Raw genomic sequence first — 144,179 nt, 5'->3', positions numbered from 1 at the left:
GTTACAGCTTAGAAAAATATTCAGAGGTATTTCTTGTTATTATAGCTTCAGTATTATATTACAAGTCAAGCAGAAATGTATTGTTGTGCTTTGTGCCTATATTTTGTTATTTTAGTTAAACTTGATGAGGCTAACAAGTCTAAACATGATGAAATACTGATGGAGTGTATCTAACCTCTGTCAACCCATATGATGTCCGAAAGACCAAACTATTGTTTTAAGTGAGGGAAATGCTATAGAAAAATCTACGATTTTTTTACGTTTTTAAAATAAAAAATATTGCATTACAACAAAATATATATTTTTTATTTCAACAGAAATTAAGGTTAGATTTGGTCAATTAAATGATGAAGGGACATGCAAGTGAACTGACATGATAGACGTTATGAATGTATGATCTGATTCGCCCTTCTCGTGCAAATTATTATATTACTGCATATATTTTAAGAAACAGTGTTTTGATATCAATGCAAAACAGTATGTGATGTTTATTACAGCCATTGAACAAAAATACGTAGGGCTTTAATGGTAGCACAAAATGTCAGAATGCCGGCTCAACCTAAAACATACATAAGTTTATATGACCGTTCAAATGCACTAAGACGTGAAAAATAACTTTAGTACTTGTTTTGTGTGACAGCTGATGTCTTTGAGAGTGCACTCTCATGTCTTGTTATTGGCAAAGCATATCTGCGTCATTTTTCATATCGGGCCCATGCCGATATTTAATTTCTAAGACAATATCGTCTGATAATATCTGTGTGCCCATAATATTGTGCGTCCCTAATCTCTTATGCAATGTAGCATTTGCTCATTACTATGGTAAAATTCTGGTTGCAGTGTGAACGGAAGCTCAAGCAGGTGTCTATGACAGCAAGTAGGTCGGCCGTATGCTGCGGTTTCACACATACATCCAGAAACGTCAATAGCTTGCCATGTTGTTTTTGGCACGGTTCTTTAATTTGGCATCCAAAAGGTGGAGAGAGAATTAGACTCGCTCCCCTGCACATCGCATCCTACAAGCCACGGGAGTTGAGTACCTCAACATTGCTTTTCCAATTTCTCCCCGTCTTTCGCGTTTGGAAATCAGCTGCGTCTGTGATTACAGTCTAAAGGTTTTCCCACTTACCTTGCCGTGAACAATGAGTTCGCCGTGAATAGGTGGTATTCACATGGTTAGGCTTTAATGCTCTTCCAGGTTGATATGTCGGGGTGGGGGGGAGATGGAATATCTCTGAGTGTCCACAGTCTGAAACACATAGAAATGAACGTGTCGTGCCCGCGGCTGGATAATGACGGGTTTCGTAGCTTTAATCTGCCACAGCAGATGGTTACCTGCATCGGCGAGAAAGCGCTTATGAATAATGAAATGCTAAATAAAGTATTTAGCACAGTATCTGAGGCATGAGAAGAGAAAATGAGAGGGAGAAAAGGCTAAATGAGCTTGAACCGTATACGGTTCTTGGTTTCTGTTTTATTCCGTTGAGCATTGTCAAAGCAAAAGTGTTATTAAATATCAGCTGTCGATAATGTGGCGCATTAACACTTCAGAGAAGAATCATATTAGCTACGCTAATGACGGAAGACGGCTAACGCTTCATTCCTTTCGCACTTGTTCGGATAGTTTGTTTTCCACTTCTGAGTTCGAGAGAACTGCTTTGTGCCCGTTTTAATTGGATATATTGTTGATAACCGCTACTTCCCCGTTATCCGTGTAGCGCTCGTGTTACAGCCATGTAAGAATGCGGTTTGGTCGCAGGCCAGCGCAGTGCGTCTGTCGTCTATGATATGTCCGTGCTTATCTTATTTACTGTGATTAGACGTCTCGGCATCGACAGACGAACTCTTGAAAGTAGCTAATGCTCATTAACTTACTCGCTTTGGCTTTACTCAAATTCTTTCAGACAGATTTTCTTGCATCATTGTCCAAAGAAGATTAGAAGCAAAAATCTTGACTGCTGTTCACGAGGTTATTAATGTGCTTTGGGTAATTGAACAAGTCCGCAGATGTTTTATGCGGGAAGTGTTTTACCACAATATCATCAGGTTGGCAGTGTTTACATTTGGTAATAACTATCATTCGGGGACCGACAAATTCACCAGCAATTCGGATTTCCCGTAATCTGCTTCCCCCGGTATGTATTTGTATAGAAAACACAAGATTTCGTGTTTCTGTAATTGCCTTTTTTAATTCCTCGCGGCCCATCAAGCCAAGATTGGAAATATCCTGATTTTTTGGGGGGACATCTTGGGACTGTGACAGCAAAGGAAGCTTGAGATTGTCTGCGGGAACTTGAACTTGCCTGAAAGAAACAGTTCTGGAACTGGCCTGCATAGCCATGATAAAATGTTAAAAAAGGAAACATCTCGGTTTCAGCCCAGTCTATGTTAATAGATGGTGTAGCAGAGACTGCTGAGATGCTGAGCTAATCTTCCGCTGGTTATCCGCGGGCTGCCGTTGGGACTGCGCCATGTTGGAAAAGCAGGCTTTAAAACAAACTTTTACGCTTTCATTGTTTCTGTTCTCACAAACTCGGAAAACTACAGATTCTGTTTCTGTAAATTACACTATTCATTTTTTTGTTTGTTTTTTTCGGTCCAAGTATTGTTTGAAATAAAATGTAGAAAAAAGTTATGCATTGATGTTGATCAATGCAAAAGTGAACAATTATATTTAAGACAAAGATTTTGATTATTTTTTTATTTAATAAACCACGATTAACGGGCTATATGCACACGTTACTTCCGCGTTTCACCCACGGCAGTTTCCGATTGGGGAGACTTAAAGCAGAGTGAAATGGAAAACTGAGAAAATATTTAAATTTAGCAGATGCTGTACATTGCGGCACACCGCAGTGGTATGTAGAAGTATTTGAATGTTATAACGACATGTAAATTTATGAAAGTATCATTTCAAATACGGTAGAACAGCACTTCTATATACCACTGCGGTGGACAGCATCTGCTGAAGCCAGGGCGATAGCATTAGCCATTACGCTTTTTAGCCGAATGGCTGCAGGCTTTCCTTTTAAAAGGGCTTTGGTAACGCTAGCATATAGCCCATTTGTAGTTACCATGGCTTAAGTCCCGTACTTAGGTTTTCTTTTTTCACTTTTTAAAATCAAGTTATTTTTTCGTGAGGAATTAAAACACAATATGATAATGTGCAGAGAAATACATCTAAAAATACTTTTTGGATAATCAACAACAAGCAACTTGTGCCTGAAATGTGACCACAAATTTGCATTGTATTATGATATATTTAAAGAGGTCATATGGCGCGAATATGTGTTTTTCTGTGTCTTTGGTGTGTTATAAGTTGCCCATGCATGTATTAGACACACAAAATTGCAAAAATTAAAGTGTCGGAACAAAAGATGCATTCTATCTAAAAGCGAATGCTCACCCAGACCTGCCTGAAATGCCTCGTGTAACCACACCCCCACAAATCTACGTCAGTTCGTGGTATGATTTGACTAAGACCGCCCAAATGTATACGCAAGTAAGGTAGGCGTAAATGTCAGTACAATTGCTTTGGAACCTGATGTTCCAAATATGGTAAGAGGCGTTACATTTCCGTCACACGTTTGCCGTATTCGACCAATCACTACGCACTGGTTAACTGGCCAATCATAGCATCTCGCTTTTCAGAGTGATGAGCTTTGTAAAAAATCTGCGTGTTTCAGAGATGCGGGGCAAAGAGGAGATAAAAACATGCACGGTATGTGGAAAATACAGCGTTTTTGAACCTTAAATCGTGTATACAAATTTCATTACACCCAAAACAAACGATAATATTTGTTTTAGCTGTGTCATATGACCCCTTTAAGGCCCTATGAAATCCACTTCATTTTTTCTCAAATTCTGTTTTCGCCATTTTTATTTTTCTGAATTCTGTGTTTTCCTTTTTTTATTGTATTAAGTAATATATTTGCCCACATATAAAATACTTTAGTAAACAATAGTATTCACTTATAAACTATATAAAAAACCTACAGTGGATACTTTAAACCAGTGGTCACCAACCCTGCTCCTGAAGATCGACAGTCCTGAAGATTTCAGCTCTAACCCCAATCAAACACACCTGAACTATCTAATCAAGGTGTTCAGGTTTGCTTGATAATTACAGACAGGTGTGCTGAAGCAGGGTTGGAGCTGCAGTCTGCAGGACAGTCGATCTCCAGGAACAGGGTTGGTGACCACTGGTTTAAACCATACAGGGGGATCTGTAACATAAGGTATAATCTACTTAACTATGTTAATAAATCATCTTACCAGTACATTTTCTTTTTTCTTTTGTTTTCAGGTCTAAATGTAAGTACTATTTTTAATCAAGCAATGTTTAAAACAAAAAAAGTGCTATATGTATATTATTCTCCTAGCACATTTTTTACTAAAGTAAATATTATTCTCACTGGTCGAATATAAAAAATTCAAGGTGGGTGGTGTGGTAAAATTTGGGTGTGTTATAATTTATTCAAGTTAATGTGACTTTTATTTTGACGGTTCACCGCAAAGAGTGTTTGACATTAGCTTCAATGCAGTTGAAAGCAGCACACGAGCATTATGCGTGCAGTACACGTAACCAAACCACTTTTTTTACAGACACGCAAAACAAGCAGATTATGTAAAACGCATCTGAAAAATTTGAACGTTATTGTAGCGAGGAAGGCGGGGCGAGAGCCGTGGGGCGAGTAAGGCGGGGCCGGCGGCGTAAGTGGCAACGAGTGTCAGCTGTGCGACCGCCGGTCCCCGCATGCCTCACGGGGGAGCTCGGGAGCATAAGAGGACGAGCGACCGGACCATCGAGAGAGAGGACCGGGCCCGGAAGTTAAGTTTGTTTATGTTCGTGTGGCCGGCAGTCGACCGTGAGGTGGCTGCCGGCCTTTTATTTGCTGAATTATTGTTTGTGCGAGCGCCACTCACTCACCGCTCGTCTCCTCACTCTCTCTCCCGCTGCAGACTTCGCTGAACCACGCCCACCTTGCCACATACCCCCACCGCCCGACTCAGGCCGGGGAGCCATCCGGCCTGCAGTCCTCCCCCCCCCCCCTTGCCGGGAGAGGAAGTCAGCCACAGCCATCTGTGCACCCGGCCTGTGGACCACCTTGAATTTAAAAGGCTGTAAAGCAAGATACCAACGGGTGATCCGGGCATTGGTGTCTTTCATGCGGTGGAGCCATTGGAGGGGAGCGTGGTCCGAACAGAGGGTGAACTCCCGCCCCAGCAGGTAGTATCTGAGGGTGAGGACTGCCCACCGGATAGCCAAACACTCCTTCTCTATGGTGCTGTACCTAGCTTCCCTCTTGGAGAGCTTGCGGCTCAGGTACAGCACCGGCCGTTCCTCACCCTCTACCAGCTGGGACAGTACTGCGCCCAGCCCTCTGTCCGACGCGTCGGTCTGCAGGATAAAAGGGAGAGAAAAGTTAGGGGAATGCAAGAGCGGCCCGCCACACAGGGCAGCCTTCAACTTGGTAAAAGCCTGCTGGCACTGCTCCGTCCACTGGACCGCATCGGGTACTTCCTTTTTAGTGAGGTCAGTCAGCGGGTTGGTGAGCTCCAAATTACTTGCGAAGTGGCAAGGACCCTTTGAGGTCACACGGCAAGTCGGGGACCTCGACTATGAGGTTATTCGGACGGATAGGCGAGGCGCACGTCAGATTTACCACCTCAACCTCCTTAAAAAATGGAGCGAGGAGGAGGCAGTGATGCTGGCGACGGTGGTATCCGCAGAGGAGGATCTCGGGCCAGAAGCAAATATTAAACCGCATTCCATTGCTCTGGCCCCGGGTGGAGATCACCTCTCACCCTCTCAGCTCACTGACCTGGCCCGCCTACAGGCGGAGTTTGCCGATGTGTTTTCTCCCCTTCCAGGCCGAACGAATCTCATACGGCACCATGTCGAAACCGATCCGGGAGTGGTGGTGCGTAGTAGAGCCTACCGTTTACCCGAACACAGGAAAAAGGTTGTTCAGGCAGAATTAGAGGCCATGCTAGATTTGGGGGTAATAGAAGAGTCCAACAGTGACTGGGCGAGCCCGATAGTTTTGGTTCCCAAAACGGACGGCTCGGTCAGGTTCTGTGTGGACTACCGCAAGGTGAATTCAGTGTCGAAATTCGACGCTTACCCAATGCCCCGGGTCGACGAATTGTTGGACCGGCTCGGCTCGGCTCATTTTTATTCGACACTGGACTTAACAAACAATAATTCAGCAAATAAAAGGCCGGCAGCCACCTCACGGTCGACTGCCGGCCACACGAACATAAACAAACTTAACTTCCGGGCCCGGTCCTCTCTCTCGATGGTCCGGTCGCTCGTCCTCTTATGCTCCCGAGCTCCCCCCGTGAGGCATGCGGGGACCGGCGGTCGCACAGCTGACACTCGTTGCCACTTACGCCGCCGGCCCCGCCTTACTCGCCCCACGGCTCTCGCCCCGCCTTCCTCGCTACAGTTATTTATAGCACAATTTTCATTTTGCTAGCTGTGCAACACTACTTTCTGGTTAAGAAGTAAAACATTTGCCAGATTCCGTGCGAGCGAGTACGAGTACCGATATTTTTTTTCTAGTATTCCCCGATACCGATGCCTGTACCTTTTCAAAACACAGTGAGACTAATAAAAAATAAAATAGCTTCATAGTTACAAACAACTCCACCTCAAACACATCATAAAAAAAAATTGTATGTGCTTTACAGAATTTTCAAAGCAAATTTCACAACAAATTTCTGTCAGTTATGTCACACGAGGTATCGGTCTTTGGTGTCGGTGCATTTTTACGAGTACGAGTACATGAGCTTAGTAACGGGCCCGATACCGATAAGGTGCATCCCTAATTCTGTGTTATACAGCAAATCTCATTTTTATGTTTGATCCCGTTAGCGTTTTAAGCATCACGGAAATAATAGGACCCTATAAATTACATCACAGATTATGTATGTGCAACTAGGAAACACAAATGTAAACTTAATCTGCAATGACGCTTGAATTTGGACCATAATATTTATAGAATTTCTTCCTCAAGCTTGTAAACTTGAGCTCTATCCCATCTTAATTTACAAAATTTACACTAAATGCATTTACATAAAAAAATGATTAAATTATTTATCTGATTTGTTGTCCACATTGACTGATTTCAATATGTTTTGCACTCATCCTGACAATATCTTGAAGGTCTGCCAACATACACAAGTTCTAATGTATTGCAGTTGAGGGCCTTGTTTAGAAGTGTCTGAAAATGTAACCACAATATCGAGCGTACAGCTCAAGAGACGGCCCCCACTGAAGCATAATATCTTTCTCAAGTGGATGCAAAACGGTGCCATTTTCGTCTTTGATTTGCTCAATGCCATGCTATGTAGGCCTGGTTCCAATCCTCCCTTATTCTGTCTCCGTCTATTTTACATCACACCTGTTAGTATCACAAAGATGTGAATCTAGCGGGCCGGTAAAGCGAGAATGAAACAAAACAATCGAGACAAAATTCGAACAATTACAGACAATTTTGGTGGAAAAAAGGCCATCTGGTGTATGCATTACCTCTATTGAGGAAAGTCCTTTTGTGGCTTGCCAGCTTCTCTGTAGAGGTTCTCATGAAATATGTATGTTTTCATAAAGTGTCAAACGTTTTCGTTTTTCGCTCTTCTTAAGGGTAAACTGAAAGAAGCCGATTCTGCAAAAGTTGTGCAAAAGCAGAAAATGAGCTATAATGGCTTCATACTCTCACAAGTAATAGTGTAAAGTCAAAAGGAATCTTGCCTCATGAAGAGCTTTCAAGCTTCTGGACAGTTTGATTGCACGTTTCATGAGTTCTTTGTTTAGTTTCTCTGCATGAAAACAACACTGATTAGTTTTATATGTGCATATACATAACACAACTATGAGGCGCTCCATAAGACTTTATTCAATGACAGTATGCTTTTATATTAAGTGGTGTCCACTTGACGTCGAAATGAATCACTATTGATTACATTTATTTAATGTCTTTGCTTCCGATAGTTCAGACCTGCTCTCGGAGACCAGCTTGCATTCTCTAGAAATAAATCCAAAAGCATAAACACTTCAGTAATACAGCAAGTCATATCGGTAAGCAGATTTGACTAGTACTAAGTGATGTTCACCCTGATGATGCAAACGTACTCCGATTTAAAACCAAATAATATTATGCCAGAGACAACATGCAGGGTGGGGATTGGACATGCAATTTAACCCTTTCAGTGGGATCAGCCAATTCATTTACTGTTTCATTAAATGTTTGGCGGATATCTTCATTGCTGTCCACATGAACACGGTATTTTTTTCGCGGCTGACGCAAACGCAGTACTCGGTCACTGAATCCGAACTTTTTTGAAAACTCCTGCCAGGGTGAAGACTTTTTTAGAAACTCCGGTTGCAGTGTTGTCGTGTAGACGATGTAACCTCTCCTTTGTCTGAAATCCGATTCCAGGTTTCTGATTGGCCAACACGGCTTTATGGTTAGGGTTATATCGCCACCTGTTGGTTTGGCATGCATTTGGCAGCGCTTTATAGCGTGTTTTCGTGGATGCGGGGCTTTTTTTAAACGAAGAAGGAACAATTCTGTTGTTTATAAAAATACCCGTGTACGTGTGGACTAGGCCAAGTGACGTAGAGTGCGTTGAAGGTACAATATGTATTTTTTTAATCAGTTTTCGTGTTTCCGGGAATAGATGCTAATGCAGTTGAGCTGCAGGAAAATATAAGACTTTAGTTTATACAGGTGTCATTTACGAGCTTAAAATTCGTAATTTGCTCTTCTTGCATTTTTTTTTGTGCTGTTTTAAGTCAACGCAATATCATGGCAACACGACCGAAGTTAACTTCTGGCCCGTGTTTGTAATTAATTGTCTGTTTTAGAGCTTTGACTTTAATTCTCATTTTTATTCAGCTTTGAAACGACCATATTGTTCTGAATATAAAGACTATGTTCTTTTTCTTGGAAATACATAGAAAAAATTGGGTCATCATACTTAAGGTTAGGCTTTTACCTGTCAATAATACAACCGCCAGATACTTGTAAATTAAGTAAATTGATCAGGAGTGAATTGAAGCCACCATTAAAATGCCACCAGTCATAGAAAAACTTCTAGTCTGTTTTTTTCTTACTTGCAAGACTACAATAAAAGTTTACTTCTATGTTAATAAGATTTTTGGTAGACTGGTTTTCACACTGAAATAATATTAAATTGTACTGCAGGTTATTTTTATGGTATATGCTTGAGTTTTTTAAGTGATTGTGTTGTGGTGGTACATTTTGCAAGTATTGCCATGCTTTAGTTACAATACATACAATAAAATATGCAATATGCACATACACTACAGCTCCCCCTAGTGTCTTCTATAGAGATGTGCAATAATTGCGATGATCTGAAACCATCACGATGAGGTCAAACAATGGCGATGAGACGATTATTTAATAATCGTGACAGCCTATTTATGTTTTATTTCATTTATATTAATATGAATTAATGATAATATTTTATTGTATAATAAATGTATTAAATAAACAATTTGTTGAATTCTATTGTATGTATTTTTTTAATAAACAATTTGTTGAATAGGTCGTGTAAATAGGTCACATTTAAGTTAGCCAAGTAACGGTTCTTTTACTGGGTAGATATACTTTTAACTTGCTATATGTAATTTACCTGTTATTTCTTTTGCTTGTTATAAAAAAATAAGAATCAGGTGCTCTATTCTTTAAGGATGTGTAACGGAAGTTAAGTTTGGGCCACAAAAGTGTGCATGCACAGTAACGTTTGTTTATGTTGTTCTTTTAAAGCTGTCTATAGATCAGAACGTTATGTGAATTATTCTCATGTGAGGTGTCAGATGGTAGAATACAGAAAACATATATGTGTATGTGTACTTGCAAACTTGAATATTTGTATGTGAAAGATGCCTTTAGGTTCATAAGACATTTGCATAGGAAGTATTGCATTTAGCAACTGAAGACAATGTTACAAAATAGTAGAGAGTGCATATAATTTTTCAAAGCAAGCATCTGCTGTAACAAATCATCTTCATTTTTTACTTTACTGCAATTGTCAGAATTGCAGCAATTTGTATCAAACATAAAATTATTTAGTTTTATGTTCAAAAATGTATTCTGTGTGTTATATTTTGGCTTTGGTCAAAAGAGACATCTAACTATGTTGTTAATCATTATCAGAAGCACTGGACGATACGGTAGAGTGATTCTTATTTAGAGGAATCTGCTTTTGTGATGTGTCTGAATCCCAACACTGTCCACAGTTCCCTCCCTATGGGAAATTGCCTGACCAGGATGGTTTGTGCAAGTCTTTCTCAATCACCGCCCCTTTGTTGCAGGTGTCGACGTGCCCACAGTTCAGCCCTAACATCCTACAACCTCATCAAGCCAACAAATTAATTTCATATCTTCTATCTAGAAAAACAGAATAGGTATTTGGTGTTTCCCCAAACCGACAGGCTCGTATAATTTAGATGGTAACACTATCTGTGGAGTTGACCACCTCTGGTAAATTGAAGGCAGTGGAGTGGAAGCGGTGACTAGCTTCTATTCTCGAAGGACACCATTCAGGGGTTTAACTTTTCACAGCAAATTGCGTGGGTTTGGAGGTGGAAGGTGAATACAGTTTAAGGTCAAGCGTGCAGTAAGTTTGAAGTGTTGATTAGCCCAAACTGATACACCGCTACTGTCCTCTGTGACCGAATGCCCCGATTCAACGCTTGACGTCTTTTGATGGCTGTTTTGATCAATACTAACCTAAATAACATGTCTTTGCCATTAGCTTGGAAATGAGGTGTTTTACTGCTTTTGAACTGGCTTGACTGGCCATTAACAAAAGGGATCTAATAAATACATACAGTCTGTTTGTTTGTTGTCAGTGTGTTGCAAAGCTGTGCAGGTGATAGGGGTGTAACGGTTCAAATTACTCACGGTTCGGTCTGTGTCACGGTTTTAGGGTCACGGTTTCGGTTCGGTTCGATTTGTGCTATGTTCAGGGAAAAGGGACTACTGACAAATAAAAATAAGAAAAAATAATCAAGCTACAAGTAACTGCACCAATAAAACAACAGAGCAAAGCAGAAAATAAAATAAGATACTGTATATATACACCTTTTAAGGTAGAAATGGATTTAAGTAATCAAATAAAACATAACATTGCATATGTACAAATTAAATAAAGATGAATCATAATTGAAGTTACAGAAGCTATTGAGTCACAAGCAGTGAGTGATTTCCTTGACTTTTAACAGACAGCGGGAATATGCTGCTGTCGCTTTAAGAGGAATGAAACGGATCCAGTACACTGATACTGTACACATGCGTTGTTTTTCGTCCGTTCACTTAAGACATAACCTACTATGTTTGTTAAGATACTCGACAAGAGGGGCATGTTGACTTACTTCGTGTGTGAATTTGTCCGTTTAAGCGCTTCAAAGACAACTCAATATTTGCGCCATGTCTGAGACTTTCCTTATGCGCGCTTCGGATCTTCTCACAGCGCGCAAGCGAGTTTTCTTCTGCATCATCTTGCACTTAAATGTTTAAATTGACAAGGCTTGAATGAGTGTAGTTTAAAGAGCAACATGTGCTGTTCAGGTCTCACATGCACTCGCGCGCTCACAACACCCAGGTGATGAAAGCATAAATGACTGTTCATATTACAGCACACGTCAATCCTATTGAAATTTGTCTACGTTATTTGATTTGTTGTAGGTATTAAATGTATATCCATCGACAAACATACATTAGCTGAACTTTGTCAGATTTTGTTGAAAGGAATCTTGAGAATTTAAGAGCATAGCCAACACACTGTTTACTGTAAAAACTATAATTTTAAGGGAATTTTCTTGTTTTGTTCCACAGAATTTTACAGAAATAAACTGCAAATTTACAAGTTGGATGCAGAAAAAAGTGTAATTTTACTTAAAACAAAAAAGGTTATTTTAGGCCTACTGTATTTTTCTGGTGCCCCAGCTGCCGCACTATTACCATTTTTTATAGTGCATGATCGCATTTGTATGTTTTAAAATGATCTGCTTTCGCGACAGTGATTTAGGGCTCTATTAGTTTTGTATAATTCACATCCCACAAATTCATGAAATAACGTAAGATTATCCATTTCCGTGAGATCAGTCTGGCATAATTTAAGAACTAAATACAGTCAGAAGTGGGTGCTAGGCTAATGCTAATTTGCTAAAGATCAAATGTCGAGCCATGGGATTGTTGATGAGCGCTCAGGTGTGCACCTGTGGAAGCTGCAAAGTGTCACGGTTCATGGATCTGTGTGTTCATTCCTGCTTATTTGTTTCAGGTCTATTGCTGGTTAACGTTGCCCTGGCAACCCGGGGTGCTGATTACTGGGTTCGTACGGTCATGAAAAACCTGGAAAAGTTATTAAATTTTAAAATCAAACTTTCCAGGTCTGACAAAGTGTTGGAAAACGAATAAACCCAAAAAGTTTTGGAAAGTCATGGAAATTGTCCAAAGAATACCTATAAAAAATAAAATATGTTTAATTGCTAATTTTAACTAATTGGTAAATCAGGCGATCTTGCGAACAGGCAAAGCAGAGGGAGTACTCGCTGCGAGAGGGCCCTTACTGCAGCCAGCAACGTAACGTAAACGTCTCTTATAAATTGTGGATGTAAATTTAGAAAATTCCAGGAAAATGCCGATTTAATAATGCGTGGCTTCATTCAGATAAGTATAATGTATGGCTTGAAAGAGATCATCATCCAGGACGTGCAAAATGTCGACTCTGCAATTTCGAACATGGGAGAGGCAGCGTTAAGTAGTGCTGTAGTACTCGAGTCCGGTCTCGTCAAGTTTTTCCTGGTATGTTTCCCGACAGCAAGATAGCTGCCAGATTTGCATGCGGCGAACATAAATGTTTGTATATTTGCACGTTTGGACTGGCTCCTTATTTTAAAAAACTAACTTTGTCAAACATATCGAAGCAAAGAGCGTATGTGATGTTATTCGATGAAAGCCTGAATCATTAGTTACAGACGAAACAGTTAGACATGCACGTCAGGCTGTGGGACGGAAGTGAGGTGAAGACTAACTACATTGGCTCAGAGTTTATGGGTCATGAATTTTGCCTCGAAAATAATGGAGAAGTCATGGAAAACTACTCCATATACTATACTACTCCAAGATGGCGCCGCGGATGGCTGCCTCGGTTTGGAGTGCTCTAGTACTTATGTCTTTTTTGTTTGTTTTTCCTGTTTTAAGCTACTCTTCTTCTATCACCTTTACCAGGGACGAATTGCTTAACATTAAGCAATGCCCTTCTATCAATCTTTTCCCTAATTTTGAAAATTCAGACGTCTTACTGGACATTTTACTCGGAGGAGCGGCAGCTCTGTACAAACGCTCTAAAAGACGCAAGCGGGGAAAGCGAGCGGGTGCGCTCGTCAGACTCCGACGACGCGGATTTAGGACCCCGCTGCCGAGTATACACCTGGCGAATGTCCGCTCCCTTACCAACAAAACGGACGAAATACTCTTACTCACCAGGACAAACAAAGATTTTTCCAACTCCGCTGCGCTGTGTTTCACAGAAACATGGCTCAATGACACCATACCGGACAGCGCGTTACATCTGCCGGGTTTTCAGCTGTTCAGAGCGGATCGCATTGCCGAGTCAACAGGGAAGACACGTGGTGGTGGATTATGTTTTTATATAAACGAAGGTTGGTGCAGAGATATAACAACACTGAAGAAAATGTGCTTTTCGTACTTAGAAGTGTTCTCTATCAACTGCAAACCTTTTTATTCGCCACGCGAGTTTTCCTCGTTTATTCTCGTGAATGTTTACATTCCTCCACATGCTTGTGCGAGCGCGGCGCTGCAACAGCTGGCGGATTACATCACTGACACGGAGCAGCAACACCCGGATTCTCTTATTATTATTATTGGGGACTTTAACAGAGCAAACCTCTCCCGTGAGCTGCCAAAATACAGGCAGCATATCACATGCCCCACCAGAGACAGCAACATTCTGGATCACTGTTACACCACAATACGGGATGCATACCACTCTGTTCCCAGAGCAGCCCTGGGTCTCTCTGATCATTGCCTGGTTCATCTTCTTCCGACCTACAGACAGAAGCTTAAATCTGCCAAGCCTGTAGCAAGAACAACAAAGAGATGGAGCAGCGAAACAGAGCAGGCCTTACAAGCCTGTTTCGACTGCACGGATTGGAGTGTCTTTGAAGCTGCAGCCACTGATCTGGATGAGTTAACTGACACAGTGACATCCTACATCAGCTTCTGTGAGGACATGTGTATTCCCACCAGGACTCGCTTAACATACAACAATGACAAACCATGGTTTACAATGAAACTGAGACAGCTTCGTCAGGCCAAAGAAGATGCTTACAGAAGTGGGGACAAAGTCTTGTATAATCAGGCCAAAAACACACTGACAAAGGAGATAAGAGCAGCTAAGAGAAGCTACTCTGAAAAGCTGAAGAACCAGTTTTCAGCCAACGACCCTGCATCGGTGTGGAAAGGCCTGAAAGACATTACCAACTACAAGCCATCATCCCCTCAGTCTATGGGTAATCAACGACTGGCTGACGACCTGAACGACTTCTATTGTCGTTTTGAAATGCAGAGTCTCACCCTTCACACCCGCCCTGACCCTATCTCTGCTATACCATTAACACCTCCTCTTGACATTCAACCTGCACTTAAGATCTGCGAAGAGGATGTTTGCCAGCTTTTCCGCAAACAAAAGATCAGAAAAGCACCAGGCCCAGACAATGTCTCACCCTCCTGCCTGAAAGTCTGTGCGGAGCAGCTGTCGCCCATCTTCACTAATATTTTTAACAGATCTTTGGAGCAGTGTGAAGTCCCTTCATGCTTCAAACGCTCCACCATCATCCCTGTACAGAAGAAACCCAAAATATCTGGACTTAATGACTACAGGCCTGTTGCTTTAACATCTGTGGTCATGAAGTCATTTGAGAGACTTGTACTGGCCCACCTGAAGGACATCACCAGACCACTTCTTGATCCCCTCCAGTTTGCTTACCGAGCAAACAGGTCTGTGGACGATGCAGTAAACATGGGACTGCATTACATCCTACAACACCTAGACAGACCAGGGACTTACGTCAGGATCCTGTTTGTAGACTTCAGCTCGGCCTTCAACACCATAATCCCAGACCTCCTCCTGCCCAAGCTTACCCAGCTCTCTGTGCCAACCTCTACCTGTCAGTGGATTATTAACTTCCTGTCGAACAGGCAGCAGCTAGTGAGGTTGGGAAAATTTAAATCCAGCACATGTACCATCAGCACCGGAGCTCCTCAAGGATGTGTTCTTTCTCCACTGCTATATTCACTCTACACAAACGAATGCACCTCTACAGACCCTTCTGTCAAACTCCTGAAGTTTGCAGATGACACCACAGTCATTGGCCTTATTCAAGACGGTGATGAATCTGCCTACAGAAAGGAGGTTGCTCAGCTGGCTGCCTGGTGTAGTCAAAACAACCTAGAGCTGAATGCATTCAAGACAGTGGAGATGATAGTGGATTTCAGAAGGAACCCTCCATCACTTCCTCCCCTCACCATCCTGGACAGCACTGTGGATACTGTGGAGTCATTCAGGTTCCTGGGCTCCACCATCTCTCAGGACCTGAAGTGGGAGTCCCACATAGACTCCATTGTAAAGAAGGCCCAGCAGAGGTTATACTTCCTCCGTCAATTGAGGAAGTTCAACCTACCACAGGAGCTACTGACCCAGTTCTACTCAGTGGTCATCGAATCTGTTCTGTGCACTTCAATTACTGTTTGGTATGGCTCGGCCACCAAATCAGACCTACGAAGACTACAACGGACAGTTCGTAGTGCTGAGAAAATTATTGGTGCTCCTCTGCCCACACTTCAGGACCTGTACGATTCCAGAGTGAAAAACAGGGCAAGAAAAATCATCATTGACTCCACACACCCAGCACACAAACTCTTTGATCTGCTGCCCTCTGGCCGGCGCTTTAGAGCACCAAACACCAGGACTTCCAGACACAGAAGCAGCTTCTTCCCCCAGGCAATCTCCCTCCTAAACAGATAACTGCTCCTTAAGAGCAATATTCCACTTCCACTACTCCTATAGTGTGCACTATAGTGCCTTATTATATCTACATCTTATGTATACATGTATATAACACTACCTCTACTTACTAAATTATCCATTTGCACAAGTGTACATACAATCTGTTAATATGTTTATTCTACTATATACTACCCTGTACAATGTCTCTTATATGTTATTATCCCCCATTTTCTGTAAAATAGTCTTTATTTTATATATGCACAATTTAGAATCTTTTAGACTGTAAATCGTATTATATTGTATTGTCATTGTGTTGAATGTCTGTACTAGAAGCTTCCAACACCAAAGAAAATTCCTTGTGTGTGCAAGCACACTTGGCAATAAAGCTCTTCTGATTCTGATTCTGATTCTGATTCTGAAAAGTCATGGAAATGTATTGGTAAAAATGTGTACGAACCCTATGATTAGCAATCAGCTTGGCGGCACCTGTTGTGCTTTGCCGGCTGCCTATATCTGCCCCGCAACTTCCTATGCTCATTGTCAGATCGTTTGTTTACTCATATGTATCGTTCCTCTAGTTTCTTGCCAGATCTGTTTAGGAGTTGTCTGGGATTCTTACCTTGCAAAGGAATGTTGGACTGCTTCAGTTTTTCTTTGGATCTAGACATCTGGAATCTACTCACCTTGTCACTTTCATTGTCTTGCCTTTGCTCACTATATTGTAATAAACTCTGTTACACTTGCTATTGGATTTTGTGTTGTCTTCGCTGTGACAGAACGATCTGACCAGGATGTATCCAGCAAGTGTGGCGGAGATCAGAGACCTTTTTACCAGCAGCAGCGCTCGCATGGGACAACAGGAGGAACAGATCTTGGTGACGGGACATGCCGTTCAGGCCGTAGTGTCACAGGTTTCGGAGCTAACCGCTCAGTTCCGACAGTTTAAGACTGAGTCTGTCCAACAGCCCGCTGCGCCCCACCCTCTCGTGGTTTCATCCCTGGATACCTCCAGCCGGCACATCGAACCCTATCTACCGCCTCCTACCTGCTACTCTGGTGAGCCCCGGTTATGTCGCTCATTTCTAACTACCTGTTCTCTTCATATTACTCTCCAGCCCTTATCGTTTCCCACAGAGGCAGCCAGAGTGGCTTTAGTGATTTCGTTACTATCAGGACGAGCAGCTCTCTGGGGAACAGAAACACCAATGCTGTTTGTCATTTCAGTCTTTTTCGGACGAACTCAAGAAGGTGATTGACCGGGCTGCGTCTGGTAGGGAGGCGGCGCGGGAATTGGCTGAGCTACCCAAGGCAATAGATCTGTGACTGATTACTCCATTGAGTTTCGAACACTGGCGGCCGAGTGTAAATGGAATGTAGAGGGGCAGTGCGACATGTTCAGGCATGGACTGGCCGATCGCATCCTCGATGAGATCTACACTCTCGAGCTATGCACATGGATTAAAGTTCTCCGTCGCTACGACGGATTTCCGTCAATTGCAGAGTTCCAGCCTGATCTTAATGTCTTAAATTCACTTTTCATAATGTTGTTAACCCTTTGACGCGTACGATCACACCGGTGTGATTAGAACATTACGCGCTTTGGCTGGCACTGAGCCAGAGACAGACTCAATCCTGTCACATATCACAACTACTCAGTGCTTTCGACCACATAATGTTTAATTTAGCCTTCAGACATATACACGTGCCTACAAGCACAAACTACATTTAGAGATGTCTATATAGCGGCAATAACAATCTACTCAAATGTCATTTGACGGATGTGTATTATTCACATCAGACACAGCATCTGCAATGTAAGCAATTGTTAAGATCACTCAATTCTTCTACCAGTTCACCAGGCACTTATGTTTGTGTTTTTAAGAGAAGTGGATGAATTCACGTGATGTAAATCCGACAGATCTCAGACCGCGGCAGAAACAAACATGGCGGCGCCCGTATATAGCTCACCTAACGCGATCATTAACTTACTCATTAACAAAACACATTCACGTGCACATATTTGCCAATCGGAATGTCAGATATTTCATGACATAATTAACAGTTTGTGAATTGTTTTGAGTAAAAGAATGTAAAAGCAATGCATCGGTCATACAGCTGCTGTGGCTCTGCGGTGTGTCACGTGATACGCAGTGCTGCGTCGCCATGGAAATGTTAAAGTGATAGGCTACCTTCTTAACGGTCACCTTGGAAAAACTAGTCAAACACTGTAACTAGTCACTGTTGCTAGTCAAACACTGAAACGGGTGTCAGGTGTAGCCAAGCTTCAGGAATATGGTTTCTGAAGGCAGAAAAAGTGAAAAGCACTCTGGAGACAAATATGAACAAAATTTTTGGTCTTAAGTGGTGCTTTTATTTTGTTATTTTTTCTGTTAATTATTAAGAGTTTCAGAAAACATTGTTTGGTCTTATAAGATAAATTAAAAAATGCACTGAAAAGTTATAGATGGTTGATTATTTGTCTAGGTAAGTATACTTTTTTCATAGATTAAAAATAGCTTTTAAAATACGCAAACTGGCAATACTACGTAAAGGGGTTCAAAACATCTCCCTTTAAAACGCTATTGGTTTCGACTATTTAGATAAAGTGTCTGTTAAAGGAATATGACTTGGCCTGAAAAAAAATCAGTCAGAAGAATTTTTTTCACTTTAATCCATGTATGCACCTCCCTTGATGACTTGATTGACCTGGCTATCAGAGTGGACGCTAGTCTACGACATCGTGATCAACGACCTTTTCTGAGTTCCGTGGTCGATGCTGAGAATCAGCCCTTTAGCGGAGTTAAGGATACCACCGACCATTGTTTTGATCCTGAGCCCATGCAGGTGGGCAGAGCTCATCTTACTAGGTAGGAGAAGGAGAGGCATAGGGTTCGCGGACTTTGCCTTCATTGTGGTGCTGCGGGTCACATTGTGGCACGGTGCACAGTAAAAGCCGAAGCCCGTCGGAAGGGAGGAGGTTACTGACGGGCGGATTCACTTTTGATAAATCCTCCTCCACCACTACTCATCTCCCGGTTCAGCTACGGGCGGGTCGCATGACATTCTCGTGTGAGGCCCTGATTGACTCGAGGGCAGAGGGTAACTTTTTGGACCGCAAGACTGCGCTGAAGGTAGGGGTTCCGTTGGTGCCTCTCAACCCTTCCATCTCGGTCAGCGCCCTCTGCGGTCAGTTAAAGGCAGGTTATACTCGCTTTCCACTTCGGAAAAGAAGGCCATGGAGAAATATATTTCTGATTCTCTTGCAGCCAAGATCATTCACCCTTCCTCGTCTCCGGCAGGTGCAGGGTTTTTCTTTGTGGAAAAGAAGGATGGTTCACCTCGTCCCTGTATCGATTATCGAGGGTTGAACAGCATAACGGTAAATAATTCATATCCTTTGCCGTTGATGTCGTCAGCCTTCAAGAATCTACAGGGTTCTTCTATTTTCACAAAGTTGGACCTTCGCAATGCTTATCATGTGGTCCGCATAAGTGGGATGAATGGAAAACCGCATTTAATACCCCCAGGGGGCATTTTGAGTATTTGGTCATGCCTTTTGGGTTGACCAGTGCCCCCACGAGTTTTCAGGCTATGGTTAATGACGTGCTGAGAGACATAGTGGATCATTTCATTTATGTCTACCTGGACAACCTGGTCTTTCCAGGAACATGTTCAGCACATCAGGCTGGTGCTTCAGAGGCTGTTAGAGAATGGGCTTTTTGTTAAGGCGGAGAAATGCGTTTTTCATGCACAGTCTGTTCCTTCTTTAGGGTACATTGTGTCGTCCGAGGGAGTACACATGGATCCTGACAAGGTTAAGGCTGTGGTAAATCGGCAAACTCGTATTTTTTCCATTGTTTATCCCTTGCCGAGAGTAATTACGACATTGGTAATAGAGAGTTGCTGGCAGTCAAGCTCGCCTTGGAAGAATGGCGCCATTGGTTGGAGGGTGCGGGGGTACCTTTTATCATCTGGACCGACCATAAGAACCTCGAGTACATCAGTTATGCCAAAAGGTTAAACTCTAGGCAGGCACGGTGAACGTTATTTTTCAGTCGTTTCCATTTTTCAATTTCCTACCGTCCAGGTTCCAAGAACGATAAACCTGACTCTTTGTCCCGCATTTTTGACCAATCTGAACGCCCGTTGTCTCCCGAGTCCATCGTGCCACAGAATATCTTGGTCTCTACGATGACTTGGGAGGTCGAATCAAAGGTTCTTGCAGCCTTAGTAGGGGTAACGCCTCCGCCTGGTTGCCCACCGAGTCGGTTGTTTGTGCCCGAGGATTTAAGGTCTGACGTCATTCGTTGGGGTCATTCTACCAAGATAGCTTGTCATCCAGGGGTTAGTCGAACCATCTTTCTCATTAAACAACGGTTCTGGTGGCACTCTATGGCCTGTGACATACAACGTTTTGTTTTAGCCTGCTCAGTTTGTGCCGTTTCTAAGACTTCCAGTAGACCTCCTGCTGGACTCATTCAACCGCTTTCTGTTCCTTCGAGACCCTGGTCCATATTTCGCTAGATTTTGTTACGGGACTCCCACCCTCCAAGGGCAACATGGTGGTTTTGACCGTTGTGAACCGGTTCTCGAAGGCAACTCATTTTGTTCCTCTGCCCAAATTGCTTTCAGCCAGAAAGACAGTGGTTGCTGTCATCGACCATGTCTTCCGTATTCATGGCCTCCCGGTGGACGTGGTCTCTGACAGGGGGCCTCAGTTTATTTCCAAATTTTGGAAAGAATTTTGCCGTTTGTTTGGGGCTACGGTTAGTCTTTCTTCCGGGTTCCACCCCCAGAGTAACGGTGAGACGGAGAGGGCTAACCAGGATTTAGAACGCATGTTGCGGTGTTTGGTATCTCAGAACCCATCCTCGTGGAGTCAGCAACTGTCGGTTGTGGAGTACGCTCACAATTCGTGACCAGTATCTTCTATGGGCATATCCCCGTTTGAGGTGCATCCGCACCTGGAGCAAGGCTAGACAGTCTATCCTCCAGGTGAGGTCACGCACCAAGGCCCAAGCCGATCGCCACTGGTCTAAGTCTCCCGTCTACGTCGTTGGTCAAAAATTGTGGCTTTCCTCCAAGAACATTCCTCTCCGTACCGCTTGTAACTCACTTATTCGGTAAAACGTATTCTGGACTCTAGGTGGAGGGGACGCGGATTTCAATACTTGGTGGACTGGGAAGGTTACGGTCCTGAGGAGAGGAGTTGGGTTCCTGCCAGAGACATATTGGATCATTCGCTTATTGATGATTACAATCAACAGGTAAGTTCCCCGGGAAGCGCCAAGCAGCTGGTTAGCGTTGCCCCGGTAACCGGGTGCTGTTGTCAGATCTTGTCAGATCTAGTGTTGTCATAGTACCAAAATTTCAGTAGTCGGTACCAATACCAGTAAAATTCCAAGGTTCTCGGTACCAATTTCGGTACCAAAGCAAAACACCAGCACATGCTAATTGAAACACAATTTTATTAATAAAGCTCATTGTTAATATACTGTAAATGTATAAAAAGCAATGCCATTTTGTATACAGGAAGTATACAAGTTAATTGTTGCTGAAACTGTTGTGTGCTCACTGGGGTCTTTCATGCTGATGAACATCCTCCTCAGTCTGCTGCTGTATAAGACAAATAGAATAAACTTCAGTAAGGCAACTGACTGAACAAACATGCATATGCAATATTAAAACAAACCTCTTGTGCATTTACACAAGATTACTTACATTAAGGTAACTGTATATTAAAATAATAAATGCAACAGATATATTTTTCTTTAGTTTAAATGTGGCTTTTTAAACCTAATAGAGTTATCTATCCAAGACATACACATTGCTAGTCATACAGTTAATATGCTAGTTTTCTAGCACATAGATTTCAGATAGGCCAATATAAAATAAGTACTATAAACCCCATCCTGTCCTCCCATTTATTTTACCCCATTAGAGTTATAATAGCATTAAATGGTTAATAAGGACACTTGACTGGATTAGCATTGGCGCTAACAAACTAACACGCAAACAGGGACGTTTATTTTAATGTAACTTTGAAACTAACATATGATACAACATTCATAATGCAAACGCAACAGAATTTGAAACTTACCGCTTGAACTTGTTCAAATAAATCCGAATGTTTCCTCCTTTCACCACAACACTGTTCGTTTTCTTTGTGATATGACTTTAATCTGAAGTATTTCTGTGCACATCTCTTGTGGATCGGAGCCGCAGTTATCCGCTCATCGCGTCTTATTGCGTCTATAAAAAGTTTCCGACTGACAACCTGTCAGACAGAGCAGCAGTACTCGGTACGTCGGTGCTACCGGGTCTTATGAAAATTAGGGACCGCCAACTTTTTTTATTTTTAGGTACCGACTTGGACCTGAAGTACCGGGACTTTTGACAACACTAGTCAGATCGTTTGTTTACTCATGTGTATCGTTCCTCTAGTTTCATGCCAGATCTGTTTAGGAGTTGTCTGGGATTCTTACCTTGCAAAGGAATACCAAGTTGCCGTTTGGATTTCTCTTTTGGTGTTGGACTGGTTCAGTTTTTCTTTGGATCTAGACATCTGGAATCTACTCACCTTGTCACCGTCCATTCATTGTCTTGCCTTTGCTCACTTTATTGTAATAAACTTTGTTACACTTGCTATTGGATTTTGTGTTCTCTTCGCCGTGACAGCAAAGGTTCTGTTTTTCTGTTCTTTTCACTATAAAAGGTGATCATGCAGACTGCCGCTATTACCTTATACTTTTATTTGTATTTCTCAACCACCAGTATAGTTTTTCATTAATAGACTAATTCAAAAACTCATTTCAGCTTCAGTGTGTGTGTGTGTGAGAGAGAGAGAGAGAGAGAGAGAGAGAGAGANAAGCTAATAGCCATGAGCATTATACAAGCACAAGAGTTATTATTTTAAGCACCATCCCTATTTATCATCATACAATATGAGCTTTAATAGGAGAGAGAGAGAGAGAGAGAGAGAGAGAGAGAGAGAGAGAGAGAGAGAGAGTGTAGTCCACAGGATTCTCATTTCACATTTCCTGCAGAAGTGTAGGCTTATATTCCACACAGCAGCTCCGGCTTTCTTTTTGATGGATGAACTCTATTGAAGTGGCGAGTGTAAAATGGATTTTGTTCAGGTAGTCACTTTGTTTTCATGCTGATAATATTCATTTAAGCCCAGTTTTTCCTCTGTCAGCTCTCCCCTCAGATCCTCAAGCAGGGAAAATGCAGGAGAAAGTGAACTCGCTGCCCGGCCGCTGATTTGATCCTGTTTATAGAAAGGCTCGCATAATGTACTTAATTCCCAAAGAGGCGACTTCCAGCCTATTACTGTTTATTTTGAGACCTTGGAAAAGTCGTCTAATAGACTAACGGTCAGGAAACTTGGAAACTCAAGGAGCTGATGGAAACGGGACTGGAATAGACCTTAGGAATAAGTAAATGGCATATTTCATTTGATGTGAGTGAGAACGAGTCTGTGAGGGATAGACGTACAGTTCGTTTAAGAGGGCTATGTTTTTTGGCATTGCTTCGCTATTGGAAAAATGACAAATTTTTAATATTTCATTGACACAACAGTACATCCTGGGTGCAAAATGACTTTCTAATGGAGAATGATTGGTCATGAAACAGTAGTTTTTATTAAATATGTATTTTAATAATTTGTTGATTTTAAAGACTTTTACAAGACATTGTGTCACTTAGAGCATCATTATCCCTTTCGGGAAACTTTTCTTTTCTTTGATATAAATCATGCACTTGCATCTGTAAGAGTGGACTTGAACGATTTATTGGTACTAATAAAGATTCCAGCCAATATTGGCGATTTATGTTTAACGTCCTCGCAAAAAGCAATTATTATACTTCAGTTTGGCACCTAACATTGAGTACAACCATGTCACATCTAGTCTCATTTGCATGTTCTACAACGGTTTGCGTTCAGTTCAGGGGGTGGGGCTTCAGTCTTTTTCTAATAATCAGACTTTTACAATTCACATTTATTTCATATAAAATAACTATATTGCAAAACAGTTGTTGTCCAGTAAGATCTGGTTGGTGAATCCCATGGCACATCTATCCCTCATAGCCTTGCTTTCATTTGTGTCAATTTAAACATGTCATGTATGACAGAGGTCCATAAAATGTCTAGACTGCATATTCATTATTATAGTTGACTCATTTTTATTTTAAATCAACCCATTTTACCTTAACCTATTGACATAAAGGGACAGTTCAAAATAAAAACTCTTCATGATTTATTCACCCTCATGTCATTTCAAACCTGTGTGACTTTCTTTCTTCTGCAGAACACAAAAGAAGATATTTGGAAGAATATTGGTATCCAAACAACATTGGTCCCCATTCACTTCCATTGTATGAATACAAAACCACAGAGACATTTCACACAATATTTTCTTTAATGTACAACAGAAAAAAAGAGTCGATAAATGATGACTGATGATGGCCATTGAATACATATGATGGAAAGTAAGCAAGGGATGGTAATCTAGATATCTTGAAAATTACAGGCAGATGTGAAGGAACAGTTAGTGTCTTTGTGTCTCACACTACAGTCCTTTTACCAATAGCATTATTCAGCTTTTTGATTTTGTTTTGTTAAAATCAAATTTTGCCATAACATTTCCTAAAATATGTCCACAGGCAATTTTTTTCCCTCAGTAGTTTACCATCAGATAGCAGTCAGACATCAACTTTTCCACTGTAATTATTATCATTATAACTCTTTTTTAACGCCTTATTTTCTCTCACTCTCGCACTGATCGGAAGCTGTCTCGCAAGCTCAAGTCAAGGCCTCTTACATCTTGTTATTCAGTGGGAAAAACACGTCAAGGAACACGCAGTGTCCATACAAGTCAAATATGAGTGCGATCTCAAGGATTTTCTTTCAGCCGGGCTTTAGAAGGTTGTGTCAGCTTGTCGAGGCTCACCTATCTCCTCCAGTACATTACCGAATGCTCTAATTTCCTCCGTGAGCCTGATGTTTATTGTGAGGCTGAAATTGAAAATGGTTGGTAATGGAGCGAGCTGCACAGCCCCTAGACCAATTCTGAATCTAAATTACTTGCTTCTTTTCAATGGCATCGACTGAGGAGAGCTTTGTGCTCCCCGTACCTAATCAACCCCCGGCGTGACCCCGGATCTGCCAGCCCTCCTGGATTAATGATAAAATCCTTGGTTCAAACAATTATTCGACCTGAAATGGTCATCCATTTTATTCGGAAAATTAAAGAATGTGAAATTATTTCTCCCAATCCCTAAAACTCGCCGCATCACTTATTTTTGATCTTTGCCCCGTAAACTCTTGAATTTCTTTTTTCGTAAAGGTGGGTGCCAGAGACCCCTCGGTTGTCTTTTATAGAGTGCGACGGGAGGTTGGGCAGACGACCGTCTCGTGGGAGACAGCATTTGCTTTCATTATGAACTCTTAGAATCTATAGGTGCTCGGAGAGAATGAATTGTAAGGTTAGAACAAGGCCACGCTCAAATGACACTAATTAGTCGCTGAACGTAAAAGCATTATAAATGCTGCACACCTCCCCCTGCTTTCTGAGTGAAGTACTCCTGAATACAGCACACAAGTATTAGTTAGTCTTCCAGAAGCTGATTATTGGAAATCCTTACATTGAGTACAATTTAGAACAACCTTGAGTTTAGTAACTTATGCACATGCACGAAAAGAACTACACATGTGACTTTCTGGAACTATGTTGTTTTTAACAAATAAAAAAGAATGAGATGTATTAAAGGAGTACTTCACTTTAAAATACTTTGCATAGCATTTTTTTCCTACTATGGAATGTCAATGGGGGCTTGTTTTAAAGTGAAGTACTCCTTTAAAAGTATAGACGAAATAAGGTGCGGGCAAACTCACTGAAATAAATTTGGGTTGTATTTCATCCTACATTCAAAAGAAATAAATTATATTTTAGACAACAAAAAAGAATTTTAGAACATTTTTTCCTTTGTGCCATTTTTGCAGAACATTTATTTTTAAGCATTTATGCCTTTATCCACCCTAATGACAGTTTTGTTGGATGTTTTTCCCAAAGCAGGTCGTAAAAAAAACTATATCATTATATATACATGCAGTTTTCTATTTTAATAGTACAGTTATTTAATTACAGTTATAGATATTCATTTGTTTACATGAAATATTGTTATGTTGTAATTTAATTATTATTCAATCATATATTTATATTATTATTATTACATATTATTTTATTGTTATTTGTTTATTTTGATCATAATATTCTATGTTTTAATAATATATTTATTTATATTATAACATTATTACAATATAATTTTTGGTCACACTTCAGTATAGGGGGCAATTCTCGCTATTAACAAACCATTAACTATTAATTTTTCCCCAATTAACTCTTAATTTGTGGTTTATTAATAGTTAGTAAGGTAGTTATTAGATTTAGAGATTGGGTAGGATTAGGGATGTAGAGTATGGTCGTGCAGAATATGTGCTTTATAAGTACTAATAAACAGCCAATATGCCAATAATAGGCATGCTAATAACAACTAGTTAATAGTGAGAATTGCCCCCTATACTGAAGTGTTACCTAATTTTTTAATGCAATTATATTAATAATATTTATATCGTTTAACAGTTCATTCTTTTATTCACAAAATTTTTGTCTTTCAATATTGGATTGTGATATGACCTGCAAGCATTCTTGAAATGAGAAAAAAATCCTCTGTGCTGCGTTTTGTGTTTATTCCAGATGAGGGCGATCTGCTGCTCTCAGACTTCTAGTTAACTTTCTCCATTTGGCCAATGTTAGCCTCTAAGTGTGAGCCCTCAAGATGTCCCCACAATGCACTGTTATTCACAGCCGAAGAATAAGAGGACATTGTTGTGTACTCAGTGAGATGTCAATGTAATGGCAGAGGATATATAGATCTCATTGACCCGTCTACCTCTGTCCTTCCCCCTAGAGACTACTGAACTGCAAAAGTAGGCTTCCGACTATCATTTCACAATGAACAGTGCCTAAGAGCTTGAAGAGGTGTTGAAAATGGCTTTCTGGGTAAATGATGCAGGTATGCTTCATGAAATGGTTTTGCACATTTTAGCAAAAATATTCTAATAATCTTTACACATAGCAATATTTTCCCATTCACTTTTACCCCAACGAATTCTAATTACCAAAAGAAGCTCTTGAGAGATCGATTTGGTTTTAGTCTCTTTGTATGGTTTGAAATACAAAGCGTGAAGGAAAATGTGCTCAGGGTTCAAGATCTCCAAGGTTCTTATAAAGAAAGAATAGGAAATGTATTGCCATGGAAACGGCATCATTGGCTGTCGTTCTCGACGGGATGAGTGTAGATATATGCCGTCTTCTTGAGACTCTAGTGATGCATTAGGAGACCAAACATGCGTTTAATTATTCAGTAGTGAATGATTATCGGAAATCTGTATCACTTCAAACTGTTTTAAGTATGTTAGCTGTGTAATAAACTAGTACAGTTAAACAGCACAATGAGAAAGACAACAGTTTTCAGATTGGACTAAACCATGAAAATATGAGGTGTATGTACAAAATGGAGAAAACACTGAACTTGGTTAGGTTTATTCAAACTGCAGTGGGAATGTGAGTTTAATATGCAAAACAAAGCATTGACTACAGTTATTATCAGTTATCAATATTCTCGGAGCAATAAGCTTTGCTCATGTGTCGTTTCATTTATTGACAAACCTCCTTACATTCTTCTCAAAGCTAGGCTCCAGTTTACACTCCAAACACAATTACACAGCATGCATTCAAAATCTTGTATACTTTATAATATATTTAAATAAAGGGAGGAGACATCAATTTGTAAAGTTAGTCAACTACTGTAAAATAACAATAAGTAATAATAAGTTTTGCCCTACAATTTCAAGGTAAATATTGAATGTTTACCTGCTTATGCTTAGCACAGATATGGTCATTTTAGTCTATATAAATCTATTGAAATTTCATTGTATTTCCCATTGACTTGTTGATTATAAAATGCTAAAAGAAGCATGGATGTAATTTCGCTGTGGAATGAAAGCTAAAGAAATACACAAATGATCATGTTAACATGTTGTCCTTGTGTACCTTGTAAATATAATGCAGATGTAAGTGATGAGTGATGACATTTACAGTTGGGTGAATAAAAACCTGGCATAGAATGTCATGGGAATATATTAATTATGCTACAGAAGTATATAAATTATGCAAAAAAAGTGAAAATTTGTCAAATTAATTTATAGATATGCCCAGACATAACTTGTGCCCCCAAAAGTTCACAGAAAATATTTGACTGCTTGTCATTTACAAAGTTTTACAAGAACTTTTGCATTTTTATTTATTAAACGTTTTGGCTAGTTAATTAATTTCTTAATATACTAATCCATTGTATTGTATTTCACAGAATACAGCTGATTTTCTTATTATAATGTATTGATTCATAAGCTATGATATAGTAAGCTAATTGTACCTTAAGGTATCATATGGTATGTTTTTCATATTATATTGTAACATTATCATATAGCAAAGATGTTCAACAAGGGGGTTGTTGGTGGTTCGGCGAGGGTCCTCTAGTTCTAGTTCAATGTAAATAATAATAAAAAAGAAATAATTAAATAATATTTAAACAAAAGAGCATATATCATTTCCACAATGAAATCTATTTAAAATGTATGTATTATGTTAACATAACTTGGTACTCTACAAATTGTTTTTTTGTATTCTTGTAATGTAAGCATCATAATCAATTATGTAAACCCATTTATTATATGCATGCCTATTGTTCTCGTCCAGGCTTCAAATAAAATGTTTATGTGAAGGGGTAACAGAAATGTAACAAAAAAAGATCAATCACAGACTAAATCGCATACAAAATTTAAATAAGAATCTATGATTCAACATCGTTTGACACATTTACACTTCTTGTGACATTGCTGCAGTCAAAATCATTTTGGCTAGTTACATTCATGAAAACATCCAATCTGACTAGATAAACTACTTTCATAGTCCAACTTTCTGACTTTCTGTTATTGTAGCTGATTTTGTGTTTTTCTAACCAACACCCCCACTGGTCCTTAACATTTTTTTCAGTTAAGGGGAAGGCAACAGCTAGCGATCACGTGGTCAGAGAGCAGTTCCTTCATTATGCAGTGGAAACAATAGTATGTTCATGGCTGCACTAATTATTATTCTGAGAATGTACCAATTTGTTTGGTCCAAAGTGACTGTCAGCTCGGGCTCTGAAAGAGGCAACGCGCCAGCCATTGCAGTCAAGTGAAAGGAGTCCTTTCATTCAGACTAGTGGGACAGGAATGACCCTCTTGCATATGTGGGCAGGAGACGGGCGCCATGCCAGCCTCGATACCGACTCGCATCCCATTAAGTCTGAGTCCAGACTTCAGTTAATGTCAAGCCCCAGCCCCCAGAATAACGGTCACTGTTGCTAGGTTGGCAACACGCACCGGCCAAAGTGATCTTGGAACCTCGGGCTCTGTAGCCTGCCATATGTTTCATGCAGGAAGTTAAAATGTGATGTAGGTAGCATTGGCGTTTTGGATTATTTGCATGTCGGTTACTTCCAAGATAACTCATGAAAGCTGTAACCTACCCTATTGGTGGTACTGAGTATTGGTGTGAGTAGTCTCATTTCTACCGATGTACAATATATTCCATCATACCACCCAGCCATATCTGGTTATAAAAACATTATATATATGTATTATGAATGTTGGTAAAAGTAATCTACTGTACTAGGCCTATATGTTTTTCAGTCAGTTTGAACTGCCTTGCATGCATTGGTGGTTATAGTGACACAAAAGTATAATACTTGACTCCAAACAGTGGCCCAATTGTTGATCTCCACTGCTTGCGAGACAAACATTTCTCTATTGGGGCCGTAGAGGGCAGTACGCAGCAGCTGTGATAATGATCTGAGTACAGCTGAAGCACTGCGATGACCTATGACACAGTTCGGTCCTTATTAATATTCATACCGGCCCCCATTTGAGAGGGTCCGCTCTTCAAAGTTCTCAGTGGCAGACATTGTTAGCTCTGGTTAGAAAAAAGTCTCGTGGCAGTGAACCAACTTCGGTCTGAGTCGTCCCATGGGGCAGATTCATTATGACATAATCACATAATAATCCCGCCCACTGTTAATAGATGCCGGCAGTGACCGTGAATCATTTATTGACCCTTTAAAAGGTCAAAGTGAATCACTCTGTAATGTCAAAAATCTGTTTATCAATATACAGAACTGTTACAATCGTATTTTAAATTTCAAAATAAAAATTATATAAGAAAATTGATTAAATTGCATGTGTTGGAGAACTACCTAGTAACGCCCTAAAAGCCACCCACACCTTAGCAATGTGTGGTTAAGTTTGCATGAGCAAGTACCATTCACATTTTCTAGATGCTAAAGTACAAATACAGTAGAAACGGCAAGTACAAGCAAGCGCAAACTGGTCCGATGCGGTTGAAAAGTGAGTTGGCACTGGGGTCGACGCACAAGAGCCCATCCCCTGACTCACTGTTTCCAGTAAGTTCCACTTGTATCCTTCCCATCAACACATCGAGTTCTCTTCATAAGTGACCTCAACATCATCAATGCCAAGAAAACCAAACTCGTCAGAAGCCTCAAGTTGTTAGCGAGCAAGTGGCCCAGATACCCCGTCATCCTTTACGTTCCTCATCATATGCTTCGCAGATCCAGAGCATTCCTGAGCACTGAGGTTGCAGTGGATCCGCCGGTCATTGGTGAAGCACAGCTTTTGTTTAGCGCCCAGGCTGGCGTGAGTCAGTGGCAGACAGAGGCATCTTTTACGGCGTCCCCTCGTGATGTCTTCCACCAAAGGGGAGGAGAGTCACCATTGCGTTGATATCAGAGCACAAAAGTCTTACTTCATCAGGCCGTCTTAGATTAAAGTCTTACACTGGGTCAATTGACACAGTAAGAAATCACTGATGGGTTAGATTCTGAAAATATATGTTGTGTTATGTTTTTACTTCCAGTATTTTAGTAAAAATATTGGTAACACTTTACAATAAGGTGCTATTAGTTAGCATCAGTAAATGCATTAGCTGACGTTAGATAACAATGAACAATTTAGTTTTTCAGAATTAACTATTCCTTGTTAATGTTCGTTCATGTCAATACAGATATTCATGTTAGATCAGGGTGCATTAACTAATGTTAACAGTGACAACGTTTGATTTTCATAATGTATTAATAAATGCTGAAAGTAACTACATTGTTGTTTTAGTGTTGTTCATTGTTAGTTCATTTTAGCTAGTGCATTAACTAATTGGTAATAAATAGCACCTTATTGTAAAGTGTTACCAAAATATCTTCAAATGTTTCTAACAAAACATATTTACATGAGAATGCACATTATAAACGATAAAAGAATTACAAAAATGTGTGTAACCTATCCCTTTAATATCATTAATAAATTAATAAACTGAAAAAAACTAAGAACTCAAAAAACCTCTATGAAAGCCAAAACCAAAAACAAGCCCTGTTAAAAGTAAAAAAAAAATTGTTTTCAATTTTCGAATATGAAGACTTTTTTTGTTTTGCTAGTCACAGTCTTTGATCTTACCTTTTCCATCCTCACTATGGTTTCAGGTGTTAAGACTTTTGTGAGAAAAAACATTGTAAAGGTTGGACTTGTTACCTGTCCAACCTGATCTTATGGCAAAACGTGACTATTTTACAAAGTGCCGATTTCATGTAAATTCCTATAATGTGAATGATATAAAAACCCTAACGTCACAGATACAAAAGCAAATTAAACCAAAACATGCAAATGAAATCATACGAATTCATACGAATTAGCCACCACAGAAAGTTACGAATTGCCATGAAATTGTGTTAACGTGTCTTAAAGTTGTCCACATATGCTTTGCTAATGCATCTTTTTGGTTGTATTGTACAGTACAAAAAAATAACAATAAATATTCATAATTACTTGCCCCACGTACTAAACAACTTTCCTTTTTTTGGATGTTTCATGTTGTAAAAATGTTATGTAAATTTAAAAAGAAAAGCTTTGTTAATTGTATTGATAAAAAAGTGGCTCCATGAACCTCTGGACTGATAACAGCTCAACCAGTCGGCCATTTTGTTTAATGAAAAGGCCAAGTTTGAAAATGGCAACACAACTGTTAACACACCAATGTCATTCGAAATCTACCTTTAGATTTGACAGCCAAGCCTAAATGTTATTATAGCTCAATCCAGGATGCATTTAAATGCACAAATTACCCAGGCAAAATGTTGACTGATTATTAGCATACCGCTAAATCTCTGTGTGCGCTACTGTCAGCTTCTATCAAAGCAGCTGCACAATGGCTGCGGAGGGGAGCATCTGTCGGTAACGTGGGCCATGCGAGCGTAATTTCACCGGTAGGTCGCTTTTGTGCTCGTGGATGAAGCCTCTGCTGTGGCGAGAGAGGGAGAGAGTGCCGTGTCGGCAGGTGCATGCCACCAAATTACCGCCTGCAATTTGCATTTCCCTCCGCTAAGAAGCATGCCATTATCATATCAAAGGGAACTCACAGCAACGTCTAGTTTGGAGAGATGTGGCGCTGCTTCAATTTGTGCAATTAATGCGGGATGAAGACACTTGTCATGCGTCCCAGAGTCCCGCTGCATCCATCTGCATTGTTCCTGTCTGTGGAAGATGCCGCATTCTCTGAGGATACACGCGTAAGCACCTTCATGCACGTTTAGGGCTCTTTTACTCAACCAGCTGACAGAAACAAATGGATTTGCATGATCTTTACCCAGACTTCTTTTCTACACTCCAAGGCCTTGATATCTTTATACACAGGCGTCATCTTCTGCTTTTTATTTGGTGAATAGCAATGTCCTCACAACCTGGTGTTATAAAAGCCTTGCGTGCTATAAAAGTGCATTGTGTGAGCCTAATGAAGATATATTACGACTAGCCATTCTCTTACTTGTAGGTAATACGCTCTCATTTTGTTATTAGCCTGTCAGGCGTTCCACCGTCATGCAACGCTAAATTCATTTGTTTTGTTGCCGGTGTAGCACGCCTCTCGTGCTATTTATTTGCTGTTAAATTCGAAGTAGGCTTCAATCAGGCCTATTATCGCACAACTCGTACCGTTAAGACACAGTCCACCGTCAAGCTTTTGAGGAAAATCTCCTCTTCCCCGTGTCCTCCTCCTCCATGCTCTCGGTGAATTGTTCTGAAGCACTCTGCGGTTTCTTTGGGGCGAGCACTTACGAGATGGTATTAGTCACAGCTGTTCGCTGTGATTTCCATTCCTTCTCTGGCGCAGAAGGGCTTGCCAAGTGTCTTCGAGAGCCTCTTTCCATTCATTCGAACCTCCTGTCGGATCGCCGCCTTATTTCTATGACGGTCAGCTGTTCCTAACCAGCACTAAATTGAATTTGATGGAACAGGTTTTTTTTGGATCCCCTTGCAAAGCTGCCTTGAACTGGATAATAATTCTTGATAATGTGTCGTAGGAGGATGTGGAATATTAGACATGTTAGACGATTATGTATTATTGAATTGTGGGGAAAATGTATCTGGCGAAAGTATTTGGCGTTTTATGATGTTGCAACAATTCTAACTGACTAACCATTTCAAGTCAATTTGTTCCTATACATTGTGTAGGCCCTTAAAAAAGATATATTATGACCATAAGATGCTTTTTTGAAGGACAATTTATTTGTAGCTCCATTATTGCTTGTCACAAATGGCATTTTCAAACCTTACTTACATACGAAGACCCCCAACTTTTCTATACGATTCCTGTCCTCCTGGTCTTATCTTCCTTCCCGACGATATGACGTTCAGCTCTTCCTTCTTTTCCTACGCGTTCACACCGATCCTTGATGTTTGTGACAGGCCACGATAGGTGGGAACCCTTATCGCCGTGGGGTTCGGAGGCCTGGCTAAATTGAAAATTGCAAATGAAATCCGTGGGGTTTAAATTCATCAGCTATTATGTCAGATGACCTTTGGCAGCCACTGATAAAACTGAACAAACGGTAGCTCTGATCCAATTTTCGACACTATCCACTCCTTTGACTTCATTCACAGTCAGACAGCCGACTCGCTGGAAGTGAAAATGATAGGGTTTCAAGTGCACGCCATTGTGTTGCAGATTAAGATTTTTTCTTCCTATTTGCTGGGGTCTGCCTCGCGGTACGCCCGTCTGGTATTCCGCCATTGTCCAATCGGTTTCAATATCTGCTCTGGAGGACATGTAAGTCGCCCTTCTCAGATAAACACTTACAGGGGGAAATGTTGGACTTAATAGTTTCGCCTCAGAGGTGATGGTGGTCGCTGTGTAGCGCGGGTTCGATTAATCTGACAGTGTCCAGGCCTGGGAAAGTCTCTTCTGTTCTGAGTTTGAGATGCTTTTTCTTCTTTCGCATCACATCTTTCAGACGTTCTTTTTTGTTGGTTTATACTTTGACAGAAACCATCTGGTATATACTACATACTAAATAAATAAATACTAAATAAATATTTACATTTATGCATTTGACAGACATTTTCATTTGATTTGTGCATTCACCCTTTTATCACTGTCTATGTTCCCTGGGAATCAGACCTGCAATCATTGTGCTTCTAACGCAATGCTCCAGCAACTAAAATACAAGAACATAGATATCCAGAGAAATACATACAGTATATCCTCATCTTGTTCATCATCTGATATAGGGTTGGATAATACCTTCAGCCGTGTCATTACCGTCTCTGAAAGGTGCGTTAAAAAGCATCCATTCTTTCGGGACAGTTACAGTAGCCGACGGCGGGTCGGGTTTGACCTCGTGAGTAAACACAGATGCATGGAAAACATTCCCAGAATGAGAGTGTGTGATGTGATTAAACGTGTCATGTGTAATTGTAGCACGGTGAGAAGCGCTAGCAGGGAAGGTGCAGATGGGATTTGGAGGAAGGACAATGCCAGGTCCCTGTAGAGCCCAGAGGGGATTGGCAGTGGATCTTCACACACCAAACGCACACACACACACACACACACACACACACGCACACACGCACACACGCACACGCGCACACGCACACACGCACACACGCACGCACACACACACACACACACACACACACACACTCTACTGTGTCATTCACAGTCACTAAACGGGGAGACGCACGCAAGACCTTGTCACATAAAATATGTTTAGTAACAAGCAAATGGGCTGGAAAAATGCTTGCTTGCGATGTGAGACTCAGTTGTACCATATTGTTTACGATACACGTCGATTCAAAGCAGCTTTACAGAAATTGCTACTGTACTGTCTGGAGGTGTTTTTGAAAAGATGCTGTTTAATGCATGTGCATTTCATGTGCAATTAATGTTAAGGGGTTAATATTTCATAGAAAATTAATAATACAGAAATACGAAATAAGAAATAAGTCATTGAACAGTTCTACTGTAATTGTCCAGGAAATAAAATATAGCATGTCACTTCACACAATGTGCGATATTATTTATTGAGAAAAATAAAAACATTTTTTCATATTATCTTTACCCATATGTGTAGATAGTCATTTCATTCTGTCAGTTGTTTTGCCCATTATTTCTGTCATTTCTGTGAGAACACAAAACAGTGAAAACATTCTATACAATAAAACAATATTAAACCATTATTTGTATAATAAATTAAACAAAATACTTTGTACCAAATAAAGCACATGACAACTTGCTCTGGACTGACATTTTTTTAAAAGTCCTTATGTGTGTGTTTAATTATGTTCATTTGTTAACCCTACAAAAATATGATATTGCAATTTTAGCTTGAATGTTTCACATACATACATAACACACAGTTTCTTTAACAACAACAGTTATTTTAAGTACACTTTAAAAACTGTCATTTTGCAAAAAAAATATTGCAAAATAAAAAACTGCAAATTTACATGTCATGTGTAAAATAACATGAAAAGAATATAAATTTCATTACACATAAATGTTAGTTAACATTTTTTCCGGCATCCCAGCTACCGGAATATTACCGTTTATTTACATGTTTTTTTTATAATCTTGCTGCTTGAAGTAACACAGATAACTTCTGCTATTTGTAATTTTTGGTCATTTATAAGATGTAGGCTAGCCGTGGTATACGCTGTTATATGATTCACATGCTTAAAATTTGCTGTAGTTACAGTCAAGCGAAGCACGTTCGTACAGTGTCAGACTGTGTGTAAGCATTTTTAAAAAGACGTTAAATTTAAGCATATGGCCTTTTTAAGGATGATTTATTAGTGTTTTTAAGCTGTGTTTGTCTAACCTGGCTTCAGGAGCGCACCTGTCACAGGTGCCGATCATTAATCGGTTATTACGCAGGTTATTCGCCGGCTGACAAGTTGTAATTTCCCCTTGATTTTCGCCCGCTTGTCAGGTGGGAATTACGGCGAAGCGCACATGACAAAACACGTTGCCTCCCTGCCCCTCATCCCAATCCCGACCCACCCTTTCCGCGCTTCTCTCGCCATCTCCCCTCTCTCTCTCCGGTTTTTCCACAAACAATATCTGGGACTCCGAAGTAATAAGGCGGAATGTATAATTAATTACCCAGCTTGCTCTAATTAGCGCTGAATAAGTTGTGTCCCTCTCATCATCACAAATGTGGTGATGGGTAATACCAGTTTATGCTATATTAACTGCAAATATGCAATCCTTCTGAGAGCACTTTCCTTGATGAATTTGATGAATGTGACAATAATTAGCAGAGACAGATGAGAGCTAAATTACTACTGACAATGTAATGCTATCCTGCTCGAGGGCTTGGGAACATGGCAGAGACCAGGCCCCGTTTCTAATTAATAGTCTTTCTGCCAGCGAGGAGAAAAATAAAGAATGGTAATTGTTTTCGTCAAAGGCTGTAGGGAGCTATCAGGGTAATAAAGTTAATTAGGAGAACAAACAACCGCTCGCTGCCTTACCAGAGTGGAAAAAAGTGTAATTCAGACTGTGGCGAAGATATGACGAGATTAGATGATAGCGAAAGAAAATTTCACGCCGGAGGAAAACGGGGAAAGAAATCAATTATTTGACGCCTGTTCTTTTGTCGTTCGCGTATTATTCACCTTGAATGCGGAATACGTCTCTTTGTCCCGGCTTCCCCGATGTGCTATCTCGGCTCATTTAAAAGATTGTTTTGCTGTTCCTCGAGACTAGCGCGTTTTCTGGTTTCTTGCATTGCTTTGGATGACTGCGCCCGGAATTTCCCGCCGCGATCGGCTCCGTAATGATCGGATACCGTAACGATACCGAAGTGAATTAGAAAGGCTGGATGACAATTATTCGAATCGTTGGTGGAATTGAGACGATCTGACATTTTTGCAGCGTCGGGACGCACTTTGGCACCTCGGGTAATGAAACTGTGTATTCGGCCAACCTTCAATTTATTATAGTGTCAGAAAGTAGCGTCTGCTTTGACATAAAAACCTGACGTCGTGGGCTGAATGAAGTAAACTCAACCTCGCCGGTTCAGAAGCGCTGTTAGATGTCATGTTTCTATCCTGGTTGATGTTTGTACACAGGACTGCGGTAGTTACACTTACTTTATGGATTTATTTATGGGATTGAGGACTGTGAATACCACACAATTAAAATCAAATGAAATGTGTTTTTTTTTGCAGCCACGTGGAAGTGTATGACAGTGAGTCATGCCCCTGTCAGATATGTTTCTGGTTTAGACAATCATACCAGTGTGATTTCATAATATGTAAAGTGGACACATACAATTGATATATGGGAAGACAATGAAACATAAAATATCATTATTTTGACCATATGTTGATAAGATGCAAATATGTTCATGTATGTTCAGCTTTAACGTTAGAATAATATTATTCAGTTGTCTGAAAAAGGAAAGGTATAGGCTTACTCAATGCCATTTAGAGGACCTTTAAGAACCAGTCAATACCATAAAGCTTATGCTATAGCATTAGACGGTTATTGATTTTTGATAAAAGACATATTCTTTTGACACAAATAAAAAAACTTCCCAAAATACTTGAATGTATGTGTGTTTCGTGTCTTAATGGATCATCATGGATTCTCCAGGATGCCTTTAGTATTGTGATTTAATGTTTACATGCATTTGTGGAAGAATGAATAGTGTTGTTTGTGTTATTTAGTGGAGATCTTTAATGAATTTAAATTATAGTATAGTGTGGAGGCTACATTATTTCATATATAAATGTTGAAACAATGGCGGTAACACTTTGTAAGGTTGCATTTAACATTAGCAAGTGCATTTATTCATGTTTGCTAATGTTAGTTAATGCCAATGCAATGTTTATGTACAACGTTTGATTTTAATAATGCATCAGTAAAGGCTAATATTATCATGAACTAAGATTAGTAAACGCTAAAAACTATATTGATCATTGTTACTTACTTGTAGCAAATGCTTTAAAGTTAACAAATTCAACCTTACTGTAAAGTGTTACCGCAATGGCAGTGCCAAACTATCCCAAATAATGTATGTATTAAACATGTTCAAAAATAACATGTGTTTCCATAATCTGAGAAAAATCGTTTAAGATTATCCGCATATATAAATGTGTTAAGAGCATCTCTGTGATTAACCTAGAGTCGCTTTAAGCAGTTTTAGGCTGATAAAGACGGCCTATTTCATTGCCAGGCGTTGTGTTTGTCCTGATGTGCTGTTAGCCAGCTCTCACCTGGGACCGGTGATAGCTTATCAAAGCCGAAGCAGTTCCTTTCCAGCTCGGCCAGATAATAGAGGCTTTCAGTGCTGTTGAGTGGCAGCAGGGGGAACCATGGGAACCAGCAGTCAGCTGACAGCTAGATGGACAGCTTGACTGCTTTTGCAGCATCATGGGAAATAACTGTCACCTGGGTTGCCATTGCCCATAGAGATAACCTTCATTGTGACAGCATATACAAAGATTGTGTTTGTCTTGTGTTTTGCGGAAGCCCTTGACTTGGAAGCGAATGCGATTGATCTTTCATTAGGCTTTGATCAATGCGTTAATTGATTATTGAGCTTTATTTGAAATGAAACCGAGTATAAGCATCTGCTGGTTGGCGTTTCTGCACATTTTCGGTCCTGACCTGTGACTTAGCATGTCAGATTCTATTTGTTGTGTGTAATATTTTTTTATTATATTAGATGATTTACAATGTGAGTAAACCTGAGTAACCCTTTACATTGAACAATATAGCAATGCACATTGTTAGTATTAGAATAAAACATATGAGCTACTTATTTTAGATATAAAGTTAATTAATTTTTATGTTACTTGCATTTGTATACACACAAATTACAACATTCCTTACATTCTTTAAAGAGCCTTTTTCTCATCAGTGCTTCAGCCCTGATGTTTTGCAATGGCTCATTCGCTCTTTGTGGCAATATTGGGCTTCAACCTTGATTTTGTTACAGCTGAGATGTGTTTGTCATAGGGACCATGTGGATGTATTCTTTTCTACCCAGCTTTGATTCTGGTGTATACTGTTCTGTTTTCACTCGACTGCAGTATGATGAGTGTCTGTCTTTGATCAAATTTGTCAGCCATAATGTACAATAATCAGTCGCATTGTACATCCATGACCTGTCACGGGGGGTATCTGAACTCTGGCATGGATGTAGTCTAGTATGGCAGAGTTTGTTCTGGATGTAATCAAAATATACATATTTTTGGTTTACAGAATTCTTTGATACTCCTTTTTAATGCCTTTTGCCAGAACCCTCCTAGCTTTAGTTTTTTTCTACAATACTTTAAAAGAATACTCTAACCAAAAATAAAAATTCTGTCATGAATTACTCACCCTCAAGTTGTTCCAAACCTGTATAAATTTCTTTGTTTTGTTGAATACAAACACATGAAACAGCTTCACATTAAGTAACAACTGCGTTAAAGGGATAATCCACCCAAAAATGAAATTTACCCCTGAAATCTCAGTTAATAACATTCTTCTAAATGTCTTTCTTTATGTTCAACAGAACAAAGACATGTAGGTTTGAAATTGCTTGAAGTTGAGTAATTCATGACATTTTCGTTTTTGGGTGGAGTATCTCTTTAAAAACATACAGACTCAAATGGTCATAGATTATGAATATGATTGTTTGAAAGCATTGTAATATAGTGAATATATGCACACCGAACATATTTCTCAACTCAACTCAACTCAACTTTATTTATATAGCGCTTTTACAATTTTCATTGTTACAAAGCAGCTGCACATGAGACACATTGACTACAAGCAAAACAATCAAAGTTGTACCTGCAAAAACAAGAAAAGGTTGAAAACACAGAAGACAGACACACCCACACACAAAACACTCCACACACAGAACACGCACCAACACACACAGACACAGAGACACACACACACACGGATGCGCACGCACACACACACAACACACACACACACACACACACACACGTACGTACACAGACAAGTACGCACACACACACACGCTCAGTGAGAGCACACATTTAGGATAAAGGAGAGAGAAGCACAGGTCAAATATAACAGATAATAAATTCCTATATGCAATATTAATTAAGTAAAACTTTAAGATTCTAAAGCAGCCCCCCCGGTCAGGCAGATAGTGCAAAAACAGTATGCAAACGGTGGCGAGGAACCCAAAACTCTAATCGAGAAAAAAAACCTCAGGAGAACCCAGGCCCAACCAGGGGATTCCAGTTCCCCTCTGGCAAAAGCTGCTGCCTCTGCACAAGCTCCAGAGAACTTGCACAACAAGGCTAAATAAAATAAATAAACTTAATAATAAAATAAATTGTAGTTTAAGATTATCATTAATAATCTAATAGCATTTGAAGTTTTGTGGTGAAGACATGTCAAGAGACCGCGTCCTTCTTTATCCAGCTCTATCATCTCAGCTCTTGTCAGGTCCCCACTTCCCATTCTCCACTCTACCATCAGGTCAGGCCATGAACTGCATCCTGCTCGCTGTGGTAACCTTGGAACAATGAGACAAGACTGGCTGAGAGTAGAGTACTGTTCTGTACTCTTTGATGCAACAAGTACATCAGTTGTGTTTTTGGTTCCGGTTGATCTAACTAATGCAGCCTAAACCCTCTGAAGATTTATATTATGGAAGAGTAGTGTATGCAAGATTAAAAAGATGCGTCTTTAGTCTAGATTTAAACTGACAGAGTGTGTCTGCCTCCCGGACAGTGCAGGGAAGACTATTCCAAAGTTTAGGCGCTAGATAGGAAAAGGATCTACCACCTGCACTTGATTTTGAAATTCTAGGTATTACCAACTGACAGGACGCCTGAGAGCGTAATGCACGTGAAGGACTGTAATACAAAAGGAGTTCATTCAAGTACTGAGGAGCTAAACCATGTAAGGCTTTATAGGTAATAAGCAAGATTTTAAAGTTAACGCGATGCTTTATAGGTAACCAGTGCAAGGTTGACAGAACCGGGCTAATATGTTCATACTTTTTTGTACGTGTAAGAACTCGAGCTGCCGCGTTTTGGACCAATTGGAGTTTTTGTAATAAGCCTGCAGGGCAACCACCTAACAGTGCATTACAGTAATCTAGTCTTGATGTCATGAATGCATGAATTAACTTCTCTGCATCTGAGATTGACAGCATATGACGTAGTTTAGATATATTCTTAAGATGGAAAAACGCAATTTTACAGGTGTTGGCGACGTGGCTCTCAAATGACAGATTACTATCGAATAGAACGCCAAGATTCTTTGCTGACGACGAGGGTTTTATGGAACATCCGTCAATAGTTAAACAGTATTCTTGGTTGTTACTTATAGCAGTTTTCGGTCCAATAAGTAACACTTCCGTTTTGTCCGAGTTCAGTAATAAAAAGTTGTTACTCATCCAGTTTTTTATATCGACTATGCATTCCATTATTCGATGGAACTGCTGTGTTTCATGAGGCTTCGAGGAAATATAAAGTTGAGTATCATCAGCATAACAGTGAAAGCTAACTCCGTGTCGCTTTATTATATCTCCTAGAGGTAGCATGTATAATGCGAAGAGCAGAGGCCCTAAGACTGAGCCCTGTGGTACACCGTACTGGACTTGCGATTTGCGTGACACCTCATTGTTTATTGCTACAAATTGAAAACGGTCGGATAAATAAGATTTAAACCATTTCAAAGCTATTCCCTTAATGCCGACATAATTTTCGAGTCTATGTAGGAGTGTGCTATTTCAAGTAAAAAAATTGCTTGAAGCTCACAACTACAATTTAGAAAGTAGGATACACTGTAAAATGTAAAATGCTGCCTGAATAATACTGTGGTTTTAGTAAAGTAACATTTTTTTACTTTTTTTACTTTTAAGTTTTTTACATTATTTTACACCAAATAAATTGCAATTTCAAAAACATGAAAATTATGCTAAGAAAAAAGTAAATTTCGTAAAATTGTCATTTTTTTACAATTATAGTTTTCCACTCTGCGTAGTTTTATTTAATAGTGCTACTGCTAGTCTGTGTCAAAAACAAACTAGCAGAACTGATACAGATTGACCATCACAAGGTAAATACGTAAAGCCCACTTACATTGAAGGTAGCACTGATTACGCAATGCTTCGCAAGATTACGAAATAATGCTTAACAGTGTTGTCTGCATTGTTAACATCTAACAACAATCATGACCTCAGTTCTTTTGTAAAACCTTGTTAGTTATTCCTTACATATTAAGGCCTTTGTGGCCATGCATGGTCTGACTTTTAAGGAGCCGTGTTCATCTTGATGTCACGACGAGTGCCATTGTTAGGAAACAAGCTCTTTAAATGTGCTAAATTCTTCAGCCCCCCAAAGGTAGAACACACACCTCCCTTTGTCATGCGGCAAAACTGAGAAATATTGAGCTAAGGTGCCAACCACTTGACAATGCTTTTCAGATGGCCCCGCACAAAGGGGTCTCTCACAGCATGACCCGACGACGGCTGTAACGGAGCTTTTTGCCGTGCTAATGCAGGCCGAACTGTCATGCGGATCTACGTACAACTGCTACTCTCCACCCTGCAGCAAAAACCTCTTTTGTTTTAAACTTGTAGCTTTAGGGGTTATTCAGCTAATTGCTTGACAGCTTCTCACTTGGAGGGAGATTAGGAAGTCTTTCGCGGCTTCTGCGGTGATTTAGCGCTGTGACAATTTGTACTAATTAGGATCCATAGGAAAAACACTAAGGCTAATATGGGATTGGCTAAGCTTCTTAACTTTATTATTGGTTTGTGCCGTGCACTAATAACACAACAATGGTACATATAAGAAGGGAGTTGTAGAGAGGAAATGCGCTTTGTTAAATTTAGAGATTTTCTCCGAGATTATTTCATTCTTTTACTGAGAACTCAATGTTTTATCCTCTCAATGCTTTTTTCAATTGGTCTATAGTAAGTCGGCATTGTGTTGTATATTACACATAGCTTTCAACCTATGGTTGGGTAAAATATGGGCAAATCCAATTGTTGATTTAGGTAAACCTAAAAGTAGCCATATCTGACCCAACCATGGGTTGAAACAACACAACATAGGTTGTCTTAAACCCAACAGTTGGCTTTATCCATATTTTACCCAACCACGAGTTGAAACAACTTGCCTTTTTTACCAACTTGTTTTAGATTCCAGAATGGTTTGAACATTGGGAATGCATAAAAAAATCAACATTTCTTCAAAAAATCATTGGTGCTTGCAGGTAACCATTGCATAGCCATTGGATTCTCCCACTGGGTCTTATGCTTGCCCCATGTAAATAAAGACCAGAAGCCTTCAGGGCAGAACATTAGCACCTCATTTAAGTAACACCTTCCTCTAGCCGCGGGGCGGACACCAGGGAGCACGACCCAAGGTGGAGCAACCCACTGGGCAGATCCTCCCCTGCTGAGGCCAGCGAGAGATCTCACACCTCCCCAGGGAAGGTTTTATGTTGCTGCTCACACACCAGGGTGTGAAGAGACACTTGTGGGGCTACATGACACAGCTACTGTTTAACAGCAGGAGTCTCTGTTTACTCTTCAGCAGGGTAGAGGACACTATTGCATCCTCTTACAGCTCATGACGATTCACTCACTTATAATGGCCACCTACCAATAGCCACCTATTCGTTCGGAACGATTTAATGTCAAATTATTGCTGTAAATAACGTATGCTGCATCTGAAAACTATTTTTGTCACTGTTTTTTGCTATCTGTTGTTTTATTTCACGATATTTAATTCATACATAAGTTTCCTCCAACATCACTCTGCCCAGGGAATCCCCAGGGTCCTAGAGAATGTAGGCTCAGGTACATGCACACTTAAAAAAAACGGTTCTATTTTCTTGACAAACTAAAAGATGTAAAATTTAATTTGTATATATTTAGAATGATGGATATAGAATGCACTGCTTGTTGCTTGCTTTACTTTGCTCAAAAGAATGATGCATGTAAGTCTACATGTCATATTATCAAAGAACTTTGCTTCTAACCATAGCTCTAGACCTGTAGTTCCAACCAACTATCAACTTCGCGATGCTGCTTGCGATTGATTGTTGGAACGATGGTTTCGGGAAACACTTACATCGTTGAACTATGCTGGAACGACGGAACTTGCGATCATAGTTGGCTAACGATGCTTTTGGGAAACGCACCCCAGGTTGGTTAACCAACCGTATAGAAAAAGAATGCACAAAATAAAACTGTAATCTAAAAAAACAACAAAAAGACGAAATGTTAAATCAATAACAATTGGGATTAAAACACCAATAATTATGGGAATGAATATACTTTTAATCAGGAAAATAATATTATGCAATATTAGCAACAGTTAATACCGTTCAGAATACATTTGTTTTATAGGTTTATATTGTCCAGTCTTTGCAGAAAAACAATACTGTAAAAATAGCATTGAAACAACGGTGCATTGCTACATGCTGGGATAACAAAGCATAAGCAATATATGTATTAAGCTACTTCAGATGATTAAGTGACTACTTCAAATGGCATTGAAGCATCGTTCTTGTAATAATCTTTCTAATAATCGAAATTGTCACAATTTCGATATGAATTCATAAGAAGACATACATTTATTTCCCATGAGATGTGGTTGAATTATTAGCCTATTTAATTTGATAATAATTTCAGTGATTATAAATATTATGATCGCCATCTGTTTAGATAAAGTTTTAATTAATTTGCTAGCCAAACCGCACCATGTTACGTGAATTACAGTCTCGACATGCTAATCACACAATGAGCTTTCAACGCTTGACGTAAGTGATAAATGATGTTCAGATTCCCACTGGGTGAAACAAAGACAGGACTCCTGCCTCACCTTGCTAAGCGACATGTTTGGACTAGAGGCTTATAGGAAGGTGTCAAAGTGTGTCTCTCAACTGGAAGAAGCTTCCTCTGGAGCGGCAGGGCCCTCACATACAGTACACACATACAGTATATAATCACATCTACCGGTACCCGACTTATTGCCCACCAAGGTCAAATCTTTCTTTTCCTATTACAAGAAAAACTGTAATTCAATTTAATGTGAAATTTAATGTTTGCACAATCATTTGCAGATTTTGCAATCTTAGTATCTTTAGGGGAGAATTAATACATGATAAAAATGGAATTAATGTTGATTTGGGAGTATAGGTGACTGAAGTGAATGAATAAAGTAATGTAAATGACCATAATATGCACTGCCTGTGTGAAAAGGTTGCTCACTTTAATATGTTGTCGGATCCTCTTTAGCTTTGCACGTGTTGCATATCTGATACACAACCTCATGGCAATTTTACGTTTTAGTAAATTGGCATCTAATATATGTGACCCTGGACAACAAAACCAGTCTTATGGGTCAATTTTTTGAAATTGACATTTTTACATAATCTGAAAGCTGAATAAATAAACTTTCTATAGATATGTGAGTTGTTAGAATAGGACAATATCTGGCTGAGATACAACCGTTTAAAACTGTGGAATCTGAGAGCGCAAAAAATCAAAATATTGAGAAAATTGCCTTTGAAGTTGTTAATCAGGGGCACTGTGGCAGACCATCCACTCACAAAAATAAAGTTTTTATATATTTAAGGTAGGAAATTTACAAAATATCTTCATGGAACATGATCTTTACTTAATATCCTAATAATTTTTGGCATAAAAGAAAAATCGATAATTTTGACCCACACAATGTATTTTTGTCTTTTACTAAAAATGTTCCCGTGCTACTTAAGACTGGTTTTGTGATCCAGGGTCACATATATGAAATTGTAAAATCTGTTTCCCAGTGATCTGTTTTCGCCGAAGTGAGAGTTGTGTTTAGGGATGGACCTTCATGCTTGCATTTTTCTTATAATCATATGCTTTTATTCAATTCACACTGTGCAAATTCATCTTGTAAAATAATTATGTTTTGGCATGAGTTCAGGTTGACAAAAGCATAAAAACGTGCAATACAAAAGCTACAAAAGGCCTTGCTTTATAGGCTATTACCAAAATTAATAACACTACCGTAAATGCAAATGGAATTGTGTTTTACCCGTTTTATTTTTTATTTTCCATAACATAATTCATGAATGTGAAATAGTCACAGTGCGTTTATGTAGATTATATCAATTACAACATTTACGAAAACAGCACAGTGTAGGTGACACATTTCATTTTGTACCTATATTAGATTTACAGTCTAAGGTTCTGTGGTCATGGTCATAAGGTTTTAAATTAACAGTGTGGGAAAGACCTGACCTCAGGTTCATCAGTGTGTTAGATGGCTTTGAGCAAGAATACGTGTATGCTTTTAAATCAGAAGAGCCTTGACAGATTCATGTTTTGGACTCACTTAGCATAATACTGCATTATTATAATGAGTCTGAAATCACATTATCATTTAATGTTACTTTCTTATTAGAAAAACTGGAGTCCATACATACAGTATAAACTATCAAGAAATGGTGAAGATTTCCATTAAAATGTGATGCAGCAATTTGAATCTAAAAATAGCTTCATTACCATGGCCAGATCCTGAAAGCTATTTATGTATTCATTGAGCGAATGAACAATTAAAGTGCATGGATTGGTATATGAGAGGTGGGAGCCAGCATGTCTCCTCTGCTCTTATCCAGTTGTTGATATCCATTTGAGTGTTCCCCACTGAGATCTATTAATAAAACATGGGAAAAACATCTCATCCTTCCAGCGCAAAAGATAAAACAAATCAAAGATGTTTCAGAGATAAAGCACATTATCCAATTTAAATATCATTACACGTTCCTCGGATGTACTGTAGATGTACAAGATTTAATTGATCAATGGTGTTTTCTGAAATTTTGGATTGTGCCTTTCACTTTTTTAATATTTTAAGTTTTCCCAGCATCTCAGATCCTAGCTTGCTCTATTTACATTGTATCTTTCCACGAGTTTGAAGGGTGATGGGTTTCCTGACAAAGACCAAGAAAGTCTTTTCTTTGAGCTGAAGTCCGCACTGCTGTCTGTCAAGGTGTGTACGTCACATTGAAATGGCATTGAGAGGTTTTAAATATGTTGGCCACATTAGCTCCTCTGTTTCAGTAATGCGCTTAAATGTTGGACAGCGTGCACAGAAGCCCCACTTACACTGCCATGGGTGAATAGACTTCTCTTTCCCAAAGTTGATGCCTTCTTGGTTGGGTCCCATCTGCTGCGATTGAAAGGCCTTGAAAAGGGTTTTCTTTTTGGATTGTTCCCATATCCAAAGAAAACGCTGGCTCTTGTTGGCAGCTGAGTTCTCTGCGCAGACACGTAGGCCTTGGACATCCCCTCCTCTCCCATTCGTACTTTCTCAGGCCTTTCAATAAGGCATATTTTGGAATAGGAAGGAACAAAAATACTCGCTGAGTTTGGGAGGAAGGCCTGATTTGAGCCTTTGAATGAGAGTTGTTCTTTTTTGAAGATTTATATGGATGGTCTTAGGGGATTCTAAGACTCAATGAATTAACGTCAAATTTTTGCACCACTCAAAGTGTAGCAATGTTGTCCAATTAACATTTAGCATTTAAAGTAAAAGCCATTTGGCAACAGGTACAGCAATAGCCAATTCTCCATCCTTTGCCTCAACGCTCTTTGTTTATTTGGAATCAAGCTCCGAAGCTCAACAAGAACAACTCCCATCCAACCTTAGCTGGACCATCCCGACTCATATTCAGATATGTCTTATCTTTTCTTCCCAAGCCTCTCTCTGTTCAATGCAAATAATGGTTGTGGTTCTGCAGAACGGCAGTCCTGCCCGGGTACCATTTCTCATTCAAGAGCTTTTGTGCAGCACCGTTTAAAGAAGCTGTCAAGTTCTTTCTGCACTTGGCAGGGAAGGCCAAATCTACAGTGCCACAGTGCCATTGGCGAAAAGGAAACTTTTTTGTTTGCTTGCCATTGTATAAGCCTGAGTGAAGGGGAATTTTAGCAACATGTAATTTACTCTTGAGGCTTTTACAGTACGTCGCTTTAGTGATGGTAATTTCTGCCTTTGTAGGTATGAAAGGATAACCATCAATCACTTGTCAATTGGTCAATTGCCGAAGTGATGAAAAGGAAGGGCTTGAACAATTCCTCCTCTTTTGCTACCTAGAGGACTCGGAGTATGAGAGAAAACAAGGCAGCTGGATGGGATAACAGAGTGGATCAGGACCACAGGTACGGATCTGGTAAGACTTGAAACTTGGATCATCTGCTGGTTAAACAAATGTATTGCACAACAAAATATTGCTTCTTGAGAACCTGATTGCATTTAGCTTCCTCTGATCTTTTTAGAGGTACTTGGGGATGTTCATAACAACTGTGGATTGTGGCCAGGTATAGATTATTTAGCTGTATGTGCGGTCAAGGGGATTCCGCAGAAACCACAGAACTTTCCGACATCTATTCAGGACTCAGTTGTCAAGCTGTGGATTTGTGGTGTGTATTTGAATCCCTTCCTCCCGACAAAACCGTGAAGAATAAAGAATCTTTATTGTATCGCGTGCTACGACAAGAAAACATCCTACTCCCCTACCCTTCACCCCCTCACATACGCTTCTCATCCACTTCCCAGTTTATTGATTTTGGTTTACGTCCGCAGCTGAATGAAAAGGATTACAGGCCACGAAAAAGCGTGAGATATCATCAGCTTGTGATCCAGCCCGTGGTTTCCTAGCTACCGTATTGTCTATTCTGTTCCGCTATGTGAAAAATGTTGAATATCAACAATGGGTTTCAGTGCTGTATTGTTGAGTTTTGTATGAACTAATCTTGCTTCACTAAAAAAGACCTACAGCTTGGACAAAAGTCTATAGCCAGTGCATTCCTAGCTCCCCTTACACAGAGACAGACACAGTTAGAGGGAAGACACGCTGGGTCTCGGCTCGGCTCTTCTCCGCACCAGGTGCCCTGTAGATTTTGCAGAGAGGAATGCTGGATATCCAAGGGTCTAGGGCCTGCCGGGAAAGGCAGGCGGTAGCTCAGGAAGAAGGTAAGCTCACTGCGGTTCACTGTCAGAAATTGATGTCAGTTGCTTTTCTTTTAATCTTATGCCGTATCTTTGGCCTAGTTAGGAAACTTTGCGCTCAGGTGTGACTTTAGCTAGCGTGTATTGATAGTGTTATGTGTGTGCCAGCCGGCGTATGTGGGGCAGCGTGTGAAAAGCTGCCAAAAGGAGCATGCTGGTTGTTTTGATTCTGGAGGAAGATTGCACATAACTTTGCCACCTAAAGTGCAGCAAGTCTAGGCAGCATTAGAGATGTGTGACCCTTGCTAATGGCTCATATGAGCGTACTCTCTGTGAATTCGCAGCGGCGTGCGAGGTGTGAACACCTGTAAACACACAGATCCATGCTGGTACCTTTATACTGCCTTGATTCGCAGGTGTCTCACATGCCCTGCGTCGCAGACCAAAGCACGTTACGTCCCCCGTTGAAAAGACATGAGGTAATTAGAAGGAATGCTAGGTATGTATTTTGATGCTCTCGTCAGGCTGTTCTGTGCTTTTTAGTATGCTTTAAGGATTAAAGGATGCAACGCAAGAAGGAAGCATTTGATGGGGGTGGGCTGTGCGGGGGATTTGGGGAAGCAATAATTGCATTAGAGATGCTTCGTTTTTGCAAAGTGACCTTTATGAAGGAACTTCCTATGGATTAACTTTATGTTTCAGTTTTCTTGATTAGTGAACAAAATATATTTGCTTTGATGTTGTGGTGTTTATGGGTTTCTTGGGTTGCAAGCGTTAGAATGTTTGAATTGCATTTGAAGCATATGTTGTTATACCAATGACACATGCGTACTCGGTTTTCTAGGAATCCAACCCCTGACCTTAGCATTGTTTGAGCTACAAGCTACAAGAACCCTCTTGTTCAAATGGAGAAGATCCAAATTGCAAGACTTTCAGGTTAGCAGTCATAGCAATATGATTGCGTTGACCACCCTCTGTTGCCCACCCCAGATTTCTTTCTCTTTCGTGACTACCTGCCTGTCCTTGCATCTGATCTGTGCTCCTCTGTCATGCGCTCAAGTCTGAAGCTCCCCCCCATGCCCATCATTGTCGGTCAATTATAGGGTGGAACTGAACTAGAAAATCTGGTACAATCTAGCAATTAGTACAAAAGGCTTCCACTGTGGTGTAAAGGCAGGGATGCCGGACCCCAGCGGCTGTAAAAATGGCTCTGATTGCCCACGGACATTGGAGTTTAGTGCTGCTTGGGTACACCCTAAAGATTCTGCCTCCTGCCCCTACGGCTCTGTGCGGCAAAGTAGCGCATGGCGGGGTTCCTTTTCTAAGATCTCCTTTTGTGCGTGTGTGTTTTTGCCTCCCCTGCCTCTTCATTATCCATTTCAGCCATTACATGTACTCTAAGTGAGCGAAGGTAACAAAAGAGCAAGTTGTCGGCCGTGCAAGGAAGCAACATCTCTGAAAGGGAAGAGATGTTAATGTAGTACAGTGATGGTAAGCCTGGCGGACAGTAAATGCATCGTCTTTTATGTTTTTGCGAGCGTTGCGGTCCATAAAGCATCATCACGCTCTGTTTGGATGCCTGGTTTTAAGGTAGACATTAAGTCAGGCTAAGAGCACATGTGGCCATGAGCCCACAAGTGGAAAAAAAGTGTTGTCCAAGACATGCCCAATGGGAAATTCATTAAGTGTCTGTTTTAATAACGTTGTGTTTGGTACGTTTTCAACGATTTCAATATTTTAACAATAAATAATGATGATCTGATTATATATTGGTCATTTAAAATTAATTTATGATATAAACAACTATTCGCCTTCATTTATTTTAACATTTAATTCACAACATAAATACATAAAACTGTTTGCTGTAATGTAATATTAAGCTCCTCTCTTTACTTTTGTTTGTCATTTTATTCTTCTTAATCTCATTGAGGTTTTTCATCAGCTTAATGGTGTAATTCAGTCCCTTTGATCACAGGAATTATGTTTATGTTTTAAGGCAACTTCAAAACGGTTGTTTGGACAAAGAGTTGTTAGAAAACGAAATTATTTTACAACTCCTAAAATGAAATACTTTATCATATATCTCGTTTAATCAAGAACAAGAAAAAAATACTGCATTTTAATTTGTTTTTCATCGGATGAGAGGAGTATTTTTATTATTTATTTACTGTTCCTTGGAGACGTTGCACATAATCATTTTTAATAATCATAATCATGCTCATTTTGATTGTAGAATTGAAAATGATTCCTTTCTTGATTTTTGAGCCTCACATGGTTGCATAAATATTATAAACTGTGTATTTATTAGCAGTGTTGGTTTTGTAACTACCCGTTGGCATTAAGAAGATAATAGTAGGCAGGCCAGAGTTGTTCAATACGGCGTGTCCGTCTGTGTTTTGATTCTCCAGACCAAAACTCTCAACTGAAAGCTTTTTGGCCTTGTGTCAATTTTCTTGGAATGTGAAAATATTGTAAATACCGTGGTGCTCTGTGAATGAGCATCAAAAGCAAATGCAGCTCTTATTGTCTCCAATTACATTGTCATGGTATATAGCAGACAGTTAATAACACAAGGACATTTTTATTCTAAATGTGAAATTACTGAATAAAATTAAACTCTATACATGGGAGAAGGATCGATGTCAAACTGGGAACTTGTCTGTAACTATATGGTTTAGTTACACAGTTACACAAATGCTTAATTTCTCTGGCAGTGTTTTCTTGAGTGTGTGTGTGTGTGTGTGTGTGTGTTGGTTTTTAAATACCTGGTTTAAACCTTTCAGAATTTTGTCCTTCAGACGTTCCAATATCATATTATTTGGGTAATAGCTTTCAGCTAAACAAGTGAACTCAAAGAAACCACACTATAGAATATCTATTAATGCAAGAGTCAACTATATTGTCGCTTTCAGGCAGAAACCTTGTTTTTTATTTATTTTTCATCAATCATTACTAATGATCACCCTTCATGTGTGTGAGTTTGCAAATATTTAACAATAAAAGGTCATACAGCAACATTAGGCTATAATATATGTTATTGGTTACACTTTATATAAAGGTACACAAATTCATCATTAACTACTTGCTTATTTACATGCATATTGGTTGTATATTAGTATGTTTAAAGCACATATTAATGCCTTATTCTGCTTTTCCTTATTCTACATCCCTTAATCCTACCCAATACATAAACCTAAAAACTACCTTATAAGCCGTAATTAGGAGTTTATTGAGGCAAAAGTTGTAGTTAATAGTGAGAATAGGTCCCTATTCTAAAGTTTGACCATGTTATTTTTTTAAGCACAGATTTTAAATGCTATATTTGTTGGACTCACTTTTGTTGGTCTCACTTTTTATTACGTTTGTTGAACTTTTTCATGACCCAAACCTGCCAACGTATGCACAGTAAATATAACATATCAGTACTTTATTATTTTGAAAGTACACAGTATGTAAAGATACCTGATATTAAGTGTGAAAAATGATTTATTTTTTATACGCTACTTAAAATGTTCTCCTCCTAGCTATAAACATAATTGTAACATTATTCATCAAGTCCTATATTATCATTCTCGCCCGTTTATATTCCATTGAAAAATATTGTTTGTTGTCCTTTGTAATATCACAAAGACAGAATCTTTTGGAGACATTTCTGACTTTGTGGACTGTTACTCTGCTTGGCCTGCGTTCAGTGGCCTGCTGTGAATGCTGGGAAAGCACTGCTGTTGATATAATAGAGCAGATCTGCTTTAGCTGAGCACAATACAGTGTAAAGACCTGATCTGAGCTTCAGTGTCACAGCCAAGCACTGCATATCAGAGGACACCGCAGGAATATAGCCCGTCCAGCACTTCACACACTCCCCGATGAACACAGGATGAGAGAAAGAGGATTAGTGGGAAAATCATATAAGCAGTTAATTGAACAACAATACCTTAATTCATAAAATGTTGGATCGGGATGTTGGAGAGTTGAGTGCTGGGAGTTTTTGAGTGCTGAGAAATTTTATGATGTTTACAATGTCCCTTTTACTTCTATGCATGTAAATGAAAGTCATGACAAAATTAAAATCACTAATAATATTAAAAGTTTGCAACAACAAACTTCCTAATACAACTTAAAAGTTTTCTGGTTAGATAACAAGTTAAGTATTCATTTCTTAGTACTTTTGGTATTGTAATGTAATGGACATTAATGCAGCAGTGTTTTGTGGCCACACTGTGCTTTAGGATGTCTTTATTACAGTGTAATAACACAAATAATTACTAATCTTTATCAAATTAATTGGAAATGTATAAAAACTATAAGGGTTAATTAAGGGTTGGTTTTGGGGTTTTTTCTTTTAATTATACATAATTTACTGTTGTAACTGATACTGAATAATTTTTTTTAAATTATATTGTAAAAATTAGAATGTATTGAATTGTTATCTGACAGCAGCACACAAAAGTTTAATTGTAGTTATGTAGTTTTGTTGGTTTTGTTTTTTCACATGACCGCTAAAAGATTTACGTTAAATTTTACATTTAAATATCCAAGTTACATTTATATTAAAAACATATTCATATTATTTAAATACTTATAAGTAACGTGTGTTTACAAAGGTTGAGAAAATATTCACTTGTACATTAGTAAAATACATTAGTTATAACAAACACCAATGTTTTATATTTTTGTTATTATTCAAAAAGACATGTAATAATAACAGTTATTTTATAAGCTCCAAGATGTGTAAAACATAATATACCTGTAGTGTTTAAGCCGAGACAGCATAATTTTATCATTCAGTATGATAATGGAAACACATCTGTTCACATGCTGAATTTCAGTGCGTGTGATGGGATTATAGGGATTCCTCTCTGGGGAAGCCGGTGTGTCCCTCAGGTACGACCACAGCGCGCTGGTTATGTGTTCCCATATAATGGGGGTCAACAACAGTTGTTTAATTTATCCTCCACAAATGGGAATAGAAACCAGTTTTTTTCAAATCACAAAGGCTATGACTGTCACCCAAATCAAGATGTATGGATCTAATGTCACTTCTGGGGAATATCTAATGGGTCAAGTTTTTCCCAGAGTCACAACAAAAAAGTGTGACCTTTGTGAAACTTGTGACGCAAAACATCAAAAAACAGGAATATGCACTGTTTATATGCACTCCAAGATCATTTTTCCTATTAATACTGTATGTAAAGTCAGGATCCACAAACAGATGCTTATTAACAACAATATGCAATAATGTACAAATATACAGCAGTATTATAAATGACAATTATGTGCTAAATTATTTGATCACCAAAAAGCTTCAGTCTTTGTTGGTTAGGCAGTGTTTACCATTTGAAGATGCTGATGAAACGTATGATTCCTAGTGTCGTCGGTTTAGCAGTTGTCTGGGCTGGTATTTGTGTAAGGGGGGAGCGCTGATGTAGATGTTGTATTTGTTTGTAGGGGGTGTGAGGGTTTCTCTTGCGCTCCACTGAGAGGAAAACCTGCTGTAGAGATCCAGCCTGATGAAAAGTGAGGCTACCGCTGGGTGCTGAGAAAATGAGAGCCATTACCAGGCCGAAAACACTGTCATTTGGGTAAAGAATGAGCCGGCGAGAGGTGCAGCAGGGCTGGGATACAGAGCTTGATGTTACAAAAGGGGGGGCAAGGGGAGACGGCAATTTTACCTGGCAGGGCTTTGAGGTTCTAGCGAGACTGTAATCAGAAGGCAAAGGCCTTCTCGAACATTGTGCCGGGGTGGTCAGGACTGCACTGAAAATGAGTCGGCAGAGCTGACCCATCATGCCCGGGGACTGGAGTCAGTTTCTATGTAGGACTCAAAAAAAGGCTTACTTTGATTTTAAGGCCACACAACTATAGTAACAGTAAAAGAAAAATAGACCTAATTGTCCAAGCTAATTCTCAATAATCCTGATTCATCATCAATGTCAAAAAACAAGATAATATTACTGACATGAACAAAATGTAAAAAATATTTGGCAAGAAAGTGTTAAAGTGGAAAATCCTAGTTTGTGACCATTCAGCCTGATCTCACAGAAATGTGTAACCATTTTACAGGGTGGCTAATTGATATAATTTCATACAATGTGAATCACATGAAACTGTCAGATTATTAGAAAAAAGCTAAAATGAAGCCCTGTCCCTAAACCTAAAAAGTAGATTGTACGAATTATAGTAATAGTAATAAATAACATAATAATTAAACGTTTTACTGTTTTTGAGAACATTTATGTGTTGCTTGTCCATGCAAACCCTACTGCCACAATGCTGAAGTTTTGTGGGTGGTTTCCAGGGTGTTGATATGCAATTCCTTGGGTGGTTTTTTTGTGATTTTTAACATGTGGCTTTACAGTTGCTAGGGTCGTCTAAGTGGTTTTACATGTTGCTATGCTGTTGCTAGGGTGTGTTAGGTGGACGTGTACATCATATACATCTCTATGATATCTCAAGCCACATCTAGTTGTTTTTGTCCCAGTCTGATCTCACGGAAATTTGTAACTATTGTATGATGTGGCGTATTGAATCGAACAATAAAAAAACATACGACTGTTAGAAAAAAGCAAGAATTAAGTCCCGTCCCTAAGCATAACCATCCTTGGTATGAAAGCAGATCATGTCAAAATGTACAATGAGTGTACTCATGTACTCATTGGTACATGAGTGTACCAATGAGATTCATGAATTAGACGTCCCATAAGAAAGTTATAAAATTCCTTGAGATGTTGTGATGAATTTGCAAACAGAAGTTAAAGTTTTATTCTTTGGGTAAGGGGTTTGTTAAGGAGCATCGTATTACTATGAACACTAATAACAAGATCATATGTAAAAATGGCATTCGATCAAAATGTTTAATGCTATATAAATAAATAATATAGGTATATATAAAAACACATTGGTTGATATGTTTAGACACATTGCAAACTACAAATGTGAGAATCTGTCCTCTAATTTATCCTGCAAAAATTTTAACCAGAGGTCGTCCACCATTTGTTACCCTCAAGTTTCAATTTTGCTTCAGTTTCTTGTGTATTGAAAAGAAAAGGGATTTAATTTGAGCACTTTTCTAATTGATGGAGCTCATTTAGGCTGGTTGTGAATGACAGGAAACGCACCACTTCTTGTTTACGAAGCTGAATTTCAAATCACTCTGCCTCCACATCTGTCATCTTTAGGGTTAAAGGACACAGATGGCAGACTCGCTGGCATTCAACCAAAGCGCTGTGTGCCAATTGGATGCCAGGCTTTGAAGAGGGAAACTTCTCATCTCTCTGTTAACTGTCTCAGGTCTCTGTGACACCAGATGTCCCTCAACCGTTCTTGAGCGACAACTTATGTTGTTGCAATCTTGGTTTTAATCACTCTCATTTATCCAAATGGGCCTCCAATAGCTTTGAATAGAAAATTAGGCATCTCATGCTAAGGCTCGAATCATTTGAGGGGTTGACATCGCGCGCATAAACTTCGTCTGGTGCGGTTGGGCGGAAATGGAGGGAGCGTTTGATGGCTGCTGATACCGAGACGTTTAACACTAATCGTTTGGCTAAGTCCGTTTGTTTTGCTGACTGGCCGAGCACTAGGCCTCTTACGGACTTTAGTCGAGCAAACGCTCATCATCGTGATCTTCGATATTAAGTCCATTTAAGCCATAATTGAAGTCGGGGGGCGTCCGATAAACTGAGTGGCCCTCAGTGTCCGTCCAACACGGCGCAGTAAATGATATACCTCATGGTGTAAATATGCGGCTAGTATTGCGCTGAAATTTGAAAGCATATTAGTGTTATCCCTTCCCCTCAGGCAATTGGTCTTTTATGCCGTCAGATTCCCAGCTCTGATAATATTAAGTGGAATTGGCCTCTCATATCGGTGCAGAAATGGCTTTAACGGCTAACACATATGAATATGTTAATGTTGCGTGGGGAAATCTGCCACTTTACGAAACGACTGATCCATTCTGAAGATCTTTAAGGTAAAATTAAAGCAGAACTCATATTTAGTATCTATTTGCCTTCGGATTGAGGAATTTAAATGGGACTAAATTACATTTTCTTTAATATCTCGGCCTGAGACCATCTGGCTTTGGCGTCGTATTCGTCGATGATTTCGAATGCATGAGGTTTTAAAAAGCAGATATGCATATGCATAACCAAAGTACGTCGGACGTCGGTTTGCTCAGCGTACGAGTTTCTTCATACAATCTTCGCCAGCGCCCGAGACAATATTTATTAAATGCTGTCTGTGCTGTTTTACAGATAAAACGCCTTCGCAAATGATCGAAATTTAATTAGCAATATAAATGCCACAAGGAGCACATTATGTGCAATTGTCTTGCTATCTTTCCAGAAATTAGTCTTTTTAAATGAATTTGCTGTATTAATCATCTTCAAAATATTTTTGATCACTGAATTAATAGTTTTCCGTCCTGTTTTTAGGTATTCATTGACATAGGTGATTGCCTCTTAATTACTACAACGGCCTCCTCCTATTCTGTCTTATTAATTCATGTTTCCTGGCACAGTCCCAGAAGACAGGCTCGCCCTATATCTTCTAATTACTTCTGTAATTGAATTTGCTCACTGTTTCTCGGCGACTTTTTAAAAGGAAGTGTTTGTTCGCGGGTTTATTGTGTCTTTGTGCGCCGGCCCTCGGCAGACAGAACATGTCGGGCCTCTTTTCTCTTTTCTCATTAATTTTCCAGAGCCTGCCTTAAGTTATTTATTTATTATTACCTGCCGAGGCGGCCCCTGCCGCGCGAGTCGAGATGAAGCAAACAAGGTGGAGGAAATTAATTAATGAGGATTGCTGAAACAATTACCTTGGGCCTCTCTCAGTCAGTCATTTGCTGAAGCCTTCGCCAATTTGAGAAGTACTTTGAAGTGCCATTACGAATATGGAACCACACCGCGGCTTTACGAAATTCGAGAGCGTTTTTTGCGCGTCGTGTTTTCAAATAAGTGTGAAAGATTTGTGTAAAGGGATGTAATTTAAGCCATATGAAAGGATATATCTTGAATGCGACCCTCAACGCATCAAAGAGCAGCCATAAAAGTCACTCAAAGTTGGCTGTTCCTAATGCACAGATTAATGCTGTAATTGAATGCATCGAGGGATGGCACGGACGTTGCCAGGGCCTCCCTGAAGCCTCGTGCCCGGCCGGGCGGACGTCCGTCTAGGCCCTTATCTGAGCCTATCGTGGCCGGTTGACTGACCGCCGATGGACCCTCAGGGCTCATTGTCCTCGTGTCAGAGGCCATTATCCGCCCGCGTCGCCAGAAAATTCTTCCCCCGCTCTGACAGTGCATGTGTGTCTTTGAAAAAACTTTCCCCCACTCTGCCATTGATTTATTTTTCCTTTTCGCTGCTCCTATCTCCCCTCCTTTTGTTTCCTTATCGTCGCTTCAGGTTATTATGTGCAAAGTATTGACAGCACTAGAAGGCCTGTGGTCGATGACGGGCTAATGCATCCGTAATCCCGCCTTTGTTGCGGCGGAACGTTTCGCGCGGGTCTCCGATGAGGAGAGAGGTGCAAAGCTGTTGATCCAGGTTTTATTTGTCACGAAGCCCATCCATCAATCAAACCCGGGACCATCTGACTGACTGAATGACACGGCGACTGGGCTGAGGAAATTTGATAACGCCGTATTGTCAGCCGGCTTCTCTGACTTTTTTCCTTCTCGATAAGAAATACATTTGACTGGAGCTGATAAGCTCACAAGGGGTAAAGCCTTAAAGAGAGAGGGTGACACGTATGCCATAAGAGGGGGCTTTTCTTCCTTTAAGAGCCCTGGTGTAAATGATAGGTTTGGCAAACAGGACAAACACAGATTCAAAAGCCTGCAACATCCAAGAGCAATGGATATACCTAGATTATTCAAAAAGATGCCCGATAGTAACAATTCCCCATCTGTTTGTGCTGTTGTGGAAACAGCATGCTAGAGTAATGCTGTATTTTCACAACCGGGTTTAGGGCCCGTTGCATTGTCATGCTCTTAAAAGATGCGTTTAATGCACTGGTAGTCAATGTTAGCACAGTATGTGTCATAAAAACGCAATATCTGTGAGAGGAAAGAACATACAAAACTTCTACTGAGGCTAAATCCCTTTTGCCGTGCTAAACTTTTCAGTAACATGAACAGAGCAATGCAGTGTTTCATCTGTATTAAAAAACACAGGATGTTTATGTGAAACACCTGTTCCCCAAGCTACTCTGTTCTGTATATCAGACAGAACTCATAGAGGCCAATTATTATTATTTGTATTATTCTTATTATTATTAACATATATCTTTTGCCAAAATGAATTTTTTTTTATTTTAATTACGTTTTAATTTGACTTTTGTGGTTTATATAAATTCTATTTTTTATTAAACATATACAGTATATATACAGTTTCATGCAAAAAAGATTGGCAAATGCTTCACCAATTTTTTCTGCACTAAACCTAACTGCGTATACTAAGTTGAGTGAAACTTGCAAATTTGTGTTGAGTTGCTTTAATCTGGTGTTTCAGTGGAGCATTACATTTCCATTTTATAAAATTGTTTATCATATCTGCAGTATGTAAGTTTAGCCTCTCGGTCGCCATCTCTGTTTAGAAAATAAAATTGCAGGTCACTTTACATACTTAACATGGGTTAAGTAAAATGACATCAAATTGACATTTCTAAAGAAATTGTAGCATACCCTACAGTTTAATTTATGAATCAAGCTTACGAGTCGGGGTAATGTAAGGAGACAGTTTTGACTTACATTATATCGTATATATTTTTTTCTTGTCATACTCAACAACTGATTTTTGTTTATTTTTAACCAAAGAAAGTTACAGATCGCAGCTTAAATGTAAAAATAAAGCATATTAAGGTATACACTCAAAAATTCTTCTAGCAATCTCTGACAATTGGCCCGTCCCACTAACAGCAGAAGGACACTGACCCAAAAAAGATTTTTGAGCGAAGGCAAAGAAAGCCATGAAATTACCAGAGGGCAAGAAAATGGACGTCATTGTGACCCGTACATTAACACACTGTATGATTAAGTAAGTTTTTGTGCCGTAATGACCAGAGGCTAAAGAGTTTGAAAAGAAAAGAGGAAAAAAAATCAATGTAAGACTGCAGCAGATTAGCTTGACAAATTACATGCGCTCGACTGGCCCATTGTACAGTATGCCTCCTATATTCTTTAAGAAGACATCACAAAATAGAGCTGCCAAATGGTGTATGGACTCCTCAGATCATTTTTATTGATTTCGCAAGGATTGGGGTGGTCGTGTGCTTGTCGTGTGTTGGATGTGTGTCAGGATGGGACCCGAATGCCGCTGCATCAATACTTGGTCAGCCGCATACATTTGCTATTGTTCCAAGCGATGGATGCTGTTGTTCACGAGATCTCACAACCATACTCCAGAGACTGAATTTCGACACAACAAATAGTTCTGTAGTGGTTGACTTGGGTTGCCTGTTATATTTCAAAATGTTATTTGTTTATATTTATGTAAAAATTAGGTTATTATTTACCCAATTATAACCACCGTTTTTAACCTATGAAAACATTATCGTATACACATCTCTGTGTTATTTCTAGGACAACACATGTTGTGTACATTTAGCTCAACCTGTATTGTTCCTTTTATTTATTTTAAACAAAATCAACAAAAGATGACACATAATGTGTCAAATAGCATAACACAAACAATGTTAATAACTAACACAACCTTTTTGAGAGTCTAAGTTTATTAAACTAGCTATAACTAGAAGTTTACATAAATCACACACACATTTGTGCAACCTTTAATATGTTTAGTGTTTTTACAAGACAGCAAGAGGATTGAATTTGGATGAAATTAAGACTTTTGCTTAGGTTTCATGCTAATTTTTCTCAGAAATGTCAACGTGTGTCTTATCTTGAGTTCCGGAAGAAATCTTAACAATGTCTCAAACTGTGCTCAGATTTGTCCTGAACACAAACCCTGAAGAAATTTTTAGTTGTTTATTCCTTTATTGGACACATGTGAGATTATGTGAGTCGCATTAAAACAGAGCAATTTTGCAGAAGAAAAAAAATAATCAGGGAATTTTTAGAATAAATCTCTTATTCTTTCCTGTAGCTCACTTGGTAGATCATTGCGCTAGGGGTCGTAGGGTCGTAGGTTCGATCCTAAGGAACACACATACTGATAAAAGTATAACATGTATACACTAAATGTAAAGTCACTTTGGATAAAAGTGTAAATGTAAATGCAAATTTGTGTTATTTTCATCATAAGGTAAAATTTGCCATACACAATTCTATATTGCTATTTAAACGAATGTTTCTCATCCAAATCTATACTGCCATCCAAATTAATTTTTACTCTGGATGTCAACATTTTGTCTCAATTGAAGTATGTTTTTTTTATCCGAAGCATTTTTTCACGTAAATTACACATAATCTTTGAATGAGTGATATACGATCAATAAAATACTCATCTGGTTTGGCAGTTATGTAGTGACAGACACTCACCTGACATAAAGGCTATTATTATTATCATAAAATAAATGACTTCAAAGCTTCACCAGTTTCAAGACACATTCTAGATATGCTTTCCAAAATTCCAAATAGGCTTTCTTAATAAACCAATGCGCCTAATTGGATTTTTTAAAGATTCAGAGGGAAATAAAAAACACAATTAACTCCAAGAAGTCAAGTCAGGCTTGAGTGCCTTCAGTCTGTAATATTCACTCATGTACGCACACCTAACACATGAAGGTCTCGCGCTCAAACGGTCCGGCCGTGTCTCCAAACCCATTTCTCAGTCCTGGGCCATTCTGTCCCCCTTGTTTATACTGTAGTTGTAGAATTTCACAACTAGCCCATAAATACCAATGGCTCTCGGGAAGATAAATCACTAACGTTTGCTGCTGTGTGAAAAGCAAAGAAAACGTGAGTTATAGAGGTGTAGGAACGTCTATTCACGCACAGCGAGACGTGGGATTGCTGTGGGAAACGACGCTGGCTTTTAAAAGGCGCAATAAAGCACACATGCGCGTTTACACACAGCGAGGCTTGTGACAAGTGCATGCAACAGTTTGCAGCATCTGTGTGTGTGTGTGTTTGTGTGTGTGCGTGTGTGTGTGTACGTGTGTGTGTAAGCTGCTCTATCACCTCCCACTGTTAACATCTGTTTCCGTTTAACACTGCCATGTAACTGTGCCACGCTGATACATGGTAATAGAATCAAATGAATCACGCTGCCAGTTCTTATCACGTTACGTGCCTGCATCTCCACTCCTTCGCTGATAGATGGTATTTAATACATCTCCAGCGTGTAGAAATGCAAGATGTGAAGCGTAGAGTCTGAAAAAAATAATCTGACTTAAAACTAGCTGACTAAAATGAAAATGTCTGTCTTTTTATTGATGTCATTTACATGTATGCTTTAATTTCATGTGTGAAACCATTACTGAAAAAAATGCAATGTTTTTTTCAATAGGTCTGATTTTTATTCGTAAAATCGTAGAAATGTCGATGATGTTGTTTTGCTTATCCAGCTACACTGACGGGAATGTGTTTTCGATGTAATTTCGAGCAGCCTAACAGCATCTCCAAAAAACGTCTATAGTCTCCTTTTGTCTGCGATACGGTGGGGGTGCGACACCGCATTGATCTTTCTCTATTCACAAAGGACTCGTCTTTATTTTTGCTGGATTTCCCTTCGCTCGAGAAAAAGTCCGTGAGATAGCTGTATTGATCCACTGCATTGGACAGGCATCAAACCAAGTCTCTGCTTGTCTCAGATGGTGGTCCAGAGCCAGTGTCCGTACAGCTATCTCCACACAACCTGCCAGAGCACGAACAAGAGATCCATTCAACAAGGCCAGAAATTGAGCGAAGAGCATGTCCCAGAGTCCATCATGATGGGTGAAAATTCTCCAGTGAACAGTGTGGGTCTGTGAGAAAATGCCGCTGTAGGTCATGGAATGGTTTCGATGGAGCGCTGGCTAAAATTGAAATGCTGGACAAGATGTAGAGTGATCTTGTCTTGCTGTCTCGACAAAAATGTTTGGAGGAAAGCTTAAGATGTTTGTGCCGCCATGCCGCAGTATGGGTGATGTTTTAGAGTACGTTTAAATGTGTTACGAAATTGTCTAATTCATTATCCCAGCTAACAAGAGATGTTCTAAGAACGTTTTGCTAACGTTCTTTTAAAATGATAAAAACATTATTTCGGAGTGTTTCCGAACATTCCACTAACAATGTAAGAACCGTATTTATATGCCAAGGTTTTTATAATGTTTTCCATGACAAAGACATTGACATCTTTTAACATAACCACAATAACGTTTTTGTTTTAGAAAGTTTAGAGAACGTTTCCTGCTAGTTGGGTTAGCAAGAACTGCTTTTGCTCCAGTGATGCTTGTGTTTAGGGTTAGGGCACTACTGTTGCTTTTTTCTAATAATCTTACATTTTTAGACGATTCACAACAAAAACAGTTTGTATGAAATTGTCACCTTGTAAAATAGCAACATTTTCCTGTAAGATCAGGTTAAAGTTTCTCCTAAAGTTGCGAACCCTTCAAACAAACTCAAGCAAATGTTTAGGTGAGATGTTTTTCTTCAATTTTGCTTCAGGTAAATTGGGTTATAAATCCTGTTCCTGTAGCTTAATTAGTAGTGTTGCACTAGAACCACCAGGTGTACACTCAGAAGAACAGTACAAAACTGTACTTTTTAGGTACACGTTGGCACCTAAAGAGTGCATATTAGTACCTTAGTTAGTACCATATTGGTACCACATGTGTACATATCATACCTGTATGTACATAAGAATCGTTTTAAAGGGTAAATCCCATTGACACGTTTTTTTCGGAGAACGTGGTCTCAGATGTGGTCAATGGTTCAATTCTTAGTGAACACATGTAGTGAAAGTATACAAATGTATATCTTAAATACACTGTAAGTTCCTGTGCATTCAAGTTTCTGCCAAATGCTATTTGAAAATCCCGGAACACTTCTGCTAAGAGAAAGTCAATAAGATCAAATCATACAAACAGAAGATGCACTCAAGCATTAAAGGAAGCCAAGGCATTCTCTGTTGCTGTGATCTTGGCTTCTGCATTTATGTTACGTTTCTCTATACGTGTCTACTGATGCTCATAAAATGAAATGTGAGTGACACCTGCAAGGTGCCCCGGCCTGGCCGCCGTCAATGTCACCGGAGAGGTATCATCCCACACTGTGTCCGGTTTCTCGTCTGGATCTGAAACAACTCTTCACACTTAATTACGGAGGATGAGGGAAATGCCTCATTTCTCTTTGTTATAGACTAAGCTTCCAGTAATCCCAAACAAAAGGTCTGGCTCTGGAAACTGTAGGATTTGCTGGTGGGATTATAGTCTCATGGATAATGATGTGCAGTCAGCGAAAGCAAAGCTTTATTTGAATTCAAATTGGCCGGTAAACAAAACCCATCGGTATGTCTGCCGGTTGGGGTATCTGTCTAGTAAGCACTGTCAATGCATCGCCAGCTCTGTGCCATTTATACGGATCTATTATTGCCATTACAGTGAGCAAGTGTTCTGTTATCTGCTTGTTTATTATAAGGGCTGCCTGAGCTCTGTTTAAGTATGAAGTCTTCATGCTACAGAGCTGTATCCGGCTTTTTTTGATAGCACCTTGGCTCTTGTGTTTGTGGACTTTGATGAACAGGCATATGGTTGCATGAAGATTATTTTGGAACCAGTTTTAAGGATGTATTGTACAGGAATTTTATTTTTTATAAAAATATAACTCGCTCAACTGCTAGATTAAATTTTTCATGAATCCGGGAAGCTAGATGCCAAAGGTATCACTTATAGGGGTGTGTCCGGTAACTCCGTTGCTTTCAGCAACATACCTTTGGTGTTTTTTAGCATACATATTCTTTCACAATGTTTTAATTTTATAGCGAGCTAAAATGTGTCCATGCTTGCAAATGTTTTTCCCCCTCAAGAAGCTACATGACATTTCTCTGCAACATTATTGAGCGATTTAACATTTTTGCTGCCTTAAATTTTTAGGTTCTTTCAAATTAGCTTTACACAACTTAGTATTTTAAATTAAGTGGTTTAGCTGATGTAACTTATAAATATAAATTGACTTATTTTATTTAAAAAAATGTATTTTGATGAGATAAAGATTTTGGCAAAATTGTAAATGAAATGAAAACTTGTATAGCCAATTTAAAATGTTAAAATATAATATAACTGTCACATGCAGGAGCGTATAGGGAGAGAATGTTAGGACGATTCTAAGGGCCCACGCACTTTTGGGGCCCCCAGAGATCTGTTTTATTAGTGGTAACAATACTAGTAGTAATGTAATAGAAATTATAAATGTATTATTAAATTGCAGACAAAGATTTTGTATAGAGGGCTTGTATGTTTGGTGCGGTAGGGGGCCCAACCTCATATTCTTTCATAGGGCCCAAAATTGCTAGCGGCGTCCCTGGTCACATGTATCGTCTGTTCTGTTTTGGTTTTGTCTTCTATGTTCCCTTTGCCTGCGTTCTTTATTCTTTAATTAGCTCTTTACCTGTTTCTGTTTCTCTTGATTACATTTCCCTATATTTTTTTCCCCGTTTTCCCTGTGTACTTAAGCCCTGTCTTTTGCCCCATTCCTTGGTCCGGTATTGTATTTACGGTATGTTACGTGTGGTAAATGTCCCTTTGTGCTTAGCTACCTGTGGATTTATTAAGTTACCCTTTTTGAACTCTACTCCATCGTCGTGCGCTTCATATATAGCCTCCCGTGACAATAACATTCACACAACATTTTTTAGGGGTTTAAACAAACTTTTTTGTATTGCTGTAAACTTAGGCATGTTGGTCCTGTTTGTGTCTTGTAGATAAATCACAAAAATAAATCCCATACACTTGCATTGAAAAATGTTCATAACAATCAACAAGATGGCTAATTCGTACGATCATGACAGTGATGGTTGGGTTTGGGAGTGGGGCCAATTAATACAAATTATCAACCCTATAGATGGTTTCAGTGGCAACAACATATAACAAACATTATGTGGACCAAACTTAACTTCCGGTAGACCCCCCCAAAGAATCTATCACTGTTGAGGAGTTTTAATTTAAATAAATGCAATTTAGACAATAAAATATTGTTATAAATTCAATTTAAAAAAAAAATGCAATATCGCTTGAGTAGGAGTGTGATAGCGCTCTTATATCAGCATGGTTGTGATTAGGCCAGAGGCAATCACATCCGCTTATATAAGAGCACTATCACATGACTACGAGAGCGATATTGCATTATTTTTTTTTATTTCATGTAATTTATTTAATGTACACATTTTTTATTTAATGTGTTATGTGTTTTACCTTTCTGTGTTTTTCTTATTTGCTCCTGTAAAGCTGCTTTGGAACAATGCACATTTTGAAAAGCGCTATATAAATAAAATTGAATTGAATTGAATTGATATTGCATGTATACAACAGTTCAGCGGCACACGTTTATAGATATATCAGAAACCGTGGTGATACTGGTGGAATATCTCATGGCTCTCAGGCCAATCAGATTCGAGAACCAGAAAGAACTGATGTATAAATTGTTATATTTACAACCAAACACAGATCAGAAGTTACCTTTGGGCCAGGCGTGGGCACCCGATGAAACCATCTATAAATCAGTTACAAATTTCTGTAAAATCAGGTCTGAACCAAGCCATATGTATACATGAAAATACCATTAGGTTTTGGGTGGCTCTATTGACATGGGGCAGTATGTCGCCACCTAGCAACACCCTAACCACCACCCAACACCTTCTCACATGTTGTTTAGTTTTTTTCTTTGTAATACAAAAAGACAATGTTTCACTATTTTACAGTGGATTAGACATTGACATTTTAAGTTACCTCTCCATTTGTTGTGTTAAAACAATAAATTGCGATTCAGATTTTGCGAACTGCATGTGTTGTGTTTGTCTGTGATCGAATCAATACTTGGATTGGTTTGGTAAACCCAGTGTATTTTAAAGCATCAGAGTGTGTCAGCTTAGTGTCACGGCAGTCTATATTTTCAAGTCAGACGCTTTTTAATTGAATTTAACTGGAGCGAGACAAGATGGGTAAATATAAGCCATATGTTCTTTGCACCTTATTTGCTGTCGGTGGTGATTTCTAATAATGTCTTTTATGCTCTTCTGGGGGTTGAGCAAACCGCTTCGACTCTTTCAATTCATGTTCCTGATGATAAAGCAAAGTCATTTAATTAAACATTTCAAAAGCGAGAAGACCTTGAGGTTGTAGAGCCACGGCGAATACCTGGGAATATAATATACAGCGAAACTTTTCATTTCTTGTCTGGAAGTCTTGCCGTGGATCTGACCTTTGAGATCATTCTTAATTCTTTTAAAAATGTCATGCAGTCACATCAAGTACAAACCAAACAGTGTCTTGGTAACTGAGTGTTTTCGATACTGCTAGCCTGAACTGTATCCACAACACGCTACGCCTGTGAAACTCAAAGCTTTCATCACTTGGCTCATGTCTTTACCTAATGGAAGTGACGGTGATGGTTTGATGCTGTGTTCTCTTGCTGTACGTAGTGGACTCAGGATGTTTTGTCTATGTGATGGGTAGATCACACACTATGAAGTGATCATATCGGTGAAGGACATACTTTTTCTGTCTTATGAATACAAAAACATCCCTAAGAAAACATAACATAGGATTAAACGTGTGCTTGCACCTTACCACATTCGAAGGGTGTCGTCGCTATGCAAGCAAACGTGTTTGGAGTTCAGGCTACATTGAGGCTTAATTTTTTCAATGCAAAATATCTTTATTTTTATTTGTTTGTATTATTTTACGAGGTGGCTAATTTGTTTGACTATATACGACGTGTAAGATTATGATTAAAAAGCAGTGATTAAGCCCCACCCCTTACCCCGCCCCTAACTGCCATTGGCTCAAAAGCATGTCTTACTAAATCGTAGTTACGAATTGCCGTAAAATTGGTCTTGTTTACATGAGTTTCACCTATTCGTATCATATGCATTTGTTTTGATATCCGTTTGTGCATGAGTGCACATGATTAGTTTTATACTCTCAATTTAAAAAAGTGAATTAAGCAATTTATGTAACACAGCCGCAAAACTGAGCTAATTTAATAACATAAATGCTATTATGGCACCTTAATAACACACGGAGAGTGTGCGGAGCAGTCCCACTGGGGCTGTGTTCATTCAGCCCTTTAAGAAGTTCACACGGAGGTTCATTCGGGCTGTGACTGACAGGTCTCGAACCCTGAAACGCTTCCCCTTGATTACAGATTCAGCGGGGCCCGAAAGGAAGAGCACAGGGGTCTAAAGTGTCATCCTCCCATTAAGCTCAGTTTGTGTAACCATAATGCGCACAAAATAGCAGTGAGAACACACTCATACATATGGAAATGAACGGCCATTCATTCATATATCAGCAATACAGACCAGCTCCATCTGAAATGCATTAGTATTCTACAGAACGCCATGCAAAAGTGAACCGTGGTAGGTTTAAGCAGTGGCTTGGACGTTTTTATCATTTGTTTAGTCACTTGTTTAATAGCTGTCGAATAGTTGATCACAGTTTGATCATGAGATCAATTTAATAAGATCAGTCTGCAGCAAAGCACAATGCTGGTAAATCTGTTAATCCTATTAACAATAATACTCAAATCCACAAAACAATCCATCTTTTAAAGTGAGGGAGTTTTGGTTTGTGAAATAACGTATTGGAAGATCAAGAACAACCAAATGATGTCAGCAATAATTCTCTATTTTTGTTTTATTATTACGATCATATTATGGCCTCCACACGCATTGCTCTCTTCGCCCGCACCTTTGCAAGCTCATTTGTCAATGTGGTATTTTGATTGAAGTCATTATTGCTTTCCTTTTGTAAAAGCACGGTAGAGATTAACACTGAAGCATGTTGCATGAGTAGACAAAGCCCCCACAGCCAGTGCTGTGGATTACTGTCAGAACGGAGGTATAGGGAAGACCAGGCAGCCCGTAATTCCTATAGAAAGGTAGACAAACACACAGCCACCGACCCACAACTTGTCCCGCTGAGGCCTTTTGTCTTGCCCTGTCAAAACTGATGAGAGTGACACTGATACTGGCTGTTGGTTTAAAGCGTCATGTTTAACATTTATTTTTTGTTATTCTCATATTTTATTTTAGTTGATTTAAAGGTGTTTCTCAGAAAATTCCTCTCTGCAAATATATGAAATCTGATGTATCAACATGTACCAATGTGACTCATTTATGACCACTGTAGTGGACTTTGGCGCTTTATCCATTCACATGTTTGCAAATGCATTCAAATTGATTTTCTATCAGAAGAAATTTGTAGTTGTAAATCAATAACCTTGCCAAAGTTTTAATTGCAATAATAATAATAATAGCCTACATTAGAATTAATATATTCTTTTGCAAACATATATTTGATTTTTGCTGTTATTTTATGTTGTGTTGTCGTTTGCCAGCACAGCATGCGCCATGGTTATGTGTGACATGGTTATGTGTGACATGGCTTTCTGAAGTAAAATCTTTATCAAATAGCCATTCTTTGCCTTTGAAAAAAAGCCAGCCCATTACCTCACGACTGCTTTTGTTGGTGCTTTACAAGAGCGAACAAAAACTGTTATTCAGGAGAAGGCTTTAGATTTTTATTGTTGGTGGAGCTCACGGCGTTATTGTATTAAAAAGAGCCATCTGTGCCAGAAACAATGGCTTCAAATTATCTCTGAACACCCAGTGAAAAAAATATCAAGCTTTTTACTTCTCATTATGTTTGGTGGGGGGTTCGTAGACTTGCTATAAGTGACTTTTGTTGTACTTGATGCATTCTTCTTTTGCAATCGTCCCCTTTTCAGATGGTGTGGAGCTGTGGATGGGCTGAGGCGAGGCGAGGGAAGACGGCCGCGCAGAGCGCGCTCTGACCGGGCGCACGCAGCGAGTGGACGCTGATGGAGCGGCCGCTGGAGGAGAGCGCGCACGGGGAGATGCGCGTGTGACGTTCCGCTGTCAGTCAAAGTGACTGTAAGTAACTCTGCTGTGAGGTTCGCCCTCTGTCTGCTGGGACAGGAGATTAATTTAAATGCATTCAATTATATTTTTTACTATTATACAATATTGTGGGTTGAATAGTCTACTTATTGTAGGAAGATGCATTTTAATTTAGGTTGTGTCGTTTTTGATATATGTTGCACTGTGATATGTATCTACTTGTTGCCTGTTTTTGAAGATGCGTTTGATAAAGCAAATCTTTGTTTTCCCCACTTGCCTTCATATACAGTAGGTTTTAACTTTAGTTTGTATTGGAGTTACACGTGTTTATTTTGTGCCTGCAAATTAACAATATGAAAACAAAGAAGAGAAAATATAGACGCTTAATGTGTTGTAAAAAATACTTTTAAAGTGAAACATCAAACCAAAACATTTCTAGGAAAGGTTTTGTGGTGTAGATATGCAAACGTTCTGTAGATGTTTATGTTTTATATTAGATACCGTTATCTGGTTGAAGTCTATAAATTAGTGTGTTATTTGTCATATTTTGATCTTGCAGTCAGCACGGCCCCTAGTGGAGAAATGCCTCTCCCCCTTTATATGCCTATACTAATTTGTAACTCGTAGCCTAATTTAAGATGATGCTTAATTAAGTAAATTATATTTTGTTGTTGGTGTAATTGTTTTGTTTGTTTAGTATATGTATATATGGTAAACGTTTTTAAATTAATAAAATTTGTTATTTAACGGAAACATTTAAAAAAATCTTTATTAAAACATACAAAGTTACAGGCTATATATTTTAAAATCAATAAAACAAACAAATAAATAAATAAATAAATACATAGAGCAGAGAAAAGGCCATGCAAATCATGATATCCATTGCGCAACTTGCGTGTTTTAGTGTTATGATTGTTAATCATTCATTGGTTTTATAACATACTTTTAAGTTATTTTTTCTTTTTTCATTTGTCTGGAAATCTTAATCCTTGAATCGTAATCATAAATTATTTCTGTATTTGCGACATATGTCAAAAGCAATCCATATTATTAAAATAGATTTACTGGATATATATTTTTATTGGGAAGCATCACATTTTTTGCACAAACTCTAACAATTGTGAAGAACTGTGACAATTAACAATTTAGCCAAAGCAAGAGGCACTCTGGGATGTTAGAGATCCCCGCTGTTCTACACATTTCCATAAGAAGATTAGGCACTCAAATGCAGATAGAGAGAGAGAGAGAGAGAGAGAGAGAGAGAGAGAGAGCAGTTTAGAGTTGCATTATAATGGTACATGCTGCATTGCCATCGTGTTAAAATTCTCACGTTGTAAGTCGCTTAATAGAAGTTTAAGCGAAGTGAAAAAAAACACGTGGTTGGGACTTATTGACATTTATTTTTTAATATACCCATCTATTCGTCCACCGCCCAAAAATGGATTTCAAAATGTTTTAAAAAAACACAATCTCTATTTTATATTCTGTAAATTTTGTGTAGGCTACATTAAAATATGTGTTCTAAACTAAATAGGCTTATGTTCATGTTTATGTTTATATTATAAAGTTAATTAATCTATACAAGGCTGAGTGTATGTGATGGAAATATGGATATATTTTATAGAGCTGTAGTCCTCACCACAAGAGGACGCTGTTGAAACACAATAAGATCTATTTTCGTGCACCCTGAAATAAAAGTGATCCGACGTGTTTATCTGAAAGAAAGCCTGTTTGTATTAGTTTCACTTCTTTTGTCTTGAGTGCCTATAGTCAGCTTCTGAAGAAGACGGTCAACTTTATATCAGAACTTTTGTACAAACAACACGAGTAGGGCTACTGCCTGCTTTACCCGTTATGAAGTAGTTTAATTTATTTCTGTTTCAAAGTGTACGATTGTAAGAAAAAGGTGCTGCTGCTTTCATTTTATTTTGAGGAGGTTTCATTCGAATTATTCTGCCACTCTTCACTAAGTGAATTACAGCAACTTACATGGTCGGGGAAGTCAGCTTTTGTACGGCTTTTGTTCGGCGTGATGTAATGACAACAATAGAAACAAAACTATTTTGTGATGAAGGGTCCTCTATTTTTCTTTCACAGTATTAAGCCAGCTAATTTCAAAATAAACACAGAAACCCACTATAGAGTGAAGATTGTTAATGTGATTTCATAAAAAGACTAAAAACAACAGCAACTATAATAATAATAATAATTGAATCTAAATTGTAATAATGTAAAGGCTTTTTTTATATTAACCAGTATTTCGATATTTTATTTAGTGTTTCTAAGCGTATAAGACAAGTGACTTCACGTGCCATGTAAACATTTACTAATCCATTTTTTCTAACAGTCCAGTTAAAACTATTGAATTATAATTATAAACTCGTCATAAAAAAACATTTTCTGTACAGAATGCACACACCATGAAAAATTAGCCATGTTTGTTGTTTAAATCTTCAGATCACATGTCTGTGTGTAATATAGTTTCATTAGAAAGCCATTTGTGTGAAATGTTCTCACTTGAGTTGTTTCACTGATAGCTCACACACACCGTTCATTGGTGGAGAAGCGCTCTGTGCTGCACTGCTGACCGCCGGTAACCCCGCCCCTTTATGTAAATCAAAAAGACACACAGTCGTCGCCGAAGGAGCAGACGCGCTCTGATTGGTCAGCGACAAATCCATTTATATTCGCTGACAGGCGCTCTATGAATGGTTGTCTATTAACTTGTTCAAAAAGTATTAGGAGTTGACAAGGGCTCTGGCGAGGAGGGAAACCGAGTTTGTGTTGATTCTTCAAGAGTGAGAAAAGAAGTTTGTGGGCACAACAGGACCTAAGAGTAGCCTACCTACTTCCTCAGCAAAGTTACCAGAACTGGTAAGGTAACTTCAGCAACCACAAATTTGGACTTGTTTTTTGTTTTGTTTTGTTTTGTTTTTTACCACTGGCGAGGAAGACTTCAAGAAAATCGTTTTAAATGTACAACATGATGGAAACCGAGCTGAAGTCCCCGGCCTCTCAGCCCAACACGGGTGGCACGGGTAACACCAACTCTTCAGGAAACAACCAGAAAAACAGCCCGGACCGGGTCAAGAGACCCATGAACGCCTTCATGGTGTGGTCGAGGGGACAGAGGAGGAAAATGGCACAGGAGAACCCCAAAATGCACAATTCGGAAATAAGCAAACGACTCGGGGCCGAGTGGAAACTTCTGTCCGAAAGCGAGAAGCGACCATTTATCGACGAAGCCAAGCGCCTTCGGGCGCTCCACATGAAAGAGCACCCGGATTACAAATACAGACCCCGGAGAAAAACCAAGACTCTGATGAAGAAGGACAAATACACCCTGCCGGGTGGGCTTCTGGCACCGGGTGGGAATGCCATGGGTGCCGGTGTAGGGGCTGGTTTGGGCGCTGGGGTCAACCAGAGGATGGACAGCTACGCTCACATGAACGGCTGGACCAACGGAGGCTACGGCATGATGCAAGACCAGCTGGGTTACCCGCAGCACCCGGGGCTGAACGCGCACAACACGGCGCAGATGCAGTCCATGCACCGCTACGACATGAGCGCGCTCCAGTACAACTCCATGACCAACTCGCAGACGTACATGAACGGCTCACCCACCTACAGCATGTCCTATTCGCAGCAGGGCACGCCGGGAATGACGCTGAGTTCCATGGGCTCGGTGGTGAAGTCCGAGTCCAGTTCAAGTCCTCCGGTGGTCACGTCGTCCTCTCACTCCCGAGCCGGACAGTGTCAAACGGGGGACCTGCGGGACATGATCAGTATGTACCTGCCTGGGGCGGAAGTCCAGGAGCAGAATGCCCAGAGCAGACTGCATATGTCCCAACATTACCAGAGCGCACCTGTGCCCGGCACGACGATTAACGGCACGATTCCCTTATCGCATATGTAAATGAACTTTTTTAAAACTGCTGGACTCCTCCGGACTATTTTTGTACAGAACACTTTGGGGAGGGAAAAGTTGTAAAGAGCTCAAGGAAAGAACACAAAACTTTTGCTTTATTTAAAGAGGAACGGTAGGAACTCACGGTTTTTCGTTCTGTTTCCTTTTTTAATCCCACAAGGTGTGTGAGATTTGGAAAGTGGAAATGGAGGAGCGTAAATCAAATGTTTTATTATTGCAATTGACTTTTTTGTACAGTATTTATCAAAGAAACATAATAACAGCCAGATGTAATGTTTGTCAACAGCAGGAGGTTGCGTTTTTACAAAAGCTATTGTGCAAAAAAAAAAAGATGGCAGAACTGATGTTTATAGCATAGTTGAGAATGCTCCAAAATTCTGCAAACTTTGAAATGAAAGGACTGAAAAAGAGCTTCTTATTGAAGGTACAAGTTAAAAAAATCATTATTATTATTATATTATTATTATTAGTTCTAAATGAGAGAACAACAAACCAAGGCACTCTCGCAGGTTAGATCTTCTATTTTATTTTCATTTTTCGGTCTCCCACTCTTCATCTGTTAAGTAAATGAAGTTTGTGTTCTTTATTTTCTCATGGTTTGTAAATTTTTTGTATATTTACTGTGATATTTTAAGTCTTTATTTTAAAACTTTCATTTTTCGTAGTTGTATTTTAAAATGTGGCCTGTACGCAGTTGCCAACGCTCCATGTATATATATTTTAACTAATAACATTATAACAGTTACAATCTGAGTTTTTTTTCAATATGCAGTTTGAAATGAATAAATTTTGGAAATTTGGATATTTGAAATTGTTTCTGGTTTTGATTTGATTGATCATTTGAATCAATATTAACGTGCTTGGGTTTTCCTATCTAGATTTAGTTCTGTTATTAATTTTCAAAAGAAATTCAAATCAATTAGCACTCAAACGTTGAAATGCAATTCAAAATAGCTAAATTAAAGTGCAGATTTTACATAATCAACACATTATTTGCATGAAACAGTGTATTTGTTTGAAGATGACACACATGGGGTGCAGCTCTTAGAAAGTAAGTATTGGAGTGTCTTATCTGCATGTGCACAATTCATGACAGTGTTTTTTCTTTCGTTGTTTGATTCAAACAAAGGAAAGGCGAGACGTTAAATAAGTTTAGAAGTGGACATCAGGTTAACTCCGTTTCTGTTTTTTAGTGAAAACGAAGACACTGGTGCGACACCACAGCGTTTAAGTTTCTTGCCTGTAAATCTCTACACTGCTGGGGGAGATAAATCGTCCCAAACGAAATGAAGACGCACGTCAAGGTAGTCGTTTCATGTTTTTGATTTTATTTTTTATTAGCTATTTTTTCTGTACGACTGCAAACATTTCCAAAGACTGCAATTTTGTGCGCGCAAAGAAATGGTTTTTTTTTGAGTGGAAGAATATTGTCAATTAATATTAATTAGATTTATTATAACCTAATATATTTTAACATAATATTATAAAATAATAGCATGCACTTTATTATAAATTAACGATATTTATATTACATTATTACAAATACATTATAGGCTAACACACACAATTATATAAATATGATTATTAAAAATGCACTGTGTTATGAATACATTTAAGACAATTGACATTTATTTGATGTGTATTTGTAGCGTATTAATAAAAAGCAAAGTATAATTGTAAGCTTTTCATATTTAGGATATTACTGTTGCGCCCTGAACATGAGACTGACTTTGTGTTTTACAGAATAAAAGAAATGAACGGGAACAGTGCATATTTGCATTGCGTGTCAGACAGTCCCACAGCTCTGATGAATGTCTTGATATTAATGTAAATGTATTAAAATGCTTGTTTAATGTTTGGAAACACAGATGAGAGCCGCAGGGCACAAAAACACGCTGCTGATGTTTTTCACTCTCATGTGTCAGTCAGTGTTGTTTGAATCAAGCTGATGATAAGACTATTCAGGTGAATTGTGTGAAGTTTAAAGGCTGAAGGGTGTCAGGATATTTTGCTGTTTTGTGGTAGTAGATCAGTCCGGGTTCTTGCCAAGGCACCGAGGCATCCATTACAGAAGGTCTCGGGGGAGAAGGGCTCACGTTAAGCGCTAAATGAATATTTGACGAGGTCTCATTCCGACAAACGTGTCCCTGCCGGACTCTCAAAGGGTCAGGGAGCACTGCTTGAATCCATTATTTATACAAGCAAAGGAATTGGTTGTAATGGCTGAATCTGCCTGATAAATTGGCAATTTAAGGCTGGATATGAGTGGATTGGGCACGCATGTAACGAATGAGGGTTTGATTCAAAGTAAAACCAGATCACTTAAATATAGAGTTTTTATGTAATTGATTTTTTTTGTAAAGTTTAAGGTCTTTCACACATCTACTTTTAAAACAGGCCTTATTACTGATTTCAACTGATTACAAGTTTCTAATATTCTTCCGCTGTTGATAGAAAACAACTCTGAGGCTGTTAACAACCATTTCTCTGATAATTAATAAATACGTTTGAACCAAGTGTATATAAAAGACTTGCTTATTTTGCTTATTGTAAGTATTTATTTCACTGACACTGTCTATGGAGAATGCGAGATAAATGCAAGAGATTTTTGCATAAGTGTTAAGAGCTTGGATACTGGCATTTCGGCGTGTTTTTTGTCGTGTTCGCAAACATGGCTTTGATGCATTAGCAGATATCTGTAGATCAACAGGTGGGAAGCGCTGAATTCTGCTTTACTCAAAACTCGGTGAATAAAACGAGCCCTGTGTGGAAATCTGAACTGACAGCATCACGTTTTTATCACAAATGAATATTTTTCAAGTATTGAAACGTTTTCACGCTTAGGCCTAAAACACAGTAAACTAACTTGTTTTATTGGTTAAGAGTATCGGGTTTTTTTGTTTGTTTGTGAAAAACAAAGGTCTGCATAGTGCTCACGTCATTATCATGTGGGCAAATAGCGATTGATTATATTTACACTGTGTGTGATTTAAACCTTATTTAGTACAGTCACTACAGTATAAACCAATAAGAATAGACAAACAATAAAATTTAAATATTGCTACCACTATACCACTACTACTGCAACTAACCCTATGTAAATTATGGATGCTTTTATTACACAAAAATATTATTATTATTATTTGGCCATACAACTATCTGAATCATACTGTACAAGTCAGAGCTAAATCAAATATATTAAACTCATAAATTGCAGACATTTATGCTTCTCTTTGTTTTTGTAAGCTGGTGTATGTTGGCTCTGATAATAAATGGGTGGAGACCAGAGAAAACTGTTTGGAGAAAGTATGAGTTGTTTTTTTTCTGACCGTTTTAACGGTAGGGGGCTGCGATGGTGGGGGATTGAGCATTGTGAGATGGGCTGAATTGAGAACTGTCAGAGATGTCTCTCATTGGGTGAATGATCCAGTGCAGGTGCAGGGAAACAGGGGGATGGGGGTCTCAATAAGACCACACACTGTCAGCCAGCACCACATCAATCCCATGCCTGCAGCCGAACCGAGCCTGAGCAAACACAGCAACATATTTGCCTATTTAAATGTAAGAATTTTAACAACGTTTGTTGCCATAACCGACATAACCGAACAGTTAAACATATTATGCGTGTGTGTGTGTGTGCGCGTGTGTGTGCGCGCGCGCGCGTGCGTGCGTGCGTGCGTGCGTGCGTGTGTGTGTGTGTGTGTGTGTGCGTGTGCGTGTGTGTGTGTGTGTGTGTGTATGTAACCATAAGTAATACTGTGTGAAATTAATGTGTTATTTAGTAGTTATCAATGTACAGTTTGTCATAAAGAGTTTGGCCCATAACTTCAAATCTGCCAAAATCTGACAGGAGCTTGTCATCATATTCAACCATGCCAGTCTTTTATTTTCAGTATTTGTTGTGCAAAGTTACTTTTAAGTCAGATCTTTCTTGTGTGCAAACGTCTGCATCCCACCGCACATGCTATGCGCAAAATGCGTATTAATACACTTATTATTATTATCCAACATGCGTTTAATTTTTGTCATGCTATTTATTTATACATCGTTTGGCTTTGTTTTACTTTTGTCATATCTGTTATTGAATAATAATTATTAAAGAAATGATTCGTTTTTTTTTTACAAATGTTAGTGTACACGTTATTAATGACTACATAATCAGAACAATGTAACTCGCTATGTGTAAATAACGCTAGATTAGACCCGACATGGAGAGTGCAGAATAATGCAAGTGGAGATTTCAAGATTGTAATTAGTTATATATTTATTACATTTATTATGTCAGTATATCAATGCAACTCTTGTTTATAATTATGGACATTTGGACACTTTTAATTGTAATTTATTATAGTCTCACTCTTTTATTGTAACGGTCTTCATTATTGGATTTCTCTTAGTATTGCACTAAATTTAATTTTAAACATTTAAATTTATTGAATTGCTTTTGGGCTTTACTGTAATAGTCGCATTGCTTATACAATTATTTAGTTTTTGCGCATTTAGTGAAAGGTTAAAATCTTTTTTTTCCAAAAGCTGAAAATGAGTAGCAGTTTACATGTGGATCACATCTGTCAGTGTCCAATAAAGTTACACCAGTTCATGCAATTCAGTATCATAATGCGCAGCAACAGGTTAGCCATGCAAAGAGATGCGAGTAGTTCAGCCCACGCTTTCATCAATCGCTGCTTTTATACGTCCGATCAGTAACAGCAATACGGATCCAGTGCGATTTTATGCACCACTGAGTCTCATTGAGATAGAGGGGGATTGGAGCTACTTGTGTGATAGACTATTGTAATTGAAAGTATTTTCCAAAACATTTTAAAATAAACAAACAAAAAATATTTTCTCATATTTGAATAATTTTGCAGCCTTTATAAATCTGCACATATACAAAACCTAAAAGAAAAGCACGTGCTTTGTTATTTATAGAGTAGGCTACGTCAAGAGCGATGCATTTATTTGTGTTAATTGTTAACGTGATCTGAATTATACATTTACGAATGTTGAGTTTTGAACAAAAAAAATGTGTCATTATGAAAAACATGAATTATTAAAAAATATTGTTAGACAAACAATTTGACATAGAGCTCTCTCATGATTTCTTTGCCTCCGGGTCTCACTATACAGAGTGTATTCAAATCTATTGGTTATTCATATTTCTTAAGTCGCCATGTAAGTCTCTATAACGCACTGTATGAATGATTCATCTTCAGCAGAATCAGTTTTATTTTTACTTTCCCAGCATTGGGTTGTGGGCTGTTCGGAGGTTGTCATTGCTGACCCCTCAGAAACAGCAGAGCATTGTTCTCCTCATTTCAAGCTTCACTTGTACATGGTCTATATGTTGATTAATGACACAAAAAGCAACTGGGTCACCCTTTTCTAAAAGATTATATTCAACGTCAGTTACACAATTTGCATATATTATTTGTTGGTCTGTTTAAAGTTATAAGGCTTTTTTGCACACAACCTTCAAAATTCCTAAACTAAAAATAGCACAAGTGGACTGGCAAATTGATAATTGCGCAGGGAAATAATTTATTATTGAGATTATGCACAAGGCTAATTTTAATGTTCAGTTATGAGCCAACCAGACGTATGTGTGCTTTCAGAAGAAAAGGTTTACAAAAGTTTGCCTGGTCTCTGAATGGGCCCCTCAACTAGCCCATTATGTTTCTCTGGTCACCCCCGTGTCATCTGAATGGAACGCGTGGGCTTGTTGACAACTAATTTTCTCAAAATGTTCATATCTCCGTGGCCCCTCCTGTATCTACATTGTGTCGTGATTTTCCTTATAACTCACAACTCTTTAAACAATTAATCGATTCAAACTTTTCCATTCAAATTCGGCCAGGGAAGGCATTTATTTTCAACATTTACGATCGAAGCCCATAAAACGAAATCTCTAAACTATTTAAATACGGACACGAGTATTTAATATCAAGCCCAACATTTCCTTTTTTTAAGTCAATTTTTTTATTTAAAAAATGAAAGGGACAGAATTAATTGTCTTCCCTTTATTTTTTATATATGGTTCTTGGCGTGTTTTTCTCTGCATTAGCCTGCTGTCCTTTATTGTGAGTGGTTGACGTGCATATTCGTTTCTAATCAGCTTTTTAAGTATTTGAAGAATTTAACTTATTAGTTCGTTAGTTTGCTTTGTTATTGTTGTTGCTTTTTTCATAGACCAAAATTGAAACATTGAAACACCGTTGACCAAATATGTCTCACGTTTATTTTGAAAATCAAATGATGATTAAAAATGTCTGTCTTGCACGAGTAATTAATGCTCAAGTGTGGTTAGTGGGTCTAAACTCTTTGAATGTCCCCCATGCGCTCTCGTCAGAGACCCCGCAGGAATGTAAAGGGCTTGTTTCCCTTTCGTTCAGACCCCAGGACCAACTCAAGCGTTCAACTGTAAGTGACGGAACGCAACGCTTTAGGCACGATTCACATTTCGCGTCTTTTCCGCGCGCATATTCGTTATTTTAAATGTAGACGCGTGGCGGTCGCGCGGTCGCGCATCGAGATGAAAAAATCTCAACTTTTCAGAAAGCCGCAAGCGCACCGCAGGTCATGTGACAAGAACCAACCAGCCAATATAGACAAGCTCAGTGAAGATGGAGACACAGATGATCACAGCATAGCTAAATAGCAGAGTTATTGCAAGGTGTTTCAGTGCATATAATCCATATATCCTCTGTTTATACCTCCTCGTCTCAACGGCTATCGTGGCCCATGGTTGCTTAGCGACGACAGACGCCAGGAGAGCGCAAAGTCTAGAGATAGGATAACGCAGTGCAGCTCGCGTTTTCCGCGCGATTTTAGACGCGAAATGTGAATCGGGCCAAAAATCAAACGACAGTCTGAATTAAGCGCGTTTGCTTGTGAATCGGGTTTCGTTAAGTTTTAATTCAACCAAACGAATGCGTGTTAATACACATGTCATTAACACACACAATAAAATTGCACAAATTGAATGCATGATTGAATAAAAGATTTTAACCAAAAAGATTTTTCAATACCTGATGTAATAAAAATCGAATGATGAAATCAACAGTGTGATGTGGGTGTTGTTGGTTATATGAGAGATGGTGAAGGGTGTGCTGCCGGGTAAGGCCATTTGATTGTAAATAAGAGAGTTCACACGCCGATCGAGTGACTAGAGGAACAGGCGAACCATTTGAATCAGGTGCCTATCTCCCTATCGAGGAGATCAGAGCTCAGCCAAATGACATCTCTCTCTGAAAAGCCAATCTAGTCGCGGGATGAGATTTCACTGTCTTTGCGCTCAACCTGCCCGATTAACATAAGAAACAAAGAGGGTCCCATTAAAACATGCAACAGTTGGTGGGCAGTTATGGCATTAGGCCTATGTGCCAACAACCCAATGCTGGGCTCCCTCCAAGCAATTCGCTCTCAGAAACAAAGCTGAAGTTGCAATCACTGCGTTTTGATTTATTGATATCAGCTTGCAAGTCGCATACAAGTTGTGTTTATATAATTAATGATTATTTACAATAACAATATGTACAATGTGCAAAGGTAAGGTTCATAAAGTAATGACATGGCGCTCATTTGTATATTTATGTAATTAGTAGTATAATTACTTGAAAATAAAATGTCTGTCATTATGTAATTATCCTCGCCTCTCTTTCTTCTGTGGAACACACAAGAAGATATTTTAAGAAATTTCTCAGTGGTTTTGTGTCTATGCAGTGGAAGTTAATGGAGTTCAATGTTGTTTGGTTACCAACATTCTTCTAAATATATTTTTTGTGTTCTGCAGAAGAAAGAAAGTCATACAGGTTTAAATGACATGATTGGGTGAATAATATACTTTTTCTCTTTATTTCTTCTTTTTGGGTGTCATTTATTGTTTTTCCTTTCTTCATAAAACACCAATATTTTTCTGATAGTTATATTTGATATTAAACCAAAAAAATTATTTAAAAAGCTAATAATATTATTATAATAAATCAATTAATAATAAATATGTATTTAATTCAGTTTAAGTTTATTTAGGTGGCTTACAGGGAGAAAAAAATGCAATGAGTGCTTGTTTATTTGATCTAAGAACCTGTAAAACTTTCGCTGCACCAAGAAAAACTAGCAGAGCTGTTTATTTGTATATTGATTATACAGTATGTCTATTATGTTGTTTTGCTATGTGTGGAATATGACAGGGTACCAATTAACATATTTTTGAATTGCACCTGCCAACATAAAGTTCATAAGTCGAAAGAGAAGCGTAAAAACGCTTTTTGATTTGATTTTACTATATTATATGGTCATATCATATCCTGACTTGGGAATGGATTGTTATTTTTTTTCACTCTTGAAATGACACAGTAATTGTGTATTATGGTGAGCTTGCTCTCAACATGAAGTCAGTGCTACTGTGGATTAGATTCATTCATAAGACCCATGTACAGATTAAGAGTAAAGACGTTAATGAATGTTTTTTTGGAGGGTTAATGAATGCCTGTGCATGGGTTAGGCAACCCTGGGTTCCCCGTCCATACAACAGCAAGTGTGCAAACTCTTAACCTTGTGTAAATTTTTTATTATACCTAATAACCTCTCAGTAGGTTCAGAGAATACTGAAAATTCATCCTTGAGTCTTTTCCGCTTTTGGAAACAAAATCAGTGTTGAAAAAAGTTCATTGTGACAGCTGAAAAATGACCTGAAAGGTCCACTTTTAATGAATATCTCCAAACTGCGAGTATATAAAATTTGATCAATGTTGTCTTTCATACGGCTCTTCTTATTAATATTCCTTTTCTGAAGTTGTAAATCATCTTTGATGTTTTGTTTCCCTTGTGTCAACCTCTGTATCATTGCTTGGCAGATTATTGTAAAGTTTGCATCCCCTTTTCAGCCTAAGTAGGATAAGCATGGAGTGGCCTGTCACCGTGGAAACTGCCAGAACAATTCAGTTGAAGTTTGAAGAGGTCAGCTTGCAGGGTCAACAACCCCTGCCTCTGCCTGTGCCAGCTTCTGTTGAGCCTGGGACATTTTGGGGGAGCGGTAGCTCAGCCTAACCCTGGGTGGTAGGCAATTCTAAGACTGATATACATTTTTTGAGTCAGTTTGCGGCCTAGGCTCTCCAGGTAGCCTGCAAAATCGATTTTAACCCCATGACCCTGTCTTGGAGAAGCACAGTTGACAACCTGGGTGAGAATTTAGCTGGGCCTGACAGATCTGCTGCTCTAAGAGTAAAAGAGGGTTCGAGAGATTCATCTCATCGACTATGAGCTAGAAGTGGTTATTAAAACCTTATTAGAAGTTTGAAAGGTTTACTTCAACTGACTAAATGTGTTCAGCCTTACAAAATGTATTAACCCAAAAGCAATGTAAGTCTGAAATCTCATGGCAATTTGTGACAAGTTCCCAACCATGTTATCATCTTGGACCAATGGCAGGCAGTCAGGTGTTTAACAGTTGTAGGAAGTTGAAGGAACACAATCTTCTCATGACAATTCGCAAGTTCAAATAAAGTTTTTAGGTATGAACGAGAGCGTAACGTAACACAACACAACATAGCAGAACATATGATAGGCCGCATTTCAGCACCCGGATGAAGGATTCGTGTCTACTCACTTTCAACAAGGCCAAACTACATTTGGCCCTGAAAATCTGAGTCAACTTGCTCGGTGATTTGAAATGATTTCGGCCGGTCACAGGGGAGATGGCGCGATCAAAGGACAGACTCACCACGCAGATCAGAGTCCGGACTCCTCTCTCGGGGGCCGATTCCATCTGTCACATTTAACAGACTGGGGCTGTCTGGTGGGCACTCAGCGAGCGAGTGAGGAGTGTGGCAAGCGTGTGCCAGATTGTTGCTGATTGTATTTGATTGCATTTGAGTGCAGCTTTGCCGATGGGTCTAAGAGCTGGTATCATCCCACTCTTGTCACATCACGATGGAAAAAAAGGGAAACACTGCTCAGAAACGTTGGACCCCTTGGTAAGTCTTAGGGAGAAAAAGTATTCTGTTATCTGGAGAAGATAATACTCAGAGAATGCTCGCAGTGTGATTGTTGATGTGGTTATGACAGAAGTGAACCGTGATATACTCATAGCTTGGGTGCAGAACATCTCGGGTGCTCTCTTTACTCCTGTTAGGAGTTCAAGCTGTTATTACAGCGTCAGGGAACTCGCTCGTGGCTGAAATGAGTGACAGAATGTTTGCTGGGTGTGTGAGCGTGTGTAGGTTTGTTTACCTCAGCATAATGGCACCTTCGCCACCATTTTTTGATTCATTAGCCGTACCTATGAGTGAAACCTACACTTTGCTACACGGCCTTTCTTTGTACATTTTGAAGGTAAAGGCAAAAGTGTTTCTAGGTAAACATTTTATCAAGGTGAAAAATTGTAAGGTGGCCTCCAATTTCCTTCCCTTTTTATCGCTTCAATGGTTGTCGATGTTCAAAATATTAATACTTCGATTTTTGAGATCTTTATAGACTTATGTGAGCTTTGACTCTTTTGTCTCCAAAACACATTTATCTTAAAGGTCAACATGAAGTAACGTTCACAAGCAATTTTACTTCCACAATGATTTTTGAGTGAAATGTTCGATGAGAAAAATACTATATGGACTGGATTTGAATTTGATGGTGAAATGTGGTCTTTTTATGACTCAAGTGCCTTATACATGTTTATTCAATAATAAGATATTAATGAAGCCAACTATCTTTTTTTGTTGTTGTTCAAATTTCCACTAAAATGTCTACCCGTTCTCATCGATCTGTGCATAAATAACATGCTGTTTCAATATCGTATAATACATATGGCAAAGCTCAATTGTGCGTGCATATGATATGCCAATGTTTGCGTGATCCTCGGTGGAGAGCAGCCACTTTGAAACGTACATGAAGACGAAACACTGAAATAATTAAAATAGTACCGTTAGGTTTAGGGTTTGGCAGGCTAAAACACGCTAAAATTGGTGTATCATATGCACGCAAAAATTGGCGTTATATTCACGCACAATTGAACTTTGGCGTACGTATTACACGATATTGCAACATCGCATGTTATTTATGAGAATGGGTTCAAATTTTTGATTTCCACTAAAGTATAGTCCCTGACATGTAAACACAGATAACTGTAGGCCTATACACATGCTGCACAGCGATAAGCAGATTTTTAATCAAACAGGTTTTTCACATTATCACCAGTACCATATTTTGTATTTTAGCACAACAGTAGCTCTGTATCGACCAATCAGCATCCATCCTTTTTATAACACCAAATGGAGCATGTTGTTATAAAACAGAGTACGATTGCCATTGATTTCTATGGAGCTGTTTTGGCTTATTGGGCTGTTTGTGTGTGTGGATATGTGTGTGCTAGCGTGATGATTAATGAGGTATTTTTGGCAAGTTGGCATTACTCATCAGTGCCATGATGGTTTTGTTTCAAAAGTGCTGGAGTTAGAGAAAGAGGGATTTTAGCCCATCAGCAGTGTGTGATGTCAGCACACAGGACAACAAAAGAGAAGTCCAAATCCATGGTGTTTGCAGCATTACAGGGGCCCAGGCCGGGCTGAACACAGGCCCTCTTTTCACGGGGACAAACATACCAGAGCCTACACGCACACACTCCTGCAGCGTCTCTCAGCAACCTCCCCACAAACTGTCTTCTAAGGCCGTGTGCATTTGCATTTGTTCATGAATTAAATAAATGATTGCGTTAAGGTAGAATGTAATCATGCAAAATGTTGTTAGGTTGTTGGGGGTTATTTTATTTAGATTGTTGTAACCTAATATTGTTATCCTGAGTGAAACTGAAATTTCCACTTGAAACGGTACCTGGAAATAACTATGGTGTTCATGGAAAATGAAATCCATATGTTTTTCTGGATTCAAATTGTACGTTTTAGTAAATTAGTGGTTAATTCTGATGAATTCTTTCAATTTATTTTTTGTGATCTGCTTTTGCCCCAGTGAGAGTTGTGTTGAGTTGTCACATCGTACGAATGAACATAACCATGTAAATTAAGTTCTCCCATGAGATCATATTGAATCAAGACACGCTGGAGTGAAACCTACTATAAGTCACAGATTCACACAACAAATTCAACACTGACCAAAGGATTTTTTATCATGGCTCAGCTTTGAAAAAATGTATGTTATTCTATGAAAAAAGACATGCTACAAACTATTTAATTGGGTTTGCACTTAAAATATAGAGTTGTAGATACTGTTATGTCTGTTATGTTAACTGTTATGTCATTGTAGATGGATATGCGTGCCATTTATTCATTTTTAATGTGCGAGATGAAATGTTAACAGAATTAGCAACACTTGCACACGCTTGTTTGTTTAATTCTGTGCCTGTAACAAACCAAAGCCTATTGTGTTTTCACTTTCAAATCTTGATTACATACCAAACTATGACTTATGAAGGAAAAGCAGATGGTTAATATGCCACCGAAATGTTTCTCTTGCTAATTTTGGGGGAGCTTACAAGCAATTTGTGATGAGCAAATAAATGTACCATAACAGTGGTTTGTTATGTGACCTAAATATAGATAGAGCTTCTAATAACAAAACATTTTCATGCTGAGTAGAAATTATAGTTAGGCTAGTAGTGGTATCACAATTCACGTCAAGATAGCGACCTCTGACAACCTAGCAGAGCGAGATACCTACCCAGACCTGATCAACTCGCAGTGTTTACCGGTTACTTTCCATTCCTTGTAGTTTTTTTTCTAAGCTATTAGAAACAAGAGATGGGCACCGTAGGAGCGGCAGGGCTGTGCCGTTTTCTCTCATGTCATTTGTAAAGGGCTTAACCCTGCTTGGACCTGTTTATTTGCATCCCTCAATAAGTTTCTCTCATTCACAATGGCAAAAACACGCTACTGTACCCCGATAAAGCCAGAAAACACAGTCAGCGATGGCATGAACTGACTCTGAAGGACGGGTATTGTGGATGTTGCCAGTGCCCAACAAGCCCTCTTTATGATGGGAGAAATTATGATGGCCATGTTGAGCGGTGGATATGTGAGATTGCTGGTGGCAAGCAAGATAAGTCGAGTAATTGTCACTTACTGTAACTGCGGCTTCCATTCATTAATGGCCCGTGTCTAATAAACTACTGGAGGAAAGAAGACCAGCTGTACTCCGATGCCTCACACAAGGCAGCTCTTTCTCTTTCACGACCCTAAACTTTGTCAAAAGGCGAAACTGTCTATGAGGCGCTCTGTGATTCAACAAGGCCAAACAGAGATTCCAATAGAGGTTTGTCTTGGGGAGCAAACAAGGCCTTTCATTTTGACTCTGTAACGAAAAATAGGCCGTTCACGAGGGACAGCAAAAATTGATGTGGCTTCTTTTAGACTATAGTACCAGTTAAGTAAACTGGCAAACAAACAATTCAGAGACTGACGAGATACTTGATACTTGTACTTTACTAACATGTCTCTATTATTTGAAGTAATAGTTGTCATACTGCCAAACAGGTTCATATTCCATCCCTAAAAGAAAAAGCACTTGATTGTACTTTGACTTACATGTTTGTATTGTAAAATAACCGTAATACAGTAGTGAGAGGTGACTTTTAGAATAACGGAAATTAAATAGAACAGTGGGTAGGGGATGCTGAAATTGCTACTCATTCTAGAGATACACAAACCAGATACATTGTGTCACCCATTAATGAAAGCCCTCCGAATCCAATTCTAACATGTATTCTTATTTACAATTGAAGGAATTCAATGGGAAATTCCTTTTCTAGGGTGATGGCAGAGGGAAACCCTTCGATTTGGGGTGTCTTTGCTGGATCATGGTGGGCTATTGTGATTCCCTCTCAACTTTCTCTCATGTACCATCTGATGGAGGGTTTGGAATGTGGCAAGTCCTTGTGAACTATTTCCTTTCTTTTCCAACAAAATGTTTGCTTAAGGAAAAGTAACTTTTCCTCACTTTTCAAACTGTCCAAAGATAACTTATTGCCTGAGAACAATGTCAATCTTATGGGACAATTAGGAGGCCCTTGCAATGTCTCACTATAAAACCAATGTAACAAACATATTTTGATTCAAATCCAAACTTCAAAAATCCTATTTCTATTTATGTCTCTTTAGCATCCGTGGCTGTGCGGTTAACGTCAAACCCATCCGCATGGACGTGGGTTTATATTTGTAGAGCAATATCATTTTTGCCGGGGCTCAAACAGAACTCCCACAAGGATATTTGCTGTCATTAACTGAGCTCATGGCAGTTTAGCACAAACCAATTAAGACTCATGGTTTGCTTATCCAGTTGTTATGTTCCTTCGAGCGCTATTGTGACTAAGGCCATACATCCCATTGTTTTCAAATAATGAATGATTCCTCGGTTTACTTTGGGCTAAACTGGGATATAAATTTAAGGCGGCCATAAGAATGGGCGAGATATTCTGCAAACCACAATTCAAACACCAACGCTCTAATGACAAATGACGAACTTCAGAAGGTCACAATTAAAGTCAACAAAAGTGTTGTACCACTGTCACACTCCTGGATCAGTCCAATAAGCCACTGAGGAATGTATGAAAGTAAAGAAAGGATAAGCTGAAGAAGGTTAGCTGAAGAGTTTTAAAAGATAGTTGGATTATTAAATCCGAGGGAGAAGTGGTATTGTCTGTCGCGAGCGTCTTCTAGACTTGCAACCATCTGCGTGTATGGGACTTTAACCCACATATTTGGGAGGGATCAATAGATGCTTGCTAAAAGAGCTCTCTCTCGCAGTTTTTAACATACTCCTTGAAGGGGGAGTGAATCAAGGGTCTTTGTCCTGATAGGGGGCAAACAGTGGGATCCAACAGGAAAGGAAACACACGCCCACTACTCCAACAACAGCAGGAGGAGAAAGAAAGCCCATTACATGCTTGAAAATCAGCCCACTGCCATTATTTTATGCCCTCGCTTTCAGACTACAAGTACACAAGTTGTGAGATGGGCGGATGAGATTTTCCTTGAGTCAGACATCATAGATTTCCTGAATGAACCTGCAATTGTGGTTCTGTATTGTTGTGTTTTGTTGAGTGTCACATATAATAAATGAAAATGAGGTAATACAATGAAAGGGAAGTTGATATCAATAGCACACGTACACAGATATGTGTCACATAAGCCTTGCAAGAAAACATGTTTACTCGAAAACCCGGAGTAGAAAAACTTGAACTGGTTAGAACTGATTCATAAACTGCAGCATGCCTGAGAATATGCAATAACAGATTCCTAACCACTGGGGACACAGCTGCAAAGTCTGCGATGAACAATTGCAGAAATATCTACTATGAATTCTCAGCCAAGTTTAATAACAGTAGATGTTTGACTTGATTCTTCCCTTCTCTCTTTCTGTTTTTTTTTTGCTAGGTTTTTTCTTCCAAGCATGGCGGTGATAATTGGATTGTGTGGACACCTGTATGAGTGCAGTATATCCAGGGGATTAGAGGATGTGATGGGTGAGTCAACTTAAATTATTGTCACGTTAACCCGTACAACTGGCAGCCACAACCCCCTGCTACTTACTAAAATAAGGTCCTAGAACTTCTCCAACTTCAGAAACAACCATAACATCACAGCATTGTTGTTTTCCATGCTGTCTGCAATCTTATCAGAACGCATCTGTGACCTATTTCACCCACTATATGAGATAATAACCAGCTTTAGATAAGTTAAGATAAGGTATGATCTATTGGCCTTTTACCTTTAAAGGCAGTCCAAAAAATATTGTATAATTTCATCTTTATAATACATAATACTTTTTAGACACTGCTGCCAGCAGCTCTTGTATAAGCCAGTCTGGGCGGCCATCTTTAGCAAGAGTTTGTAAACAGAGCACAGAGTGTGTAGAAGGGGAACAGAGGTGCTGAAAGACGAGACAGCAATAGTGAAACTCAAGCCGGTCGTTGGCATAGGGAAGAAGGGGGGGTTGTTTGACCACCGGGATGAGCGATGAGCTGACGGTCCCATCAGAAAGCACTGCCACGGCAACTGTGTGGATTCACTAGGTGTCGTCTAGGCAGGTAATTCATCAGCCCATGCAGGCCTGGGCCTCTGAAAACTTCCCATGGTCACTTCTGAGTGCGAATACGTAATGAGCTGGAGGGCTCCACATTTGCCACGGCTGATTAGACGAGAACAATAGGCCCAAACAGAGCTGGCAGCACTCACAATGGGGACTAGAAAGCCTCAAGGCATTGCCTCCATATTTCTAGAAGAGGAACTTTGTCGCCAGACTTCCGAAAGTGGGTATAAAGCTCAAGTGTGCAAGTTTTTTGTTAAAATACTTTTTTTCCGTGAATACACAGTAAATACATTATTTAAAAAGTTAATAAAATAATAATACTTTATTCATTTTTGTTGTATGATGGTGTAAGAAATGGTTGTTAATTTATTTCTATGTGATTGCTAGAGTAATTTCTGGCCTATGTCAAAAATTCCAAACTCAAGTCTTGTATCATATTCTGTTTCTATAAATTCTTTGTAATTCTGTGTAAATACAGCATGTAATTCTATTTCTCACTTGAGTTATCATCGACGAGACCAAAATGATACATCTGAATGCTTAGAAAAGTTCACAGTTTGCACAATGTTGACGTGTTGTTAGTCATTTACAAATGGGGTAGGACTGTTGAAGAGTTTAGTACTTTGATACTGAAAGCTATAATCCATAACTTTTGCCTCTCTGTCTCCATCTCTGTTTGAAACATGAAATTCAGGTTTCTTCACATAATTATCATTACGTGTGTTAAAATCGAATGACATCAAACTGACGGTTGACCCCAGAATTATACCCAACAGATGAACTTATAAATCATTATTATAGGGTTACTGTGTCTACACCAGACGTGACCGGCGCGGCATGATAACAGCTTGTTCTAAATAGGATTGTCATGTCTCCCCGCATCCAGTGTGGACAAAATGTAAAACTATAATAGGTTCTAATGCGTTCTATTGTCTTTTATCGTGTCGTATCGCAAAGCGTCCGGTGTAGACATGGTGTAAGGCTACAGTTTTAAACACTGATTTTTTATTTACTAGCTCTGCAAGTCCCTGTGATCCTGTAGTTAACATTGTTTTTACTTCCATAATCTGACGCATTTCTGAGTAAAACCGAATATCAAATGAGAAAAATAGTGGGTGTGACTTGTGTTTTCCATTGCGAATGGATTGGATGTATAGACGGTTTCATCAGACGTACAGTCTGTGTTTGGTAATAATATAACAATTTATTTCATATTTAAAGTACATTAATATTCATTAATATTCATATTTTATTCTATATTAATTGTATTCAATTAAATTAAAACTACTTTGATTATTTGCGAAGGTCTACTGGAAGTTATGTTTGGGCCACATAACGTTTGTTTATGTTGTTGCTGCTGAAACCGTCAATAAAAACACGCACTGCATTTAAAAATGGAACTGGCAGCAGACTGACAGAGGGTAGGAGTTAACGAATGCTCCACTCAAGCCGTCTAACTGATGTCATCGGAGATGGATAGCCACTAGAGGGCAGACGTGCATTTTTAGATTTTGATTGAAGATTATGAGGGCACATGATTTTGAAAAAGAGAATGACCCATCACAGTGATAAGCTATTTAACACTGCAATATTGCATAACAAAATAGAAATTGTCATTTTTATTTCACCGGGACTTACAGATTGTAGCTTTATTCTACGGAGCCCTTTTAGCGACATGGTGGTGGAAAAATGAGTGGGAAGAGAAAAATATTTTTTAAAGCTTTTGCGTGATCTCGCAAAAGTTTTGCGTTCCCCGAGAAACATTGCGTTCCCTCGCAAAACGTTTGCTTTCTCTCGCAAACATATTTGCGTTATCTCGCAAAACTTTTTCTTCCCCCGAGAAACATTGCGTTCCCTCGCAAAACTTTTGCGTTCTCTCGCAAACATATTTGCGTTCTCTCGCAAACATATTTGCGTTATCTCGCAAAACTTTTGCGTTCTCTCGCATACATATTTGCGTTATCTCTCAAAACAATTTGCGAGTTCGGACAAACACTTCATGTTTAATGTCCCGCTGGCAGAATTTAAGACTAGCTCAGTACATAAACATCGGTCTATAGTCGCAGATTCCCGGACCAATACGGATCAATTTATATTCTCGTTTTGAGGAAGACTAGGTTGTAGATCCTTGTCTAAGGAATTAGGTGTTAGTTTTGTTATAACAAAGTTAGCTCACGAGTTATTGGTCCAGGAATCTACCATGAACCGCTCCATTGTTAATGTACAGAGCAGGACAACAGGACGTTTGAATGTTTTGCGAGATAACGCAAATATGTTTGCGGGGGAATGCAAAAGTTTTGCGAGAGAACGCAAACATTTTGTGAGGGAACGCAAAAGTTTTGCGAGAGAACGCAAAAGTTTTGCGAGGGAACGCAATGTTTCTCGGGGGAACGCAAAACTTTTGCGAGATAACACAAAAGCTTTAAAAAATATTTTTCTCTTCCCTTTCATATTTTTTCCACCCCATGTCCCTAAAAGGGCTCCGTATTATTCAGGGTTTTGTTCAGAATTTCTAAGTTTGAGCAATGATAAACAGTTACGCTTAATTTAGCAAGCACAGCTAAAGACATATTGAAATAAATACTCATTGTTGATTAATTGTGTGCAGTATTAATGTTACTTTTTATAGCTACATTAAAATTAACAGTCCTTTTCTGACCCACCAAAAATCGTGATAATCTTAAATAAGCAATTAGTAGGCCTGGAAAAGAAATCCACTTCATTAGTGCCTTTTGTTTGACAAAGAGGAACTGGCTTGTGCGGCGCTTCCAATCTCCGCAGAAACAGTATCTCTTTGAACGTGCTCCACAAAATGAGTTTCTGTATCAGTTGGACACCGTTTTGCAGTCGACTTTAAAAATAGAGCTGATGGGAGGGAAGTCCCTGTAATATTTATTGAGGGTGATCGAAATCCACGATCCACTGACTAGGAATTCTTCCTTCCTGTTCATCAGTATTTACATATTATTTCAGCGCGGCCAGGCGACGAGGTGCTGAAATAATTCACGCTTAATTGTATTTCATAAATCATATTGGGTACCCCTTCAGAATAAGCTCCCTGTAACAAAATGATAAAATGGCCAATTATGAGAGAATTCCAGGGTTCTTAATTTACTAAACATACTCAAGAGAGCGTTTTGGAGCACGCCAGATTTGACTCCTTTTTGAATACTGTTCCTATACATTACACTGCATACACATACACATATTCACATTCACATTTATGCATTTGGCAGATGCTTCTATCCAAAGTGGCTAACGGTCATTCAAGGTATCTGCATGTTATGCAGAAACATATGCAAAACTAAAAAATATAATAAAATACAATGATGGTGTCTCCTGTAAGTGTTCTATAGAAATACACATCATATTTACTAAATGTTACTATTATCAACTGACCAGCCCCCCTCCATTGGCCACACTAGACCCCAAACTAGTATTTGCAGTCTAAACTATAGGCTTTTAAATGCAAATAACTTGAGTGATAGTGAGAGATAGCACCTCCATCACTCTCAGAGCTGCTCAGATTTCTAATCACAGTATTTGTTTTAGATGTTGCAGGTTCTGTCCGAACCCGTGGCTGCATGCGCCTGCAACGCTTACCTACAGGTCACCTACGGGAGGGTCAGACCTGCAGGCGTCATCAACTTTGACCTTAGGGTGAAAGCAAGTGTTGGATCGGTGTTTAAATAATTGTGTTTACTGTATATAGAATGTATGTAAATATAGTAATTTTGTTCTGTGTGACCGAAGTGAATATTGTTTTATAATGTAAGATAGAAGATGGTCTTCAAAAAAATCCTTATAATCTTTTGAAACCACAAAGTCTTGTTTTTTGTTTGATACACTCAATGACCAATAAAAAGAATGCTTTAAAACGTTTGTGGATTGCTTTGTATGTTGTTCTTTTTTGAGAGATTTGATGCTTTTAATCTTTATTTCAGCTCCTAGATTTACTGTTTTTGTTTTACAATCCAAAATGTTACAATCCAGTTATTATTTAATAAAACCATAGCTAAGATACTAAAGGGATAGTATATAATTTATTTGATATAATATATTTTTAGTTGTTTAGGGGGGTGAACTGTCCCCCAAATTTAAATTGCTTTTTTAATAATTATTTATTATTTATTTGTTTGTTTTTGTGGTCTAATAATAGCCCAACAACTGTTGTCTGGGTCATTTCTTTTTGTTTTATATAAAAGTTTTAGATTGTACTGTTTTTGTTGTTTTTATTTATTTATTTGATCATTACGATTTGTATTTGAACGTTTGGGAATAAATTAATAGTAATAATATTTCTGTAACCAATTGAGCTTTTAAAGTGAGTGGCCACTGTTGCATTCTATAGAGAGAGATCCTTTTGGATCCGACCAATCATCTGCAGCAGGTAACGTGATTGGACGAAAGGTAACGTGTAGTTTGAGACTGCATTGTATGTAAATTAAGACAGTATATGAGTCATAATTAATCTTAATGTAGAATCTATCATTAGAAAACAACACAGAGAAGGTGTAACACGAGAAGTCTTATAGAGTATCAATGTAGCAGCCCTGCGGTGCTGAAACTCTGTCACATTACCCACTCTCTCTCTCTCTTGCTTGCTCGCTCTCTGGCTTGCTCTCTCTTTCTCTCGAAGCTCCGAGGCCAACGCTGCACTCTCTGCATTCACCGCTCTCTTTATTTAAACACAAAGTGTTGTGCAATGCTGGTCTCCATCATCTTCCACCGCTTCCCTTTCCTTCCATCTACGTTCATATTTGGCCATTCTGGCATTTACGGTCACACCTCAAGTACTTTTTGTGAGAAATGATATTAACTCACATGACTGACTGTTTTTGGACTGAGTCCATTTGTTATGAAGTGGAAGTGGACGTCAAGGCCCCGACAAACCAACCAACCCATGCTCCATCTCCAATACTGCCACATCGCATCCTACATTTTCCCAGGTTAACACCAAATGTTATTAAAGCGAGTTGACCGTGGGGTCAGCCTGAGAGCAGCCCATGAAAACAAACAATTAATTTGGCACGGAGGTGTAATGGGATGATCTCCCGGCAGGGCCGGATCTATTGTTGAGCTGGAATTAACCGTGGCAGGTCATGTGTCACTGGGCGCTGACCTCGGTCCATTCACTAGCCCACACTTGCATTAGCCATGGCCCGGCAAGGGGTCAAACACGGTTACAAGCCAACCAAACACCCCTCCCAACACACAAAACACACAGTCCTTTACACTCGCTGCCCACTCGGTGCAAAGCTTCTGCCAAACAAAGGCACGGCATTACCGTGGATGTCCCCGCGGATATGTGGTGGCATCCAATGTTGTCAGCAAGATGTTCATCTCCTGTGAGGTGAAATATAGAAATTCGAAGTGAATCATCATTTAAAATCGGAAGTCACTTTTGCTCACCTTTCATCGTGTTTGCTGTGACATATCCAGCACAGGCCACTTATCCGAATCATTTTATGCTGTCCATCTCCTGTAATTTCTTAGTCTCATTGGATGTCAGTCATCCGAGGTGAAAGTTCTGGTACACGGCGGATAGAAAGAGGCGGTTGGTACGCCGCTCCGCCTGACAGATGTGCCGTGGAACCGCGGCATGTTGACAAACATCTGATCCCGTAGCCTCGGGCTGCAGATACCGCAGAAATGCGTTGCGCGGATGACGGGCAGATATGCCAACTGATATTGACGCTCATAATCCTATTTAGCATACATCTGTGATGTGACTGCTAGCATTCGTGTCTGTTATCTGGAATGTTTCACGGGTATTTCATACATATTTAAATGCGAGCAAACAACAGCTGTAAGTTGCCGTTTCTCGTTTCTCCGTTAGACTTGGGGAAACAGGAAGTCTCTTTCTCCGTTAATTGATTGGGTGTTGAGTGGGTGGAAAGGGCCGTGCCGAAGCCCCAGAGCGCAGGGCCTGAATTAAAACTTCAATCCCCCGTGTAAGACTCAATTTCATCCGTGACCTGACATTATATAAATGAGAAGGGAACAGATAGGTACCTCCTCAGATGGAGCTTTCCCTGAGCTTTTGGGCGGTGATGGGGGAAGGGGACTGAACCTGTTGTTCATCTTGTCTCCATCAATGAAAGAACATCAGAGAGACGTTTAAAGGATCCTTAAAAACACTTTCATTTTATAAAGAGTCAACAAGGCGACGTCTTTCGGTCATCTGTTAAATTTAAATTTACGCATTTATCAAAAGCAACTTACATTGCATTCATGAACCCAAACCCATGACCTTTGTGCTGCCACAATACTCTACCAAGTGAGTTAAAAGAATCAGGCAGGAAGAATAAAACCCTCAAACCGTATTGATGTAGTTAAATTGGTAAAGCATTGCATTACTAGTGGCAAGGTTGTGGGTTCGACTCTTAGAAAACACAAATACTTATAAATTGTAAGTGAAAAATGTCCAAAAATTGTTGGGGCTCATGTAGACCCCAGAATGATTTGCATAAGCAAGGCAAAAAGTTTCATGCATGAGATAGGAATGAAATCAAAATTGAATTTGGACCAAGTCATCCAACATGGTTCGAAAACTACAGTAAAGCAGTTTTCAATGATCATTTGTCATTGAAAGAATTTGGCAAGAAATTCTTCTGTCCTTAACACTGAAAATTTGGGGGTTAAAAAATAAAAAGTAGCAGAGCATATAAAATTTAAAGTTACCTTATGTTTCAAACAGAGATGGCTATAGAGAGGCAAAGGTTATGGACTACAGCTTGAAATGAAATTGTAATCTATCTTTTTATACCACTTTTAGGTTAAGGCTTCCGTGTATTGGAATAACTTTAATACATACATTTGTTGACTTGATTTCATATGTTTAAAAATGTTATGTAATGAAATTAATATGTAAAAAGACCCCCATCAAAACAAGAAGTGCATCTCTAGGCGTTTATCGATAGAATTTTGTTGAATATGTAAAACTACAGAGAAGGACACTTCAGCAATTGTCCACTGATCATCAGTTAACCCGTGCGCTTAGGTCAAATATTTTCAATATTTGCTCAAAATCAATTGTTTTTATTCTAAAAATGGTTCAATTGTTTTTTAACCTCTCAACAGTTATATTTATTCAAGATAAACATGCTTGTTCAGCCATATCATAGATTTTTCTTTTAAAGGACCCATTGTATGAAAGTCAAATTTTTTCTGTTTAAGTGCTACAATCGGGTCCCCGGTGCATCTAGCAACCCAGAAAACTTGAAAAACAAGTCCCAGTAACTCTGTTTTGGTAAGCCTTTCTCTGCAAGCAGGTGAGAAATTGAGCCGTTCAGATTTCGCTCCTGTTGTGACCTAGGGGGAGGCTCTTATTATAATATTACTGCCCCTTAATCTACATAATTCCACCCACTGCGCTGCCGCCATTGTTGTTTTCACAAGCGACAGCGGTGTACGTGACGCCATGGCTAAAGTTCGTGGACAACATGCAATGTAGTCGCTGCACAGAGTCCAAACCTCGGAAGAGACAGGAGTGGATTTATTTTATTTTTAGTGGAAATCCCTCAGAAACCATAAGTAGCAGGATTAGCTTCAAAATTGTTCCTCAAGAGGGATCGAGACAAACTGAATGAGACAAAGCTGCCGATGTAAGTAATATTTATCAACAGTCTGAATTGATGTACATGTACCATATATACAGGAGGATAATGTTAGTATATGATAGCGAAGGGAGCTAAGTCAGTCACGGGCTAAATAGAACATTCAAAGCCAGTGTTAAACTTACTCTATATTTATATGTTATTTGGCAAATGGGCACTTGGAGTTTAGCTGTATGCATGTTTACATTATGTGCGTTAATATATTCAGCTGCTGCAAGCTGTTTGTTTTGCTAATGAACAGGGGCGAACACTGCGGTTAGCTTCGTTTTAAACGTCTCAAATCATTCATCCTTAGGCTGAAAAATCTGTCAAAGCATACTAGTTATGCTCTCACGTTGTGTGTGTATCGTTATAATTTGTCAACGACAAGCGCTAAAATCCATGTAATTCCGCTGAGATCTGCAGGTGCGCATTCCATGGATTTTATGCAAGCATACATGCACAACGTGAGCGAAGTTTGCTGTGACAGATTATATAGTCTCCGGACTAATTATTTGAGACGTTTAAAACTAAACTGACTGCAGAAGAGTTCAGGAAACATAATTTAGCTAAACCATTGCCATGGCAGTACTACACCTGTGTTGTATTGACTTGCCGGACGGAAGAGGGGTGGGGTGCTCTGTAACTCATTATCATTTAAAGAGACATGCACCAAAAACAGGTTGCTGTGAGCATAGCTGTTTTGACGAGGCAAAAAGGGTTTTGTTTACACAGCCATTGAGTGTTTTTAAGCAAAATATGTTCCAGACATTTCATGAAGACCCTAATAAATCATACCAACTTGTTGAAAGTGCTCATTTTATGAGTCCTTTAAGTACTTTTATTTTTACCAAAAACAAATAATCATTCATGAATGTCATTTAACATAAGAAATTACAAATATGACCCATATACGCTATCTATGTTGTAACTGAAATGAACATTTGTAAAGTTTTATAGCTGTATTGAATAAAAAAACAAAAATAAAAACAAAAAAGAGTAATGCTCTAGGTCAACTGTAGAGTAAATGAGTCTACAATAGTAAAAACTATTGATTCCATTGTTGACTAAACACAAACCAATACATCATCATATAGCCATTGCTCCTTAAAATGGACGACAGTGATATTTCACTGAAAAGTGTCACTATAGAGGCCACTAGAAACTGATTCACGAGTCCCTTCATTGGCGTGATGACTGGGCATATTCTTACAGCCTCCATGGGGTAGGACGATGTGAACAGTGCAGACTTCATAAGAGCCCACACAGGATAACTGTCTGCTCTTGACTGAGGAATTGTTTAGTCCTTTAAAAACTCTCACAGCAGCGAACTGTAATGACAGAGGCATTGGCAGATCTGAGTTTTTGTTTTGAGACATAAATGCTTGCTTTTGGTTTTGTTTCTGCATAGAGAATGTGGATTGTTTGGTTTTTATATTTTTTATTGTCATTATAATCAACCCTGGTATTTATTATTTTAAATAAAACAAATTATAATAATGTGGGGTGAAACCTGTGTTGGTAAGGCAAGGTATCACTCTTTCAAAATTAGCATTGTGTCCTTTTCCCCGGAGACGGTTAAATCAGTCGCTCAGAGAGTAGCATGTCACAGGAATCTTTGTAGTCGCTAGATGATATCTGGGCTGCCGAGGACTACTTGCCTTCTGGCGTGGCCATACAAACTGTATGAATGGGGGACGTCTGGACTCTGATACAGTAACTTGAACTTAAAATGGACAACAGCAACAAGTCATCTAGAAACTCTGCTTGCACCCAGTGTTTAGGAATCACTTACTGCAAATGGCGATACTTAAAATTCTTATAATTTAAAGATAAATCTAACTACATTTTTTTACAGTAGCTCAGCTGTTTTTAGAACAATGTAACCTTCCCACTGACAGTTTTTTTTAATGTATTTTTAAACTATAAAATGATCTCTTAAGAAATTTTCAGTCAACTGAATACTTTACAATAACAATTTACACTGTATTGAATTAACAGTAAAAAAATCACAACTGTTTCACCTGTATTTTGAAATTTTAATTTCAGTGTTCAGAGAAGTGTTTGTGCTGTCTTTTTTATCTTTGCATATCTCTGCTGTCCTTCTGAAACCTCATATCTCCATATTTAGTTTTTTTTACATAAATCATTACTATTAGTCACCCTTTATGTTTGTCATTATATAACAAATAAAAAGTAGTAAAAAGTGCTTGTCAACTTTGACATTTAATCATACATAATCAAAGTACAGAATTTCCTGAAAAATTGCAAAATTGGACATCTAAGGTTTCGGAAGGACAGTGAATATTTGTTTCACACTATATTGCAAATAATCATATGCGTTCAAATTAGTTATAATAAAAAAAGGCTTAAGATGTATGTTTAATTTGTTTCTTTATGAAGTTCTGTGTTAAAAAAGCACTGTTATTTCTATGAAATTAATTTGTCGTTATTAAGGTCCAGTATTTGCAATAATGGCCAGAAATGTCCTGATATTGGAGGATGAAATATCAAAGCAAATAGGACAAAATATTTACTTTTATATTAGATGATTAACCTACCAAAAGTAATATTTTGGTATTAAACCGAACCTAGCTTGGTTGTTATTTCAACCAGATCTCACAGGAAACATTACTATTTTACGAGGTGGCGATCATGTGAATCATCCAAAAAATGTACGGTTATTAGAAAAAAGGATGAATGAAGCCCCGCCCCTAAACCTAACCATCACTGGGGAAAAACAAATAACGCACCAATGAGATCACACAAATTTATATAAATTAGCCAAAACAATCTCACGGGAATGCTTACTATTTTATCAGATTCATACGAATTGCAATTGACATAAGTTTGTGTCTTTTTTCTTTCAGATTGTTCTGTTGTTGGGTTTGTGTACATTGACCAAGTTATTAAGCATCAATCTGGTTTCCACTCTCCACTGTCCACTACATTGGTCAGGAATGGTTTTGTGCCTTCTGTTTCCAGTTGATTTCCCAGATGGAGTTTGGGCTCTTTTTGTAAATGCAGAAACAGAAGACCGGAGCCAAATTCACACATTCTGCAAACATAAAGATTGACTTCAATCCAAAATCTAAAAGACAGTCATGGGAGTGATTTAACCAGCGTATGATCTCCAATTCTGATCACATTCAATCAGAAACTGTCTCATGGGATAATCTTTTTGGAATAGCAATACATGTGCTGAAAAAAGTCCTCACTTTTACATTTATGCATTTTTATTCATGCATTTGGTGGATACTTTGATCCAAAGCAACGTAATTTGTTGCATGGCCAATGTCACTCATGACATCTCGTTCTTAAGGGCTTCTGGGTGGTTTGTTACTGCATGCTTGCTTTATTGCATTGGCACTGGGTGTGTTGAGCAGTCTCATGATCCAACTGGACATCGACCCAAAACAGAACTTTTATGTCCATTAGAGAGGAATGTGGCCGCAAGCTCTTGTGAGATAAACCATGCAGGGAAAAACGTGCACCATCCTTCCCTGTCAGTTACCCACGCCATCCTTGTGCTCCCATTCATGGAATCTCTCTAATGAGAGTGGAAATGTCAGCTATGATACACTCGGAGAGAAAAAGAGAAACAGGGCGACGTACAAAGGGCTTTTATGCAGCCTGCCTAGTATTTTCTCCACGCCTGTATTCCGGCCGCTTTGTGACTTGATTAGTGGATCCTCTCACAGATTTTCACACGTGAATTTGCTTGGGGATTATTTTTAGTAAGGAACAATCAGCCTACATTGCTTGGAGTGGTGTGTTACACCAGACTGTCAAACTGTTGAGGATAACAGACAAACATGTGCAAAACCTGAAATATACATCATTAAACTAAACAATAACTAAATTATTGCCATAGTTATGCAATGTTCTACACATGGGTTACTCAACAGTCACCATGCAAACCGTGATGCACGTTACTCAAGCCGCGATGATATTGTCCATGTGTAGCTCACTGTACAGGGCTTATTGTTTGAGATGGAGTGAATGCGTGAACACTGGTAATGAAATCTCCTTCCAGTTATTTTCCAACTACAAAGAGGGAGAGGTGATCTTAGGTGCCACGCTGGACATGATCAATCAAACCCAGACAGTTCCCTCAGGACAGAGTCGAAGGTCCATCCACCTGTCTCACTTTTGAAGATACAGTATCCGTATGTATTCTCTGTGAGCACAGGACAGCTTCTAACGCCCATGTTTCTCATCATTATAGAAGATAGAAAACTGGTTATCAAGCTGCAGAATAGTTCAGTTTGTCAAATGCACATGTATTTACAATGGGTGTCTATGAAGCAATGCAGAAATATGAAGCTTGTGTTCTTGTTGAATCGTTTATGTTAATGCTTGCGTGTTATTTGAGCTGTAAGGTTGTTTAAAGCATTTTTCTAGTGGCAGGATTATTTTATTTGGCATTAGCACGGTTGTTGTATGTAACTCCTGTTTTGGCAGAAAAATGGCACATTCTTACATTCTACAATGCTGTCATTGAAAAGAGATTAGGTGTTAAAGAAGCAAATGTGTTTTAATAAAAATAATTAAGTTGATCAACTTCAATGTACTTGATTTACCATTTTTGATTGGTACTTGATTTACGTTTATTCAAAGCAACTTACAGTGCATTCAAGCTATATAGTTTATCAGTTTTATGTAAATCCAGAAGAAAGGCAAACACATTCTGAAAACAACGATCTAATGTGATTGGCTGGCCTTAGGGAACGAGAGTTGATTTTTTTGTGTCTGTGTAATAACTTTCATTAAGTTGGCGCGTGTTTACCATATGAGTGTTTATGTGTTATTGTGGTAGCAAATATTTAGTGTAAATTACTGTAAATTACTGCAAACCCAATACTGTACACTTCAGATTAAAGTAAAACTAACTACTTTATATGAATAATCAACAGTATAGCTGCATGTGACTGCTTTTAGGCTGTTTTCAAGGCTTTACTACAGTCAGAGCCAAATTATATAAATAATTAATGATCTTTTTCAGTTTTAAAACGTTCATACTGGTAATTGTATAAAACATCAAATTTCATAAAACTATAAGCTCATTTGAGAGGTTTAACAGATGAACAGTCACCTGTGATCACTGGCAGGTGCATGACGGTTAAAAATATAGTTTAAGTTGACGTGATGTCATGTTGACGTGTTCCATGTGTTTTTTAAGACAAGAGGGCGCCACAGTTTTTAGAGGCAGATGCTAACAAACGAGTTCTCGTTGACGTTATAGCTTAACGGTTATTTTCCTAAAAACACTATTGGTTGTCTGTTACTCTTATATCATTTTTTATTATATTATAATATAGTATATTATTTTATATTATATTACTTATATACTTATATGCTACTTTCTTATATGTTTAATGTATCATTCTGCTCTTTATTTTCTCATGCCAAAATGAATTTGCTACAAATGAAATAAAATATTTTGTAGTTCAATAGTTAAATTGTTTACTTTTGTGGCAAGTAGGCATGTGATAAGTGGGATAATGTATATTCAACCTTCTGTTTTGTGTTGGGGTCCTGCTCAAACTCTCGGGCTTTACTTTGCCAAGCAGCTGGATGCACATTTTCTCCCAACTAAGTAAAATACAGTATAATACCATATAGTTTGACATAAAAATGCTTACAGACAAGCCACGTTTCATGTGAAACTCATGCAAAGTCTCAATACATGTAGTTTTTCTGTAAGTATTACATTATTATATATGATATAATTATAGTCTTTTATGTCTACACTGTAACTTTTTTTGCTGCCTTACATTTTTAGGTAGAATCAACTTTACGAATCATTACTTTAACACATAAAAATAAGTTAAGCAATTTCAACTTATTTAAACTTAAAATATTAAGTTGAAATGAGCTGTAAAAAAACAAGGCGGTATTTTTTATTATGGTTTATTATGTGTGTAAAAGGACATACAGCATACAGTATATAAGGGACAAACATGTAAGAATAGTGGGAACAAGCTGTCATGTTCTCTTCTCATGAAATCTTTGGCTTTTGTTCTTTTTTCGCCCGTGATCTTGGGTTGAAAAGGTGTTCTGTTGTGGATAGAAGCGAGACACAGTCTGGTCTGAGAGAGTGGCTGGTTTTTCAACACAATCAGTCCTATGATAGTGTTTCATGCTCGCCCAGTTCACCTGTGCTGACGGATGAGCGTGGAAACAGGCCATCTAGAGCGAGCGAGCAAGAGAGAGAGAGGGCAACTCTCACCTGTTCTTTCACCTGTTGCTTTGGGCTTAACTTGCCACCTACTCCATCTCTGGGTTGTTTTTAATAGAAGACATATTAGTTCGGTATTATATAGTATGTATAGTGCACACAGCATGCACATTTTCTGTATGAATGGAAATGTTGATACCGACAGTGTGACTGCAATTTACTCAACTTGACCTTCCATTTTCAGCTATTTTTAACAAATATTTGATCAGACTGCCATAAGATAGGGCATTTTAACATAAAATGAAAAAGTCACCATTTTCATGGACACATCACGTGCAAGGTGAGGTCATGTGGCAACACTGTTACATCAAAAACACAGCTTTTCTTAGATCCTACTGTTTAAAAAAATAGTGTACAACTCTTTTCAAATTCTTTACACTTCTCTTACACACACATAAACGTATACTGACCGAGCTACTTGGAAACCCGCATGGTGTGTTTTTTAAAGCTCTGGGCCTCACATGCCTGTTGTTACCTGTTTCGGATAAACAAACCCCATGGCAGGCCGAGCAGGAGATCGCCGCTGAACACCGCACTCACATACTAAGCAAACTATCACCAGGTGTGCACGCATAGAGCCGATCTTCCATCAGCATCCTGTCATGCAGAAGATGTTTTTCCAATTTGTCAAGATAATCTTTCCTCAAACACGGCCTGGGCCGAGGCCTCTCGGCACACACACACACCGCAAGGCTGAAACGCAAACCGTCTCCTTCGAGACAACTTATTATGTCTCTTAACCAAATTATCTGGCTTTGCTTTTACCGCTTTTCCGGCATTTTGGGGATCTGTTTAATTCGTCCTGAGACAGATCATCCTGCACATTACACAAATTTAGACTCTTAGTGGAGTTGTGATCTGTTTATTTTTCTGCCTGGATTACTGCTTTCTTAATGATGTCAGTTCAACCAAAATATAAAACGACACGCAAATTAGCATAAAGAACACACGCGCACGACTGACGCTCCCTGACACCCGCTTAAATTACAGCGTAAGCAAAAAAATCCCAAAGCTGATGATTTTATAATGAATCTTTTCATTTGCCACGGTGTGGATTATTTTAAAGGGATTTCAGTGGAATATTTACAAGTGTTTCATGATTCACAAACTTTATATTTAGAGAGGGGTTTATTTATCGACGGATATCATGTTAAATAATAAGCGTTATGATACAAGCCTCTTAAATGATGGGTGCTATAATTACGCAGATGTGCCGCATGTGAGCTTTAACTTTGGGACAACATCTGTGAAGTGGATGTGGAATATTTTAAGACTTGAGAGGGCTAAAGATGACAGTGTTGGAAATCAAATTATCCAAGGCACTAGGATGCCATGTTATGTTGTGCCCAAGTAGTTGAACTAAGAATATAAAAAATAGCATTTTCAAAGAAAATCAAGAGTGTCTCTTGATAACTTTAGGCACCTTTGGCAGCTTAAGAGCAGGCATGAAAACTAGATCTTTGAGCAATCGCATGAAAAATCAGGAGCAAACAGAACCTGAAGCCTGATAAGAATCCAGAGAGTCAACAGAGAATTCCAGCTAATGGATTAATCACAGACTAAATTGACCAAGCAAACAACTCTTGACTAGAAGTGACTTCACAGCATAGCTGAATCACCCCATGGCCAGAATGGTCCACTTTCTGCTTAGTTTATTATATTATATTATTTGGTTTATTGCCATTTGTTTGCATAGCTTTAAAATACATTTGATAAATATATGTAAAATGCTAAGTTAAAGTCAAGTCAATTTTATCTTTATAGCACTTTTTACAACTTGCATTGCATCAGCTGTACAAGCAAAAACAAAAGCCATAAAGAACTTCTAATTTATATGAATTCGTACAATCTCACCTCTACGTTTTTGCATGATCTGCTTTTACACCTGTGAAGGTTAAGTTTAGGGGCAGGGTTTCATCCTTGCCTTTTTTTGAATTATCGTACCTATTTGTTCAATTCACTTTGAACAACTTTATAAAAAAATTGCCTCGTAAAATAGTAAAAAATTTCAGGCTGGATATTTTACATGCAAGGATACCAAAAAGAGGAAGATTAATTTAAGTGTTAACTTTACAGTAAACTTTACAACTTGAATATCACATTTTTGTAAAGAAGAATTGCTATTTTCTGTTTAAGAGAAATAAAGCGTTTTAACAAACATAGAAGCTCTTTTACAGTTTGAATGCCTTGCCTCAGATATTATTATTATTATTTGTATGAACAATTGTATTGTGTTTATGTTTTATGTTCATGGGTATAAATTGATGTACTAAGCCACAATAAATATTTTAATTGTTTATTTATAGACAGCAGATGTGCTTTATATTTGTAATTTACCTCAAATTATTTATAGACAGCAGATGCTTTATATTTGTAATTTACCTCATCACATTTATTAAAAGGGGTGTGAACATGTACTAAATAAAAATCTATGATATGTTTATGGATAAAAACAAAACCTTGATTTAATTTAATTTCTAATGTTGAAAAAAACAATGAATCACATAAAAAAGTCCTACAGACCCGAACACCACACAAGGGGTTAAAAGTACATCACAGCGAATAAGAATTTAGTTTTGTCTGTGATAATTGACATTATGTCACAAATGCTTTTAAACTGAACCCTGAACATTCTTTTACAGTCAGCACCTTTACAGTCAGTAATGGAAAATGCTCATTTTAAAAAGCAGTCAGGGTCACAAAACAGGTATCTAACCCCCCCCACCCCCGCACCCCCAACACACAGACACGTCCCGCTCACCTGAGGTCTGAAACAACTTCTGTCCAGACGTGTACGCACACACACACACCTGTGGGCGGTAGATGCGGTTGACTGGAACGGTAACGCCCCAATACTGCTGTAAAGGTAACATCTCAAAACTTCCTGTGTCTTAGCAGCGTGCCGCCCAATGCGTTTACCATGTAAACGCGTCTAAATTCCTCAGATTTCCTTTTGCATCACTTATCAATGGCTTAAAGGCGGTCACAACATGGGCAGGGATTTCCTCTGCCATTTGTTTTATACTTTAGGGCGTTGATATGCAGTCGGTATTCAACTTTCGGTATTCAACCCTTATCTTCCGCTGCTGTCTTCCTCTCTGTTTTGTAGAGCAATCGGATGTTTTTCCCGCAGGTCTTGCGAACACCCTCATGGAGAGCACCGCTGCTCTAGATAGCACAGAGTGGAGAGACTGGTCCAGCCAGTCGTCTGAACTAGCTTTACCAACAGACCGGGATTAAACATGAGAACACCCACTAACTCTGGCTTTTTTATCACAGGCCTTGGCAATCGGGAATGTTTTCGCATACATAATCGCTCCATCTAAGCAGTGGCTTGCTTGGTGGAGGTGCGGAAAAATAACCTAATGACAAGATGCTACTTGATTCACGTGGGCCGATGGCATGACTGCATGAGAATTCTCATGGATAAATCGTTTTATAATGAATGCTTTAGAACTTTTCAAATGCACCAGCACTGGTTTTAAATATAGTGAGCATCAGATGTCTTTTAAGGTGGCACAACCTCAACCTCAGTTATATCAACTCCTCATGGGTAGAAACAGTAAAACGTGAAGACCAGGATTCCATTTGTTTTGGCTATAGCACAAATGCATTGAGTAAATTTCAGGTAAAATAATCCATTTGCCAACATAAAGGGATTGTTTAATGAGAATTCTGTCATTATTTATTCACCGTCATGTCTTTCAAATCTGAATATGACTATTTCTTCTGTGTAACACAAGATAAGATATTTCGAGAAATGTCTCAGTGGTTTTGCGTTCATATAATGGAAGTCAATAGAGGGTCAGTGTTGTATGATTATCAAAATTCTTCAAAATATCTTTGTTGTGTTCTGCAAGTTTGAAATGACATGAGGGAGTATAAATGATGAAAGAATTTTCATTTTTGAGTGTATTATGTGTATTATTCCCCTTGTGCATTTTTAGGCCAGATTTCAGTTGCCGACAGATTTGGGAAAATCGCTGACATGTGTCGTATTTGTTTGATCATGTGAGTGACTTTCATAGTGTGCCTTTTCAAAGACACGATCTCAGAGATCACTACCGTCTGTCTGATATTTGGCATGATAAATATCTGGACCCGTCTGCGACTCACATTCCACACTTTTGACTAAAACATTGGTTTTAAAGCTTTGTTAGTAAATAAGGGGATCACTCCAAAATTATTTTCAGTTTTTCTGAATCTACTATTTGTATGTGTGTGTTTAGAGTATTTGTATGTGTTAGTTCACCCAAAAATGAAAATTCTGTCATCATTAACTTGCCCTCGTGTCATTTCAAACCTGTATGACTTACTTTCTTCCGCAGAACACAAAGAAGATGTTTTAAAGAAAGTTGGAAACCGAACAGCGCAGTCACCAATTCACTTCTATTGCAGGAACACAAAACCAATGCAAGTGAATGGGTGCTGGTTAACAACATTCTTCAAAATATCTTCTTTTGTGTTCTCTCTCATTTTTTATACTGTAAATAATTATTCTATCTTTCATTCACAACAGCCTTGTGAAGCTTATAAAACCTTAAAATGTGTCAGCTCTTGGTTCTGGGACAGAGCTAATATCTGCCCTTATGTCATGTTTTGAACCAAAGGCCTTAAAGGATACTGGATAGAAAGGTCTTTTAAAGTTGACTGATAAGGTGTTGAAATGCATAAATCTAATGCTTCAAAGCAGTCATGCGAATTGCACAGAGACAGGCAGTATTTAAACAAAGGATTTATAGGCACATTTCAGACGACTGACAGTAGATGTCATGCAGCATGACAAATGTGACACTTAGCAGTCTTTACATTTATTTTACATGTAATTTTCCAAAACCGCCTTTTTTACACTCTTTCATGTCAATAGTGACATTGAACAACAATAAAATTATTTTTTCGCAATGCCTTATACTGTGAACTGCTGAAGTCAGTTCACAGTATTGACCCTTAAAGAGATGAACTCCAGGGCTCCTGTCACGCTGGCCTCATTTCCCACAGTCACACAACTAATAATTATCTTGATGTTAATCGCTGTAAGATGGCCATAAGGGATTGGCCTTTCACCTTGCCTTCATTCTGCTGAAGATCTTATCTGTTTGGCAGGCCTTGTAGGAGCAGAACCTACATGAACGTGTCCTGCTACCTAATTGGCTGGAAAGTGGACAGGAGGTCATTTCTATTGGCAGGAAGTGAGGGAAAGATGATGAAACCCACTGCTGAGCACGAGACTGTTGTTTTGATAATAAAAAACTTAAATATGAAAAAAAAACATTTCAAGCAAACAAACAATTAGATTCCATTATGATAACAAGTTTGAAATAATAAATATCTATACATTCCAGACATCATAAAATACATTTGAAACTAATTTAGCTTGTTCAAGCTATTTTTTATTCATAATTTTTTCAAATATGATTAATTGCATACAGATTTATTGTCACAATGCGGATTACAAGTTTTGTTTTATTTTATTTTCATGCATCCCTGAGATACCTTATCATATTGGTAACAAATTAATGGAAAAATAAAACATAAATGTACATGTTTTGGCATTCCTGTGACCCCCAATAAAGATAAACAATATATAAAAATAATTGAATGGATGTTTTAGATTATATTTTTACAATTACATGCACAAAACGTTTAGTTTATTTAAGAAACAGGAATGCAAACACTGTAAATATTATTGTAATTGTTAGCTGTTATTACATTTTCCCAAAACTGTTTTTATCTTTCAAATTCTATTATCTGTAATTATAATAGAAGTAAGTTAACTGTGAAAAGTTCTATGGCTAATACAACTGAATGGATGTTTTTATTTACAAAACAGCATTTGAAAATACAGTACAGTAACCACATACGTTTGGATAATAGTTTGTTAAACAAAAAGTTAAACTATAAGCCTTGAAAGTTTTATTTTCTTTTGTGAATTTTTATGGCTCAGTTCTCAGAACTACATGTGAATCAACAAGTTGAACCGTGGCACGCCTCCTACAGGGCAGACGGCTGAGCAAATGTGTAATGAGTGTCCGCAGACGGATGATTCCAGCTGTAATGTGACCAGCGTGGGCATGGGCGAGCCGTATCCCCTGCTTACACAGAGCAGCTGTCAGTGCACCGTGAGGGGGCTGAGGGCTTCTGACAGGCTGCCCTGGTGACGCGCTCGCACGCAGATGCCCTGTGACAGCTCTCTGCTGGGGTGCAGCTGCCCCCAGCCCCCTCCCGTCCCCTCCACTTACCGCAGCTGTATCCAGACGCACCGTGGCGGTTGGAGGGATGTTCCGTTGGACATCCGTGGACCAGCCGCTGGTCTTTAACCCTGTTCATGACATCGGCCAGTGATGCATGCCGGGGACAGTTATAAAGAAAAACTTTGCTTTTAACTGCCAGTAGACCTCACAGGGGGTGCCAGGGGGTAGTTCACACGCAATGCAACACAATGCATATCCCATATAATTCAGTGCATTCAGCAAATGCTTGTATCCAAAGCAATTTTTCAGTGTGTGTGTTCCCTGGGAATCAAACCCATGACCTTTGAGCTACTAACGCAATGCTTTACCAGTTAAGCTAAGTGATCATTTTTGGCACTGTAATGTTAGTCAAGGTGTTTCGTGCCAAACTCGACTTCACATTAAATTTGTGAGTTTGCTACTGTAGCTTTAATACTTCTGTTTGTGAATGGACTCTGTTGTGACTGGCTGAACGCCAGTGTGTAGTGTTTGTGCGGGTGAGCCAAGTTGCTTTATATATTAAATGTTGATCAAGGAAGTATGTAATACCTGTTGAGAGCTACCCGTTGGCATTCTCAATGAGCTCAATGGCAGTTCCTTGGCTTGCGTCGGACCCCCTAGATATTCGCAAACTGTTCGCTGCCATGGACAAGGTACAGGATTTTATACATCCAATCACCTGAGCCATTGATGTTATGTAACTCATCACTTTTAAGAAGAATATGACATCTTGACATCTCTGACAGCTTTTCACTTGCCTAGGGTGTGGGCATGGAAAGCAAAACAGCAAAAATAAACCAATTTCCCACATATGAAAGTCCAGGCATCTTCTGTACTGTAAAAAGTGTTGTCAATTTCATCTTGAAATTCAAACCGTAAAACTTGTAGGAGCAAAGCTGTGATAATGTTCAGCTTTGGTCAACTGACATCTTCGCTGTTTGTAGAAATATAGTATTAAACATTTATTAAAATATTAAAAATAAGGTATTAAAAATGTTGTATTCATTTTGTGTAGCTGTACTTGGAATAGAAACTGAAGCTCAGTTTTGAAAACAATTTAAGTTAATTAAATTACACAAAACACACAAGCAAAGTACGTTTCTTTATATCTTTATAAAGATATAGTTCCAAACAATGGATCAACAAATATTAAAAACAAATAAATTGTAGTCAATGTATTCCTCATTTTCTGCAAGCCTTTTGGTTTTTCTTTGCATTTTTCTGTATATTAGAACAAAACCCACATTTCCTGATATGCTGTGGTAAAAGTATGTTTTTAAAAGTAAAGTATGACCATTCTGTACCAAACTCCTTATAATTTGATGGTTTAATCAAACCTGAGGGAGCATGTCGTGCAAAAACCCCTCAAAGCTGTATTGCATGTTTGAATAAAGCTCCTGGTTCTGTCAAATAGTGTCTAAATAAATATGTTTGAATTTTTTGGGTTGAAAAAATATGACCGCTGACTTGTGTTCTGTTATAAATATAATAATTATATCTTATCAATTATATTATAAGACACACTTTTTATGCCAGTATATACAGTATATATAAAAAATATATTTAGAAATTACTATGGAGCAGGTCACATGTTGATATGCAAATTAAAACATTGCAAGTCTGCTGTATGGCTGTGCATTCATTCATTCATTCATTCATTCATTCATTCATTCAATAAATTTGCTTTGACTTGACATTAAAAGCATGTTTTCCATGGCATGTCTACTTAGACAGCACACATTTATGCTTAATTTTTTTTGTTACTGTCTGTCATGTCATGCTCCTGTAAAATCATCTGCTAAATGAATGCAAATGGTAGAGCATTGCATTAGCAAATCAAAGGTTTGATTTCCATGGAAAATGGAAGCATCTCAGTTTGTATCTTTATAGAGCAAAAACCCGCTGAAGTCACTGTCTGTGGAGACATGGAGGTTTCAGTTACACAATCAGCATCATCTCTTATCTACATCTTCTGTTTGGGTTTCCACGAGCTACACATCACTGCTGCTTGTGTATCCCCTTTGATTACCATTCATTCTGCCACAATAAGTTCATCTGTCTGTTTTTGGGGACACAGTGTGTCCTTTGACAAAATTCCTTGGATGAAGTCCTGAAATAACCAAACAATGATATAAACATCTTCCAAATGTATAATTTAAATCTGTTGTCAAGCTGTAGGGTCACGTTTGTTACGTGCACTGACCTTGATTCACCTAAAGCAGGACACACTGGACGTATTAACATTGTCATTGAACAACAGATCTTTTTCACATTTCTGGGTTTGAAATGCAAAAGTAAACAATATTACTGCTGGTATACACTCTAAAAAAAATGGTGCTATATAGCACTAAAAGTGGTTCTTGTCTCGTAATCATAGGGGAACCACTTTAAGTTCTGTATAGAACCATATATGTTATCTCCATATCTTCAGATATTCCTCAGCAGGGGGCTTAACAGGTTCTTTATACGGAAGCGGTGCTGTATGGTTCTTAAGCGGTTCTATATAGCATCTCAGTCATCCCAAAGAACCGCTGAAGAACCACTGAAGCACCAAGATATGGTTCTATACAGCACTTAAAGTCACCGTGAACCGGAAGTTGCGATCGTTTTTACTTACGTATTCTGAAAAGGAATTTCAAAGGAGAAAATTAGTGTGCGTGTCTTGCATTTTTCCTTGCAAATTGATTGGATGTATAAAAACAGATGTTGCATTGATTTTGAAATGAAACTGGAAGGCAGACTGACAGTTGAAGTGGAGGAGTTAACGGATGCTTCGGCCAAGCTGACCAATTTACGTCATTTACTATAAACGCTGCAATATTTCATGAAAAAATAAGAATTTTCAGTTTTAATTTCACTGGGACTTTAAAGTGGTTCCCAAATGATTACGAGCCAAGAACCACTGTTCGTGCTATATAGCACCATTTTTTTAGAGTGTATGAGGTTAAATGGAAGACCCTACAGCAAAAGAGGTTTTCATTTCTAAAAGAAAACAGGATTTGAAATGCGGAAGCTGCAAATCGACTGTTCCTCCCTCAGCAGGTGCTGTGTCAACAATAACATGTTAACATCACAGTATAGATCTGTAGACATTTAAATGTATCATACAAGGAAATAACTACTATAGTAAAATGACATCACTCATTACAATATGATCTCATGAGGAGACCAAAACTATTTTTTGAGGTCTGTTTAATATGAATTCGACCAATGTAGTCGTACAATAAAAATGTTATTAAATGATTATTAGAAATGAGCAAGCATTAATGTACACATCTAACCCAACCCTTAAACACAACCATCTTCACGCTGAAAGCAGATTGTTTGAAAATGTATTATGGACATTGTACACAATCATACGAATTAGCCACCAATTTGCTAAAAAAAAAAAAAGTATGTTTATTTATTGATTTGAGAAGGGACCACTCTGTTGAAAAAAACAGCATATCACTGATGTCTTTCTGAAACCTCGTATCTCCATATTTCGTAGTAGTATTTCTTTATTGTTATTTTTTGCCAAAAATCATTATTATTAGTCACTTTAGTAAAAAGTAGCTTGTCAACTTTTTTCCATTTCCTGAAAAAGGGAAAATTTGGACATCCAAGGTTTTGGAAGGACAGCGACGGTATGCTGGTTAGGTATGTTTTGAAGCATGGCAGCTGGTTTGAGCTGGTTTAAGATGGTCCTGAGCAACTAGCTTCTGCTTAGAACCAGCTCATAACCAGCTCATGACCAACTAAAGACCAGCTTAAACTGGCTCAAACCAGCTGTCATGCTTCAAAACATGGCATGTACAATTTTAAACTAAAATGTTTCCATTTCATGCATTTGTACTGGATTTTCATCCACAGTCCCCCGGCAGGTCATTGCTATCATAAAAAATAACACAAATTCTAAAACATGATAAAATACAGTAAAATAAAGAGATTTTATTGTTAAATTAGCAAACTAGCAGCTAGCTAGCAAAAACAAGTGAATAATCACCCACTCTGGTCATTAAAGGAAAAGACTTTGTAAAAAATGCTGTACATTTTCTTTGGCTTTAGATTTTTTTGCAATTAAAATGTCATCAATAAATCTGAAGATATGACTAAAGCCAATTTGGGAACAATTGTGACATCATTAGTTCAATAGCAAAGTTAGGTCGATAATAATGGTCAAAATATGTTGTCAAAATAATGTGAAACAGTCCATTCTTTTCAACCAGTCATTTGCCTGATGTTATAGGTACGTTATGTTGGTATGATAAGGTTTGGAGTAACATTTGGCATGTCATGGTTTGATAGGAATGGGAACTTTGATCCAAAACTTTTAATTTCGTCCTACTTTGTCTAGACATATTTTCAGATGATTTTTTTTAGAAACAGTGTTCTACAGATAGCCCTTATTCAACCTTTTTAAAAGGAATTTTTCGCAAATTAGGATTACATCAGCCGAACGCGCTGCAGCACCGGTCAGGTGAAACTCTGGGAACTCTTCGTAAGATCCCAGACGAACAAAAGTAACCCGTACGTGCTAATTAGACCCTGAACGCTCTGCCTCGAAATCCAGCTTAAGGACCTCAGAGTTGGCCCACTTCAACCACAGCTGCAATTATTGAATTAGTAGAAAAGTTCAACGCTTCCTCAGATTTCAGATCGTTATTAAGCTTCCTGATGAAATCTAAATCCCGGCGCAGTGCAGATGCATTTGTTTCCCGCAGTGAGCACATACACACCTGTGTGAGGGTTTGTTCAGGGAGTTGGCAGAACATTCTGTGTTACCTGGAGAAAGGAATGCATGCTAAGCGCATTTTCAAATCCTGTCATATCTGAATAGAGAGATGGAGTAACAGGTGTTGTATGTTCAAACAGTAGACAGTGTGTAAGCAAGGGGTAAGTGGACATGGCAAACATGGTATCACTTAAGAGGTTTTTTTAATACTAAAAAAACAAAGTCAGCAATAATTTGAGAGGTTCTGTTCCATGCTGGATGACAATTCTTTGTATTCTAAAGTCCTTTAACATTAATGTACTATTTAAACTCAATTGAAACCCATTTTAGAGCCAATTTTGTGAAATAATGCACTAGAAAGCCATTGCTTTGTTAACATGATAAACCCGAGATACCTAAGCCTACTTATTACATAAGCCAACTAACTACAACCTAACAACAAATTTAAATTAAAGCAGCTATGAGATGGATATATTAGCAATATGGCACACTCACAGAGAATCCCAAGACTGACTCAACGGTTCACAGAAAGTGCATGAATTTGGCCACCCAAAGCGCCAAGAGGAAAGCTAATACTTTAGAGCCCCACCTTGTATTTGAACCTACAACTCTGCTGTACCAAATACACAGCCATCAAATTTAAGACACGAGAGTGAATGTCAGCAAAATTTGTTGGAATAGTTATAAATGGATGCTCAAGAAACATTGGTAACACTTTACATTAAGGTTCCCTTCATAAAGCATGTATAAATGTGTTCATTAATGATTAAGAAGTCATTTAAATGCATTATAAAGCAGTTATTACTGCATACATAAAAAGGGGGATTCTAACGAAATACCTGCCAAATAGTGAGCCATTTTTAACTGAAAACTTGATGCTGTTTGCAAAATAGGCTGTCAGGTGGGAGACTTTAGGGTGTTAAGTTGTTTTTTCTTATTATTTTATATTTCATATCTTATGTCACTTTTCAAACCATGTTGCTTACCTGATCCGATTCCGAATGTCTTACGGTGCCCTTCAGAATGCCTTCACATCATGATGCTTATCCAAAGCAGTTTTTTCTTGCTTGCCAAGATAAATTCATCAATCTTTTGATCACTTTTTAACACTAAATGCACAAAGGTTATTGTAAACTTGTTTGTTTTACAATGTTTTATTAATGATTCAACTACTTCCAATAGTTAATCAAAAATCTCTGATGTGAATCATATATTTAGAAGTATTGACATCCCATGAAAGTGCACTCTAAAGAAAATTGGATGCCTGTGAAGTATTCACATTTATTAAGCATTTATAACATGTGAGTTAAAAATGGCTCATCTTTTGGCAGGTATTTTGTTAGAATCTCTTTTTATTCACACAGTTATAACTGCTTTATAATGCATTTGTAAATGACTTATTAATCATTAATGAACACATTTACAAATGCTTTATATAGGGAACCTTAATGTAAAGTGTTACCGAAACATCTGAGGGTGCTGTTCATTGAACAAAGTAAATGGAGAATAAAATGCGTTAGTTACAGTCATAAAGTTTACATTTTTTTTTGTAGAATCAAATGGTGAGTTCTGTCATAAAATACAAAGTTGCAAATATTATACTCAAGTGCTAAACATGGAAGGGCATTCCCCATGTACAATGAGAAGCAAACATGAGCCAGACGCACAGAAAACCAGTCTGGGTGGACCTGGAGCAGGCAGGTGGTAAGCGAGGTGTTGGCCGTGGGTCACGAGAAATGGATCGTTGCGGATGTATTGACGCACTCTTTGCTGAAGCCGGGCCAAGTCTGCCCTGATTCATGTGACGTGAGCCTCGGCAGTGGAAACAATGTAGGGAGTGTTGTTATACACGTCTTTCGAGAAAACATCAGTAAATCATGGGAGGTGGGAGTATATAATGATGTATGTTATGTATTGGATATAAAGGAATAAGGGTGCACTTTATAGCGGTGCCCATTAAAAGTTGAGCAGTTAATAACAGCGCTTCCATAAATACAATAGTTCCAAACATTTTCCAAACATCATTATATTTGGAATGGGACTACCAGTTAAAACTTCAGACATTTCTTATTATCTTAAGAGCTGTTTCATCTGTTTCGTGTTTAACCAATTCATTCGCTCATTTGTTTGTTTGTTACAAATATTCATCACATGCTATTAAATGTATGGGTTACTAGGGAAAACAGGCAACATGTGCTCAACATTCATGGGAACTAATTTAATAAAGTTTGCCAGCATGCACCTCAATGGTCAGTCTCAGACTATAACGTTACTGTATTTTTATTGTGGGCTTGTGCGCTGTAGTTTCACATTCTGAATGCACAAGCCTTTAAAATTCTAAAGGAAATTGTTTGGCTGTCAATATTTTTATTATTCATTAGTTGGAAAGTATATACAACAAAACTGTTCATCTTTATCTTTATCATTATTGTTAGTTGTGGTGTTGGTTAATATTGTATTATATTTAAAGTTGTTGTATAATTTTCAGAACTATTATCGCCCTTTATGTAAACCGGCAATAAGTCTTGACTACAAATAAAGTTATCAATGTTTTTTTTTCTATAAAAAAACTTTGTTGAGCTTTTGAAGAGATTGTTTGCAAAACAGATCCGTTAAAAAATCTAAAATTATGTTTTTTACTGTGCATTCCAAGTGATGTTAATCAAACTGCAGTTGGGTTAATTTGATAAAGTAATAATAACTCAAAAAATATATATCCAGTTAACTAACGTTTACTAAGTTATCTGTTCTTGCAAAAAAACTCTTCTTTTGTAAAGGCCCATTGTCATGCGACAAGGGTTGACACATTGAAACCTACCATTAAACAGCAAAATGTAAACAGGAAAACAAGTAAGAAAAACAAAAGTGAAATCGCAAACATTATTAGGGTTTTAAAGCTAGGTGTTGAAACTAGCCCTGCATGGTCTCCCATATTAAATATGTCTTATAGACACTATCAAAACAGAGCAATTATCCTGACCTTAGTTTAAAAAAGACTTCATCATCTCAAAATATGTTTAATGTTCAAAAAATATTTTGTCAGAGGATTAGTGTTGTCAGACTTTTGTTGAGTGCTGTGTCATTTACTAGACACAACAGACACAAGAATGCATCCAAACTTGAGGAGGAAGTGAACCGTTGCGGCATTGGCTCAGACGTGATGGATTAGCTCCTGAAAACAGAAGAAAAAAAACAGGCTGGTCTGTGTGGCAATAGAAAAGTTTTAAAATATCTGACAGACAAATTGATCCCCTGAGTTTGGTGTTTACCAAGTACAAACAACCTAAACTGAAACCCTGCTCTAAATAATCTTCATGGGTAAACATCACCACACATCTTTTGAGTTTATGAAACAAAATGGAAACCGTAGCTAGAGTTTCTCTGTGAAATGTAACTTTTCTTTAGTATTTCAAGGATATTTGAAATGGGTCATCTTTACTCTATATAAGGCTAACGGGGCATGAACCAATCATGTTTTGTTGCTTAAACAAAACTTTTAATTAAAACTTGATAAATGGAAGTTTCATAAGGGCAGCGGGGATGATTATAAACATATCTTTACTTTTTAACATATTACCTTTTATATGTATTATAGTTTTAACCTTTTCCTACATATAGACTTAATTCTAAAATATGAAAATCCCTCTTTTACATTAATTAATTCAGCAGATGCTTTTATTCAAAATGACTTCCAAATGAAGGAGCATTTAACATTTTGCCTTAGAATTTTAATTATGTTCAAATATATACACACTTTGACAGTGCTTAAATTGTAAAGAAATAATGTATTTCCAACACCACGTTGTGAAGAGAGTTTTAGTGAAGAGCATCCTTAAAAAAACGTGTGGGGGACAGATTATTTTGTTGTGCATAATTTTCAAGCTGTAACTTTGTGCACAAATATAATATAATAATAACTATTAATATAATATTAGCAACAAGACGAAAACATTCTTAAATGTTCAAAATGTCACTTCCACCACAACAAATAAATATATAATTTAGGATGGGTTGAAAACATTTCTCCGCAAAAGTTGTATGTAACGTTGAATAAATTTGTAAACAAATGATTTTTAAGCAATTTTGTAAAAGACAGTTAAGGGAAATAAGATCAGACAGTTTGTTGACATTTGCCACGTAACCATAGCATTCACTATATTAAGACAACTACTTTGTATGAATATAACAGTGTGATTACAATAGACAATTATTTTTACACTTTTTATTGTGCATATGATTAAAAGTGTGTTTTTCTATCGTTTCTCATCTCTATGCAGTTTTTTTCTTTTGTCTATACCGTGTTAAATATGTTTTCTGTAAAGCTGCTTTGTTTCAGTGCTGTAAAATGTCAATGGAGTGTCCATTTGAAATAAATAAAAATTGTTCAACCCCATATCAGAAGGACTTCTTTGAAAGATGGAGAGTAAAAATTTTATGAGAGAATTAAGTTAATTCAATAGGAGGATTGGTTTTCCAAATGTTTCAGAATGGAGGGACAATAGCACAGAAGAGTGAATGAATTGATGTTTGCAAAGGATAAGAAAACAGAGATGCTGTCAAAGTGAAAAAATTAAGACCTATTTAATATATGAAATTACTAAATCCTACTAATTAATAAATGAAATGAATAAAGACTTTTGAGTACCTGTTGGCCAAACAATAGTTTGACATGTTTTCATGTTACATACAGTAATTGCTTACAATTGATCATTTAATGTCATGTTCCCATTGGGGTCCAATATCACATGCCTAACTGAAGGGTGAATGTGTTAACTGTGAACTGCATCTTTTATTCTGGGAAATAGTTTGGAAAAAGTTTTATATTTTTAACATTTAAGAAATGAAAAGTAAATGAAGTGAAGTGAAAGACTGGTAAAAACAGTGTCACAGAAACAGAAACATACAGTAAAGACACGTGTGCATGGCCCTGTTCTGTAAAATCTTGTGTAACGTCTGTTTGCTGTTGATTTGGACTGGTTTACTCGGATGGGGCCCTCAATTCCACTGTAAATGGAAATGACAGGAACCCCACTGTGGGTGCTTGATGCGGCGTGACCTCAGAGATGGGGCCACATCATTAGAGCACCGACCAAAACCCAAACTACAAACCATTTCTCCCTCTGTCAACAATTCACTTTCCATTAACGAGGCTGGCAACATTACTGCTGCTGATTTCTGATCAGTTTGTGTAACTGGAGATGGTGGTCGTAAGGTCCATAACCAAAGCAACAGCGGTGATGGGTTTATGACAGACGTGCGCTGAGTGGACAGACAGCGTAAGGAGAGAGCTCTGTGTTCATGGTGATAAAGCCTCTGCGATAATGACAGACCTCAGTTTTAATCTGCGACTCTCACCTGTAAGAGAAGCTTGCTGAAACCCAAGAACTTACATCAACACGACAGAGAAAAAAATTCAATCTACAATATTCTTATTTAGGGCAGTAATTCATCAGATAATTATAACTAGACTTTTCATGCAGTCAAGAGTGCTTTCAGTATTTAAAAAAGTTGGAATGAGCGGGTCGCAGTGCACTCTAAAAAAAAGCCGTAAAAATAGGGCACAATATACTGTATTAATATGAAGGAATTTTCCGTGTTCTTTTTTACAGTTGTTTTACCTGTATTTTACATTTTGCACTGCATTCATTTGCATTTTAGCATCAATGGAAATGTCCGTAAAATAAAGGAAAATGTACTGGTAATTTTCTGCCAGTACTTTATCTGTTTTTTTACGGGATTTTTTTTACAGTGTGCTGGAATGATGCTTTAACAAAATGCAATAAACTATTAAAGTTCCAATCACTTCCATGTAAATATATTACGATGCTCGTCTCGAAATATTGTGATTGTTCGTCGTTTTTATTTTTATGTGTACAGACAAATAACTGGTTATGACGTGGCGTATATTTTTGACACGTTACACTAGAGTAAATGTGAATGAACATAGTCGACGTATTTGGTTTGAAGTACAGTTTGTTGTTTTGCATTCCATCTCCACGTGACAAAGAAGTCGAACTTCCACCACTCAATATCGTCTCAATCGTCATCTATCAATTCTGTCACCGCCAAACTGTCAAAACAGGATGACAACAGTTCCCTTTCACACGCAGTAACCCTACGCATTCATTGACAGCCTTGAATGACATCGTTTAAATCAACTTTTAATATCTGTCCTAACGCCTCATTCCTCTGTCAGCGAGGGAATTTACTTCAACACAATTAAAAGATTAGGCCAAGTGCCAAAGCGGGAAACACAAGGTGACAGAATGGCATGATTCACACTGTACGCCCTGAGGATGTTTGTTATCTACGTGAAGAACTGCTAAAAAGACGTGCGAGAGAAGTTTGAGTGCAAGACGTTTGAGTTAATCCGAGTGTTTAGTCGAACTCACGCACCTCCCCGCCCACAGTCTCATTTTAGGAAGGCCCGCCCATCCTTGTTTGCTTTGTGTATCTCGACATAGATACAGTATACTGATGAACATACAGACAGTAGAGCACAAAACAACTGTTAGAGTGCTGGAAATCTTCTCATGGGCTTTAATGGCGTTTGAAGAAAGAGCTACTAGTCAAACAGACGTAAAAGAACACTTTTGTTTTGATGGTTGTTACACAACTCTGGTCATTTCTTTGAAGTGCGTATATGTATGATACAGTATACGACTCAGTCAAGATATAGTATTTTAGTTATGTAACATGTCATACTGTATGTCATTTCGTTTTTATATTTCATAAACAAGTATAACTGCAACAGATTTGATGTTCTGCTATGAGGTCATTTTTTCCAGATATAACTATATAGCGCTGGTGTCCTGGGTGGCGTCCAGCCCTGCAGATTAACTCCACTTGTCTATCAGTATGGTCTACTGATCACATATTGAACCTGCACTCTCAATTATTCATACTGGGATGTATTTTGAAAACTCGAACTGGCCCAATTGGTGTCAAATTCAAAATTTGTTCCTCTTGAATAATTGATGCCCGAGGGCTGTTGGGGTAATGAGAGGATCCGAGCCGGGCACAGCGGCTCACAGTCAACACCACTAAAACAAAACAAATATAACATTCATTTGAGCTTTTCTTTTTTCTTTGGCCATTTGTTTTTAGCACATTTAAAATGTTTAGATTAACAGGATCAACGAGTGTAACATTCACAAGAGAAATGATTCAAAGGAAACATTTTTCTTTCTGTTATGTCATATTTTTTACTATCCCTCTATAATTCATTTAGCTACTTATGTATACATTTTATTTGTCTATAATATATTGTTAATATTACATACAATTTTATGATAATGTAATTACATAAACCAATTTAAATTGAATGTGGTCCAAATTTCTAAATCGAATACTCATATAAAATTATTAAAATAAAATGACTGATATTCATTTGTGTAAGTGAAAGCAATGTGAGTTGCCATTAAATTGAGAATGGGCATATTCTTATTTCTTCCAAAATTGTCTTGATCAAACCAAAAGGTTAACTGGGAGAAAGTTGCATATGCAAACATCAGATTTACACACATTTGCATTGATAGTTATACATAGACCATGTCCTTGAAAACACTCATGTCCAAGTTAGATTTTTGCAAATGCAGATCTGAATGCTTTACTATGTTTATTATATTGTATTACATCTTTGCATAAAAAAATATACATTTAGTACTCATAGCTCTTCATGGTTAAAGTTTAGAGAGTATAATGCATTGAAACATATGGTTTACAAATATATCTCATTTTAAAGGTATCCATATAATTACAATTATTTCTTTAAACTTACATTTGATAACGATGTGTATTGCAATTGTATCATATTTATATTAATTTGATTATAGTACATGCCTCATAATACAATTGTTTTCTAAATAACTCTTTTACTCCTGAGTCTTTAAAGTACATACAGACAAAAACATTATTTTTTATATATTTTTTATATTTTTAAGGCTTACCACTGTATGAAGTGATGGTCTCTATCCATTTGAGATCACTGTCCACTAGCTTACAAAAGTCTTCAAACAGATACATAGTGAACTATAACTCACTCCCTCTCGGTTCATTCATCTCCTCCAGTTATTGATTGAGAAACTGCTGTGAAAACGCTCTAACTTGTTCTCTGGATCTGCATTGAGAGTAGTTGTTTATATGAATAAAGAGACGATTGTGTGTTTTAAACAGAAAGGATTCAGTCTGCCGGGAACAAAAGCACAATTTCTGTGACACATCAGAACGCAGAGAAACTACACAAACAAATCAGCAAACATAATTCATTATGACAATCAATCAAAATATCAACACAAATGAAACTAAAAGTGAATAGGGCAGACTGAGGGCTAGTTGTTACAGTTCAAGGTTGGTTTAAGAAATTCATCCATCTACACTGTGAAAAAATATCTAGTTTGTTAACTTAAATGAATATTTAAAAATAATGATATGCTGACATCATGCCAGAGGTCAGAGGTCACATCTACGTCAAAACTCAACTCTCATGAACACTTGTCCAAATGTTTTACGGAAGCAAGTGTTTACCAGCTTTAAATATAATATTATTCTTACAAACCCATTGTTAGGCTTCACAAGACATTTAACCCACTGGGGTGTTATGTATTTATTTTATGACAGGCATATGTGCATAAAATTGAGGATTATCCAGTAGCATTACAAAGACAAGGAGTTGTGGCATATTTTTAAGTATAATTCGGTTTGTGTTTAGATAAACAAATGAAGTCATAGACATCTGAGATGGCATGAGGGGAGATAAATGATGAGAGAAAATTGTTAAGAAAATTTCATTTGTGCGTGAATTGTATGTGGTTTTGTATGAATGAACCGATCTTAGATGCATTCATAAGTACAGCACAAAAGGCCAAAAAAAAACATTTTTAACGTTTTAACGCTCCAAAATATAATTCCCACTCCATTAAGAAGATAAAAATAACAGTCAATGTGTCACCTTTCATCACCTGTTTTAAATTAGTCATATTAAGTATAGTACAGTATATAATTATGGTAAAGCGAAAAAGATAATTACCAAATGGTGCTTTTGATGTTACACCAAATACTTCACTGCGGTAGCTCACTGACATGCATTGCCTAAACTGTATTTTGCAATAAAAAGGTTCATTTAGAAATTACCCAAGAGGAACAGGCTACAGTAGCCACTGTATTTCCCCAACGAACAGCTTGAGTTTTGGTAAACGGATCTTTTGTGCGATCTCTCTGATAGACTCGAGCGCGCTGACGGGCTCCTGCAGGCTACGGGGCAACAGCTGGCAGGTGGAGTGTTGTGGGGCAGCTGCCCCAGGTCCTTCTCCCAGCACAAAGACTCCACGTCTCTGTTCCTGAAGCAGGCTCGGTTGCACTGAGACAAAGCTTGACAACAGATAAGTGTAATTACCTCTTCAGCCAAGTGCTCACAAACTATCTCTCTCCTGACAGACGCTGAAGATGACTTCAAATGAGTGTGTGGGAGAGAGGAAAGTCTCTGTCCTGCCTGACATGTGTGTGTTCTGAGACGCCACAATTGGTTGCATTGTTTGTTTAGTTACACGGGTGAGACGCGTAAAGAGTCAACAGACTTTTTTGGATTGCTTTTTTGTAACAAATAGTATTAAAGTTATAAATGGTAAGCCGTGACAGGTTGTGAAAGCAGATTGTACAAAAACATACAGATGAGAAATTAGTCACCTCCTAAAATAATTACAAATTGGCATGAGCATGGTTGGGTTGTAGCGCTACAAGTAGTGACGTTAGTTTAAAGGGATAGTTCACCACAAGATGAAAATTCATGTCTGTCATGATTCTGCCCTTCTTGTCCTGCTTTCCTTGGCCTTGTGGCAGAATCATGGCAGAGCCTCATGTTTTGTGTGGAGAGAAACATATTATTGTTATCATGACATAATATGCGCTCTCTCCGGTCTCGTCTATGGCCCCGCCCCTCTCGTTCCCTCGTTTAGCTTTGTCTCATTACCTACACCTGCCCATTGTTATCTTCCCTTGTTAGCTCCCCTTTATAATGCCCTCGTGTCTATTGTCCTGTGCTCATTCGTTTTGTGTGTTTACTATGTGTACCTTGCTTGTAACCCTTGCCATACGTTCGCCTTGCCTTGCCTCGCCTCGCCTCGCCTCGCCTCGCCTCGCCTTTTGCCTTACCTACCCTAATCGTGTTCATTTGATGTTGTGTCGTTGTTTTGCATTTAGTTTATTTTTGCCCCCTCGTGGGAAGTGTTTTGTTTTCAAGTTTTTATATTAGTTGTATTCTTGTTTTGTTACCGTGTTTCCCCATCGTGGGTTTTTCTTTTATCCTTTTATTAAAGTTTAGTGTGTTAACCCCTTAACCGCTGCCTGTATCTGGGTTCTTCCTTGCAACTTCCTGACACTGTCATCATTTACGCACCCTCAGGTTGTTCCAAACCTGTATACATTTCTTTGGTCTAGTAAACCCAAAGGAAGATATTTGGAAGAATGTCAGTAACCAAACAGATCTCACGCCCCCATTCACTCCCATAGTATTTATTTTCCCTACTATGGTGGTAAATTAAGAATGAGATCTGTTTGGTAACTGACATTCTTCCAAATATCTTCCTTTGGGTTTAGCAGAACAAAGACATTTAAAGGGCGCGTAAATGATAACAGAATTTTCATTTTTGGGTGAACTATCCCTATAACTGCATTTCTCAGTAGCGTGGTGGTAACATCGCTGTTTTCTGAATCAAATAGCTTTTCAGTAGCGACGCTCTTTTTCTGATCAAGTAGTGCAGTAGCGTCCACAAAAGCTAAATTTTCCCAAGCATTTTTAAAGCTCAAGCTCAAATCGGAAATACTGCTAAGGATCACTGATTCTGGATCAGCAAGTGACGCCACCAACATACACGGATCTGTGTGACATCCAATTGGCCACTATGGGTGCCACCCCAAAATTGTATTTGCTACTGATGGTGATTGACATCGGATTTCACCTCTCGTTGAACGACGCTTTTATTTTGACGTTCGTTAGCAGTGCAGGCTGCGCAGCGCAGACGCTGTTGCAGGAGAGAATACGCTGATTTAGAGAGATACGCAAGAAGAAAGCATTGTATTTTAAGTAAGTCTCACTATTTAGTCTTGGGTTTAGGTTTCCTGAACAACTTTCCATTGTGTAAATGAACGTTAAAGAGTACATAACTAGGGATTTTTAAGGTCCTACTTTGGTTTATGGAGTGTCCAACAACAAGTTTATGTACATAGGTGTAAAAACACTATTTCGTAATAATAGGCAGTTATTCTTACCTTACTTCTTGACTGACTCTCAAATGATGCGTTCAGCGATTCATCTGTCTAATCCCATCCTTTCCGCTAGTCTAGTCTGATGTGATTGGTCAGATGGTCTAGTCTGCTGTGATTGGTTTACCGCGAATGAGGCTCACGAGCTACAGTGTTTGGGGAAGAAGAGTGAAGTTTTCGCGGGCAGTCCTAGCCAGTGTTGGGTAAGTTACTCTCAAAAAGTAATTAATTACTAGTTACTAATTACATATTCAATAGTGTAATTAGATTACTGTACAAATTACTCTCTCCAAAATGTATTTAGTTACTTATTACTAATTACTTTTTATATCCTATATCAACCTTGATTAGTTAAGTGATTCAAGGATAGGCATGAAAGGGCTCTTTTAATTCATTAAAATAAATAATATTAAACTACATAAAGTACTCTTATTAACTGACCAAAGTATTACAAATGTGAGAATTATACATTAAAGCACAGATTTTAAAGTTAGACTTTGAATTTTGATGTCAATTCCACTATTACAGACACATATATTACTGTCAGGAATGTGGAGTGGAGGAAGAACCCAGATGCAGGCAGCGGTAATGAAGGGGTTAACACAAAACTTTAATCTTAAACAACAGAACAGAAAACAAAAACCCACAATGGGGAAAACAGGACACGATCACTATAACAATAACTCAACAAAAATGAACACTTCCCTCGAAGGGGTAAAATAAACAATAAACACTAACCACGACACAACTTCCAAAACAAGGAAGGTAGTCCACAGATGCTACTAGGCAAGGTAAGAGAAACACGAGCACGACACGGGGAATATACAGCACAAAGACAAAGCACAGGTACATACACATGCAACGCAAGAGCACAGGACAATGAAACAAGAGGGCATTAAATAGGGTAAGACAACCGAGGGATAATGACACAGGGCAGGTGGGAAACATTAGACACGGCAGGGAAGCAATACATGAAACGAGAGGGGCGGGGCCAATGACAAGACACGAGAAAGCACATGAGATGTCAAAACATAAACAACTCATGGCTTTCTCACATAAAACCTAAGGGCTCTGTCCCGATCCTGCCACACGACTAGAAATTCAGAATCAAGAGGGCAGAACCGTGACAGAGCCCCCCCCCCTTAATGAACACCCCCAGGTGCTCACCAAGGGGTCGACTAACAAGACAAGACCGACTGGGTGACAGATCCAAATACACATAGACAACATAACCAAAGGCAAACATGACAGAATGACAGCGGGGTTGGGGTGAGATAATAAAAATAACAAACATGGGAGGGGGGGTGGGGACAGACAAGGGCTTGTGGGGGGAACAGTCCTAGTCTCCGGCCGCGCTCGAGGGCGCGGAGTCCTGGGGGACTTAGGAGAGGAAGTCCTGGGGGGAATCGCCGACTGGAACGGACAGGCTGGCCGCTGGCTGGAAGGCCGGCTGAAACGCCGGCTGGACAGGGCTGAGCGCTGGCTGGAACGCCGGCAGAGCAGGGCTGAACGCCGGCTGGAACGCCGGCTGGACAGGGCTGAACGCCGGCTGGAAGGCCGGACGGGACACCAGACTGGACACCAGACTGGACACCAGACTGGACACCGGCTGCACCGGACTGGACATCAGACTGGACACTGGACTGGATGCCGGCTGCGCCAGACTGGACATCAGACTGGACACTGGACTGGACGCCGGCTGCGCCGGACTGGACGCCGGACTGGATGCCGGACTGGACACCGGCTGCACCGGACTGGACACCGGACTGGACACCGGACTGGACACCAGCTGCGCTGGACTGGACACCGGACTGGACATCAGTCTGGACACTGGACTGGACGCCGGCCGCACCGGACTGGACACCGGACTGGACACCGGCTGCACTGGACTGGACACTGGACTGGACATCAGTCTGGACACTGGACACTTAGTAACTAGTTACACCCAACACTGGTCCTAGCAAAACATAGGCGGGGACTATATGTAGTGACGTAAATCCGCGGCGGTTCACGAATCGGACTAGGGACGACTCGTTTGCGAAATCTTGCAGTCCTCTGCCTGATGTTTTGTATTTATGACATACTCCTCATTCAGTCATTTCAGTTTAAAGACAAAACAGCCTTAAACTTTTTGTCCGTTTTATTATTCATGTTTTTATTATGTGCTTTATGCACTTAAAATTATATCTTATAACATTATACAATTGTTTTGTAAACAGTTAGAGCACATTTTGAGCAGCATTAAACAGTCTTTGTAATAACCCATCACAGATGCAACCTCTGCAGTTTAAAGATGGCTTTGTTGATATTGATAATGTTTTACTGTCTATATGTCATTATTCTTACTTGTTGAATTAAATGATTAAATGTAAGTATTTGATATAAAATACAATGCATTAACGTTAAAAAATGCCCGTATGAAGAAAGAAAAACTGCCTCCAGAAATCACTTCCATAATTTGTCCCTTACTTGAAAAATTAAATTTTGTTTGACTGACAGTTTTGTTGATCACTGAGAAAGCGTTTTGAATGAAGTTGGTTCAAAATAAAAATGAAATAAAAAAATTGCTGAAGTAAGTTATTCAACATTTTCCATGTTGCTGTTCGCATTTGCTCAACCTAACTTTAGGGTCTGCTACAGATGTGAAAGCCAAAATAACATATGGCCTCCTTCTGGAGGGCAACAATATCTTCATCACTGGAAAAACAAATTGTATTGAGCGATTCTCTGCTTGGCGAGCACTTGGCCCATAAAAACAAAAGCCATTTTAGAGGCCTTGACTCCTTCTAAAGAATATTTATTTACAGACCCCCTTTGTTGCCCTCCCCTCTCTGGCCAACTGCTCCCATAAACACCTCCTTGGTGGGTAAAAGTTGGCTCTATTGGTGAGACTATCGTGAAACTATCCAAACAGGTCAAGTAGACGTTAATTTCATGTGCATACAGCAAGCTCGTTTACTATTCCGCTGTTCGGTGTGAGGCTGGCTGACTCTTCTGGCACGGCTGGCAGTGCCATCTGCCTGGCCGGGGGTAAGTGAGTGAGATAAACTGGTGATTGAGTGCAGGCCTGTGTGGCGTAAATGGGCAACTGGCACGAGGAGGCAAGTGCATGGGTCACAGCGACAGATTGGACCGGGGCGTCTGGTTCTTCTCTTATTGTACGTCACTGTCAACATAAATTTGGACTTCTTCAGCGCAGGGTGACTTGTTTGCTTGAATTGACCTGCACAATATAAAAGAATGGTCAAAGCACCCCATAAGAAAGCATCACAGATGAGATTTTACTAATATCTCAATTAAATCTCATAGACTCCAATGAGATTAATTGGAGAGCAAATGGAAGCTTTAGATTGGGTCTCAGATATTTCTCCTGAGAAAAAGAGCTCAAAATGAGTTTCAATAAAGACATAAAAACCGAGCTCAGATTTGTCAAGTGTGCAATCAAAAGTCAATATTATTGAAGATCACTACATTAACTCAAGCATTTCTCATCAAATCTACCCAAATTAAGATTATTTTAACTCTACGATCTACATTCATTCTATACCTGCATGCTCTTCGTGTGTTTCAATTACACTCTCATTTGTTTCTAATTTCAGTTCTCCTAAGCAATTTTATGAGAAACACCTGAGACTTAGTTGAACGCCACCGAATCTCCCCAGCAATAAAATTTCCCTCTGGGACCATTTTTTACGATCTAATTAGTGTTTAGGAGCGTCCAGTGAAAGTTGGTAGGTCTACGGTAGGTCTTGCAGCTGTCACTTTGTTCTTAAGGCAGATGGGCAGAAGGACCAGGGGGCGTTGTCTCAAGAACATTAGCTCAATGGGAATAAATCAAGCCATCCACACAATACTACTGCCCATTAATGCCACCAACGGCCCGTCCTCGGTGTCATAAACCCTACGTCTGTCTGCGTTTGGACGGAAAAGAGGCCAAAACATACGTTTGGTGAGATGCAATGCTGATAATCGACACTTAATGTATCCCCACACTTTACGTAACTTATAAATCCATTTTACCTGCCTGATAACCAATTTCCAGGGGAATGCGACAAACTTACAACTTTTACAGAAAAACAGCTTACACAGGGAATGACTTAAACGTCGGCAGATTTGTGTGTAAAATAACTCGAATGAGTTGGGTTTACGTGTTCAAGGTGCAGCTGATAAGGCTAGAAGGATTTCTGCAATCTTTGGATTAGATCCTGCGTAAGGGATGCGGTGAGCTTTTGCTCTTTGATGTGGGACGTCTGACTCGAGTGTAGGTTTCTAGTGAGACAATGAACGGGGCAAAAGCAAGCTCTGATCTTACACTTTCCTCCCGTGTGACATTGTGTGTGTTTTTGGGAAAGTAAAATCGCTAAGTGATGTCTCCATCGGGGTTGTGTTATCAATACCGGGGATGATGGTCACTAAGCTAGTAAACAAAGGGTGAGGTTGGTGTTGGTCTGGTGGGCTCTTCCAGGTGGGCAAAACTAATGCTGTAAGATTCCTCAGCATCTTCTCAGAAGCACCACAGAAATCCTCTTTGCTCTTAGCCCTAAAGCACCTTGCAAAGTCGAGGTGGCTTGCAACGGATTGTCTTAATCTGTCCTTTTTGTAAAGAAAAGGGTAAGCCAGGCAGAATGTCAGTCTATATCAGTCAAAAACCAATTGGTTACAAGGATTTTTTTAGCAAGCAGTTGCAACGAACTTTTTTTGAAAACCCTTAACATGCTGACACCAAAGCGCGGCACAAACGCGCACACCCCAGGTAATTTAATGTGTAATCATATGTGTGATTAATCCCCATGTTATGAGGAGGCCAATGCAATTTTTATGGCCCATCCAGAGGTCAGATATCTTTTCTGCTGCACTCAGGGCTTTCAGAGAGGCTTAGCAGTATGTAAATTAGAATGCTGTGCCTCTAAAGTGCAGCCAGTTGCGTTAGATTAGGTGTTAACAAAATTGTCCCCCTATCTGAGTGGTTTAGGCTGGTGGTCGAAAACTCATTACGCCGATCGAATGCGAGACAAGGGGCGAGTCATTTCTCAGCATCGCTCAGGTGCTTGAAAATCCCAGGATGTACAATTTAATTCGACAGTTGCCCTGCTTATTGTGCGAGTGGACTTTGCCTTGCTAACATTTGCTCTTGTGTCGTCGATTACTCCTGCCATGAGAAATACTGACAGGAGAATTTGAGGCCCCAAATATACAGTGGAGAGAAATAAAACTGGCAGGTAAACATAAATTAGACACCGTAGGAACTCGTTACACTTGCAAAATGTGGCTACTAACTCTGACAGTTAGGAATTGTTGGTTACTGAAATTTGGTGTGGTGAAGGTAGTGTGTACATATATTTTAAAATACTTTCTTATAGTCTATCTTAAAGGAATAGTTCACCCAAAATGAAAATTCTGTCTTCATTTACTCATTCTCAAGTTGTTCTAAACCTGCATGCATTTATCTGTTCTGCTGAACACAGTAAAATATATTTTGAATACTTGTAACCAAACAGTTCTGGGGCACCACTGACTATCATAGTAAGAAAAACTTCTGCAATGTTAGTCAATAGTGTCCCAGAACAGTCTGGTTTGTCACATTTTTTCAAAATATCTTCTTTTGTGTTCAACAGAACAAAGAAATTCATACAGGTTTCGAACCGCTTGAAGGTGAGTTCTGAGTGACAAAATTCATTTTTTTAATGTTTTTCTTAAACATTAATATTTTTTTCAGAAAATATTCAGGCAGCTGGGGCACCAGCAAAAATGTACACAAAATAACATTATAATAAAGTGTATTATCTGTAATAAATCTATTTCTGCAATTTTACTTTTTCACAGCAATTAAAAAGTACATGACAATTCCGTAAATTATTTTTTACAATGTAGGTTATTTGTCACAAACATTTTCAAAAACACAGCTTTAATGCTTTATGTTTGTCAGACCAATGGAAGACAGTAAGAGAGTGTTTAGGATAGCTGTTGGAAAACGTCTTGACGCATGTCACCTTTGCAAGTAATAAACTGGAAATTAGTTTATTTTCCTAGAATATCTCATTTGTCATATTAATACATATTATAAAACTGCACTTACAAAATAAACCATTCATATAACTGTGTAACCACCCATATTAAAAGAAAAATGACAGATGAGATCTCTACAGTTTCTTAATTAATTCTCCAATACATCAATGAGTTTCAGTTTAGAGCAAATGGAAACTTTTTCATGCACGAGATTTAACCAAATCCAGATTATTTTACCTATACACTCTACGTTGATTTTACACCTCCATAATTTATTTTAACAATTGTTTCATTTGTCGTTTGTTTTTATTTTCATCTCTCCTTAGTTTTAAATGTTTATCCTAAAATTGCAATTAAAGGCGGGATAACATGCTATGTCATGCATTCTGACTTCTTTACACTGTTGAACGTGCTGGCTTCTCATGCTTAACATGGTCAACTTGTTAAAAAACTAACTGGACGTATGACGTAGTATTTCTGTGTTTGATACACTCCCCCAGCACTCCAACTTGTTTCGAAAAGTTTTTTGTAAGTCTGGATCCCTGTTTCGTCACAGGGATACTATTCCTTTTATTGGGCAATTCTCCCATAAAAGCACGCCCACAGCAAGGCGAAAGAATTAGCCTCCCATGCGCCAACCGACGAGCGATATGAAGACCTGCTTATCAAGATTGGCTGCGCCGCATCAAGATTGTTGCGCTGTGGGCCTGCATCTCATAGCTCTTGCGATAGTGAGAGAAGTTAAGGTGTGTTTGTTTGTTCACGGCATTTCAATGATGGATGTTATATAAACGGTGGCTATAATGCTGTATTTGGAGATCGTTTGAAACTGATAGATGGCGCGGTCCCAGTGCTAAAACAAGCTGGACATGAAATGCACATGGTAAGAACAACTGAACAACGGTATGGGGTACGAATGTCCCATCATTCTCAGTAGCCAACTTAAAAAAACCTGTAAACAGAACCTTGAGCTGAGCGGTTATATATAGCGTGAATAAAACATTGACACTGTTTAATAACCTTGAGTGCACCAGGCCTATGTACAGTACTCTTTCCGAATCTTCCAAAGTTATACCATAGGTAAGTCATGTCTGTGTTTTGTTGGCAATCGGCACATACGTGCATAATGTAAACAACACCAAGGGATAATGCGATGATGTATTGTGTGCTCGTGCTGTAGTTCCGTCCCCCCCTGCCTGCCTGAAATAATCGTACAGCTGTATCTCTCTTTTATAAATTTGATCAAACTAAATACTCTTCGAAGATACGATGTATTCAATACTACTGTATAGGTATTCAAGATTAATATGAGATTGTCAGAAACTGCGTGTGTTATCCCATCTTTAATACTTTAATGAAACATAATGGAGAACTCCATCAAATCTCCTGAGCTATGAAACAGCAACCTCCCTATGATTTAGATTGTGAACATGCTCGTAAGAGAACGGCAGATATTTTTCAAGAGTTTTATCCATGTAGGCTTAGGTAGACTCACTTCCTGTTGACAGGTTGGATCAGGCGGCTGGAGGCGAATGGGAGGGGGGCAGTGAAGCGTGCAGAGGTGCTGTTACCTTAGGCAGCTGCACACAGACTCACTCTGGACCACACAGCGAGATGCCAATCTAGTTTCTCTTCCCAATCCCTCCACTGATCTAGGGTTAACCTGAAGATAAATGCACCTAGAGATAACACACAAGGTTTATGCAGGGGAGGTAACATGTGTCATGCGTTATACAGCGGAGTTCAGGCATGCCACTCTTAAAAACTCTCATGGAAAATGTGGCGGTTGCATCAATGGCCATTATATTATGCGAGGTTGTCTGGTCCTTTTCCGATTGAACCATAAACACAATATTTTACACAGAGCTGGAAAATAGGCCAGAACAGTTGCACTTTGTAGCTTCATGCGATCACAAGAAACTTTGAGTCGCACGCTGTAGCAAATCCACAAGGGGGCTGAAATTAATCTGAGGCCGCAAAAAAATCTTAGCCTTCTCAATTTAATGCTTGGAATTTGCAAGCGGTTTTATGCCTTCGAACCAGCTCAAGATTTATTTAATTCTATTAGTGGATAAAGTGGCCAGAACTGTAGAAATGATAAATGTAAGGTGTGGGTGAGCTGGCTAGGGTTTGACTCTTGGGGGCCAGTTTGGGTAGGTCTGGATGAGGTTTGGCTAGGTGGGAACTTGGACTGCTTGCTTGTCAGGGCTGAACATTTTGCACGGCTAAGTGCACCTAACAGAGGCGGGAGGTTAACCCTGCTGACAGTTTGGAGCAATCGGAGCATAGCAGCTCTAATCCAGCAAGACCTTAACCAACCCACACACAGACAGAAAAACTTACTTGGAAGTCTTGTGCTGCTAGTCTTGTGCACATATAAATAACAAACATCATGCAACTACAGTCATTACAGCCTACACAGAAAGCAACGATAGCCACTGCATCAGTGTTCTTGAAGTCTTGAAGTCTCTTCCACATGATTTTATCATGCAATCATGTTGTTTCCTCAGGTGCTCCGCGCCGCTACTGCAAGTTGGCCCGTGCATGCCTGCAGCTCTATTGTATTCAGACGTACCCCGCAAATGTGAGGTCTTTGATCTAGCCACCGTTGAATTTCAGGTATGGTATCCTGGCTGCGTGTCCCAAACAAACACCGCACTGCCCGCCCCATCTATCAGAACCCATGCACCAATAAAGAGCAACCAAGACATCTAGCAAGATGTTTATCATCCTCCCCCATGAAGACTGCCACTCAAATCAGGTGGCAATCAGGACAGAACGCGAGCAATCATTGACGCGAATGAAAGTCATTACAGAGTTTGGAGTGGAATGTAATGTGTGATTATCAAATAGCTGCGATTTTAAAGGGGTCTTATGGCGCTAAAACGTGTTTTTCTGTGTCTTTGGTGTGTTATAAGTTGCCCATGCATGTATTAGAAAATGCAAAATTGCAAAAATGAAAGTGTCAGAACAAAAGATTAATTCTATCTAAAAGCGAATGCTCACCCAGACCTGCCTGAAACGCCTCCTGTAACCACACCCCCACAAATCTACGTCAGTTCGTGGTATGAGTTGACTAAGACCGCCCAAATGTATACGCAAGTAAGGTGGGCGTACCTGTCAGTACAATTTCTTTGGAACCTGATGTTCCAAATATTGTAAGAGGCGTTTTATTTCCGTCACACGCTTGCAGTATTCGACCAATCACTACGCACTGGTTAACTGGCCAATCATAGCACACCTCGCTTTTCAGAGCCATGAGCTTTGTAAAAAATCTAGAGGGGGGGCAAAGAGGAGATACAAACATGCACTGTATGTGGAAAATACAGCGTTTTTGAACCTTTAATCGTGTATACACATTGCGTTACATCTGAAACAAACGATAATATTCATTTTAGCCGTGTCATATGACTCCTTTAAACAGTACAGGAAGTTTAACCTGCGTTGCATGGAAAAGGCACTGCTAGTATGTCAAATGCCCCAATAGGTAGCTACTGCTTTATGCATTTTTAGTTTTTTTTACGCATTTGTATACCGAGTGACCCACAGTGCATTCTAAATATGATTTTTATCAGTAAATTGTAACCTTTGCTCTGCTAACACAATAATCTATCAATTGAGCTACATGGTTTACTGATAAAAGATTGGGGTAAAATACACTAAGGGCCATCCGATTCGGGGACCAGACAGGCCCGTAGGCCAAAAAGAAACCAGACATCAAATAGCGCAGCAGCAGATAATAGTAAAATCTCGCTCACGGTCTCCACCCGCGCGTCTATATCACTCATTCATTCACGCATGATCGCAAACAAGCAAACTGTTTGTCAATGGAGCCCAAGGCTTTGAGTTGCAAGGATTCCCATAGTAAAAGTGTACACACGCCTATTGTGTTATCTCTGTCATGTAGCGAGAGCATGCAGCTGCATTTATTTCCTTTATAACTTTTACCCTTCTCACCTGGGTGGGCCCTGTCTGGATCCTCTGTTTGGATTAGGGCGACGATTAACGAAACAAAAACATTAAAACAACTCATTAAACCAGAATCGAGTGGCAATTGTCCGCTCTGCTCGATTCACAGGCGAAGAATGGCAGCGCACTTCCTTTTCATGTTCTTTCGGTGAACCCACCAAACAAACAGGTAGTCTGCATAGAGGTAAAGTAACGTCAGGCTTTAAGCTGTGTCTCTCACTAGAAGCATTGTGTGTTTACTGCAGGTGATTGTAGGCTTTCCTGTCTAGCTGTGCCGCGGTACGCTGCAGGCAAGGGGAGCGGCAACTTCTGTACTTGGACAAATCACATTTCATCGCTTATCATTTTCATTTATTGTTGGGTATTGTCTGGCTCGGTGACAGAAGTGGTTTTCTGAGAATGGAAAGCATTCAGAAGGAGAGGATGTAGAATATCCTTTAATAAACAAGTCTCCACCTTTCAGGAAAATATCTCTGTATTGTACAAAGCTTCCGCATTTGATACATTTTATCTCCCGATATTGTCTTGTTTTTCCTTTGAATCAGCGGAGGCTATTAGAGTGAATGTTGTTTCAAGTCATCTATGGTAAACTTATTGACTTCCCTGCTTTGTATTGCAAAACCTTAAATGTTGTAGATTATTTAAGTTTTTAAAAGCACCCCACTCATCACAACCCATGTACAGGATGTACTTAAGACACTGATTCCCAACCAGAGGTACAGCTAAGGGCAGACATGTAAAACAAAAAAAATTCAGTCATTGGTGTGATAAAGAGGTACTCGAGTCCTACCGATGGATCTGCATGGGTACCTAGAGCATATGTTAATGGTTGTTGTGCTTTTTTCTTTTTTGCTCTCCTCTGGGTTAGAAAGCTCCTGTCTGGAATTTGTCATTCAGTCAAAACATTAGCATGCGATTTGCTCAAGACATGCACTTTTCAGGACGTAAGGGGGAGTGGTAAGACTCAAAACACACAATGTAAGGCTTAACTCGCTATCCTTTATAACAACTCCAGCACACCTGTTCGCAGAGAGAAACGGTGAGATATATGAAGACAAGTTCTCACACTTGTCTTATGGCTATATGCCTCCTGTAATTATTCACTGTTTAGCGTACAGCCGTGCCATTTTGCTTCCTTTCTGAAGCTTAAGCCACGTAAATGATACATTTTTGCGCGGTCGGGTTCCTAAACACCATGGTGAGGAGGACTTTGTCTTTTCATGTAATCTCAACACCGGCTATCACAGAAAGATCAACACTTTGAGATTTTGTTTGCTTGGGCTCAGCAGCATACTAGCCACAGCACGGCATAAATCCAGAACTAGAGCACACAAACACATGGGCTAAACAAGCTGGAGCTTGCTGGAGGGAGACTGTTTGTGAAAGTCGGGAGCATTACGAGTTTATCTAAGGTGTGGTCCACCTTAAGCATTGGGTAATTATCCAGGATACGACAGCTGGGGACTGCCAGAGCTGCACTGCTTTCACTTAACCCATGACTGACATATGGGCATACACTAACACTGGGGTTTGTTTGTTTAGTTTTTATTTGTGTTATTGGATTATATACATTTTGTGGAAATTTGGAGTAATGTATGTAATGTACAAAAATGTACCGTCGTCTAAAATACCATAGTTAATGTAAAATAATACAAATAAAACAGGATCTTTTTCTGTGCTTCCTTCTGTCATTTTAAATTTGTTTTTTAATCACACTGCTGGCTAATATGAAGTCACTACATTTACTATACAGTGTATAAAAATGTTATATAATACCTGTAGTAGCTATAGTTATTGATGCAATACCGTTGCATTCTTTATAATTTCATTCACAGTGCCCAGTGCCCAAACGTAATATTCAAAAAGCTTCATTTATTGGAGGGTAACCAGTTGAAGGGACCCGTTGTCTAACCCTTCTGATGTAAGAAAATCAAATAAAACACATTATCTACTTTTTATATGTCTTCTTTTTATTTTGGTGGACAAAAGTCTTGTTTTTCTTCCACAGAAGTCCTTGTGGCGAGAATATACAGTATGTCTAATGTCCTTTAGATTAAGACACCAAAATTAGGATAAACAATAAAAAACTGGAGATTTCTTCATGTTTTGTGACAGGTGCAGTTTCAACAGAAACTTGTCGCAAATGACCTAATGACCTATTTTGACAAATACTAAAATTTACATGCAATAGTTGCAAAACTTTTGCAACTATTGCATGTAAATTTTAGACCCCTTGTCGATGTAAAAACATGGTTCCACCTATAAGGACCTTTAGTTTACTAATCATACAATATTGTTTGTTTAGTTTGTAAAAATCATTTTGATTAGTGCAATTCAGCAAATGCCAATCATGGATGTGGATGCTAGTCTTGCATGACCTACTTTTACATTTCATAATCATTAGGTCGTCATCTTAAAGATCTAGATTGTGCGCAATGATATTGTTACGTATTTAAAGGAAATGAAGCTACATAACTTAACTGCTTAACTGACCCACAAACAATGAAGTCAACGAAAATGTCACACATCCTATACAGAAAGATTATCTTTGAGTTTTGTTTGTGTCACTTTCAAAACCAAACCTTACTTTCTAAAGACTGCCTACTTTCATCTTTTGTATTTTCCAGGTGTAGTTTTGCTTGCTCATGAACTGGAATGATGTCATTGACTGACCTTATCTGTGTTAGGAGGAGATTGTCACTGTTTGAGTTAGATTTTTGTTCAAAGCCATATTCCTGTTATGAAGAGCTTTGTTCAAGCTCATGCTTTTTCATTTATTTTCATTATAACTTAAGTTATTTGCATAATAAAAAGACATATAGTGTGACTAGCAAATAGCAATGAAGAGCTTAAGCTAACCTTGTTCAACAAACTTGGAGTTTAAGTATCAGGATTGAATACTTTATTCATAAAATTAACCCAAGTTTACCTTAAATACAATGCTATTAAAGATTTAGAGCGATATTCCAAAAGCTATGATACTGATACTGAACCAGATAGCACAGGTACATCTGTAAGATGTCTGCTAAAGATCTGGAGGTCTGGAAAACATCTGCTGTGTAAAACATCTGCTAAACGTCTTAGAAAGAGCAGACATGTTTTAGATGTATATATGACATCTGACAGCAGACGTCTCAGAGACATATTGCAGATTAGCAAACAATCAAAAAAATACGTCATGCATGTACATGCAAATATATTTCTGCCAGATGTATGTGTGCTATCAGGGGAGGACATAATTATAAATAATTGTTAAATAATGATTAATTTTGTCAAAATGTAGAAAAAATTAAATAAGACATTTAGACTCTAAGGGCCCTATTTTCACAATCTACGCGCATGGTTTAAAGCGCACAGCGCAGGTGCACTCAGGGCATGTCCGAATCCACTTTTGCTAATTTAACGACAGGAAAACGGTCGGCGCATGGTCTAATCGGGTTGTCCCGATTCTCTTAATGAGTAATGGGTGTTTTTTGGGCGTAACGTGCAGTAAACCAATCAGAGTCTCATCTCTCATTCCCTTTAAGAGCCAGTTGCGCTCGCGCCGTGGCGGATTTGCTACTTACACGGCGGAATTTGCAAGAGCAAAGACTGGACGCTTCTCTAGAGAGGAAACGCATCTGCTCGTGCGTGAGGTTAAAGCGTACGAGCAGATCATCTACATGACGAGCCGGATTTTTATCTTAATGTACAATCTTTTACATTGAAATCCATTTATTTTTTATATTTGGCATGTTTGTGTGCTGCTGCACTTTCCTCTGTGTAACATTACATTTGCTATTTAAACAACGCAGTGCAGGACGTGAAAATGAGAACTGCGTCGGGCGGAAACTAGCAAAAACACTTGCGCCGCGTTACGCCGGGTGTACAATAGGGCCCTAAATGTTAAGCACTTTCTCATTTTAGGTCGATTTGGATAAAACGAATAAATGTAAATCTTAATATTTTTCCAGAATATTAAGCTATATACAGTATGATGAGTACATGCACTACATGGGAAGAATAAACTGCTTATTTATATATCCTCTCGTCTGACTGCAGAAAACATACCATGGCATGGGAGCAAACAAGCTTTCACTGTATATTACTAATAGTCATGAATTCTTTTCATCAACAACAACCATTAGCATAAGCTCAGGCTGGGATATTAATGTTTTACATGTTCTGTTTGATTAGGGCTGCTTCTAAACTTCAAACTCCTCCTTTGAAATGTGTGAGTACAAACAAATAATCAGGTCGTGGGAATGATTCCCCTCTCAATGGAGATACTGGCGACGTGGTGATCCCACAGCATGTTGCTACAGCATAATTAGATTATTTATATTGCCTGTCTGCTCTAACCTGATTAGCGCACATGCTACCTCTCCTGTCTGTCTGTTATTGGCTAGGTGACTAGTTAACTTCATATTAGCCTGCAACAAGCTTGTGCTCATGTTAGCCTATTAGCGCTAAAGAGGGTTATTTTAGCAGACAAGAATTGGCTTGGCAACTTGCAGTTGCTCGCTGAAACTAAACAGGCTTGTGTGTCAGACAAACACGCTGTAATCCAGCGTTACGTGCTTGAGAAATGCCTGATACTGTATTAGTGGCTATCACCTCTGAACTAGCTACCTTAAAGAGGATCATTCTAGAAGAATGTTAGCACTTAGCTTGAATATAGCAAGATTAGAAACACTTTTTAAAGTGTCAATCACAAAGTGACTCCTCAGGGGACGACTGTGTAGCTTAATGCTACAGTATGTAGCGTAGTCAAATTTGCAGGGACAAACATAGCAGTCACTGTCCACATGTGTTAGAATTGTTACACTAAACTGAAGCAGGATTTTGTCGCTTTATGCGACGGCAACTGATCTTTAAAATGGGAGGGAACACTAGCCTTTTCCTGGCCGCAAAGCAAAAGGAAAAAAATTTTTACCTCACGCCTGCCCTTCATTACTTTGGCTCTTTAGGAGGGAATTCGCTCAGGGGATGAACTGACTGGTGTGGGAGCCGAGGACAGTGTCTCAGAGCTGAAGGAGAAGACAAACTCAGAGGACATGTACTTTATGAAACTTAAACATACACAAAGAATTTTAATGAGAAACAGCCTAGTTTTAGTTTCCTTTGCAATTAGGTTGTAGATGTGTAGATGTTTTTTGGATGTCTTACAGGGTCACCTCATTCCATAAACAGGGGACCTGCAGGGTGCAGAATTGAATGGCAAAGTCCAAAACGACCGGTCACCCTCATGGTAGTTAACTGTTGAACTGCCTTTTGATGTGAGAGTGACCATGACTTCATGATCTACAGGACTGAGTTGAATTAAATTTAATTACACCCTGAAAAATGATGGGGACTTCCTCTAAAATGTCAGCCATCTAAGGTAATTTTTCACCAAGCGTTAACAATATGTTTACTAAGCACTACGGCTAAGCATGGTTAAGTGAATCTGTGATCAAGCCTCAAATAAAATTGTACTCAGTGTTTTTTTTTTTCAGATTTGTGGCTGTAGTTTGAAACGTATAGCCCTTCTCCTTTTTGTTGTCGATGTATGATGTATTGTTTGGATAATTAGACTCCTAGGTGCATCTTGAAGCTTCTGAGTAAAAAACTCCATTATTCCCTATGGATGTGGCAAAAGTGGCTGAGAGTTTAGCGGAAGTACGTTATCACCCCATGTGCATATTCCCCATTAATCCAAACCCAAAATTCTTGTTTGTTTTAATCCATTGTTGGGTCAGTTATGAATATTTTCTGTGTTGCTTTAACCAGATGGTTGGGTTTGTCCACTTTTAAACCCACAGGTTGATTATAACCTAACATTTTTTTAGAGTGCATTGTGCTATATAGAATACATGGTCGAATCTCATAAAACATGTCTATTAACCACATTTCACTTCAAAACTAAAAAAAAAGTAGATAAGACAATACACTCTAAATTTGTGTTTAAAATAAACATTTGAAAAGAACATGTTTATATTTCACCCAACAATGGGTTGCAATAACCCAGCATAGGTTGATTTACAAAGCAATAGTTGGGTTAATCAGTTTTTATGCGCATAAACGCATAGAACTTACATTTTTGTGACATTTTTTGACAATTACGTACATTAACCCTTCAAAATTCATATTGGGCTGGAGTAATATTAATCATATTAAAGACAATTTTCAGTAAAACTTTGATTGGAAACCTGAAACCAATGAATTAAACCAATATTTATTTTTGCAATCTCATTTGGTACATAAATAACCAAAATCAATATTCCCATTTTTCCGTAATGTAATTTTTTTTACCTTTTAAATATGACTACTAACAGCTCATCTAGAACAACAGTACAAAAACTCCCCTACATCGTTTGATCAATGGCTTTTGTCTGTACTAAAATTTCACTGAAGTAATAAATGATAACTCCAGCAAGTCCCCCCCCCCTGCTATCCGAGCCTGTCTCGCATCAGAGTGCCCGGGAATGAAACCAGAGTATTTTGTTTCTCTTCTGCTGTCTGTAATTTTGTTTTGATATCCACCTGCTGTCACTCTTGTGCATCATCCTTTACATGTGCTGCGAAAAACGTCGGGAGGGGGATAATGGCTTCCCCGACCGCATGTAAATACAATCACCACAATGAAAAGATGAGAAGCGGAGAAACACAGAAGTGCAATTTGCCTCAACAGAACCACAAGTGCCTTTCTAGTGAATAATACATTCTCCACCCCAGAGTGCCCATTTGCTTCCTGAGCTTTCTTGTTATTACGAAAGAAGAAACATTAGCGCTATTTGAGAATGATTCGGGCCCTAGTAGCGCATGAAAACCCTGGCTTCAATGCACGAGCATTGCCGTCTCCAGGGAATGGGAGCTGAGAGGATTAAATGGATGGCATATCAGTACAAAATTTTGATCAAAAGGCTAAGTTGGGCTGGTTAAAGGGTTGTGGCCCTAAAGACCAAAGGGATTTAAAAGCCTCCTCGTTTAACAGAAGCTCTTTTTTATCAGCTGCCTCCCATCGTATTGGATGTTGGAACATGAAAATGACCATATAGATAGAGCTTTGTTTTATGCTTTGAATTATCTGGTTCGAATAGGACGTGTCAAAGATTGAGCATAAATATTCACACATACATCCATGTCTGGGCAATGTTCGATTTTTGATCAATGTTACTTCAATCTTGTTGGAATCTAAATTATAGACATTTTGTTGGTTTCACAGGATGTAAACTTATAGTGTACTTACCCAACAAAATATTGGTAACTACATGCACTTCATAGGGTTTAGGGTTAACATCTGGTGCAGGGTTGGTCTCTAATTACATAGTAACACAACAAGAACATAGTCATTACATAATTAGTAATTACACAGTTACACAGTAAGTGCATAGTAAGTACCTGTACAACAGGACTGTAAAATAAAGTGCTACCGTTTGAATCTCGGAATATAGTAGAAAAATATCAGAAAAAGAAAAGTTGTGAAGGTGTTAATAGGTGTGTCCATGACGTTGCTACGTTGTGCTAGGTTTTGAGTGCATTACTTAAGTGTTCTTAGCACCAGTTTCTATGTTATCCAGGGGCCAGTTGCATGAACATAGCCGCTAAGTTAAGACTGTGTCTTAACAAATGAGTCTCACTGACTAGTTATTTAGGACTAATCTGTCTTACTTTTCAGGTTTCAATTAGACCAATTTACCTTTTTAT

At 38.7% G+C, this 144,179-nt stretch overlaps 2 protein-coding genes and 2 long non-coding RNA genes across 8 annotated transcripts in view; 2 read left to right on the top strand and 2 right to left on the bottom strand.

Moving 5' to 3' along the window:
- LOC130549285 (uncharacterized) overlaps positions 1 to 1,530 on the bottom strand; it is a 5,311-nt gene extending 3,781 nt beyond the window's left edge. Inside the window, exon 1 of the long non-coding RNA XR_008962156.1 lies at positions 1,130 to 1,530. This is a non-coding gene — a long non-coding RNA (uncharacterized LOC130549285). The remainder of the gene's footprint in view (positions 1 to 1,129) is intronic.
- Positions 1,531 to 49,345: 47,815 nt separating this feature from the next.
- LOC130549282 (uncharacterized) lies at positions 49,346 to 103,698 on the top strand. 3 transcript variants are annotated; one of them, XR_008962152.1, is made up of 5 exons: positions 49,346 to 49,537; positions 70,402 to 70,567; positions 75,656 to 75,766; positions 89,840 to 89,928; positions 94,047 to 94,394. It is a non-coding gene; the product is annotated as an uncharacterized LOC130549282 (long non-coding RNA). The 3 variants fall into 3 exon arrangements; XR_008962153.1 differs by lacking the exon at positions 75,656 to 75,766 and adding an exon at positions 100,963 to 103,698 and having other exon boundaries at positions 49,360 to 49,537; positions 94,047 to 94,154; XR_008962151.1 differs by lacking the exon at positions 75,656 to 75,766 and having other exon boundaries at positions 49,361 to 49,537; positions 94,047 to 94,392.
- Positions 73,189 to 75,282, top strand: sox2 (SRY-box transcription factor 2). The gene has a single exon (XM_057326506.1). The coding sequence runs from the start codon at positions 73,509 to 73,511 to the stop codon at positions 74,448 to 74,450; it is 942 nt and encodes a 313-aa protein (XP_057182489.1). The 5' UTR covers positions 73,189 to 73,508; the 3' UTR covers positions 74,451 to 75,282.
- A 12,787-nt stretch (positions 103,699 to 116,485) lies between the features above and the next one.
- On the bottom strand, positions 116,486 to 136,706 carry LOC130549172 (merozoite surface protein CMZ-8-like). 3 transcript variants are annotated; one of them, XR_008962144.1, is made up of 3 exons: positions 136,500 to 136,706; positions 134,038 to 134,221; positions 116,486 to 118,449 (listed from the first exon to the last, which is right to left on the bottom strand). XR_008962144.1 is itself a non-coding variant. In XM_057326375.1 (3 exons), the coding sequence occupies exon 3, from the start codon at positions 128,443 to 128,445 to the stop codon at positions 127,918 to 127,920; it is 528 nt and encodes a 175-aa protein (XP_057182358.1). In that variant the 5' UTR covers positions 128,446 to 129,759; positions 134,038 to 134,221; positions 136,500 to 136,706; the 3' UTR covers positions 127,874 to 127,917. The 3 variants fall into 3 exon arrangements, 2 of the variants coding, with proteins under 2 accessions (XP_057182358.1, XP_057182359.1); XM_057326375.1 differs by lacking the exon at positions 116,486 to 118,449 and adding an exon at positions 127,874 to 129,759; XM_057326376.1 differs by lacking the exon at positions 116,486 to 118,449 and adding an exon at positions 127,874 to 129,759 and having other exon boundaries at positions 134,038 to 134,205.
- Positions 136,707 to 144,179: the final 7,473 nt, after the last annotated feature.

Source organism: Triplophysa rosa, linkage group LG25 (genome assembly GCF_024868665.1).
Source record: "Triplophysa rosa linkage group LG25, Trosa_1v2, whole genome shotgun sequence".
Taxonomy (NCBI): domain Eukaryota; kingdom Metazoa; phylum Chordata; class Actinopteri; order Cypriniformes; family Nemacheilidae; genus Triplophysa; species Triplophysa rosa.
Note: the sequence above shows the minus strand (reverse complement) of the source record. Positions and strands in the feature narration are given on the sequence as shown.

Excerpts from the sequence above, each read along its gene's own strand:
- sox2 (XM_057326506.1), top strand. The coding sequence starts at position 73,509 with ATGTACAACATGATGGAAACCGAGCTGAAGTCCCCGGCCTCTCAGCCC.
- LOC130549172 (XM_057326375.1), bottom strand. The coding sequence starts at position 128,445 with ATGTCCAGTCCAGTGTCCAGTCCAGTGCAGCCGGTGTCCAGTCCGGTG.